Raw genomic sequence first — 112,208 nt, forward strand, 5'->3', positions numbered from 1 at the left:
CTGGGAGGCGGGAGGGGCGACCCGGGCGTCCTCGGGGTGACCTTCTGGCTGATCCCCACAGCTACCACCTGGTCGGGATCAGCTTCTTCACCCTGGGCCTGGGCACCCTCCTTCCTTGGAACTTCTTCATCACCGCCATCCCGGTGAGACCCGCGGCTGAGTGACAGCCCCAAGGCTAAGAAAGCCTTCTCTGCCTCCAACTAGCTGACGTGGACCTGAGGCTCTCCCGGGCCGCTTTCCCCCCGCCGGCTCTGACTCCTTGTTAATTCCTTGGTGATGGGGCACTGAGTCTCAGGGAATAGACACACCTCTAGTGGAGGAAAACCAAGTCTTCATAAATGCCCAGGTCCCTGAGGGGCCAGTTGCCCAGCTCAGGGGCCTTGGAGAAGCAGCAGAGGAATTGTCCGCCCACTCTACCGTTATGATTCCGGGGTCAGTGACCCCCAAAGGCAGACTACTGACCCTTTGGTTTGCTTTGCAACAGCATGTCCTACAGGCCTTCACTTGACAAAGGTTTAATGAGCACTATTTTTTTTTTCTTTTGCTGTGGGCCAGTTAAGGTGGTGCAGTGGTTAAGCATTTGGCTGCTAACCAAAAGGTCTGCAGTTCTAACCCACCAAGCACTCCGGGCAGTTCTACTCTGTCCTGTAGGGTTGCTGTGCGTCCGAGTCTTCTCAACCACCAGGAGTTTAGTTTGGTTTTGGTGAGCCAGGCACTGTGCTTGGCACTGGAGACATAGGATGAGACAAAAGGAAAGAAGGCCCTATCTCAGGAAGCTTACTTTCTCTTAAGGAGAGGCAGAGTCGGGGTGCATGGTTCTCTTTGGGGCCGGGGCATTCATATCTATGCAGTGCAACAACTTTTCGGTGCCACTTTGGGACTTGTCTGTGTGCTGAGCCCAAAGATGAATCAGCCCCTGGTCCTGAGGGGGCCAAAGAGCTATTAATAATGTATCAGGACATGCAACACCCAGTCTGGGAGCAGAGCCCAAAGTGGGTCCCCAGGGGAGGGAGCAGTTCCTTCTCTTTGGGGGAGGAGGCCTCAGAGGGCTTCATAGAAGAGGTGGATGGTGACTTGGGAGTAGGGTGGGCAAAGTGTGAGAAGAGAGTGGTAGGAAGGGGGTTGGGCATGACAGGTGAAGACAACAGACGTGCCAAGGCACAGAGGCAGCCTTTTTGGAGAAAACCAGGAGCCTGGGGTGCCTGGAGCTTAGCCAGGATGAAGCAGTAGATGGGGCACAGCTGGGAGCTCAAGACCTGGTTCTGTTCTAAGGACTTGGGGTTTTACCCTCTGGGCAATAGGGAACCCACAGGGCATTTTTAAGAGGGGTATATGTTCCAGGGAGAATGCCGTGTTCAGCACCAAGACCAGAGCCTGGCTTACAGTTAAAAAAAGAAACAAAACAAAAACAAACCCATTGCCTTTCAGTCAATTCTGACTCCTAGTAACCTTACAGCCCTGGTAGAGTAGTGGCTAAGTGCTATGGCTGCTAACCAAAGATCGGCAGTTCAAATCCACCAGCCGCTTCTTGGAAACCTTACGGGGCAGTTCTTCTCTGACCTATAAGGTCGCTATGAATGGCTTACAGTAGGCACTCAATAAATACCTATGGAATGAATGACTCTAGGAGTTGATGCAGGAGTAGGGGAGGGGCTGGAACCAGGGCACTGAAAGGAGAGTGACCCAAAGATGGAGCAGGGCCCGGCGCTGGGACTTCTTTGGGCTTGGGCTCTGTGCCAGATCTCAGCCCTTCAATTCAATGAACACTCATGGAGCTCCGACTGTGTGCCAGCTGCCGTGCACAGTACAATGACAAGGCAGACACGGTCCCGGTCTCCGCAGACATTAACCAAGCCATCACAAGCATGGGGGGGGCCAGCAGGGGAGGTCCTGAGGGCGGGCTGTAGGATGAGGCCTGGGGGGTGACCCAACACCCTCAATCCTGTCAGTACTTCCAGGGACGGCTGGCGGGTGCCAACAGCACAGCCGGGACCCTGAGCACCAACCACACAGGCCCCGCAGATGCCTTCAACTTCAACAACTGGGTGACACTGCTGTCCCAGCTGCCACTGCTGCTCTTCACTCTCCTCAACTCCTTCCTATACCAGCAGTGAGAGGCCTTGACCCTTTGGGTTCCCCTCCCAACCCCTCCTTGCCTCTCCCCTGCTGAGGTAGCTTCACAGGGACCCAGGGAAAGACCTCCCATCCTTCCTCCGCTCTCCCTGCATCCTCCAACCCCCACTGTGCCCAGGCTGACCCTCCTGCCCACCTCCCTTGCCAAGCCTGGGCCTGGTTGACCCCACCCTGCCCCCCTCTGAGCAGCATTCCAGAAGCAGTGCGGATTCTGGGCAGCCTGCTGGCCATCCTGCTACTCTTCACCCTGACGGCGGTGCTGGTCAAAGTGGATATGAGCCCCGGGCCCTTCTTTTCCATCACCATGGCCTCCATCTGGTTCATCAACTGTGAGCACCTCTGCCCCCACCCGCCTCCCCACCCAGGCCCCCGCAGGGCTGCAGCCCAGCTTCCTCCTTGTAACTGAAAGGGCCCCGCCTATCAAAGGAGGGGACAAAGACGGCATCATTGTCACCCATGTCCCTGATGAAGAAACTGAGGCCCAGAGAGAGCAAACGTCACTGGCCCAGGTCCCACAGTGACCTCCAAGCAGGCCACCTGGCTCCCAGCCCCACAGACTTGGGGCTGCTCCACAGAAGATGAGTGGGGGGCATGGTACCCAGAGTCCCTAGGAAAGTTCACCTCGACCAACCTAGCCCTGTATACCCTGGTGCCAACTCCAGGAACCCCTGAGCCCTCCTGTCCCCCCACAGCCTTCAGTGCAGTTCTGCAGGGCAGCCTCTTCGGGCAGCTGGGCACCTTGCCGTCCACCTACAGCACTCTCTTCCTCAGTGGCCAGGGCCTGGCTGGCATCTTTGCCGCCCTCGCCATGCTCCTGTCCATGGCCAGTGAGTGGACTGGGGTGGCTGGAGGGCAGCTCTGAGCTCTGGGGAGGGGAGAGGGCATGCCGGGAGCCAGATGCCTAGTTCCGGGGAGCTGGGGGTTGGGGCTGGGGGTGGGAGCCAAGTTCCTAGGTTCTGCAGGGAGGGAGAAAGACTGGGTAAGAATTGGGTTAGCTTGGCTGATGCTGGCACGTGGCAGCGGCTTGAGGTTGAAGCCAGGGAAGAGGGGTTTGGGATTCCTACAAGCTTGGGTTCAAATCTCAGTTCCACTGCTCAGGCACTTAACCTGTCTGTGCTACAGTTTCCCCACCTACATGATTGTTGTAGCTACTCCCCCTCAGACTGTAATGAGCATACCATATGAGAAAGCTCTTGGCACATAGTAGGTGCTCAACAAAAATGACATAATAGGGAAAAGTGGGAGAAGAGAAGGGCTGGTCTGGAGGCCTGCAAGAGTTCTGAGCTTGTCAGTGGGAAGAGGAGAAGGGGCTGGGAGGGGAATCTGAAGAGCACATTGTGAGATGTGAGAGGGGAGCTGGAGGCCCTGTGGGAGCCCTGGGGACGAGGCCCCTGTCCTCTGCAGCTGACGTTTCTGCCGCAGGTGGCATGGATGCCCAGACCTCCGCCCTGGGGTACTTCATCACACCCTGTGTGGGCATCCTGATGTCTATCATGTGTTACCTGAGCCTGTCCCACCTGGTGAGCCTGCTCAGCCCTGTCAGCCTTGCCATTGGGCTCCAGACCCCACCTCAGAGGATCTCAGATACAGCCCTGAGTCTGAGGCCCCAAGGGAAGCCGGGGGGACAGAGGAGGCCTGAGCCCAGCCCTGATCCCCAAAGGAGTAGGCCACTGGGGGACTCCAGCCTCTAAGTCAGTGGTGTGGGGAGGGATCCAGACACCTGGGCCCAAGCCAGGCAGGGACACTATTTTCCTTCCTTCTGCAGGAGTTTGCCCGCTACTACCTGGCCAAGAAGCCATCCCAAGCCCAAGCTCATGAGCTGGAGACCAAAGCTGAGCTCCTCCAGGCTGGTGAGTCCCAGGATCTCCTGGGGAGCTGGGAGACCCTGAGAAGGCCAGAGCCACCTATCTGGGAAGCATTTCCCCCCATCCCCAACCACAGCCCCAACCCCCAGTAGCCTGTGTGAGCAAGGGAGAGATGTGAAGAGAAGTCAATTGGGTTAAAGTCATCCCTGCTGCCCTTTGGGCCTCAGTTTCCTCCTCTATAAAATGAGGAGGTGGCAGAGCTTGGTGCCTGCAAACTGTGGATCCAAATGCATCTTGGTTTAAATCCTGGCTTCACGACATCCAAGCTGTGTGTCGTTAGGCAAGTCGCTTAACTCCTCTGAGCCCTAGTTTCTTAATTTGTAAAGCGATGACAACGAGGTAGTTCATCTAAGGTGCCTAAGAAATAGTAGCTGTGAATATCTGTCATTAACTATGCCCTCTTTGATCGCACCCTGGCCTGGAGGAGGATCGCTCCTGCTAACCGCTAGGATTACCCCCCACTGGGTCTGGCTGTCAGGAAACCTGGATCCCAAGCTGTGACCCTGCTCTCCGCATTTGCCCCAGATGAGAAGAACGGGATTCCCAACAGCCCCCAGAAGGCAGCCTTGACTCTGGATCTTGACCCAGAAAAGGAGCTAGAGATGGAGCCAGAGGAGCCCCAGAAGCCAGGGAAACCTGTCTTAGTTGTCTTCCAAAAGGTTTGGCTTGGACCTAACCCCACTCCCAACCCTGGACAATAGAGGGCTGCTCCCTTCTGTCCTGCCCATCCTGTCCCTGCCCCAGCCACCACAGGGGCCCAGGGGAGGCCAGCCCTTCCTGAGGATGCCGGCAACAAAAGTGTTAGAATGGAATGGGGCCTTAGAACTCCCATTGTCCGCCCGTCAGTCATGGGGCGCTTTGTGCGTCAGGGACACAGCTAGGCCTGTCTGCTCCTGGGCCAGGGCTGGGTCAGGAGGGCGGGGCTGACCTTGGGCCCCAGGACTGCCCCACCGGCTCACACCCCTGCCTCCGGCTCCCAGATCTGGCTGACAGCGCTGTGCCTTGTGTTGGTCTTCACAGTCACTCTGTCCGTCTTCCCCGCCATCACAGCCATGGTGACCAGCTCCACCAGTCCTGGGAAGTGGAGTGAGTGTTGGGGTACAGAAGAGGCCAGGGTGGGGGAGTGGAGAGGAGAGAGGGAAGAGGGGAGTCGGGAGCAGGATGAGCCACCAGCTCTCTCTCTCTCCCAGGTCAGTTCTTCAACCCCATCTGCTGCTTCCTTCTCTTCAACGTCATGGATTGGCTGGGACGCAGCCTGACCTCTTACTTCCTGTGGGTGAGCACACCCCAGGGTTCTGTGAGGGTCCTAGAGAGTAGTCAGAGATCAGAGGGCATGAAACAGCACAGAAAACTCATTTCCCAACAGCCCAAATAGTCTGGCAATGAAACAGCTGCCCCAGTGGATAATGAGCACCTGGCCCGTGGAGGTATGCAAGCCAAGGCTTGGACTATGAGTGTCTTGAAAGCAGAGGCCACGTCCAAGCAACCTGTGTGTCCCCAACATCCCACCTCAGTTCTCAGAGAATGTTTCCCCACCAAGTGAGGAGCTGGGCAAGATTGCTAGTGCTCGGGTGCGTTTAGCCAAGGTGCTGTTCCTCGGGTGTACAGATGGTTACCATGCTCCACTGCTAACTAAAAGGCTGAAGGTTTCAGTCCACCCAGAGATGCCACGGAAGAAAGGCCTGGTGATCCGGAAAATCACCCATTGAAAACTCTGTGGAGCACAGATCTACTCTGACACACATGGGGTCACTATAAGTTGGAGCCAACTCAATGGCAACTGTTTTTTAAGGAGTCCCTGGGTAGTGAAAAGGGTTAAGCACTTGGCGACTAACCAAAAGGTTGGCTGTTTGAATCCACCCATAGGTGCCTTGGAAGGAAGGCCTGGCAATCTGCTTCTGAAAAACCATTCATTCAAAACCTATGGAGTACAGTTCTACTCTGAAACACATGGGGTTGCCGTGGGGAGTTAGAACTGACTCAGTGGCAACTGGTACGGTTTGGTTTGGCTTGTTCCTTTACCTGGAATCTTCTAAGGAGGCACAACACATGAAACAGATCAAAAAGGAGATTCTTTGAGCCAAGCCGGGGTGGGGCCTGGATACTCAGCTTCCAATCCCACTCAACAGCCCCTTCTGCCCCAAAGGGGTGTGGGAATCCCCAGTGGTGCCCCAAGGAGCCCAGTTTGAAAACCACAGATGCTGTGTAAGACTTCTTCTGGTCCTGCCATGGAGGGAGCACAAGCCAGAGCTCAGGAAGGCCAGGCTGGTCCCTGACTGCTGGTGCCCTTGGTGCGGCCCTGCACTCACGTAGGGCAGGTCTGAGGTGGGGGAAGGGATCTGAGGGTCTGTCCCAGGTGTCCCGAGGTGCCCCTGGAGCAGACACGGCTCCCAGCGCCTGCACTCACCCCAGCCTCTGCCACAGCCGGACAAGAACAGCCGGCTGCTGCCCCTGCTGGTCTGCCTGCGCTTCCTGTTTGTGCCACTCTTCATGCTGTGCCACGTGCCCGAGAGGTCCCGGCTGCCCATCCTCTTCCCCCAGGACGCCTACTTCATCACCTTTATGCTGCTCTTTGCCGTCTCCAACGGCTACCTGGTGTCCCTCACCATGTGCCTGGCGCCCAGGTCTGCAGGATGAGGGGGGCATTGGGCTGGCTCTTGGAGGAGGGACAGGTGGCAGCCTGCAAGGCAGGGGCCCCTCTGCTTCTGGCCCACCCAGCCCTAGCTGTCTCCAGGCCTTGCTGGTGCCACCCATGGGGTCAGGCCTTAACTGCTAAGCTGGCCCAGGTTGGAAGTTGTGGAGAGAAGCACTAGAGTGGGGGTACCTGCCCAGGAAAGTAGCCCAGACATCAGTTCTGGAGCCTTATGGGACCTCTGGCAAGTCAGGACCTCTCTGGGCCTCAGTTTCCCCGTCTGTAAAATAAATGGGTTGGACTGTTGTCTCTTAGGGCCGGTTTAGCTCCAAAATTCTCAGCAAAGGGAGAACTAAGTTTTTGATCAAAAACAGGGTGTTTTCCTTTAAGGGGAATGGAGTTGAGAATCCAGGGAGAGCTGAGGTGATGAGAGGACCAGGCTGGGGACATTTTGTCAAGAGTGGAAGACACAGTGGGACCTAGAATCCTATAATGTTGGACCCCAAGTGCCCTGAGAGGTGTCTTTGTCCAGTGGCCTCATTTACAGATCAGGAAACTGAGGCCCAGAGAGAAGACAAACTAAACGATCTGACACAAGGTGTTGGGCCAGAGCCCAGACCAGCACTCAGGCGGCCTGTCATGAGGAGGGTGGAGGGCGGAGGGCACTGAGGTTTTCCAAGAGCTCCTTCCCCCGTGTGTTCCAGGCAGGTGCTGCTGCATGAGCGGGAGGTGGCCGGCGCCCTCATGACCTTCTTCTTAGCCCTGGGGCTCTCCTGCGGAGCCTCCCTCTCCTTCCTCTTCAAGGCTCTGCTCTGATGGGGCCCCACCCAGGCTCTCCCAGCTGCCCTCTTCCCGTTGCCCCTTCTGGAGCTGAGAGTCAGCCGAGGAGGGGTGGCCATCAGGACTGAGGCCTCTGCTGGGCCGGGGCCCCTGCTGCTGTCATTCCTGGCTGGTGGCTACAACGGTGTCAAGGGGAAGGGTCCACCATAGGTCATCCTGACCCCCACCCAGGACCAGGGCTGACACGCAGAGGGACGGCCTCCACCCAGACGCACAGGAGACCTTATGGACTAGAAGGGCGACGATCAGGGACAATAGGGCCAGGCTGTGCCCTCCTGTCCCCAGGGCTGCACTTGGTCATTATAAGAAACCCACTTGCTCATCTGCAGGGATTAGAGGCTACACGTGGCCTTGCTGAGGGGGTGGTCCCAACCGTGGGCTCATCAGGAGCGGGGGCGCAGAACAGACCTATTCATCCCCTGGGCCTCAGCGGCTTCACGTTCAGGTCATTCTGACCCCAGGGCTGAGCGTGCCAGGAGTGTTGGGGATCCAAGGGCACTTAGAGGACTGGGCTCCAGGCCAAACAGTGTTATCCTTGCCAACTTCACTGTCCCCACTCCCAGAGCCCAGCTGGGCCCACGCGTGTGCACTGCACTTTACAGGTGGCAAAGCTCGTTCACACCCACTCTCTCCCTGGAGCCTCAGTGGGGCCCTTGGCAGGAGCCAGGCAGGGATGGTGCTCCCCCATCGCACAGGGAGAAAACTGAGGTCCAGGGAGGAGGCGTGGGGAAAGCCGGAACGCAGCCTCCACCTCCTCCTTCTTGCAGGTGTTGTTCTCCCTGCCCCTCGCCTGCTCTTTTCCCTGGGGACCCAGGGCACGAGCCCTGAGCACTTACCACCTTTTTGCTCCTCTGACCAGGCTGCTGGGTGAAATAACAACCCTGTTTGTACGAGAATTTCTCTGAGTCTTTATTCCAAAGTGCTTTCAGCTCGGTTGGCCTCAGTGAGCTGGGGGGAGGGGGAGGGCTGATTGTCCCCACTTGACAGATGGGATGACTGAGGCCCTGAGAGGGGCAGGGACTAATGACGGGCAGCCCTGCGCTGGGCCCCCTGGACCACATGATGTCCTTCTCCAGGGGTATTGATTGACTGGCAGGGAGCCCTGTGCTCCTGGGCAGGACATCTGCCCATAGGAGGCTATTGGTGTTCCCTCCATCAGCCCCTAAGCTCTCACTGGTGTCCTCTCGCTGCCCGGTGTTGCTCCTTCTCAGAAACCCAGCCCCAGAGAAGTAACTGGCCTGGATGGGGCTTTGGCAGCCCAGCCAGTTCTTGGGATGGGCGGAAGAAAGGCCTGCCTCACCGCACACGTGCATAACTGCTGTTGCCATCGCTTGCAGCCTCTTGCTGTCTTCAGTGTTACAGCTCTCTGTCTCCTGGGTCTAAGAGGTTCTCAGGGCGGGGACCCAGGTCCAAAGGATGTGCTCCGCTCCTAGCTCTTCTTGATGGTAGTGAGGTCCCCCTCAGCCTCTGTGAGGTTGGCTCTTTTAAGCCTAGCAGGATGGCAAAACTGATCAAATCCCCTTGGCAGGCCACAGGGACCTTGTCTGCATATTTATTGTCCAGTCCCTGCAAGAGTCTTATATACCTTATTTCCATAGTCCCAGCCAATCATTTTTGGGGGAATTAAGAGACCATGGCTAGGAAGGCCATATAGAAGCAATTCACTGCACTGCACTGCAATGACTCTGCCCAGCCCAAGGAAAAGTAAGGTCTTTCTGCCTTTACAGGCACGTGCTCCTACCCACCTGCTCTCCTGCCTTCCCTGAGCATTCACTGAGTGTCGACTATGTACCAGGCACTGAGCCAGGCCAGGGCACTTGCCCAGAAGCCAGAGGCTGTTTTGATACTGGAGGAAGGTGAGGCAAGAAATGGCGCTGACTGTCCAGCTATGCCACACGGCAGACCTCACCTAAGGATTTTTGCAGACACCTGCCCTATGCCGGGCCCTGGCTGTATCTGGAGAGCTAAAAACCAAGTAGCCACCATCCCGCTCCCAAGGCCTGGGGAAACTGAACGTAAATCGTGATGGAGCTTGTCCACCAGACAGCTTTGCAGAAGTGTGTAATATAGGACTCCAGAAAAGGGAGCCTACCTGGGAACTCCAGGAAGGCAACCTGGAGGAGGTGTTCCCCAGCTGGGCCTTGAGGCATGAGTATGAGTTTGCTGGATTGAGATGGGGAGGAACATTCCAGGCAGAGGTACTAGAGAATGTGGAAGGCATGAACATGGACTACTCAGAGAACAGTGGGGACTCCTGGGAGGGGGAGGCCCCCGGGTATGAGGGAGGGGAGAGGATGGGGTTGGAGCAGTGGGTTGAAGGCAGATAATGAAGGGTCATAAGGTAAGGTCAGAGGGTCTGGACTTTGTCCTGAAGAGCAGCATGGTCAGGTCTATGATTTAGAAAGACCCCTCTGGCTGCCTGTGCCCGTGAATTGGAGAGAGACGCAGAAACAGTGAGGCCACGGAGGAGTCTATCCCTGCAGTCCAGGAGGGAAGTGGTGAGGCCAGAACAGGGGCTTACACAGAGGATGGAGATATGAGGGCAGCTGCCTCTACAGAGGCCATTTAATGTCACAGCTAACTGCATGTGCTCTGAAGCCAGAGTCCTAGGTTCAGATCCAGACTGCTCCACTTCCATGCTGTGGGAACTTAGGCAAGTTATATAACTTCTCTGTGCCTGCTTCCTTACCTGAAAATGAGGATGTTAGCAATACCTGCTGCATATGAGTCCCTGGGTGGTACCAACTGTTTGTGCTCACCAAACCTAAAGGATGGTGGTTAAAACCTACCCAGCGGCACTATGGAAGAAAGGCCTGGCGATCTGCTACTGTAAAGATTACAGCTAAGAAACCCCTATGGAGAAGTTCTACTTTGACACCTATGGGGTCACCATGAGTCTGAATTGACTCAACAGGAATGGAGGATTTTTTTTTTTTGCTTCTTGTGAGGAATGCGGCTTTCAGTGGTGGTCTCACTAAACAGGGTGGGGGGGCCAATGAAAGGTTCAGTTTGAGAAATCTGGAGTTGGAGTTTGAGGCGCTTATGGGAGAGATCTGAGGGAAATGCCCAAGTCTGGAATTCTGGGGCCCTGGTAGCATAGTGGCTAAGCACTCCGCTGCTAACTGAAACGTCTGTAGTCTGAACCCACCAGCCACTCCACAGAAGAAAAGACCTGGCGATCTGCTCCCATAAAGATTACAGCCTAGGAAACCCTACAGGGCAGTTCTACTCTGTTATGTAGGGCAGCTATGAGTTGGAATGGACTCCACGGCACACAACAACAGCAGCGAGTTCTGGGGAGAGATTGGGGCTAGAACACAGACTCGGATGTCACACAGACTCGGATGTCACACAGACTCGGATGTCACACAGACTCGGATGTCACACAGACTCGGATGTCACAGGGAATATGGTAGTTGGAGTTGTGGGGACATCTTGCTCAGGTCGCTAGGCTCAGCTGCACCCTCGGCAGGGACTGGTGGGGGGCAGGACCCCGAGTGGAACAGGATGAGAAGGGTCCAAAGCTTAATAGGCCCTCTTCTCCTTCCCCACCTGTTGCCTGTTGTCCCCCAAACCTCCCTAGACCTGTCAGACCCACTGGGGCCAGGACAGACACACCCAGGCAACTCACTGGGGCTGGGCCACTCACAGTCCGAGCAGTGGAGGGTGGGGGCAGAAAGGACACTCACCCCTCAGGTGTCCTTATGATATTCCAACCCAGAATTTCTCCTTCCTGGGGACCCAGCCCAACTTTCCCATCAGGTCAGGATGTAGCTGGCTTGTGATATAGGGAAAAAATTCCTGGGCCATCGGGCTATATCTGCCCAGTCTCCCAGCCACTGCCCCAGCCCTAATGCAGCTTTGCCAACAGCTTCCCTCAGAAGCTGCCCATTTTCGTCAGCAAACGTTTGGGGATGGCTCTGCGTGGTGGGCACTGAGCTAGGCTTGGTAGAGGGACACATATTTGAACTCCAGTCCTTGCCCTCAAGTGGCTGATCTCCTCACGGGGAAGGGGCTGGTAGCACTGGCTAGAATTCTACTACATGTAGAGCATTTGACATCTATAAGCCTCTGCTTCCCCATCTGCCTCATCACAGCCCCAGCCACTGAGCAACCCCCGGGCCCTCTCCACCTACACCCCATGCCAGTCACCCTGCTTTGTATGGGAATGACACCTGTGTCTAGCCACAGCTGACTGGACCAGGGCTGTGTGCTAAGCCAGGGCAGCTACCCATTGGCTTGGTCCAGCTTCACCGGTGAGAGGAACCAATCAAATCCTCCCTTTTGGGAAAATGACCAGAACATGGGGCCGGGGTCTTGGGGTCACTGGCATAGTAAAAGGGATACACTCTTGGGACACAGATGGAGGAGTCATTGGTATGATAGAATGGGGCATTGTTTTGGGGGTCACTAGAGTCCCATGAGAGGAGCCCTGGTGGCGCCGTGGTTAAGCCCTCAGCTACTAACTGAAAGGTCGGCAGTTCAATCCCATCAGTTGTTCTGTGGGAGAAAGTTGTGGCAGTCGGCTTCCTTCAAGATTTACAGCCTTGGAAACCCTACGGGGGCAGCTCTACTCTGTCCTATAGGGTCACTATGAGTTGGAATCGGGTCGATGGCAACGGGTTTGGTTTGTTCTTTTAGAGTCCTGTGATATCCTGGATGAGCTGAGTGGCATCCTTGTCCTTTTTCTTGTTCTATTCCTTACTTCCCTGGGTTTCATGATAAAATCACTGCTGACTGAGGTCACCTGGGTGGGCTACATTTTCCTGGCAGCTCCAAAGGGTTTGCCCAGCAGAAGCCCTGTACACTAAACAAAAAAAAAACCACTGCCATTGAGTTGATTCCAAATCATAGTGACCCTATAGGACAGAGCAGAACTGCCCCATAGAGTTTCCAAGGAGAACCCGGTGGATTCGAACTGCTGACCTCTTGGTTAGCAGCCATACCACCTAACCATTAGACCACGAGGGCCTTGGATACTCAAATCCCCATTTTACAGATGAGTAAACTGAGGCTCCAAGAGGCTAAACACTGATAGAATGTCAGTGAAAATGGCAGAGTAGGTAGCTCCAAGGAGCTGTCCTTCCACAGAAACACCAAAAAAAAAAAAAGAGCAAGGACTGAGAGAATCAACTTTGTTGGGTGGATATAAGTGAAATAAGTAAATAACAAGCATTGACAAAGCTGTGGAGCAACTACATCCCTCGTGCATTGCTGGCGGGAATGAAATGGGGCAGCCACTGTGGAAAACCGTTTGGTGTTTCCTCCAAAGGTTAAATTAAATATAAAATAACTGTAAAAAATATATAACCCAGCAATTTCACACCTAGTTATATACCCAAAAGAATTGAAAACAGACACATTGTTGTTAGATGCCATCTAGTCAATTTGGATTCACAGGACCCCATGCAACAGAGTAGAACTGTCCCCTAGGGGACTGTAATTTCTCTCAAGAGCAGATCAACAGGTCTTAAGTCTTTCATCCACGGAGGCACTAGGCGGGTTCAAACTACCAACCTTTTAGTTAGCAATCTCGCACTTAATCATTTTCATCACCAGTGCTCCTTATTCAAATAAATAACCTGTTACCATGGAGTCGATTCCGGCTCATAGCAACACTACAGGACAGAAGTAGAACTGCCCCACAGGGTTTCCAAGGAGCAACTAATGGATTCGAACTGCCGACCTTTTGGTTAGCAGCCCCAAATACTTGTACACAAATGTTCATAGCAGCACATTTCACAATAGCCAAGGGTGGAAACAACCCAAATGTCTGGCAACAGATTAACGGATAAGCTCCATGCAATGAATATTATTCAGACATAAAAGGATGAAATATTGGTACTTGCTACAACACGGATGAATGCCGAAAACATTGTCGAGTGAAGGAAGCCAGATCCAAAAGGTCACATATTGTATGATTTCATTTAAATGAAGTATCCAGAATAGGGAAACCCTGGTGGCACAGGAGCTCCTTGGAAACCTTATGGGGCAGTTCTACTCTGTTCTATAGGGTCGCTATGAGTCGAAATCGACTTGATGGCAACAGGTTTTTGGTTTTGGTTTTTATCCAGAATAGGTAAAGGCACACAAACAAAAAGCAGATTAGTAGCTGCCAGGGCTGGAAACGGGAGAATGGGTAGTAATTGCTAATGGGTATGGGCTTTTCTTTTGAGATGACCAAAATGTTTTGGAACTTGACAAAGGTGGCGGTTGCCCAGCATTGTGAATACACACTTTTAAAATGTATGATTTAATGCAAGAGTTGGAAACAAAGAAGAAGGATCGGTAGTTGGAAAATATGGCCTTAGTGACAGAAACGACTAGGAGATTGCATGATAGAATTTTGCAAGACCGATATCTTGGTAATTGCAAGTACCTTTTTTCAACAACATAAACAGCGACAATACATGTGGACCTCACCGGATGGAAAACACAGGAATCAAATTGACTACATCTGTGGAAAAAGACAATGAAGAAGGTCAGTATCATCAGTCAGAACAAGGCCAGGGACCGACCGCAGAATAGATCGTCAAATGCTCATATGCAAGTTTAAGTTGAAGCTGAAGAAAATCAAAACAAGTCCACGAAAGCCAAAGTACAACCTTGAGTTTATCCCACCTGAATTTAGAGACCATCTCAAGAATAGATTTGATGCATTCAATACTAATAACTGAAGACCAGACAAGTTGTGGGATGACATCAAGGACATCATACCTGAAGAAAGAAAAAGGTAACTAAAAAGACAGAAAAGACAAAATGGATTTCAGTAGAGACTCTGAAACTTGCTCTTGAATGTGTTGCTGTGAGGTGCTGTTGAGTCGATTCTGACTCACAGCAAGCCTGTGAATGACAGAACAAAACCCTGCCCCATCCTCACTATCGTTGTTATGCTTGAGCCCATTGTTGCAGCCACTGTGTCAATCCATCTCGTTAAAGGTCTTCCTCTTTTTCACTGACCCTCCACTTTACCAAGCACTATGTCTCCTTCTCCAGTGTCTTAGTAATCTAGTGCTGCCATAACAAAAATACCACAGTGGATGGCTTTAACAAAGAGAAGTTTATTTTCTCACAGTCTAGCAGACTAGAAGTCCAAATTCAGGGCATCACCTCGAGGGGAAGGCTTTCTCTGTTGGCTCTGAAGGAAGGTCCTTGTCACCAACCTTCCCCTGGACTAGGAGTTTCTCACTGGGATCCTGGGTCCAAAGGATGTGCTCTGCTCCTGGCACTGCTTTCTCAGTGGTATGAGGTCCCCAACTCTCTGGTTGCTTCCCTTTGCTTTTATCTCTTGTATGATAAAGGGGGTGCAGGCCACACCTCAGGGAAACTCCCTTTACATTGGATCAGGGATATGACCTGAGCAAGGGTGTTATGTCCCACCCTAATTCTCTTTAACTATAGGCAGAGATTATGATTTGTAACACACAGAAAAATCACAAAACGGAGGGCAACCACACAATACCGGAAATCATGGCCGTAACTAACTTGACAGGTATTTTTGGCGGAGACAATCCAATCCATGACATCCAGGGACTGGTCCAAGTACGTGAGATGAAGTCTTACCATCCTTGCTTCTAAGGAGTGTTCTGTCTTCTTCCAAGACAGATTTGTTCATTCTTCCGGCACACATGGTATATGCAGTATTCTTCACCAACACCAGGATTTAAAGGCATCAATTCTTTTTCAGTCTTTGTCCAGGTTTCTTCAGATTCTTCAGTCATTGTCCAGACTTCGCATGCATATGAAGCTATTGAAAATACCATGGCTTGGGTCAGGAGCACCTTAGCCCTCTAAGTGACATCCTTGTTTTTCAACACTTTAAAGAGTTCTTTTGCAGATTTGCCAAATGCAATATGTTATCTGGTTTCTCGACTGCTGCTTCCATGGGTGTTGATTGTGGACCCAAGTAAAATGAAATCCTTAACAACTTCAATATTTTCTCTGTTTGTCATGACGTTACTTATTGGTCTAGTTGTAAGGTTTTTTTTTTTTTTTTTAATGCTGAGGTATAATCCATCCTGAAGGCTGTAGTCTTTGATCTTCATCAGTAAATGCTTCAAGTCCTCTTCACTTTCAGCAAGCAACGTTGTGTCATCTGCATAACGCAGGTTGTTAATGAGTCTTCCTCCAATCCTGATGCCCCGCTCTTCTACATATAGTCCCACTTGTCGGATTATTTGCTCAGCATAGAGACCAATTAAGTATCGTGAAAGGATACAACCCTGATGCACACCTTTTCTGACTTTAAACCATGAAGTATCCCCTTGTTCTGTTCCAACAACTGCCTCTTGGTCTATGTACAGGTTCCTCATGAGCACATTTAAGTGTTCTGGAATTCCCCTTCTTTGCAATGTTCTCCATAATTTATTGTGACCACACAGTCGAATGCCTTTGCATAGCCAATAGACACAGGTAAACATCCTTCTGGCACTCTTGCTTTCAGCCAGGATCCATCTGACATCAGAACGATATCCCTCATTCCACATCCTCTTCTGAATGCGGCTTGAACTTCTGGCAGTTCCTTGTCAATGTCCCGCTGCAGTCATTTTTGAATCATCTTCAGCAAAATTTTACTTGGGTGTGAAATTGATATTCTTCAATAATTTCTGCATTCGACTAGAACACCTTTCTTTGGGATGGGCACAAATATAGATCTCTTCCAGTCATTTGGCCAGGTAGCTGTCTTCCACATTTCTTGGCACAGATGAGTGAGCACCTCCAGTGTTGTATCTATTTGTTGAAACATCTCAGTTGGTGTTCCGTCGATTCCTGGACCCTTGTTCTCTGTCCATGCCTTCAGTGCAGCCTGTTCTGGTGTACATAGGGTCGCAGGGAGTCAGAACCAACTTAATGGCACCTAACACCAACAAAAACAATTTCATGGTATGTGAATTTTACCTCAAATTTTTAAAAAAGATATTATAAAACAAAAAGAGAGAAAGAAGGAGAGAGACTACTTATCCTGCTTAAGTCCATGCAAAGTCAGATTCCAACTTCAGAGCCCATACTCTGCCTGCCCTGCTGCCAAGAAAAGTCTCTCCAGAGACCCCAGGGTGTCTTAAGGGAAGTCAAGCATTAACTTGTTTGGTTCAGACGAGAATTCAGTCCTTCCCCCACTTGAAGACAGAGGACTCCCTCCAGACTGAGGTGGTTCTGAAGGTTTTAGGGGGTTAGGAGCTCCAGAGCCAGGCTATGAGGGCCATGTTGCATGTAGAGAGATTGAGGAGGAAGACAGCATTATGGGAGGAGGGAGAAGAGCATGGGGCAGTGTTAAGGGTTGAATTGTGTCCTCCAAAAACGTGTGTTGGAATCCATGTGGAAAGGAGCCCTGGTGATGCAACGGTTAAGCACTCTGCTGCTAACCCAAAGGTTGGTGGTTCAAGCTCACCCAGTGACTGCTCAGGAAAAAGGCCTGGTGATCTGCTCCATAAAGGCTTACAACCAAGAAAACCCTCTGCGACACTTCTACTCTGTCACACAAGGTCACTATGAGTCGAAAATCTACTGGATGACATCCAACAACAACATCCCAGGGGATGTAATCTCATTTGACAGTAGGGTTTCTTTGTTATGTTAATGGGGTCATACCATTTTTAGGGTGCTTCTTAAGCCAATCATTTTTGGCATATGAAAGAAACAGATTAGGCACAGAAGACAGCAAGTAGAGGTGGGAAGATAGATGTCACATCACAAGAACAACAAGCAACTGTGGAGCAGAGGCTGAAAAGAGACAAGGACCTTCCACCGGAGGTGACAGAGAGAGAAGGCCTTCCCCAACAGCCGGCACCCTGAATTTGGACTTCTAGCCTCCTAAACTGTGAGAAATAAATTTTTGTTTCTTAAAGCCACCCATTTGTGGTATTTCTGTTATAGCAGCACCAGATAACTAAGACAGGTAGGTCCACTGTGAAGTCACGAGTTGAGACTGACTCGAAGACACCTAACAACAACAAAGCCCTTGACCTGGGCAGGCATATAATAGGATCTCAGGAAATCACGAAGGCGCCCTGGTGGTGCAGTGGTTAAGCCCTCAGCTGCTAATCAAAAGATTGGCAGTCTGAACCCACCAGCTGCTCCGAGGGAGGAAGATGTGGCAGTCTGCTTCCGTGAAGATTACAGCCTTGGAAATCCTATGGGACAGCTCTACCCTGTCCTATAGGTTCACTATGAGTTGGAATCGACTCAACAGCAATGTGTTTGGTTTTTGTTTTTTTTGGGCGGGGGGCGGCTCAGGAAACCTCAGCTCATTATCCTTCACCTTGGTGAAAGTCAAGTGTCTGGGAAACTGTCTTCTACCCCTGGTGGTCCTACAGCTAAGTGCTCCTTTGCTAATCGAGAGGGGGGATGCCTGGGAAAATCTTATCCATCAAGGCAGTAAATGGGTATTGAGTGCTACCATGAAACACAAATGCTCAAGGGTCCAGGCAGACAGGGAAGTGCCAGGCTTGAGAATTTGGTAAGGAAAAGACTGTTTACAAAGGTGGAGCTCTGGACAATTGTCACCTTGCAGAACTGCAGGCCTGGCATTGCCAGATCTTCCAGGATTTTAAATCCAGAAGTTGGAAATGTGCATTTTCCGTGAAATCTTCTGACTCCCGAAAGTTAACAACTAATGTGATTCAAACTGTTATTTTTAAACACTGATCAGGCCAAAGAAAACCCATATGGGCACCACATCCAGCCCCTGAATCTCCAGTGTGCAAGGCCTGTGCTGGCAAGATCTGTGCTCACCTTTCTCCTCTCTCTTGCCACAGGTACCAGTGAAAACTCTCAAGGACAGGAGCTGTCCCATCTCAGGTGCCTAACACAGCCCCTGGCAGGGAGCAGATGCCAAGTAGGTATTATCTCACTGGGCTGCAGAATATAGGTCTCCTGGCCACTCCTCATCTCGACAATCTTCACTGACTCCCTGCTGCCTGTGGAATAGCTGGCAAACACCTCGTACTGATATTTCAGGCCCTCCCCCGTCTGTTCCAATGCACCTTCTGAAGATTCACAGCCCTTTGTCCTATATGGGAGCCCTGGCTCGGGCCGCAAAGGCCATGTGTCTAGTACATAATTATTTACATAATCGATTTGGCCTTTCAGGTCAGACCCTTCCCCACAGCCTCTCCTCTTCTAAAGATTCCATGTATCAATGAATCCACAAACGTTTATTATAGGATTTCTGGGAGAAGGGAGAGGAGACGGAGGAGTAGGCGGAATCAGTAGGCGACATAGAGTAATAATTTAAATGATCAAATATCCTTCCTAGCAAACTTCCACTCCTTCAGACAGGAGGGAACTTCTCCAATTCCTGCAGATAACACACTGAGCCTCAAGTTAGCATCGGCCAGAATCCTGGTTCTGTTCTTCTAAGTGCCACCAACTTCTGGAACCTCTTTCTAGAGAGAAAAAAAATCACACCTTTGACCGCTTCCCAGTAGGTTCAGAGACCTGGAGTGGGCAGACGCGGGAGCAGAAGTGGGAGACGCACGGCCGGCCAACAAAGAGGAGAGGGAGCCCCAGGGTAGCATCAAGCGCAGCTCAACTCTTTTCAACTTCCTGCTTTAGACTGGTAAGATGTAGAAAATTAAGAATCACGTCTTTCGTAAAACGCGACCGACGAGGATGGGATTCGAACCCACGCGTGCAAAGCACAATGGATTAGCAGTCCATCGCCTTAACCACTCGGCCACCTCGTCCCCTACAGTGTGGCTCTCTCCACATTCTCTTATCACCCTTCTTCTCCGCGTTCTCCGAGTCCCTTCTACCCATTCTCCAGCGTAGACCCCTTAGGCTATCTACGATAAGGAGACACGGCAGAAATAAACGTTGTTTTTTTTTTCCTTTCCGCCCGCCGCAGCCGGGAATCCGGGCCATCCTTCACCAAGCTGCTGCAGAACTCTGCCACGGTTTCCCCTCCCTGACTCGGGGGCGAGCGCATCGGGGTTTCAGGACGCGCTGGGTTCAGGGGTCGCGCACCGTGGGGAGTGAGGGGGCGCGTGTCCCGGAGGACCCCTGGCGGGCCGGGAGGCGATGGGGCGGCCGCAGCGGCAGGGGCGGCAGCAGTGGCACCGCGATAAGGAAGACTCAGTTCGCAAAGCGCGCGGACGCGGTGGCTCCTCCTCCGTCTCCGGGGCGGGCGCGCGGCCGAGGCCCGGCTGTGGGCGGTGGGCGGGGCTGCCAGGCTCGGCTGGACTCGGTTCGCCTCGGCTGCGCTCGGCGCGCTGCAGTAAATCCCGGCTCCCCGCGGCCGGCAGACGCTGCGGTCGGTGGTCCCTGCTACGCACTCTGAGCCCCGAGAGCCATGCAGATGCCCTACGCCATCCGGTGCGCCTTCTACCAGCTGCTTCTGGCCGCCCTCATGCTCGTGGCGATGCTGCAGCTGCTCTACCTGTCGCTGCTGTCTGGGCTGCACGGACAGGAGGAACAAGACCAGTATTTCGAGTTCTTCCCCCCGTCCCCGAGGTCCGTGGACCAGGTCAAGGCGCAGCTCCGCACCGCGCTGGCTTCGGGAGGCGTCCTGGACGCCAGCGGTGACTACCGCATCTACAGGAGCCTGCTGAAGACCACCATGGATCCCAACGATGTGATCCTGGCCACGCACGCCAGCGTGGACAACCTGCTGCACCTGTCCGGCCTCCTGGAGCGCTGGGAGGGCCCTATGTCTGTGTCGGTGTTCGCGGCCACCAAGGAGGAGGCGCAGCTGGCCACGGTGCTGGCTTATGCGCTGAGCAGCCACTGCCCCGACATGCGCTCCAGGGTCGCCATGCACCTGGTGTGTCCCTCGCGCTACGAGGCCGCCGTGCCCGATCCCCGGGAGCCCGGGGAGTTTGCCCTTCTGCGCTCCTGCCAGGAGGTCTTTGACAAGCTAGCCAGGGTGGCCCAACCCGGGATCAATTACGCGCTGGGCACCAACGTCTCCTACCCCAATAACCTGCTGAGAAATCTGGCTCGCGAGGGGGCCAACTACGCTCTGGTGATCGACGTGGACATGGTGCCCAGCGAGGGGCTGTGGAGAGGCCTACGGGAGCTGCTGGATCAGAGCAGACAGTGGGCGGGCACGGCGCTGGTGGTGCCTGCCTTCGAGATCCGTCGAGCCCGCCGCATGCCGGTCAGTAAGACGGAGCTGGTGCAGCTCTACCAGGTGGGCGAGGTGCGCCCCTTCTATTATGGGCTGTGCACGCCCTGCCAGGCGCCCACCAACTACTCCCGCTGGGTCAACTTGCCAGAAGAGAGCCTGCTGAGGCCTTCCTACGTGGTGCCCTGGCAGGACCCCTGGGAGCCATTCTATGTGGCTGGAGGCAAGGTGCCCCCCTTTGACGAGCGCTTTCGGCAGTACGGCTTCAATCGCATCAGCCAGGTGCCCATAAGGGGAAGGCAGGGGAGGGGGGGTTGGGGAGGGGGAGACGGAGGAGGTGGAGGGGAGGAGGGGGGAAAAGGGATGGGCGAGGGGAGTAGGTCAGGGAGATACGAGGAGTGGCCCAGCGTGGAACTGAGGCAGGGAGGCCGGGTAAGATCCCAGGTCAGGAAATGGTTGGGTGGTGTGGAAAATCCAGATGCTTCCAGAAGGTTGGGGTGCTAGAGTCTGGCTTTAGGGGTGTCGATCTGGGCCCCAGGAACGTCTCTCACTTTGCTGACCTGTCTCTCACTCCACAGGCCTGTGAGCTGCACATGGCAGGGTTCAATTTCGAGGTTTTGAACGAAGGTTTCTTAGTTCATAAGGGCTTCAAGGAAGCTTTGAAGTTCCATCCCCAAAAGGAGGCTGAAAATCAGCGCAATAAGGTCCTGTACCGCCAGTTCAGACAGGAGTTGAAGACCAAGTACCCCAACTCCCCACGCCGCTGCTGAGCCCTTCCTTCCCCCGGTCTGAGAAGTTTCAGCCTCCTGACTCCTCGGGCCGCCCCTTAGGCCTGACTGGGGTAAGAAACGTCACTCCACTTTGCAGAGGGAGCTGTGGTGTTGCAACACTGGACTTGAATATGGGGTGCTAGGATCAAGTCCTAGCTTTACCACTAACTAGCTGTGTGGCCTTGAGCAAATCCCTTTACCTCTCTGAGCCTCAGTTACTCTGTCTGTAAAAAGGGAGGTGAGAATGCCTACCTCACAGAACTGTTGGGAGGCTCAGATGAGCTGTCTGTGAAAACATTCTGTAAGCTTCGTACAAATGTGAAGTATTATTAATATTATTACAGTATTATTATTGTTGTTATCACTATTGTTATTAACAACCGGGGGTGTGTGAGTGGTAGGAAAGCAAAAAATGTGAATGGGACAGGGTTGAAAGTTCAGAGACATGGGGGTACTTAATGACTGGGGCTTTCTGGAAAGAAATCAGATGAAGGTGTGGAATTTGGTTCTTAGCTTTTGGGCAGAAGCCTTAACAACTCCAGCGCCTCCACCCTTGGGGGCTCTGAAGGAGGGAAGGGTCTGAAGGCTTGATGGCGATAATCCGAAAAAATCTGTACCCTCGAATAGGCTGGTGCTGGGTATTTGCCTACTGATGACAACGTGTAAATAAATGAGTGTTCACACCCACAGCTGGTTCCGTTTCTCTCCGAAGCTGGAGGGAGGGGGGCCCTGGTTTCAGCCCTTGGACGCCGGGGGCGGTTGCTGCGCACCGAAGGGCGTGGGCAGCGAAGCGAGGAAACCACGGGGGCCTTTGCCGCAGGCCGAAGCCTAATGGGAACCTCCACCGGTTGCCATGGAGACCGGCCCGCGGTATCCCAGCATGCCTCTCCCCAGCCATCCAATTGTGAGCTCTGCGGCGGGCGCCCCGAGATGACGCACACGGAAGCGCGGAGAGGCCCCGCCTCCCTGAAAAGAGGGACCTGCGCAGCGCTTCCGGGAGCCTGGCGCCGCGGCCGGTACCGGCACCCTTGGGCGCCTCTCAGGGAGACTCGGACTTGAGGCCAGGGAGCCCCCCCCCGCGGTGCGTATCGCCCCCCCAGCCGCTGGTTGGGTCTCTCTGGGCTAGTCGGGCGCGTCCTGCCCAACCTTCTTCTCGGGGCAGAAACGGAGACTTAACGGGCTGGACGCGTGCGAGGCCGCGGGGCCGCGGGGCCGAAGCCGGCTGCGGGGGAGCCCGCGATTCTCCCGCCCGCGCCGGTGCAACCGGAGATGAGACGAGGCCGAGCCTCCTGGGCGCGGCGAAAGGGGCCAGGGTGGGGAGGGGCCCGCCTTCCAGGGAGGCTGCCTTCCTGGAGTTCAGAGTCGGAGAAGATAGATGGCATGCCCACCGCACTTCTCAGTTTGCTTTTCCATCCCTTAACCCTTTGCCAGCTTTACAACAGTCAGAGCAGGAACGGTTATCCCCGTTTTGCACACAGGTAAGAAGAGGAAGTTGTGACTTAATTTACTGCTCAGTAAAATTAGAGTTAGCTGGAGGAGACACACATACACACACCCCCTCTTTTTCTGATCCGGAAAGCCTTCTGGAAGCTGTAGGACTTAGGCTGAGACTTACGGTGAAGAGGAGTTGCAGATGGAGGGAACTGCAGGAACTGAAAGAGCCCTGGTGGCGCAGTGAGACTTGGAAGTGGGAAAGATGAGAGGCTGGTTTGGAGACCCGAGAAGTGGAGGAATGAACCTTCATGTCTGCTAAGGTTTTCAGGTTCGAATCCATGGTGAAATCATTGAGGAATGTGACTAAACTCTCCCCTAGGCCAGGCATTTGCCACAACTTGAATAGGTGTCAACCAGAGTTAACAGACACTTTGGGTTTGATTTCACTGCAAGGACCTGAAGCTACCAAGAAGTAAAAACCAACCTTTGTCCTGCAAGAGTTTGTTTTGTTTACTTATATTTCCCAGTCCTTTATCAAGGGAGCCAGTACTGGGCTAGTTGACTAAGATGTGTTTGTAGCCCCTGCCCTGGGGAGGCACACAGAGTGGCTGGGGAGACAGAAGGAAAATGAGCAAACAGAAGGGAGATGCAAAGAAGGCTTCGTGGAGGGAGTGGCGTCTACACCAATCTAAAGGGCTGCAGAGCAGTGGCCAGCGAAGCTAGAAGAGGAGCTTAGAAAAGTAGAAGCCCCCAGGAGGCAGTGAGATTCTCTGCTGGAAGGGTGGTTAAATCCCCCCCTTAGGGGCTCTCTTGGCAGGATTAGACACTGTTGTTGGCCACTTTTTCTTAAATGTTCTCTGGCCATAGCTTTGGGGTTTTTCTTTTCTGCCTCTCCCTAATTTCCTTCTCCTTTGCGGGAGTCTCCTCAGCAGCCCTTTGGTGACCCTGGGAGTTTCATCATGGACCCCTTCTCCACACTTTCTGCTTTGGTGCCATACCTTCTCCCATGGCCTGAACAACTCACTCTATGATAGTGACCAGATCTCTGTACGGCCCAGATTTCTCTCTGAGGCTTAGACCCAGGTCCCCAACCCTCCCCCACTCCCTTCTCTCATTTCTGTATCCTTACACATGCTACTCGCTCTACCTGGAATGTTCCCTCCTGTGCTAGTCAGTTCATCCATCTGCTGTGTCTCCCCTGGCAGCCCTCACTGCTGCCCCAAGCTCCTGGTCTTAGAGGCCCCTCCCCTGTGCCCCCAGGCTTAACTCTTCTCGCACCGTGGTAATGGTCTGCTGCTTTGCCTCTTCTCCCAGGAACGTGTAAGTTCCTGGAGGTAAATACTGCCTGCCTGCCCCAGGAATTCCCCTGTACCTGCCATAGTGCCTGGCAGCACCTAGCATATATTAAGTGTTCAATAAATATTCAGTGAGGGAATACAAGGACTGCTTGGCTGTGTCTGATGTTGCTGAGAAATCAATTAAGATAGGCCCCCAAAAATACTGGCAGTAGCCACAAGGAGGTTGTCGGTTAACTCAGTGGGATCCGTTTCAGCAGAGAGTGATGGGTGCAGGATCAGATGGGAGCAAATGGAAGGTGAGGAAGCAGGAAGGGCAAGTGTATACAAGGCCTTGAAAGTGGAGCTGTGGCGTGGAAAGCAGTAAAGCGGAATAGGGTGAGGTTTGGTTTGTGTTTTCGCATTTTCTTAATGGTGGAAAACACCTGAGCACATCTACGGTTTCATGGGAAGGAGCCTGCCAAGGAGAGTTGAAGCTACAGAAGAGAGGGGAGTACTGATGATGTGGGGTCCCAGAGGAAGCAGAAAATGAGAAGTGAGAGAAGGGATGGGGGGAGGGAAGGGGACCTGGGTCTAAGCCTCGGTGAAATCGCCCGCACAGAGATCTGGTCACCATCACAGGGCGAGTTGTTCAGGCCATGGAAGAGGGTGCAAACACCAAGGCAGACAGTGTGGAGTGAGAAGGGGTACATGCTGGAACTCCCAGCGTCACCAAAGGGGCTGCTGAGATACAGCCTTTGAGGAGACCTCTGCAAAGGAGAAGGAAATAACTGAGCAGAGCACGAAGACAGAGAAATGTAGAAAGCTATCAGGAAGAGAAGAGGAGTGCACGATGGGCAGAGGAGGAGGGAGAACGTGGTGTCTTTGAGGACTCACCAGTGCATGGTTGGGGCCAAGGAGCTGGGTGGGTGGTTTAGTCCAGTCTGGGAAGGGCCTTGAAAGCCTCCACTAGAAGTTTAAGCTGAGTCCCATAGGCAGGGGGAGCCCTTGGGGGCTTCTGAAAGGGAAAGAGCGCTCACGCAGAGCCCTGCTGGTTCCTGGCCTCTTGAAGAACTTACCTCATCCTCATACCACTTCCACAGGGAGGTCACAGGCAGAGCAACTGTGGATCCTCAGGGCCACACTTACTGTTGTACCTGCAGTGTTTTCCACCTCCCTGTGCCTGCTCTCATAGTGCCATCACGGCCCACCCAGCCTTTTCTGGGGGTGGGACGTTTGGGTGGTAACGCCTCGTGTCGTTGGCCTTTCCCGTTCTGTGAACTGGTGCTTGGCCAGTTCGCCCAGGATTGGGATCGCCAAGGGGGTCAGAGGGCATGAGCGTTTCCATGGCTCCCACGCTCCTGGGGGAGATGTGCACCCGGAGCCATTTGCTCCCTTTCACCCAGCATGCGTCAGGGTGGCAAGGACAGTCACCTCCCTGCTGTCCCCTCTAATTGAGGGTCAGGCTGGGCTCGACTCCCTGCTCGGCCACTCAGCTCTGTACCATGGCCAGTGTTGAGTGATGGCTCCACCTGTTCTCCCAGAGCACAAATGCCCGTCCAGCCCCCAAGCAAGGACACAGAAGAGATGGAAGCAGAGGGCGACTCAGCGGCTGAGATGAACGGGGAGGAGGAAGAGAGTGAGGAGGAACGGAGTGGCAGCCAGACAGAGTCTGAGGAGGAGAGCTCCGGTGAGTGTACACACACATGTGCACACACACTTGTACACACCAATGCGCACGCACACGTGGTACCCGCCCACTCCTCGTCAGAGGCCCTGACTGGCCTCTTGTCCCCAGAGATGGATGATGAGGACTATGAGCGACGTCGCAGCGAGTGCGTCAGTGAGATGCTAGACCTGGAGAAGCAGTTCTCGGAGCTGAAGGAGAAGTGAGCGGGCACACCTAGGGCTGGTCTTCACGGTCCTGGGGGAGGAGGCAGTAGGCTGGGTGTTGACGGGCGGCTGAGGTCCAGAGTGAGTGAGCACCTGACCAGGGCCTGCCACGGAGCTGGGGCCCTGCATGTATCTGCCCAAGAGCACAACGGACCGACAAGTTGGGGCTGCCTTTCACCTCCCAGGTTGTTTAGGGAGCGACTGAGCCAGCTGCGGTTGCGGCTGGAGGAAGTGGGAGCTGAGAGAGCCCCCGAGTACACGGAGCCTCTGGGGGGGCTGCAACGGAGCCTCAAGATTCGCATTCAGGTGGCAGGTGTGTGGGCTGTCCCGTGTCCTGGGGTCAGGCCCCAGTCACCCCTTGTGTCCCCCTCCTCATCCCTGCCTGCCCTGTACTCCCAGCCCTCCTCGGATACCTCAACCGCTGCCTTAGGGGGGCCCCCTTCTCCCTCTTCCACAGGCATCTACAAGGGCTTCTGTCTGGACGTGATCAGGAATAAGTATGAGTGTGAGCTGCAGGGAGCCAAGCAGCACCTGGAGGTGAGGGGCTGGGCACCTGCAGAGGGGTGTGGGCAGGGCCTGAGGGGCCCCACCCGACTGAGCTGCTCCGGCCTCCTTCAGAGCGAGAAGCTGCTGCTGTATGACACCCTGCAGGGGGAGCTGCAGGAGCGGATCCAGAGGCTGGAAGAGGACCGCCAGAGCCTGGACATCAGCTCGGGTGAGGCGCTCTGCCAGTGCCCAGCACTCCTCTGCACGTAGCTGCCCTGACTGCACATGGGTGCAGTCATTGGCCCTGCTCCTTGAGGTCGCCAAGAGGACTGACTGAGAGCAGGCATGGAAGGGCCCAGCCCAGGGCCAGGCATGCAGTGGGGGGTTGGGCAGAGTGGGCCCCATGCCCTCCTGTCCCTGCTCTCTCCCCAGAACGGGAGGTGCGGGCCGGTACGCCCACATATGGTCACCACAGTCCGCTCCGTGTCCACAGCACCTATGTTCCTTCTTCATGTCAGTTGCTCTGCCAAGAGGCTACTGTGGAGTCCTCAGGAGGCAGCAGCTGTTATCATCACCCTGTCATCCCCCCCATCACCCTCCCCCATCTGCTGAACAAAGGAAGAACCTGGGGCTCACAGCAGTGCAGTGCCCTTTCCCATGGTGCACAGCTGTGCAGTCCGGACCTGAACTCAGGCTTCCCAGCTCAGCCCAGAGTTCTTTGCCCCAGGGGAGGGGAGGACAAAGGCAGTGAGGGTGGGGGGCACCCTTGAGGGCTGGCACCCTGACCCTGCCTCTGGGGCACAGAGTGGTGGGATGAGAAACTGCACGCCAGAGGCAGCTCCAGGACCTGGGACTCCCTGCCACCCAGCAAGAGGAAGAAGGCACCGCTTGTCTCCGGTATCCTTCCAGCCACGGGGGCCTGAAGCTGGGGGGGGCGGCCAGGGCCAGCTCCAGACCCGGGGACACGGAGGACAGAGGACCAGCACGTTCATGGTCATTTGGTGTCATGTGATCATGTCCAGGCAAACTCAGCTGTCAGAGATTTATTGTGGCGTCCCAGGTCTCCCGGGGAAACCGTGGTGGGGAAGTGGTTAAGAGCTGTGGCTGCTAACCAAAAGGTTGGCAGTTTGAATCCACCGGGCGCTCTTTGGAAACCCTGTGGGGCAGTTCTACTCTGTCGTATACGGTAGCTATGAGTCAGAATTGACTTGACAGCAGTGAGTTTGGATTTTGGGGTCTCCTGGGCCCTGTGGACTGTAGAGAAAGAGAAACGTCAGTCTTGACTCCCCAGGACTTCCTGAGTGAGGTTGGCCTTTGGTCCCCGTCTGGGTTTCCCACGATGTCTCCCCAGCCACTCACTCATCCCCAAGCCGGGCCCAGGCTTCCCCACCGCTGTGCCTTTCCCAGGGTTCCACCCCCTCATTCTAGCTTTCTCCACCTTCTCATTGCTCATCTCATGTGTTGCCTCCTCCATGAAGCCTCTCCTGTTCTACTCTAGTGGCCATGGCTTTTCTCTCTGCACACCTGTGGCCTCCCTTCTGGGGTGACCACATCCCATATGGTAGAATTGGGCTCTGCCATGAGCCCCTCTAGTCCAGGGCTGGCCGAGTCACCACCCTGGGGATCCCCTTGGTATGTCCCAGCCCCCGAGTTGAATTCCCAGGTTCCACCAGGGCATTCCTGGAAGAACCAGCTCCTCAGGTCACCTTGTGGTGGAGCTGAGGTGCAGGCAGGTAGGAATTGAGTGAGTGGAGGTGAGGGCATGGAGACATCAGTGCAGAGTGCAGGAGGGAGAGTGGATGGTCCTGGGCGGGGGGGGGGCGGGGGGCAGAGGATACTTGTCTTCAGGATGGAAGAGGCCGGAGTCTGTTTTGAGATGGGGGAGAGGGCCAGGAGAGGGAACAGGTAATGAAGGCGGGAGCGGGGAGGAGAAGGAGCAAGTCCTGGAGGTGGGGGTGCACCTGGGACAGCAGATCTCGCCTGAGGAGAGGAGGAGAGAGTGAGCCATGGGGCTGCAGGGGTGGGCTGCCCCCTCCCTGTCCTTGGTGAAGTAGGAATGAGCTGCCTTGCTGCCAGCCAGCCAGGCGCTCTCGTAGGGGTGGAGCCTGAGCTCTAACCCAGATTCTCAACCCCTGACCCCACACTGTCCCTGCACCCCCTCCCTGGCCGTTGGGTCGGTCTTGAACTCAGTGGGCTTGGCCTGCCGCATGTCACCTGCCCCTGCACTGGGCGTCCTGCTTCCTTGACACGGGTGCAGGCCCATACATCGTGTACATGCTTCAGGAGATCGACATCCTGGAGGACTGGACAGCAATCAAAAAGGTGGGCCCTGGGCTGCCCCTTCCCCACCCCAGCTTCCCTACATTCCTGTGGGATATGGGCTGCCTTAGAAGGGAGCACTGTTAGTATGCCGGCCCCTTCCTTGCCCAGGTTGCGATGCGGTTGGGAAGGGAGGGAGGGAGAGGGAAGGTTGGAAGGCAGCAGAGCTGGCTGTCTCTGACAACAGACCCCATCAGAACTTGGCTTACAAAGGTCTTTTGCTGCCGCCTCCACCCCCCTCCACCTGCCTCAGTGCAGCCCCCATCCCCAAATGGGCTGATGTCGGGTGGTGGTTAGGGGGGGCATCTTGCCAGGCTGGGGGCAGACTTTCAGGAAGGCTTTTCTTCTCACCTACCCAGGCTAGAGCAGCTGTGTCCCCTCAGAAGAGAAAATCAGATGGTAAGACCCTCAGATCCTCAGACTGCCTCCCACCCCATCCCCACTGTCACCTCCCTCAGTTCAGCATCCAGGAAAGAGGCCAGAGAGAGGCATGGTCATGTCACAGTCTGAGGCCACGAGAACCACCTAGGCTTTGGAGGTTCTGTGGGAGTTTTGTTAGCAGGAAACAAGGTGGGCGGTGGGGAACTCTGGGTTGATGGAGCTAAGGAATGCTAGAGATTGGAGAGTGCACCCAGCTGGGGCTGGTGGTGGCGGTGGGCAGGGGGGTGCAGCAGCCCTGGTGGGCCTGGAGTACTGGGATGAGAGCTGTGGTGAGGTGACCTGCATGTGGAGGGGCGCCCCTCTTCTCACCTCAGTGTTTTTCCCCTTTCTGTGCACCGTCCAGGACCCTGACCTTGCTGTTCCCAGCCAACGGGTCCCTCGGAGCGGCTGGCACCAAACCCAAGACTCACGTTTTCCTGCTGCAGAAAGGTGGACTGACAGGCCCCTCAGATCTGCCTGGCGGCCCGTGGGCTCTACAGGGCTGTGGCCGGGCTCCCCATCCAGCACCACCTGCCTCAGTTCTTTCTCTGCCCTCCACAGGGGTGGCCACCACTGTGGGCCTGGGGCTGACCTGCACAGACCAGACTCTCTCTCTCTCCCTAGCCAGCCCGCCGCCCCCTCCCAAAGACCACCCTCCTCCGTCCTCCCCAACAAAGAAAAGATGCCTCATTTAAGCCAAACGGCATCTTCCTGCTGACCTTGGGCCCTGATCAACAGCCCTGAGCTGGGCTCCACTGCCTAGGGATTCAGAGCCATAAATTATATTTGAGGGGCTCTGTCCTGGCAGGAGGTGGAGATGAGAAGCCAGGCTCCCCAGGTTTTCTCAGGGTGTCTCTTCGTGTCTGCCCCCCAGATGGTGGGGACTGGAATTAAACCTTTCCTGGGATTCTAGTGTGGCCTGTGTGTGTCTAATTTACCTGGGGGGAATTGGGGCTTCTGTGGGAGTACCTGAGACAGGCAGACTCTCTTGGTGGCCCTGGGGTATGACACCACCTCTCCCTGGCCCACGGGAGCCCGCCACTCCGACCTGGGGTACAGCCTGGGGACAGGGTGCTCTTCCATACACCGCCCCCCTGGAGGTGGGGGCTGGGCCCTGGGCTACTGGTGCTGCCGGGAGTCTGAGCAACGTATGGCGGCACAGGCAGAGCATGTGACCTCGGGTGGGGAAGGGGGCAGGGTGCTCTGTGCTTGGAGATGGTCATGTCTGCACCTGCCCCAGTCGCTTGGCAGATTGGCAGGACCTGTGCGTGGGAGGCAGCCGGCAGCAGCGCCATGTGCTGACGACCTCACAGCCAGACTCCCCCCTGTTTAGCGCCGAGTGCTAGAACCACCCCCAGAACCTCAGTTAAGCAAAGGGGCTAGTTGCCATGGAGACAGAGCATCCTTTCTCCATGGCAACCTGAAATTCCAAAGCCCAGGTTAGATTCAGACGTGAGTCATGTTACCAGTAGGGGGCACTCTGCCACTAGTCTGACCTCAAGGCCAGGGAAAGATGAGCAACTGACCACAGACTTAAAGGTTCCTCAAGGGCTGTCTGGGGCCCGTAGGGACCTAGACGCGCCTCTTAACCCCTTCCCGCCCAAGTGTGTAGTTTGAGGGAGCCAGCGAGGCTTCGGGAATCTCTGTGAGGAGGTGGCACCCCCACTGCTGGGGCCCTCAGAGTGGCAGTAGCACGGAGGGGGTCCCAGCCCCCTGAGGGTGGGCCCAGAACAGAGGAGGCGGCACGGCCCTGACAGAGTGGACACACAAGAGTTAACGGGCGGGGTGTGCCAGGGCGCACCGCCTTCAGGAAGTGTTACTCACCACCGGGAATGTGAGTGCCTGTGCCTTGGGGGCTGGCTTCCCTTCCTGCGTCCCGGCGGGTGCAGCCGGCTGAGCGCCCAGCCATGGAAGCCCCTGGGGAGCCGGGGGCAGACCCCCTCGGAGCCCCCAGCCCAGCCGGCCGAGCTCCTGCGCACCTGGAGGGAGAAAAGTTAGTGAAGTTGGCAGGGCCGCAGGTGGGTGGAGGGAGGGTGAGGAGGGTCAGCCCAGGCCGAGGGCGGGAGGGTGCAGGCTGGGCGAGCGTCCCACCGCCCGCCCGGCTCAGTGTGCCCGCCCCCAGGCCAGGCCCGGACCCGCTCTACGACGTCCCCGCCGCCAGTGGAGGACAGACGGGCGGACCGCCGAGGCCCGGACGCACAGTGAGCCTTCGGGAGCGCCTGCTGCTCACCCGGCCAGTGTGGCTGCAGCTGCGGGCCAACGCCGCGGCCGCCCTGCACGTGCTGAGGACCGAGCCCCCGGGGGTGAGCCCTGCCCCGCCCCCTGAGGCTGTCCAGCCGAGGGTTGCGGGGGACCGAGCTGGAGGTCCTGTGCTGTCAACTCCTGTCCCCCGCAGACGTTTCTCGTGCGGAAGTCCAACACGCGCCAGTGCCAAGCCCTGTGTGTACGGCTGCCTGAGGCCAGCGGCCCGTCCTTCGTTTCTAGCCACTACATCCTGGAGCGCCCCGGGGGTGAGACGGCTGGCAGGCGGGAAGGGGCTGGGAGCAGCCGGTGGGGCGGTTTCCCGGAGAACACCTCCCTCACTTCCCATCTCTCAGGCGTCTCCTTGGAGGGCTCAGAGCTCGTGTTCCCAGACCTGGTCCATCTCATCTGCGCCTACTGCCATGCCCGGTGAGTCTGCCCACAGGTGCCTGGTGTCAGAGGAGCTCTGCAGGTCTGCCCCTGTAGACACCAGAACCCTTCACTCCTGACTTTCTGCTCCCCTCTCCGGCCCCAGGGACATCCTTCTCTTCCCGCTCCAGCTCCCCAGAGCCATCCACCAGGCAGCCACCCACAAGGAGCTGGAGGCCATTTCCCATCTGGGCATTGGTAAGGGCGCCTCTGCCAGCTATCGCACTTACGGACACACTGAAGCGGTGCGGTCCTCTCCCACGGTTGGGTCTTGACTTGGAGTCTCTTCCGCAGAGTTCTGGAGCTCCACCCTCAATACCAAAGCTCAACAGGGCTTCGGGGACGGCCCGGTGCTACCCCGGCTGAAGCCCCGGTCCCCTCAAGAGCTGGACCAGGGCACTGGCGCTGCCCTGTGCTTCTTCAACCCCCTATTCCCAGGGGACCTGGGCCCCACCAAGCGGGAGAAATTCAAAATGAGCTTCAAAGTGCGCGTGTCCACAGAGACCTCCAGCCCCCTGTCTCCACCAGCTGTACCACCTCCCCCAGTCCCGGTGCTGCCAGGGGCCGCCCCCAGCCAACCAGACAGGCTGCCCCCACGCCAGCTGCTTCGGAGGGAGAGTTCAGTGGGCTACCGTGTGCCGGGGGGCACCGGCCCCAGCCTCCCTCCGCTGCCCTCCCTCCAGGAGGTGGACTGCGGCTCCCCCAGCAGCTCGGAGGAGGAGGCACCGCCGGGGGCCCACGGGAGCCCAGCGACCTCCCCCAGCCTGGGTCGCCGGCGGCCCCTGCTCCGCTCCATGAGTGCTGCCTTCTGCTCGCTGCTGGCGCCCGAGCGACAGGTGGGCCGGGTGGCCACGTCGCTGATGCGGGACCGCCACACAGCAGTGGGCCAGCTGGTGCAAGACCTGCTGACGCAGGTGCGGGCTGGGCCGGAGCCCCGGGAGCTGCAGGGCGTCCGAGAGGCACTGAGCCGGGCCCGGGCCATGCTGAGCGCCGAGCTGGGTCCTGAGAAGCTGCTGCCGCTCGAGAGGCTGGGTGAGGCCCCACTAGAAAGCCCAGTCTCACCCCAGCTCTCCAGAATCCCAGTTCTCCCCTCCTTCGGCTCTCCTCCCCACTATTTCCTCCTGCCTCCTGGTTCTGGTCTCTGCCATACGTGTCCACTTTGCCTTTCCACCGTTCTAGCGAATTCCATCCCCACCTCTCCCCCACTCTCCAGGCTCACCAAGATTCCTCCTCCTTTCCATCCCTCTCCCTCCCTGGTTCTGCCCTTCTCCCCAGATGCTGCCCCATCCTGGTCCTGACTCCCTGACCCCTGGCGTGTCTTCTCTGCAGAGCACGTGCTGGAGAAGTCACTGCACCGCTCCGTGCTCAAGCCTCTTCGGCCCATCTTGGCCGCCCGCCTGCGGCGCAGGCTCTCTGCCGACGGCTCCCTGGGCCGCCTGGCCGAGGGCCTCCGCCTGGCCCGGGCCCAGGGCCCCAGTGCCTTTGGGACCTGCCTGGGCCTACCCTCCCCCATAGAGGTGGAGCAGGTACGCCAGAAGTTGTTGCAGCTGCTCCGCGCCTACTCACCCAGCGCCCAGGTCAAGCGGCTTCTGCAGGCCTGCAAGCTGCTCTACACGGCCCTGAGGACCCACACGGGTGCGCCCCTTCCTCCTGCCTCACAGATGGGGAAGCTGAGGCCCAGGGAGTAGAGCACCCTCTCCCCAGCCCCTCCACGTTGTAACCATAGGGATCACCCTGAGCTTATAGCAGATGGGGGGGTGTCACTTCTAAGGCTAGCAATGGGCCCTGACTCTGGGACCCCAGAGGAGCCTGAAGCCACCCCCCACCATGTTCCCAAAGGGGAGGACACAGGTGCTGACGAGTTCCTGCCACTGCTGAGCCTGGTCCTGGCCCAATGTGACCTTCCGGACCTGCTGCTTGAGGCCGAGTACATGTCAGAGCTGCTGGAGCCCACCCTGCTCACTGGAGAGGGTAAGGGACTCCTTACCCCCACCCGCCCTCTCCCTTCCCAACACAGGACCTCCCTGTCTGGGTGGGGCCTGAACCTTGGCTTCTACCTGGGCCAGTTAAGCAGGGAAGGAGGAGAAACAGTAGGTTACCCACCCCTAGACTGAGCCGCCCTCTTTCCCTTGTGTCCCAGGTGGCTACTACCTGACCAGCCTCTCGGCCAGCCTGGCCCTGCTGAGCAGCCTGGACCGGGCGCATTCCCTCCCCCTCAGCCCCTCCCAGGAGCTGCAGCGCTCCCTCAGCCTCTGGGAGCAGCGCCGCCTGCCGGCCACCCACAGCTTCCAGGTAACAGAGCCCTTCAGATGGCCCCACCTCCCGCTGTTCAGGCAGGAAGGGCTCTGGCACCATCCAGGCCTGTCCCCTCCTTTTCTCAAGGGAAAAGGGCTAGTCCAGAGCAAATATGCAGGCTGCCCTTTCTAGAGAGAGGATGTACCACTGTGCTGAGTGCTTCAGGGGCATCATTGCTTGAATCTTCACAGCCTGGCGTGGGGGCAGCCTATCCATCTGGCTGCAGGCAGCCCCTGGCAGCACCAGGATCGGGGGAGGCAGCACGGCCAGTGGAGATAGGGGTCTGGGGTAGGGCCATTATTATCCCCATTTTACAGATGAGAAAACTGAGGCATGACTTGGAGATGGAAAGAGGCACAGATGGCAGGCTCAGGCCCAGGCCCAAAGTCCTCGCCTTCAGCCCCCAGCTGAGGCTCTGCCCTCCCGTCCTGCAGACAGGAGCCCACCAGGCACCAGGCGAGAGCCTGGCCTCTAGCCCATGCTCCCCTCACCCTCGCATCATCTGGGCTCAGGCCTGGGTGTTTTCAGAGCCACATCCCATCCCTGTCCTCTCCATCCGGTCAAGGGAACCTTGTTTAAGAGTCCAGACTCTGTAGCCAGTTCCTGGATTCAAATCCCAGCTCTGCCACTTCCTGGTTGTGAGACCTCGAACAAGGTACATGACTTCTTTGTGTCTCAGATTTCTTCCCTGTAAAATGGGTTAACAATACATACTTCCTGGGTCTGAGTTAACGTAAGCCAAGTACTTAGACTGGTGCCTGGTGCACAGTGAGGCCATCTAAGTGTCCCCTGTCATCGTTAGGCTTGAAAGATAGCCCCAGGGGCTGTCCTTCCAGCCTGCAGCCCTGTGACCCACTGGCCCAACCACGTCTCCCCCTTCCTCAGAGCCCCCCTTGGCACTCATCGGATCCAAAAAGCTTTGACAATCAGTTCTCCGCCTAGGTTCTACCCATCCCACCCCTGCCCTTGCAGAGCCTAACCTGGGACCTTTAGAGCCAGGTATCTTACACCAGACAGGCTTGAGGACTTGTTTTGCTTCTCCTCCTGCACAGCACCTCCTCCGAGTAGCCTATCAGGACCCCAGTAGTGGCTGTACCTCCAAGACCCTGGCAGTACCGCCAGGGGCCTCCATTGCCACCCTCAGCCAGCTCTGTGCCACCAAGTTCCGAGTGACCCAGCCCGACACTTTTGGCCTCTTCCTATACAAGGATCAGGGCTACCACCGCCTGCCTCCTGGAGCCCTGGCTCACGGGCTTCCCACAACCATCTACCTTGTCTACCGCCAGGCAGAGCAGCCTGAGGCCCCACCTGGGGCTGCAACAGAGAAGGAGGGCAGGGGGCCGCTAGAGGCAGGGAGCAGGGAGGAGGAGGAAGGAGCCCAAGGAGATGGAGATACTGGGGTCAAAGCTAGCCCTGGGGACAGAGGGCAAGAGACCGAGGTAGCTGTTGAGGGAGGGGAGGGTCAGGCCAGGGGAAGCCCTGATGGGTCAGAGGGGCCAGAGGCTGAGGGAAGCCAGAAGGCGGAGGAGTAGCTGGGAGTGACCAGAGATGCACATAGGGTGGGGGACTTTGAGCAGCTGGGAGGGCCTTTCAGAGCCTCAGTGCTCCCAGCCAGGGCTACAGCCTCCTCGGCCACCCCACACTGGCTCCTCCCATGTCTGCCACCACCTAGTGTTACCTCTGTGATCCTACCTGCTCAGGGACTGGAGTAAAGCTGAGGGTCCTGGGGGGGTCCCAGACCAAGTGCCCAATGCCCCTTGCCTCTTCTTCTACCCTAGCTGGAGGCCACCTGTGCCCAACCTCTGGCCATGGGGGAGGAGCTCTGACCCAGCTGTCATTGCACTGCCCCTGAGGGCACAGCCCAGGACCAGGCTACTGGCCAAGCAGCCCAGCAGGCTGAAGGCTTCAAGGACTGAAAGGCTTCGACCCGTCCCATGTGTCAGGAGGCTCAGGGAGGCCACAGTGTGGCAGCAAGGGCCCAGGCCCAGGCCTGCCCAGGCCACCTGGGGATAGCCTTCTAAGCCTCAGTGTCCTCACCTGGGAAAGGGGGTGCGCTGGCTGCCCTGCCTGTTTCTGGGAGTCAGAGGGGTGCGATTGCCACAAAGCTGAGCTCGGACTAGGGAGAAAGGTGAGGAGGAGGCAGGCGTTAGCAACCCCTTCCACTAGTCCTGTTCTCCCCAAAATCCTTTCTCTGCACGCTGCCTCCGGCCCCAGGGCTGTCACTGGGTGACACTTGCCCATCAGTCCACGGGAGGTCATCAGTCTCTGGGAGGTCATCCTTCTGGAGATCAGCTTCCCAATCTTTGCCCAAGCTGGGAAGTCTGACACCCCAGGGGGAAGTAACACCCGCCAACAGGGAGACAAGCTTCTGAAGTAGGGGAGAGGGCTTGGAAGCTGTTTTCTTTCCACTTAACTCATTTGATCCTCACGAATGCTTTTTGGGGAGGCAGGGCCTGGCTTATTGGCCCCACCGAGGTTCAGAAAAGAAAGATGACTCCCAAGACGTCACCCAGCAAGCCATTAGGGGTTCCTGTACCCAACCAGGGCCCTCGAGTTCAAGCCATGAGCAAATTAGCCTCAAGGCCACGCAGCCCCAAGGGTGGGGGGCAGAAAAGGTGGCAAATCTGAGCAAAGAATAATATCGACCACGAGGGGGCGCACATAGCCCAGGAAGCTACTAAGAGAGTGACCCTAGGGGGAGGGCAGCCCAGGGGCAGCACATGGTCCAAGGTGGCTGACCCTCAGACCCCACAGGGAGGAACTGTCCCCCTGGTGGGGGGAGGACCCCAGCCAATCTCAGAGGTGATTCCCTCAGGCACTGAGCACAAAGGGACATCAACCCTCATGTCAGATGTGGACGCGCTGGTTTTCAGACAACCCTAATGCAGTTTAGGTGTGGGGGCACCAGCGGCTTTTCCCTCCCCACCTTTACCCTTCCCCCTCCATGCTTCTCGCTGGTAGGGAGTCTTCCCTTCACTCTTTTGTATGTCCTCCTCCCCCCTCCCCCCAGCGCCCTCAGTGCTGAGCACTCCATAGGCGCTCAATAAATGTTGTTCACTGATTGGAGTTTGATAACTAAGAGTGAGGGGCAGTGAGGTGGGAGCCTGTGGAGCGTAAGGGAGGACTGCGCTCCGGGATCTAAACACAGGGTGAACCAGGTTCAGTACCAGAAGAAGGACCTGGAGTGTTTGCAGGGGGTGCTGGGAGAACCCGAGGGACAGGATGTGGAGCCGGTCTCATGGGAGGGAAGTGGCCAGGCAGCTGGGCCCCTGCCTCAAGCCTCTCCCACCCCATCCCCTGCTGAGTCCTAATCCCTGACTCTGGGAATTCAGATGTCCCCAGCAGTGGCTCATGGGAGCACTGTCTGGCCCTGCCTGCTGCCTGGGTCTTCTGGTTTATCTTCTCAAAAGGGCCTGATTGGTCAGGGGTCCAGGGCCAGTAAATGAGCACGACCAGGGTCGTGATACAGGCGCTGGGGTTCCAGATAGGGCAGGCAATGATAGGCCAGTCTAAGAGTGGTCTCATTATCCCCATTCTACAGATGAGGAAACTGAGGTTTGCTCACGGACAGTGGCTTAAGGGAAAAGGGCTTGAACACTATGCCCTGTGGACTCCAGATTCCACAAACCTCCAAGACAGGAGGATTCATTCACTTATCCACTCAGCAATCATCCAGAGTGTGTCTGAGTGGACCAAGCACCAAGCAGCCACGGCCCCACCCAGGTGGAAAGAGGTCAAATCTCTCCACTCCTGCAGTGATCCGAGCAATAACAGAGAGCTTACTTGTGGAGTCCCTGGGTGGTAACAACAGCTAATGCATTTGGCTGATAACTGAAATGTTGGTGGTTCAAGTCCACCCAGAGGTGCCGTGGAAGGAAGACTTGACAATCTACTTTCCAAAAATCAGCCATTCCTATGGAGAAGTTCTGCTCTGACACACTGGGGCCACCGTGAGTCAGAATCGACTCCATGACAGCTGGTAGGGGTATGGTGTGCTCGGGACTCTGCCTCCCCTACCACCACCCCCACCTTTGTCCTTATGGAAGAGGGAGCCCAAGCTCTGAAAGGTGAGCTGCCATGTCCGGCATGACGAACCCCGAGGAGCAGCACAATCATTTTCTCACTTGGACGCGGTGCACTCATCACCTAAAGTCACCGGAGCCTGTGTTTGTTTCTTGTCATCTCCCCCACTAGAGTGCCAGCGCCAAGTCGGCTTTGTTCCCATCTAACTCTCGGGGCCTAGAACAATGCCTGGCCAGGAAATGGCACTAAGTAAATCTATGCGGACTGATCGATGGGGGAAGACTCAGCCAGAACGTTTCCTGCAGTTGCTGAGGACAGGCGGCGCATCCTCCATCGCTGCCACCAGGGGGCGGGCACGTCCCATTCCCAGCCATACGCTGGATCCCCTTCTCCACCGAGGCCACCCAGGGAACCCAGGGGACTCAGTGGGCCTGTGCCCAGCCTGTTTCAGGGAAGGAAGCAGTCCTGCAGCGAGGTCCCGGGGACGTCCTGTGAAAACAAAAACCAAACCCGTTGCCGTCGAGTCCCTTGTGACATATAGCGACCCTACAGGACAGAATAGAGCTGCGCCTTAGCGTTTCCAAGGAGTGCCTGGTGGATTTGAACTGCCGACCTCCTGGTTAGCAGCTGTTGCTCTTAACCACTATGCCACCAGGGTTCCCATCCTATGAATGGGGTCCTGCAAATGAGGGAGGAGCTGCCCACCCCAGGTCTGACCCCCAGGCAGGCCCAGAGGCAGGAGTTCCAGTCCTGCTCTGGGGGCCTAAGGGTGGCCTGAGGGAACCCTGGGGGAGGTGGGGAAGAAGGCAGTCACTGAGACCCACACTGAGGGGACTCAGGGGCATCAGGACACTTGTGGACCCTCTTGTGGTCACAGATAAAGAGTGACTGTGTGGTTGCTCACATTCACCTACGCCCTCCACTGGCCACATATGGTGCAACACCCTGACCCACCCCACCATGGCCTGGTAGCCCAAGTCCACTTCCACAGTTTGACACACAGTCATGATCACACACCCTGGCCCACATTCACAGTGTATGATACACTGCCACAGTCACATACAAGAGCCCCCGGCAGCCCCATGTTCCTAGGAACGCCCACAGTGGTAGGCACACCCTGACACCGCTAGCCGCTCATCCCCTGTGGGGAGGGACACTGACTCTCCCCCTCTGGGCCACACCCTGACACCGGCCAAACACCCGCTCAGACATCCCAGGTATGCAGACCCCCAGATACTGCCTCGGCACCCTCCCTCTCTGGTTCAGTGCGACTTTCCAACACATACTCAGTGACAGGTTGACACAGAAATACACATGGTGACATGCTGATGACACACACGGGACAGTCTGCCACACACCCAGAGACATGCTGACACAGAGACATGTGGTGACCTGCTACACAGAAACTCCCTGACATGCTCGCACCTATACCTGCTGCCACAGGCAGACACAGTGACATACACTCTCCCAAGAAGCAGCCACAGGCTTCCTCCACCCACTCTGCCCAACCATGGGGAGCTCCAACACGCACACACACAGACAAACTCAGAGACACACACAGACATGGAGACAAAGACACACATACAGACATAAACTGAGAGATGGAGACACACATGGACAGACGGACAGACACAAACACACAAACTCAGAGGCACACAATCACACACAGAGGCAGACATACACATAAACACAGAGACATACAAACACATACTTTTTGTATTTTTTAGTTCAGAGAAGAGGTCCAAGGCCTTCTCCTGACTAATTTCATGGCTAGCCCTGGCCTACACACCCATACTCATCCACCCACCCCACGGACTCTGGTGGGGGCTGTGAGTTGCTGAGCAGACCCCCACAAGGGAGGTGGTGACCCTACTGGCCAGGCAGGAGGCAGAGGCAGGCAGAGCTGGGTGGGGAGGCCTGAGCTCATCAGATTCCAGCTGGAGTGATTCATGGAAGCGCCTGGGGAGGGTCTAGGAGGGGGTATTGGCTCAGGGGCCTGGGCTTTGGAAGCCCGGGGGGGCTTTGGACCAGAGGGTCCTGGGTCCAGAGCAAGCCTTTAGTCTGGAAGGGGGGCTTCCTAAGGGGGTGGCAAGGCCCGAAGGGGTGCCTGTTGGGCCCAGATTCTGGGAAGGGCTCCTCCGGACACAGAGCTGAGCCCCAGGATGAGACAATCGGCTCCTCCCATCCACCCCACCCAGGGCCCTGGGCCCCTGACCCCACGCCTTCCAGGCCTCAACAGTTGGGTGTCTTTAGCAGGGTGTAGGTCAAGGGTAGGGGGCAGGAGGGGTGACTTTCGCAGCCTATCTTGGCCCACTGGGCCCTCGGGCAGACAGAGTGGACCCCAGAGGCCCCGAGGGGCCCGGCTGGGCCTGGCCTGGCCCAATTGGTGTCGACAGGGTTACAGACCCGAGCAACCCTGCCAGGGGAGGCCTCTGCCAGAGCGGAGAGCGAAGAGAACGAGAGCACAGGCTGTCCCAGCTCCAGGGATGCTTTCCTGCTGAGGTTGAGCCCTCTGCTCCTGCCATCCTCAGAGCTCCTGCCTCCCCGGGCTGATCCTCAGAGGAGGTGGGGGCCACTGGGGCCAGCCCCCGCTGCCTGTGCAGGGTGACAGGAAGGAGGGATGAGGCTGGGGGAAGCCAGGGGCACGGGAAGTGCCTTTCTTGGAACTTTGCACCAAAATAGCCTGTTCTGTTCCTACTCAGGGTCTAGTGTCCCATGGGGGAGTGTGTGTCACCAAGGAGACCCCCACCAGGGAGGGGCCTGAGCTGACCTTAACTGGCTTTTGCTCCCCAGCCCCTTCCACCCCACCCCTCTCTGCCCCCGCCATGGCCTCTGCCCCACTTTGAAGTCCCAACATAAATATCAGGTCTGCTTGGGTTCCCCTTCCCAGCCTGGTCACAGCCCCCAGACCTGGCTTTCACCCCAGCCACCCTGAGGGTTACCGTGCAAGGGGAGTAGAGGGAGGTCAGGACCACCCAGGGATGGTGACAAGTCAGAGACCCTGGAGACAGAAACGGGGAGAGAGATGGGGAGAAACTCTGGAGACAGGGGAGGGACAGAAGTGGCAGAGAATGGAGAGACAGAGATGGCGAGACAGACCAGAGGCCAAGGAGAGGACAGTCCTGGTGATGGGAAGGACCCCAGACACAGAGAGGGGACAGAGAAAGAGCAAGGGGAACAGTGAGAATGAGAAGAGTGAGACTGAAGTGTCCCTGGGGACAGAGAGGGCAGGAAGAGGAAGGTCTTAGACATAAATAAGAGGAGAAAAAGTAAGAGGGAGCAGAGAAAATTCCAGAGATGGAGGGTGGGGGCTGAGACTGGGGTAGAAGTGAGAAGCATGTGTTAGAAAGAGAACCGCCCTGGAAGTCAGGTGACCAACCCGCCCAGTTTACTTGGGACACAGGAATCCCAGTGCGGAAACCAGAAAGTCCTCAGCAAAGCCGGCCAAGTTGGTCACCCTAGGTGGCATCCTCTGGCAGACACCACAGAGGTCAGAAGGTCCACTCCCACAGGTACCCTCTGCACAGATCAGGAAACTGAGGCTGTGACAGAGCCAGCTGGAACTTTCCTGGAGGATTCCGCGAGGCTAGCCTTGGGATACAGGCTCTCCTACTTCTTACCAAGGAGCCAAGGTGAAAGGGCACGAGAGGGGAGGACAAGAACCAAGGAACAGGAGGCCCCCGTTCTCATTTTCCGTGCAGCCGCTCCTGTGAGCCCCTGACCCAGCCTGCTCTTGGAAGGAATCTTGGGCAAGCCCAGCCTTCTTTGGGTGTGTGTTGGGGGGTGTTGGGCCCTTTCAGCCCTGATGTGGGCAGATGTGGCCAGATGGTCAGGTCAGGTGTCCACCAGGAGGCAGAACAGGGCCTCAGCTGGGCCCAGGCTGGGCAATCCAGGGGCAGCCATGTACTTCCCCCCAACAGCTGGGGGCACGGGTATGGGCACGCTGGGACAGACACAACACCCAGATGTGCACACCGACACCACGCCAGGCATGTGTGAGCACACACATGTGCACACACAGGTGGTGCATGGACACCCAGGTACCCTCACATGCACAGTCTCTCTCCATGACAAGGACACCCCCATTTCCCTCCAGCTGTTAGAACCCTTTATCCCCAGGGGCAGCCTGGTCTGGACTACATTCCTTCTTCCTGGGCCCCACCTCCCCAAGCCTGTCTCTCCGCCCTGTCCAGGCCCCAGTTCCCCACCCCTCGTCCCAGGGCTCTCCCCCGCAGAACCACACAGGCTTCGCCTACAAGAGGGGAGCGGAGGAAGTTCCCCCTCCCTCCCCTCCCTCCCAGAGCCCCCTCCTCTTCCCTCCCTGCCTGCCCAGCCTAGGGACCTCACCCACCTCTCATTCCCCCCTCCCCACCCAACACCAGGCGCCTCCGCCCACCCGTCAGCCCTTCCTCCTGACAGCCCAAAGGCGGGTGGTTTGGGAAGAATTTAGAAATGGAGGGAGGTGGGGGATGGGGACAAAGGAAAGAAGTAAAGGAGGTGATTTGTACACAAAGCAATGTGCTGGCTCAGCGGCCTGGCACGCCAAGGCTCACAAGGACGCCTGCCAGGGGCGCCCCCCATTGCTCTTGACTCCCCCATTCTGGCTGCTCCACTGAGCCTCTCCAGGCCAGCCCCTCTGCAGGCCGCCCTCACCCTCACCCCCACGGGCCCACACACTGCATCCCAACCACCAGGCCTTGTGCTTGTCCCAGTAGCAGGAAGACGAGGCTTCTTCCAGGGAGGGGGCTTCTGTCTTCATGTTCCTCTCAAGGGGAGCTCTCCACCAACTGGGCCTTGATCAGAGCTGGAAACCCCAGCCCCCTGACCACTAACCCCAAATGTGAGCTGAACCCAGTGCCTTAGCTTGGAAAGTGCACTGTCCCCTATCCCCAGTCCCTATCTCTATCCCCTGTCAGAGCCCAGCAGAGAAAACAGGCTGTGTGGTACCTGGGGAAGCATCACAGGATCCCTGCAGATGGCCTTCCCAAGCCGCCCTGCCCCACTGGGCTGTGATCCTTCAGATCCCTAGAGTTACATCCTAAGCATGCATTCATCATGGCGGCTGCTCTAAATGCATCAGAACCCCCACTTATGCTGATATCCCTGTATCCAACCATGTGTCTATATATCTTCTCATCCACACACCCATTCACTTACCCATCTATTCATCCATCCACTCACTCATTCTTACATCCACATATCTATCCATCTGTCCACTCATCCATCTGTCCACCCATCCTCCCACCTAACCATCTCTCCATCAGTCCATCCATCTATCCATCCATCCATCTACCGTCCCAACTAATCATCTTTTCATCCATCCATCCATCATCCATCCATCCATCCACCCATCCACCCGCCCTTCCATCCATCCATCCATCCATCCATCCATCCATCCTCCCATCTAACCATACTTCCATTCATCCTCCTATCTTTCCATCCATTCATTCATTTTCCATCCATCCATTCGTCCATCGTCCATCCATCCATCCATCCACCTGCCCACCCTTGAAGCATTTGTTGTATTAATTAGCATCTTCTCTATGCTATGGGGGGACCAAGATGAGTCAGGCTCAAGCAATCTAGGAGGAAACATAAGATGTCAACCAGCTCCCTCTCTACGTCCCTAGCTCCTCACACCCAGATCCCTGAGGCTATGCCCACCCCATGTGGGGCAGCCTCAACCCCACCTCTCCCAAACAGAGGGGACAAATGAGTGCCAGGCATCCTCCCAAACTGGGCACCCAGGTGCACCCCTAAGACTAATTCTCTGCCCACCAAACCCTCAGCCTTGTTGGGGCAGAGTTTCTCCTGTGGTGCTGGTTCTGACTTCCCTCCATTCCCAAGTAGGCCCAGCTAGTACATCTGGAATTTGGCCTTTGACCCTCCTTCTCCTGGTTCCTTTGCCTGTCTCCCCAATTCCTCACCCCCAAGGAGGCTGGGGTCCCGACCTCTGATCTGACCCACCCACTTGCCAGACAGCCTACAGCCTCCCCTTGGCCGCCCCAGCAACAGCTATTGCCCAGATCATGACTGGGCTTGCCACACCCTTGGACTGGGCTCCCACCCGCCCTGAGGAGCCTCCAGAGGCCGCCTCCCCCAGCCCGACCCGCCCTGCTGCCCAGCTCTCCAGCCAGCTCCCCTCCCCTCTCCTGGACTATTGCAACAGTCTCCTAACTGGTCCTTAGCCTCTGGTCCCCCTCCACCCACCACACACCAGCCACAGAGCTCTCTCAGCATGCCTCACAATGGAGGCCCAGCCTTTAGGAGACAGCTCAACGCCTGCCAAGCCAGGCCCCAGTCCCCTTCTGGCATTCTCTCTCCCTTGCTTTCTCCCATCCCTCTAGATGTCCCTCACTCCAGGCCAGTAGAGTCCTCTGCATTCTCCAGACACATCTTGAGTGCTCCCACCTCAGGACCTTCCCCAGGATGTGCCTTCCTCCTGTCATGCCTTCCTTCCATCTTCTCATCAAGAGCTCCCTAGGCCCTGGCTCTTAGGGGGGCTGGCTGTGTCACAACATGCCCCCCCTCACAGGGTCCTTAGGGTGCCACAGCAAAGGAAGCACTGGAATAGGAGTCAGGAGGCCTTGGCTCTAGTCCCGGCTCGGAGACCCACTTGCTCTGAGACTCTCTGGGCCTCAGTTTCCCTAAGTGCAAAAAGGCTTGCTGATTTTCAGGGATGTCTCAGTTCTAGGGTAGCCTGACTTCATGGGGGAAGGCTGGGTGTGTGTGTGGAGCAGGTGGGCTTTGGTTGCAAGCAAAATCCCAGCTCCCCACGGTTGTCACCCAGAGCAAGGCCCTGTACTTCCCCTTCCCTACTGAGCAGCAGCCGTGGGCCAGGTGCTTTTTAGGCACTGGGAGTGCAGCAGGGAACAAGACAACGACCCTGCTGTCATGGAGTTAACAGTCTCCTAGGAAAGAAGCTCCCAACTGGAGGCAACGTTGCCCCCCAGGGGGCCATTTGGCAATGTCTGGAGACATTTTTGGTTGCCATGACAGGGGAGATGCTACTGGCAACGAGTGGGTAGAAGCCAAAGATGTTAAACATCCTCCAATGCACAGCCTGGATCCCTCAACAAAGAATTATCCAACCTGCTTGGAATATATCCTAGAGAAATAAGAGCCTTTACACGAACAGATATACGCACACCCATGTTCATTGCAGCGCTGTTTACAATAGCAAAAAATGGAAGCAACCATGGTGCCCATCGATGGATGGATGGATAAATAAATTATGGTTTATTCACACAATGGAATACTGTGCATCTTTAAAGAGCAATGATGAATCCGTGAAACATTTCATAACATGGGGAAATCTGGAAGGCATTACGCTGAGTGAAATCAGTCAGTGGCAAAAGGGCAAATATTGTATGAGGCCACTATCATAAGAACACAAGAAATAGTTTAACAGATAAGAAAATATTCTTTGATGGTTGCGAGAGTAGGGAAGGAGGGAGGGGGATATTCACTAATTAGATAATAGACAAGAACTATTTTAGGTGAAGGGAAAGACAATACACAGTACAGGAGAGGTCAGCATAACTGGACTAAACCAAGAGCAAAGAAGCTTCCTGAATAAACCCAACTCTTGGAAGGCCAGTGTAGCAGGGGCGGGGGTTTGGGGACCATGGTTTCAGGGGACTTCTAGGTCAATTGGCATAATGAAATCTATTAAGAAAACATTCTGCATCCCACTTTGAAGAGTGGCACTTGGGTTTTGAATGCTAGCAAGCAGCCATCTAAGATGCATCAATTGGTCTCAACCTACCTGGAGCAAAGGAGAATGAAGAACACCAAAGACACAAGGTAATTATGAGCCCAAGAGACAGAAAGGGCCACATAAACCAGAGACTACATCATCCTGAGACCAGAAGAACTAGATGGTGCCCGGCTGCTACCAATGACAGCCCTGACAGAGAATACAACTGAGAACCCCTGAGGAAGCAGGAAAGCAGTAGGGTGCAGAACTCAAATTCTCATAAAAAGACCAGATTTAATGGTCTGACTGAGACTAGAAGGACCCCAGAGGTCACGGTCCCCAGACCTTCTGTTAGCCCAAGACAGGAACCATTACCAAAGCCAACTCTTCAGACAGGGATTGGACTGGACTGTGGAATAGAAGATGATACTGGTGAGGAGTGAGCTTCTTAGATCAAGTAGACACATGAGACTGTGGGCAGCTCCTGTGTGGAGGGGAGATGAGAGGACAGAGGGGGACAGAAGCTGGCTGAATGGATGTGAAAATAGAGGGTGGAGAGAAGTGTGCTGTCTCATTAGGAGGAGAGCAACTAGGCGTATATAGCAAGAGGTATATAAATTTTTGTATGAGAGACTGGCTTGATTTGTAAATTTCCACTTAAGGCACAATAAAAATTAAAAAAAAAAAAAAAGAATTATCCAACCTGAATATCAAAGTTCAGAGACCCTGGGCTAGGGAGGTTCAGGCCGTAAGCAAATCAATAAGTAAATATATACCATGCCAGGTCATGATAAGCGCAAGGGAAGAAAATGGAGCCAGATCAGGGGGCCGGGGAGTCCTAGGGGAGGTGGGGGCTCTGAGGCTTAAGCGGAGAGACCTGAGGGAAGTGGGCAGTTATTGCACGAGGAGCTGCACTGGCAGGGGGAACAGCCAGAGCGAAGGCCCTGAGGCAGACTTGTGCCTGGGAGCTTAAGGAACAGTAAGGAGGCCAGAGCAGCTATAACAGGGGGAGCGAGGTGGACGAAAGGTCTGGGGGCAGACCACTAGGACCTTGGCCTTTCCTCTAAGCGAGATGGGGCTTGGGAGTGTTCTGAGCAGAAGGATCCAATCTGACTCAGGTTTAAAAGGACCACTTTCACTGGCTGTCATGTGGGGAGGGGTGCAGAGGGCTGGAGAGACAGCCGAGGCCAGGGAGAGGCTGTTTGCAGGAACTGGGACAGGAGGTGATCGTGGCCTGGGCTAGTGGCAAAGAAGGTGGTGAGAAGTGGCCGGGTTCTGGATCTATTCGAATCCAACGGAGTTTGCTGCAAGATCGAACTCGGGGTGTGGGAGAGAGAGGAGTTGATGATGATCTCAAGGCTTGGGGCCTGAGCCAGCGGAAGGACTAATTGCCCCATATCGACTTGCCGCTCCCAAAAGGGAGAAAATTCTGTGTGCATCACTGCCCTAGACCCGGTGAGAAGGAGCTCCTGGGCACATGGCAAGAGCTCCCTATGCCTTGGCTCTCACGGCGCTGCCTGTGTCCGCAAGGCCAGCCCAGGCACTGTTAGGTGGTCCCCCACCCCTACCCTGATTTGATCGGAAGACTAAGGCACGGTTGCCTCATCCTCCGCAGCTGACAAAGCACATTTGCGAACACTGAGTGCTGTGATACAACAGCCCCGGGGAGCTGAGAGGCCAGGACACCTTGCCCCGAGTTTGTAAATAACAGAAACGGAGGCCCAGAGAGAGTCAGTGACTTCCCCCGGGTCACACAGCAGATCAGAGGCTGAGGAGGAAGCTGCGTCAGGGCAGCGGGTCGAGCATCTGCTCAGAGTGCAGTGGAAGTGCAGGGGTTAACCCGCCAACCAGCTCCCCAGGGACCCTCAGGGGCTGGGCTCAGCCACAGGCCTCTAGGAGGGGTGGAGAAGAGGGCCCAGGCCAGACCCACACAGCAGGCCCTGGGGGCAGGGAGGGCTCCACACATGTGCATGTTGACACCCGTGCCACGTACGTGTGCGTGTCATTGTGAGCCCAGTGTCCATAAAAAAAAAAAAAACCATACACGGCCTCAAATCAGTCCCCTCACAGCCGGCTCTGCTCACCCTGAGTGCAGCCCTGCCCCCTCCCCCAGGCACCCTGCCCTCCTGCAGCAGGAGCCCAGAGAGGCATTTCCTGTTTGGGGGCTGCCTCCTCCCCCTCTAAGCCCAGGTTCCCAGGGCTCCAGGCCAAGCAGGGTCACAAAGGAAGGGCAGCCTCCTGCCCCCCTCTGTTAGTCCTCTCTGCCCACTGGCCCCAGGAAGCTCGGGTAGGGGAGGTTGAGGCAGGGGCTTGGTCTACAAAGGAGGAGTTGAGGGTGTCCATGCCCAAGGGATCAAGAAGGTTCCCATTCATGTGAACCTTGAGGGACTTATTATGTTTAGGATATGTAGAATGCCACACCATCTTTGTAGGTGCAACTTAGGGGCTTAGCATGTCAGAGCGTGTGCCTGCATGGGAAGGAGGCTGCAGGCCAGCGTGGGTTCACAGTGAGGCCAACGACTTAGCATTTTGGAGCCAAGGGACAGGGTGTTGGGGGCAGTGCCCTTGCTGGTGAGGAGCCGGCAGCAGAGAAGCCTGCCCACGGTGCTGAACGGAATAGATCAGGGTATGTTTCCACATGGATGACAGGCAGTCAAGCCGAGAGTCTGCTCCCGATGTGATGAGGTCGTGTGTCCAAATCTGGGTCTGTGGGTCTCTGGAAAGAGACCTCGCCCCACCTCCACCCCAGCCCCGGCTGTGCTGGAGCTTTTGGTGGGAGGGTCGGGCCAGCCTTCTGAGGCGTCTCCCGTCCCTGACTCCCAGCCTTGCCCCTCCTCCCCGCCCCCGTCCCACCCCGCTCCCCCGGGACCCTCACCACTGTCTCCGCCCGCCCGCTTCCTGCTCCGGCGGTCCTGGGGGAACAGGAGCCCGGGGCTGGCAGCCGCCCCAAGCGGCTCCTTACAAGGTCCGACCCTCCCGGCCCGCCCCCGGCCCGCCCCCAGGTCCAGCCCCTCCCCCTGTCAAGAGCTTCGGCGGGCCGGGCCCGGGCCAGTCGGGGGGCGTCGCGATGCTGCTGCGCCTGCTGCTGGCCTGGGCGGCCGTGGTGCCCGCGCTGGGCCAGGCCCCCGGGGCCGCCGAGCCTCGCGCCGCCTGCGGCCCAGGCAGCTGCTACGCGCTCTTCCCGCGGCGCCGCACCTTCCTGGAGGCCTGGCGGGCCTGCCGCGAGCTGGGGGGCGACCTGGCCACGCCGCGGACCCTCGAGGAGGCGCGGCGTGTGGACAGCCTGGTGGGCGCCGGCCCCCCTGGCCGGCTGCTGTGGATCGGGCTGCAGCGGCAGCCGCGACAGTGTCAACCGCAGCGCCCCCTGCGCGGCTTCACGTGGACCACGGGAGACCAGGACACCGCTTTCACCAACTGGGCCTTGCCAGCCACCGGCGGCCCCTGCCCAGCCCAGCGCTGCGCTGCCCTGGAGGCAACTGGCGAGCATCGCTGGCTCGAGGGCTCGTGCACGCTGGCCGTCGATGGCTACCTGTGCCAGTTCGGCTTTGAGGGCGCCTGCCCAGCGTTGCCGGAGGAGGCGGGCCAGGCCGGCCCAGCCGTCTACACCACGCCCTTCCACCTGGTCTCCACCGAGTTCGAGTGGCTGCCCTTCGGCTCCGTGGCTGCCGTGCAGTGCCAGGGGGGCAGGGGAGCCTCTCTGCTCTGTGTGAAGCAGCCCGAGGGTGGCGTGGGCTGGTCGCGGGCTGGGCCCGTGTGCCCAGGAACCGGCTGCGGCCCGGACAACGGGGGCTGCGAACACGAATGTGTGGAGGAGGTGGATGGGCGCGTGTCCTGCCGCTGCTCCGAGGGCTTCCGGCTGGCAGCGGATGGGCGCAGCTGCGAGGACCCTTGCGCCCAGGCCCCGTGTGAGCAGCAGTGTGAGCCCGGCGGGCCACAAGGCTACAGCTGCCACTGTCGCCTGGGTTTCCGACCAGCTGAGGACGAGCCACATCGCTGCGTGGACACCGATGAGTGCCAGATCGCTGGAGTGTGCCAGCAGATGTGCGTCAACTACGTTGGTGGCTTCGAGTGCTACTGCAGCGAGGGCCATGAGCTTGAAGCAGATGGGATCAGTTGCAGCCCTGCAGGGGCCACGGGCGCCAGGGCTTCCCAGGACCTGGAGGATGAGCTGCTGGATGACAAGGAGGATGAGGAGGATGAAGATGAGGTCTGGGAGGCCTTTGATGGTGGCTGGACCGAGATGCCGGGGGTGCCATGGATGGAGCCCACGCAGCTGACTGACTTTGGCCTGGTCTACAGACCCAGCTTCCCAGAGGCCCGAGAGCCTCAGAGGTCCTACCCGGGGCCCACCTGGCCACCCCCACTCAGTGCCCCCCGAGTCCCCTACCACTCTGCAGTGCTCTCTGTCACCCGGCCCATGGTGATCTCTGCCACGCGCCCCACACTGCCTTCTGCCCACCAGCCCGCCATTATCTCTGCCACACACCCACCCCTGGCTTCTGCCCATCAGCCCCCCATGATCCCTGACGCACACCCAGCTTTGCCCCCTGACCACCAGTTCCCCAGAATCTCAGCCAACTCTCTGAATCTTCCCCCTGCCCACCAGCCCCCCATTATCTCTGCCACTCACCCAGCACGGCCCCCTGCCCACCAGCCCCCCATTATCTCTGCCACTGAGCCAGCACGGCCCCCTGCCCACCAGCCCCCCATTATCTCAGCCAAACACCCTGAACTGTTCCATGCCCACCAGTCCCCCACGGCCCAAGACACCCAGGTCACTGATACCCAGACCACCACTCATTTGCCTCGAATTTCAGCTAACCATGCCCCACTGGTCACCACTCCCCGTGCCCATCAACTCCCTCAAACCCCAGATGTCCTAGTGCTCAGAGCTCAGACCACCCAGCTTCCTGTTACCCCAACTGTGCAGCCCCCTCTGACCATCACTCCCAGGTCCCCTGTGGCCCCTGCTCATCGAGTCCCTGTGCCTGCTGCCACCCAGCTCCCTGCACTCCCCACTCCCCTACCCTCTCAGAGCCCCACTAACCAGACCTCACCCAGCAGCCCTACACACCCCCATTCCAAAGCCCCCCAAGTCCCAAGGGAAGGTGCCCCTGAGCCCAAGCTAGCCCCATGGTTACCCTCAGTGGACCCCACAACAGCCCCAACAGCCCTGGGGGAGGCCAGTCTAGCAGGTCACAGCCCAAGGGATGATCGATGGCTGTTGGTGGCACTTCTGGTGCCAACATGTGTCTTCTTGGTGGTCCTACTTGCACTGGGCATCGTATACTGCACCCGCTGTGGCCCCCATGCGCCTAACAAAAGTGTCACTGACTGCTATCGCTGGGTCACCCACGCTGGAAGCAAGAGCTCAATGGAACCCGCACCCCCCCGGGGCAGCCTCACGGGGGTGCAGACCTGCAGAACCAGCGTGTGATGGGGTATGGCCCCCCTCTATGGAATGGGGGAAGGAGTGTGCGCTGGACACATGGCTGAGGCTGCACCAGGAACCCATGGGGGCCACCCGCCTGGACAGAGGGCTATCTGCTTCCCTGGCCCAGCCAGGCACCTCTCCCATCACCATGACTTGACTCGTGGGAACTCTGCTCCCGGCCTGGTGCTCATGACAGAGGAGAGGCCAAGGCCCCCAAGACCTCAGGGGGTGGGTGCTGGGGTCTTCTCCAATAAACGGAGTGCCAATCTCACCCAAAGCTCCTGGCCCCCATTGGTGCCTGAGGGGAGGGTCTGAGAGGACAAAGGAAAAGGAGGGGGGCCTTCTTCAGCATGGCTGGGCCTGCAAGGAAGTAAGGTAAGACCCTTTGAGCAAGGGTATGTTTCAGAGATTCTTGGGGAAGCAGAAACCCAGAAAGGGCATAGCCTTGCCCAAGGTCACATAGTGAGCCCAGGAGTGAAGGTTTGGAATGAGGAGAATCCTGTATCTCTCTCTCTCTCTTTTTTTTTTTTTTACCAAAACTCCAAGAATGTGGGGATGACTCTAGGGGAAGTTTCTAAAATAAGGGCTCCTGCTGGACTGGACTCAAACTGGGGCTTAGAGCCCAAAGGCAGGCTCTGGACCTAGGGTTATGGGGAGTGAGGGGCTGGCTAGAGACCGAGGCTCTCCTAACTTGCTTCTGGTACTTCCCTTCCCATCTCTGCAGGTGGCCCAGAAGTGGAGGCCACCTGAGGATGCTACTATCCCCTGGGTTCTAAGAGCTCTGGGGAGGAAGTGAGGGCCAGAGCCGAGCAGGCTGGGCATGGGAGAGCAAGGAACCCAGGGGGAAATACCCTGGGCTAGGCTCCCACCTCCAACTCCCCAGCAGCCTCGCAAGCAAGGCCTTCCCTTCTGGACCACTCTTTGCTCTTCTCCCTGTGAGTTGAGGGTGGTGTGGGAACAGAGAGAACCCAGGAGACCTCGGTTGAGCCAGAGTTCAGGCTGCTCGGGTCTGAGGTGTCCCAGGAACTGGAGGAGGGGCTGGTCAAAGATCAAGCCTGGGAGACCCGGCAGCCTTCCCTCCCCTGCCCGTGCTCACAGCCTTGCGGGGACGGGGGGACCCAGGCGGGGGAGGCGCCAGTTCCCACCGCCCCTGTAATTTTTCAGTTGCAGCCTCTCCGGGGCCTCTAATTAGGACGGGGCAGGGCCGTCACGACCACCCGGACAGGCGAGGAGGAGCAGCCCAGAGCCCCTTTTCTTCCAGAGTCCTACGCCACCCTCCGGCCCTAAGATCTGGGCTGGGGCTGGAAGGCTTGGGCTGGGCCTCAGGGGACCAGGAGAGGAGGGGCCGGAGCTGTAGACGAACCCGGGGACCGCCGCTAAGGGGGCGGAGGGAACGCTACGCACCGCCCCCGGCCCCCGCTTTCACGTTCCCCTAACTCAAACCAGAAGCCTCCGCCAGATCCTGCCAAGCCTTTAACCTCGGAGGCGCCATCGGGGAGGTTTGCTGGCTGCTGGTGGGGGTCGCGGGGCGGCCAAGACGCCTGGGTCCTGGAAGAAGGTGAAGGCGCAGCATTGAGGCGACGGTGACAAAACCTGTCCGGACGGCAAGGATTCCCTCCCGCGACCCCGGGTACGGGATCCAGTGCTCCTCGAGGGCAGGAAAGAGTTAAATGCACTGCAATTGGAGGGGAGGATAGAAGTGGGGAAGGGGGCCCGGAGCCGGCTCTTTGTCATTCTGTAATGAACACCAGATGCGGAGCTGCGTGCGGGCCTAAACAGACGGCCTCCCGGGGCCAAGCCGAGGCGGTATCGCAGGCTCCGCCCACGGACTCTCAGGCCCCGCCCATCCCGGCGCGGCCCAGTCAGGTGGACCCGGGGGCTATCGGCCCCGCCTCTCGGACCTACGACCACGCCCACCAACTGTTGTCAAGCGTCGACCCCTGCCAGCTCAGAGTTTCCGGCAATACTATTTGTTCCACCAGCCCCGCCCAGGCCGACGCCTGCGCCACTGGCCCCGCCCACCAGTGCGATAAGCCCCTCCCCTTCTTGCGGCCTGTGCAGAGATTGGCTCCCTGGAGGTATAAACACCGCCCAGAGCCCCCAGCACGCTCCGCCTAACAACTACAAACTCCGCCCCTTCACAGAGCCTCTGACCGTCCACGAGTGCAGGGAATCCCACAGATACCAACTGTGTCCCACAGAGAGGCCAACTCCACCCTCCAAGAGTGGACACGTTCCCCTCACGCTCTCTTCAGGCCCCGCCCCCAGCTACACCCCCCGCCCCTCGCCGTCCTTCCGAGACCTGCCAGCGGAAGAGCTTCGCCCACGTATGGCCAAGACACTTTCCCTTCACAGAGGTCATGGCCCCACCTACACTAAGCCCCAGGGCCCGCCCACTTAAAAAAGCCCAAACCCCGTCCTTGGCGGCCCCTTAAGCCCCGCCCACCCAGAGCATCCTCTGCTGCGGGCTTCCAGCACCAGGACCGCCCAAGCGGAGAACAGAGCAGTCTTCAGGCTCCACCTCCTGTAAATGCATAACCCCGCCCACCTTAGGCTCCACCTTCTTGGTGCAAGCCCCGCCCCCTCTGGGCCCCGGTCTCCCACCGCCATCTGGGTTTACCCAGACCCAAGAGTACTTCGAGCACCTCATCCCTGACCAGCACGTCCTTGAGTCTCTCCTTCGCCTACCCATGGCTTCCATTTGTCCAGATTCCGAGTTCTCTGGACGGAGCCCAGACGGCGTTGCGAGCTTGGCGAATGGCGTCGATGAATGAGCCTTTGTCGCCACCTGCCTTCGGCGCCGCAGACTTGCAGGCACCCGGGCCTCACTGCCTGTCTTCCCCCGCCTCGAAAGCATACTGTTGTTATTTGCCTTGCCGTCAGCGACGACTTCTGCAACCCCATGCACAACGGGACGAAACGAAACCACCACTGCCCCTCCCAAAGCGTACAATTGCGCAATAAATAATTTCTTAATTTATTAAATATATATTTTACCCAAATATCTACTGACTCCGCTCGCAGGTGCCTGGACGGCCCGGTCCGCAAACTATCCAATGCATCCTGTTTCCCAGGGGCCAGAGCGCAGCATTCCTAGAACACCGAAGTGTGGCCCTCTTCCCTGGAAATGTGTGTTTGGCAGCGGTGGGCTCCGGCTCAGAAGCCCACCCGTGGGAGCTTAGAGTCACAGCGTTTACCGCCGATTGATGGCTACAGCGTCTCAGGGCATACCGACTTCTAGCTCCGCGCCCACCACTTCATTTGAAAATATTGTCCTGTTCACTCACACCCTAGACTGGGGCTCCAGCTGGCAGGAGACTTGGTTGGGGCCGACTGGGGCATTAAGAGAGGAACTAACATCCTCTGAGCTGTAATTGGTGCCAACACGGGCTAGGCACCCTCAGCCCTGCACTTGACACACTCTGGAGGTCAGGTGCCAACCTTGCCCGCAGTCACCTCCTGACAAATGCAGACCTGGAAAATATGGGATTTTTTCTGCACAAGGTTGCCAGGTGCCCTGGCTGCTGTGAATGGAGTAGGGTTTGGTGCCAAATAACAATACCTCCCCCCAAAATAACAGCAATAATAAATGCTTGAAGCCCTGTTCTAAGGACATCAGTGTATAAACTCACTTAGGATCCATAACACGTCCCGTGAAACAAGTGCTGTCCTCATCACGAATTACAGATGAGGAATCTGGAGGCACCTGCCTAAGTGCCCTGAGTTAACTCACCTGCTCCAATTGACCCAGTTAGTAAGTGGAGGACACAGGCAGCCAGGTTCCGGGCCTCCCTTGGGTCAGGCGCCTGGCCTTTTGTTGGATGAGGCAGGGAAAGGCTGCCAAGGACACGCCCACCAGCTTGGTGTCAGCCGTGGCTGAGTGGATGGACTCACGGACAGCCTATGCACAGCACAATGATATGTTGCCCAGTCCTGCACCATCTTCAAGATTGCTGATATATTTCAGTCCATTGTTGTGGCTATTATGCCAATTCACCTCATTGAGGACTTCCCTCATTTTCGCTGACCCTCTCGTTTACTAAACATAATGTCCTCTTCCAGTAATTGGTTTTTCCTGATGATGTATCTAAAGTCAGTGAGCTGACATCCCAACATCCTTGCTTCTAAGGTCCGTTCTGGTTGTATTTGTTCTAAGACTTCTTTGTTCATTCTCTTGGTAGTCTACATGCATGGCACACGCAGGTCGCCCCAAAATTCCAAGCAGAAATAAAACTGCTGGGACGGGGATCCCACCCAGTGGCATCAACCACTCCATGGTGCTTTGCCCATCCGGTGTGATCAAGCCATACACGAGACACCAAGTGCTGGCAAATGAAACCTGTTTATTCTTTACAGAAAGCAGCTTATTTTTATTTATAGATAATATGTCCAAAGCAACCATCCAGAATCCTTCACCTGTGTTTCCTTTCTCCTCTAAAACTCCATGCTTCTCTGAGTTGAGAGTCATTGCGCTGAATTCCACTTCTATTGACACCGATTTGTGGCATCAGATCAGTCCAGGGAACTCTCGGCTTCCCTTCCCTAGTCAGTCCAGACCCCAGCTGCTCCATATAGCCCCTTCTTTCACCCAGGGAGGGCTAGGTCACTGGGTACCAGCAGCAAGCTAGGGAGTTCGCTCGGCTCCCAGTACTTTAATCCAGCCAGCCTCACTACCCTCTTAATTTTGATAATTTATTACGACTCACCAGGTCCTGGGAAAGGGCCTTCTCTAACTCAGCAGAGAAAGGATAAAAACACAAAAAGGATATGTGGGAAAGGATGCACAGGTGAGGCTGGGAGGGAGTCTTCAAGTCGAGCTTCCTGTCTCCAGGATCCCACGTCCCCGGGAATTTCTTAGTCCTGCGCCTTTATTGGTTTATGCATAGTCAGTGATCAGGGCCTCATTACATATGTATAATTGATGGAATCAATGAATATGCGTGATTGTTTGTATCATAACCCCCTCCCCTCTTGAAGTTAAGCCCTGGTGTGGTCTTTGCACATAAAGGCACCTCTATCGCTGGCAAATTCCAAGGATTATTTTTAGGAAACTGGAGACAAAGGCCAAACCAAGTTCTTTGTCCCACACCACGTTGTAGTCAATATTTTTCACCAACACCACAATTCAAATGTACCAATTCTTCTTCTGTCTTCCTTTTTTATTGTCCAGCTCTCATGCATAGGAGGCAATTGAAAAGACCATGACTTGGGTCAGGCACACTTTAGTCATCAAAGTGACATCTTTGCTTTTTAAAACTTTGAAGAGGTCTTTTGCAGGGATTGGCACCTTTTAGTTTCTTTCACTAATAAACAAAAAATAACAAGTAGCTTTTATTGTCTGCCTTATTAGGCGCTCTACTCTGGGACTTGCTCTCAGAGTACCTGCCTAGGGCTGTTTTCCTGGTTCTTCTGTATATAACGTAGGATAGGACACTACTGGCACACGCAGGGTTCCCATATTGGTTCCTGACCCATAGGAACAAAAGTGATTGCGGGAGGAAAGGCCAAGTAGAAATCTCACTAAAATACTGAGCTGTTCATTCATTTATCCTATATTTGTTGAGACCGTACTATATATCAGACAGTCCATTAGGGGCCAGGGATGCAGAAATACCCAGAGTGCCTATGGTGAGACCATTCAGGCTTGCACAACAAGATGGTGGCCTGAGCCTGGGCAGAGGCAATGTTGGAATGGAGAGAAGAATGCAAACCTGAGAGATGGCTGGCAAGTAGATTCGAAAACAGGACCCACTGACTAACTGAACATGAAGGAGAGGAAGAGATCAATGAAGCCCACATTGGGTTTTGGTTCATCTTCCAGATGGTGCCACTCCCTGAGGTAGAGACCTGAGAGAAGAAGCCACCTTGGGGAGAGAAATGACATGGTCAGGTTTAGGTATGTTGAGTTTGAAGTGTTTGAAGGTCATCCAATTGGATTGATCAAGAAGACAACTCGAAGGAGAGTGAGGAATAGGAGGAGATATGGAATGTGAGGTTAATGTCCTCCATGAATAACTGTTTCCTTTGCTATGAGACCAGAAGAACTAGATGGTGCCTAGCTACCATTACTGAATATATGGATCAAAGATTCTATAAAAGAATCCTGATCAAAAGGGGGGAAATACAGAACATTTTCAAATTCTCATGGAATCCAGACTTTCTGGAGCCATCGAGGCTAGATGAACCCCTGAAACTCTTGTCCTTAGAAAACCTTTAAACCTTAAACCAACAATATTCCCTGAAGTCTTCTTTAAACCAAACAACATTTTAGCTTAACTAATAAAGAATGTCTGCCAGGAGCATTGTGCTCTTTTAAGAATGATCTGTATGGGATCAAAATGACAACAGCAACTCAAAAGATTAGGTAGGAAATTTAGGGGCCTGTGAGTTTATGTTAATGGGGAGGAACAAGTCAGAAAAGGAGGGTGAGAATGCTCACACATCTTGAAGATTGTAATCAGTGTCACTGAATCATACATGCTGAAATTGTTGAATTGGTGTACGTTCTGCTGCGTATATCCTCAGCAACAACACCAAAAAGTAAAATAAATTAAAAAAAAAAAAAAAAAGAAGGAAACTGGAGACCCGAATCTGGAGCTCAAAACAGAAGTCCAGGTTGAAGATACAGATTTGAGAGTTCCCCTTACACCCACTGCCGGGAGAATCCCAGAAACTAACACACCCTCACCTTAAGTCGGGGGAGCCCCGTGTGGTTTCCAGTTTGGCCAGTGAAACAGACCTAGCAAGGTGGCGGGAGAGGTGAACTCCTCCTTCTACTTTTCTATGTGTGTATGTGTTTGAATTTTTAAATGTCGGTATATTTGTTTTGTGATTTTTTGAAAAGTAGTCAAAGGGAATTAAAATACTTCTGTCTTTTGGATAGGACCTTGGGTTGCTGAAAACTTGCTGATTTGTTTCAGCTAACATTCTAGACAGAAACTTCTCATTGGAACAGACGTACTACCGCCTCCGGCACTTGGTTTGCAGTTATCAGTCCAGTCGATCTCTTTGCTTTATTTCTGTTGACTCTGACTTCTGGGAGCTTTTTGTCTCCTGGGTGCCTTTCCTCACCCAGCAGGGGCAGAGGCACCTTCCCCATCCTGACTCAGGGATGTGTCCAACTTTTGGCTTAATGCCTGGCCCTCCATGCTCTCGATGGGCTCTTCATCTTTCCAGATTGCACCTGGGCCACCTCATCAATGACTTTATCCTGATGGGCTCTAGAGGACAGAAGGCAGCAGATGTGACCTAAAAGGGAAGATGAAACTTGCAAGAAGTGCTGGGGCTTGCCACCTCAGGCGAGTTCTAGGGAGCCTGAGATCCGGGGCCTGGACCCCAGGAGGATACATGAAACCACACGGTTTGCTCTGGATTGAGAAGCAGCACATAACTTCCAGGGGCCCCTTCTTGGGCCCATGAACTAAGGGATCAGAGATACTCTACTTCAAGTAAGGCCAACCAATGGAAATTTTTTTGGTTGGAGTGTAAGTAGCCCTCAGGATCAACTTAAACCCATGATGTTGGAGGTGTCGGTAGGTGGTCAAGAATCACTAATTTAGAGGCATCTCTGCGTGGCACAAATGGTTAAGCGCTCAACTACTAGCCAAAAGATTGGAGGTTTGCACCCACTCAGAGGCACCTTGGGAGACTGGCCTAGCATCTGCTTCTGGAAGGTCACGGCCTTGAAAACCCTAAGGAGCAGTTCTATTCTGCACACATGGCGTCACCATCAGTTGGAATTAGCTCAAGGCAACCAACAACAACATGGTAACGCAGAATTATTAATTTAACACATATTGACTAGGCACCATGCTGGCAGCTGGTAAAGTATGTGTACGTGTGTGTGTGTGTATAATACGGAATAGCCATTTGTAATTAATACTAAAAATAATAATTAATAATAAATGATGATAGGACTATTATTATTACTATTATTATTGAGCACTTACTATGTTCAAGGCCATGTTTTAAGCACCATAATGTATTATCTCACTTAGTTCTTATGACAAGCCTCTGAAGTAAGTATATTCTATTATTATCTCCCATTTTTGAAGATGAAAAGACTGAGGCCCAGAGAGGATACATGACTTGCCCAGGGTCACTTAGGTGGTAGTGGCTGAGTCACGATTCTGTCTGACTCAAGCTCTGCAACTGTGACCATTAGCTTCCCACCAGCTTTAATTCCAGTGGAAGAAACAGATAATAAACAAATTCACTTATACATAAATAAAAATAATTGCACCTTATGGTGAGTGCAGTGAAGGAAAAACAGAGGGAGCTGAGGCGAAGAAGGGTGGAGTCGTTGAGGATGACGTTGGAGTGGTCAGACTCTGATAAGCCCAGGATGCTGAGGGGATCATGTGAAGAGTGAGGGGTTGAAAGGCCTCTCTCTCAAGGAGATGGAACAGTTTGGGCCGAAGCCTCGAGGCAGGAAGGAGGTTGGCTTGCTCTAGGAACAGTCAGAAGGCCACTCTGGCTGGGGTTTCCTAAGGAAAGGGAAGCAAGCTCAAGATGAACTTGAGGATGTCAGATGGAGCCAGGTCTCGAAGGGACTTGAGGGTTGGGGAAGGGAGTCTGGATTTCACTTGAAGTTCAGTGAGGAGGCACTGGCATGTTTTGGGTGAGGTGGTGTCTTAGTTACCTAGTGCTGCTGTAACAGAAATATAAGTGGGTAGTTCTAGAAAAAGAAATTTATTTTCTCACTGTTTAGGAGGCTAGAAGTCCAGATTCAGGGCACCAGCTCTAAGGGGAGGCTCCCTGTGTCAGTTGTGGGGGGAGACCCTGTCTCAGCTTCTGTAACCCTGGCGTTCCTGGTTCCTCGGTGATCTCCACATAGCATCTGTTTTTACCCTATTTGTGCTTGCTTCTCTCTGTGTCTAATCTGCTTTTTCTACATCTGAAAAGTCACTAGATTTAAGACACCCTACACTGATATGACTTCATTAACAAAAGAAAGAAAACCCTATTCCCAGATGGGATCGCATCCACAAGTATAGAGGTTAGGATTCCAACATGTATTTTTGGGGACACAAATCAATCCATCACAGGTGGTGACATGACTTGATTGCCATTCTAAGATGACTCTGGGTGGGTCAGAAGGGGGTAGGCGGAGTCTGAAGCAGCCAATCAGGGGAGGGGCACTGGTGGTTGGGCCAAGGTGGTGGCACTGGGGTGGAGAGGAGCTGAGTGTGCAGAGAGATGTGTTTTAGGTAGAATCCTGGGTGGTAGGTTTCACGTGGGAGGTGAGGGAGGTATTCATGGATGAGATGAAACAAAGTCTAGATTTTATTCAAAGTAATCCAGTCGGAGCAGGAAGAAGTGGGGGTGGGGGCTGTGTGGATGACACAAGAGTGGTCAAAAGTGGGTGGTGGCCATAGCTCCGGGTGCTGACTACAAGGGCCTTCATTGCACCACTATCTCTACTTTTGTGACATTTGAACCTGTACGTAATACAAGGTTAGAAAAAGGCTGCCAGGCAAGTGTGTGGCTTAAGCACCTGGGTGGAGGGTGCAGCCAGTTACTGAGATGAGAAAGACTGAGAGAGGAGCAGAGTTGGGAGTGTGGAAACTGGGTGCCAGGTTCCATCAGGGCTAGGTGTAGCCTGTGTCAGGCTTTAATGAGAGGACAGAGACAGAGTCCCCTGAGATTTTGGAGCATAGCTCTGCCCCTTCTGCAGGCATTAACTCTCCTTTTGGGCGTGGTTCAGAATAGATGTTAGCTCCAGTAGAGACTGCCCATGTGAACACAACACCTCACCGAAGCTCATATGGGAGCTGGCCATCAAACACTGGGGTTTCTGGTTCCCTTCTCCACCAGGTTGGGCAGGCTCAGTGACCCTTCATCATGAGACAGGAGTGAGTCCAGGGCCTTTCATCGGCCATCTACTGCACGTAACAAATCCTCCCAAAACTAAGTGGCTTAAAACAAGGATTTCTTATTTCTCACCGATCTGTAGGTAAGCAATCTGGGCTGAGATCAGCTTGGTGGTTCGTCTTCTGCTCTCACGTGGGGTCACTCCTGCAGCTACAGTCATCTGAGCCTCAGCTGGGGCTGGAGTGTCTACGATGGCCTCACTCCCATGTCTGGAAGCTGGTGCTGGCTTTTGGCTGGAGGCTTTGGTTCTCCTCGGCGTGGCCTCATCTGGCAGCAGGCTAGGCTGGGCACCTTCACAACCTGGTCTCAAGGTTCCAAGAGAGCAAAGGCGGAAGCTGCAAGGCCTCTTGAAACCTATCATAGAAGTTGTACTGCCTCACTTTCACCACATCTATTGGTAAAAGCAAGTTACAAGGCTGGTCCAAATTTAAAGAATGGGGAAATAGATTCCACCTCCTGCTAGGAGGAGCTGCAAAGAATTCATGGCCATATTTAATCTACCACAGAACTGAAAATCCCAATAAATGACATAAGCAGCTCATTCTGTCCCCAGTAGGCCCACATATGACATGCCATCTCTCTGCTTCCTCAAACCAGCATCTTAAAAAGGCCGGTGTTCATTTTACAGACTGCTCCATAGATGCCAATCAGTTAGAAATGGGATTTGGCTCAGTGGCTGGTTATATTTTTTCAAGATGTCTATACTAATATATCTCCCATCCCACACGGTCTTCTTACCATGTGACTTTGACAAGCCTCCATACAGAGGTGTGGTCTTATGTTCCCTCCCCTCGTAACTGAGTGGACTTTTGCAATAGCCTTGACCAATAGAATGGGGCAGAACGTGTGACTTCCGAGGCTTGATCACTGTAAAAATGGCATGTGGGAGGTGTCTGACCTCCTCTAACTTCACGAGGGGGAAGGAGAACCAAGATCAACAGCCCAAGGCTGATTCCTATGAGGTGGAGGTCAGACATGCCTCCTTTCTCTGCCATCTTTACCAACTCTGACACCAGCCATCTCTCCCACAGCACTATTTCTCTGCTAGGTTCAATAATTCACTACAATGGCCACACAGAACTCACAGGCAATACTCACAATTATGAGGTTTATTAGGGAAGTAACAGGTTACAACTCAGGGTCAGGAACGCTCAAGATACAGTTCTTCTATCAGGACAGCCTCTCCCCAGCTGTGCCTGCAGGTAGGCCTCTCTGGCCCTCAGCCTCTGCTCCCCTCAGGCAAGTGTTACAAAGCTTTTCTAGCTCTGCAAGTAAGTGCCCAGAGGCACCCTACTCCGCCAGCAAGCCTCCTGTCCAGCGGCACTCAGCTTTCTTGCTCCATGGGCCGGGAAGTCCACCATACCGTCTCCTGCCGTCATTTCTCTGCCATCGCTTCTTGAGCTCTCTGTCTCCTGGTTCCAGGAATCCTGGGTCCAAAGGACGTACTCTCCACTCCTGGCAGTTCTTCCTTGGTGGTGGTGGGATCCTGTCTTTCCCGCATCTGGGACAGCTCACGTCAAGCCCAGAAGGATGGCAAAACTGACCAGTCCCTTTGGCGGGCCACAATTACCCTACCTGTCCAATCGCCTGAGTAGGAATTACAAGACCATGGTGAGAAAGGCCACACAAAAGTGATCCATCACACCGCAATCATAAAACTTCCACCTTCTTGGTACTCTTGCCCTGGAAACCAAGCCACTGTGTTCTGAGGAGGCTCAAGACACAGGAAGAGACCATGAGTGGGTGTGCCAGCCGAAAGCCCTAGTTAGGACCTCAGTCGTCAGCCAGCATGAACTGCCAGACATGTGAGTAAACAAGCCTTTAGATGGTTCTAGCCCCTAGACATCATGGGGCAGAGGTAAGCCATTCTTGTTGTACACCCTGTCTGAGCTCTTCACACACAGAAACCAGGAGAGATATTAATAATGACTGTTGTTTTAAGCCACTAAGTTTTGAGGTGATTTGTCATGCAACAATAGATAATTCACAGGCTGCTAGTATCAGGTCAAGAAAAACCAGTGGCTTAAACAAACTAGAAGTTTATTTCTTGTTCCCACTGGAGTCTGGAGTAGGCAATGCAGGGGTGATACGGAAGCTCTGGGTTCTTTTTCCTTGTTGCCCTGCTATCCTCTCCGCCCATAGCTACCATCTCAAGACCACCTCCTAATCCACAACAGCTGCTGACGTTTCAACTGTCACAGCTGTATTGCAGGCTTAATGCAGGCTGAAGAAGAGAGGACAAAAATGGCCTTCACCAAGATCGTTTCTAGTTCGAGGAGCATTCTTGAAATCCTTTCCAACACCTTCTGCTTATATCTCATGTCCCAGAATTAATCAGACAGTCATACCATATGTGCAAGGGAAACTGTGTATGTGCCTTTTAGCTGTGCTCATTGTCATCTCAAAAAACAAAAAACGGGTTCTGTTAGTGAGGAGGGGAAAGTATAGTGGCCAGTGGACAGTCGATGGCTATAGGGTTAGAGGAGGATGATGGAAAAGAAAAATCTTCCTCGTGGAGAAGCTGCAGTCAGGACACTGACCCTCTGCCCACTGTGGCCTTCCTGAATGCAGTAGTCTTTTCCACCTAAGTTGCTTCTAAACAAAGAATTGATTTCTCTCCTAAAGAAGTGAGGCAGTGGAGCTGACGGACAGAGAAAGCTCTGGTCTCTAGCCCCACCCGCTCCACGTGACCAGCAGGCATTTGAACTTCTGCTAAGTATCCTAACATGCAACCCTGACCATATCATTGCCTTGCTCAAATGCCTTCCATGGCTCCAGTCTGCCACAGTTTAACGACAAAATCTGGGGTTTGGTATTGAAGGCCATAGCCAGCCTTCTACAGCTGCTTGCTATTACTTCCTCCTCAAACTGATCAACCGTTCTGCTTCACAGGCCCTGCCTCCGGACCTTTGTTCTGGCAGCTCCCACTGCCCAGAACACCCTCTCCCCTGTCTCTGAAATCTGCCCCATTTTCAGCACCGTTCCAGGGCCACCACTAGCTCTTATGGCACCTTTGCACAAATTAGAACAGGGTGTCCTTTCTCCAGTGGAATGCAGCATGCCGGGGCCTGGGGAGTGGAGCATGCATAGGCTGCAGTCCACCATGCTTGCCCCTCAGCCTAGCACACTTGAGCAATGAACACCTTGCACAACTATACGTGTGATGATGCCACTTCCAGGAACTTCTCTGAGCTCCCTGAGTTTCTCCCTTTGGCCTTGTTATTTTTTTTCTTGGATCGCCATGTCAGCCTGCCCTGATTTGGGTGTTTCCAGCTCCGTGTCCTCCAACCCCCCTGGAGCCCTTCCCCCACAGACTGATACCACCAATAGGTGCCAAGGGAACTGAGCTCGCTCCACAGGCCATAGCTCTTTCTCCCCACTGTGGAGACCAGCCATCACACCTTCAGTCCTCTGCAGCCCCCCGAGCTGGAGAATGGGCCATGGCGGACAATGCCTTAGAAATGACCCAGGCCCAGGCACCAGAGTCAGGAGTGGAGTCAGCTGGTTTTTGCTCAGAGAAACTCAAACCTGAGCCTCACAAGTCCCTGGCTGAGCTGAGGGAGGCCCTCTCAGCTTACGTTGCTCCTAGGATCACAGGAGCCCCACTGGTATCCATCCCAGAACCCAGCATGGCACCCCTGGCCCAGGTGGCCATGGTGGCCTGGGCCCTCAGGAATGCACGTGAGAACACTTTCCATTTCATACCCTTTATTTTATCTGCAGCTTCTTCTCTACCTCTTGCCTCTCCCCAGCCTGAGGCGGGGGTGGACACCCCAGCTGGAAGGGAAGGGACTACTCTCTCCTCACTGGGGGAGGGGTGGTGTCTCCCAGGCCAGGCCCTACTGATGGGAGAAGCAGGGGCTGGCACAGAGGGGCAAATGCACTGTCCAAGAGGCTGTGGGTGAGGCCAGGCCCCTTGGATGTGGTCCTGGGGTCATCAAGAAGGTGAAGAGCAGAGAGATCTCAGACCAATGAGAAGACAAAGCTTGGAAATATGTGCGTGGCCGACGTAGCAAAAGGGGACTTGGGGAGGGAGGACAAGCTGAGCAGAGTCGGGGAGGTGGGGCATATAGAGGAAGCTGCATGTGGGGGTGCAGTGGGCAGCACAGGATACTGGGCGGGGGAGGGCTGTGCTCTAAGAATTGGATCCCAGTGTGGCGGGGGAGGGGGGCTGCACTTACAGGGTCTGATGGGAACTGTCCCCAAAGGGGAGAGAAGGCAGGGAGGGAGGGGTACGCCAGGGGAGTAGCATGAGAAACCTTGACAGGTAGTGGGCCAAAGCTGTAGGGCCCCCATTGCCAGCCCTTCAGCTTCAGGGAGGCCAGCCTGGCTCAGCATGGCCCCAAACCGTCAATTTGTGCTTCTGGGTTGCACGAGGGCTCAGCCACAGCAAGCAAGAGCCCACAAGCAGTCCTCTGATGCAGGCCACAGCTGTCCCCAGGACTCCTCTCCCATCCCAGGCATTCTAGAAGCTTCCTCTCCTCTCAAGCATGAGAGACCCCCACACCAGATCCTCTGCCATCGGGTGGGTGGAACATGATGGTGGTGGGGAGGGCCATGCCAGGGATGGTACATAGACTCAACTGAGGTGCTATCTATCTCCCCAGTGACTGTAGGTCACCGAGTTGTGGACTGTGTAAGGACCCCCACCCCCACCCCACCCCATGTGTGTAGCTGGTCTGTTTTTCCTCTTGTTTTGGACAATAATTAATTACTTGAGCATCTAAGCCCATGGTGGGATGGTAGGGAGAGGCTGCTCTGGGGGCCAAGGGTGTCAGAGCGCCCCCTGCCCGTCCCCCTGGCAGCCACTGTCACCATGGACGATGAGCACCGGGAAATAAAGGGCATCCTCGTAGCATGGCGGGCTTTCCAGGGGCTCCGTGTCCTCTCCACGGCGCCCCAGCGGTCCCCCACTTAGACTGCGAAAGACCCCTGGTGTGGCCCGACCCCCAGCTCCCAGTGAGAGGCGGCTGCGGCTGAAGGGCAGGCGGGGCCCGCTAGGTCGGGCCGGGGGCAGCGAGTTGCTGCTGACAGAGCGGCGACACCGCTGGCAGCCGCGGAGGTAGGCGCCTGACCCAGCGCCCATGACCACGGCCTCGGAGTAGCTGGGCACCAGCTGGCGATTGGAGCAGATGTGCCACTCGAGCTCGGTAAAGTCCACTGTGGCCACACGGGAGAGTGGGGGCCCACTGGGCACAGCCCCGGGAGGGGGGGAGCTGGCGCCAAAGAGCTTCTCTACCTGGTAGTGCACGTGGGCCGTGCCGTAGGCCGCCACGACCCGCAGGGGCCAGGAGAGCGTGGCGGCCGACACCAACCAGAAGACCCAGGCGCGGGCATACCAGGGCGGGCTGCGGGGGTCGGCGAAGACCATGAGGGAATCACGGAAGTCCACGTCCTTCAGGTGCATGCCCTCACGGGCCTCCAGGTAGTCGTCCAGGCCCTCATTGGCGCTGAAGAAGCGGGCCCTCTGCGTGAGGTATGAAGCCTCGGCCTCGGCGCTGCCGAAGCTGAAGCACTTGGTGAAGCGCAGACGCGTGGCTGCGTGCTCGGCCAGGCCCACGAGCTCCTTGGAGATGTCTCGGACCCCGTGGGCCGAGTAGTCGAACTCACCCCGCGCTGTGCGGCTGTCGGCCCGCTCATGGTAGACCTGTGTGGTGGTGTAGGCATCACCGTTCCGGTAGCGGGTGATCTGGCGTGTGCGCCGCACATAATGGTAGCTGGTGGCTTTCCACCAGACGCAAGGTGGGGCCTGCTGCAGCCGATGGATCAAGGCAAGCACGGTGTTGGCATCCGTGCGGGGTGCCTGGCAGGACCGCACATGACAGTGCCAGCACTCAGCCAGGTAGAGGAGGTAGAGGAGGGAGACGAAGGCCAGTGGGATGTACAGGTAGCCATCAGAGCAGGGGCTGGCTGGGTAGGTAGGTGGCGGACCCCCGGCCCCACGGGCCAGGGCTGCCTCGGGGCCCAGAACCAGCCGTGGCACTGTGGCCAGGCGGCACCAGGCCACCACAGCGCCGCAGGCGTGGATGAGCAGCGTGAGCAGCAGGCACTTCCAGTGCGACTCGCGACACAGTGAGCTTCCCAGAGACTGTTTCAGGGGCCGCTGCTACAGGGTGGACAGAGAGAGGAGTCAGTGTCAGGCCGGGGCCTGCCCCATACCTTACAGAGGAGGAAACCAAGGCTTCGAGGGATCACATTTCTGGCTAACTCAGAGTGGAGCTGCAGAACTCACACCCAGCCCATCTGCACCCAGAGCCTGCTGCCTGTGCACTGTGCTCTCCCATCCTCAGCCCCAGGCCCATCTCTGCCAGGAGAGGGAAGGACTCCAGAGCGGCACTGAGAAACCTGAGTTCTGGTCCCAGCTCTGCCCCTGATCTGCTTGCTGTGTGGCCTGGGCCATGTCCCTGCCCTCTTTGGGCCTTGATTCCTGGCCCTGGTGATCTGGAAGCCAGGGTGGCAGGGGTTGGAGGGATGAACACATGGGCTTTTTAGCACTCAGCTGCCCAGGATCTGGTGCTGAGTCCACCACTTACTGTATGGCTGGGGCAGGTCCCTCATCCTCTCTGGGCCTCAATTTCCTCATCTGTAAACTGGGGTTGTTGTGAGGATTCAACGAGATCATATGTGTGACGATCTTAACACAGGGTCTGGCCGTGGGAATATTGTCACTGTCACCCTGTGACCCCCTCTGGTCCCTTCGATCCACTCAGGTTGGCAGGAGACTCGGGAGAGGCTTTTAAGTAAGTGAGAAAAAGGAAGAGCTGGGAGCGGGGGATGTGTGAGTCTTGGGGAGCAGATGGAGGGCCGGCCTCCACTCCCCATCTGTGCTGAGGGAGGGGGTGGGACAGACAGCTGCTGGGTGGCAGGGGCTACTCCTTGGCCCTGGGGGCCTGGACGACCTCCCTGTCAGGGCTGCCAACCTGGCCCCCACCTCACCTCCAGGTGCCTATGGAGACAGAAGGTGGGGAAAGGGTGGGTAAAAAGAGGGGGGGGGAAGAAAAGGGGGTCCAGTGGAAACAGCAGAGATGGGTTAAAGGGCTACCTATCCCATTCCAGGCCCACAAGGCCTTAAGAGGCCCAAGAGAGTAGGAACCAGCCCATCCCAGGACCGTCTGTGGCCACCCCCCACTGCAGTTCACCCACCACAGGGGCACACCACCACCCCAACCCCATGGCCAGCCACACACACACACACACACACACACACACACACTCATCAGGTGCCCCAAAACATGTGTTCATCACAGACCCACCCACCACAGGATATATACACCTGTCTGTTCATCCAAGACACATGGGACCCTCGCCTGCCACCGCCGCAGCATAAACACATGCACACGCACCCTATGAGGCACAATGCATATACATTTTTCACATTAACTGAAGCCCAGAGACGTGCCAGACCCTCACCTGATCACAGTGCACACACCCCCACCCCACCTCACCCACTGCAATGTGACTATCACACCCTACAGCCTCCACTTGGAATAGACCCGCCCACAGCATGCACACACGTTAGCAGGGCACCCAAGCCAACGGGCCCCCCCAGACCTTCACCTGGCTAGAGGACACACGTCCACACAGGTGTGGGGAACACACACCCGAAGTCACACACACCCACAAGCACCCTACATCCCTCCAGTCACACATACCAGCCCACTCCCCACCCCATCATTGCCAGCACCCCACCCAGAGCCCCCCCAACTCCTACACATCCTTTTCCTGGCTAGGACAGGGGAGGGGCCATCCTGGGGTCCCAGCCTGCAAGAGGGGATGGGGTAGGGGGGAGGAAGGAGGGGTACTGGAGGCACCTCCCTTCTTGCTCCCCTCCTCCTTTCTGCCACCCCCACCCCCTCTCCTTGTTGCCGCTGCTGCAATGCAGGTGCCGCCCGGCACCTCGTGAGCGGAGGGGCCGGGCTGGGGACCCTGACCCCGGGGCCCTGAGGGTGATGGCAGCCTTCAGGCCGCGCTGCGGAACGGGGATGCGGGGGCCAGGTGCTGACGTCACAGGACGGGTGAGGCTCGAGGATGGGGTGCTGGGGGCGGAGTCGCCCCCTTGTTCCTACCCAGCCGCCCCACCCCTGTCCCCACGCGGGCCCCTAGGTCCCGGGACCCCTGGCAGGACACAGGGCTGCCCCATGACGTCATTGGCCGTAGGGGCGCTGGGACTCCCCTCAGCAGCCCTCCCCGGGGCTCGCCGCCCGCCCTCCCCCCGGCCCGACTCGGCTCCGGCCCCTCTGCCCGCGCCGGTACCTCCTCGCGCAGCGGCTCGCCGTCCGGGATGAGCACGGGCACCTCCCCGCCGTTCCCGCCCTCGGGCATGGTGTTCTGGCTGCGTCGGCGGCCGCCGCCCGGGCCCGGGGCATGATAGGGGGTGCGGAGGGCTGCAGCGCGGCCCCGCTCGTCCGCTCGGCTCGGCGGCCGGGAGGGAGTGCGCCCAGCCGAGCCCGAGAGCGGCGGCGGCGGCGGCGGCGTTGGCGGCCGAGGGGCTCGGCCCCGCCCTCCGCTGACCCCGCCCCCGCGGCACCGGCGGCGCCGCCAGCAGCGCCTGGCACGGCGGGCGCGCCCCGCCCCCGAGAAGCCTGGACCCGGCGGCCACAAGGCTTAGGCTCTCAGGCCGCGCGCGCACTTGCGACCTTGGGCGAGTCCTTGCTCCCAGGGGCCTGAGTTTGCCCGGCTGGAAGATGAGGAGGGTGAATCTGGACCGTGGGCGGCCGCCCCTGGGGGACCCATGTCGTCCTCTGAGGAGTAGCCCAGGGCTAAAAACACCCAGTGCCGTCGAGTCGGCTAACCCCTCCTAAACCCCTACCTGGCGGCCTCACTTGTTGGGGAAGGGGCGTTGACGGCCCAGGAAGGCGTAAATGAGCCTCATTGGCAGGGCAGAGGTGAGGCGCCGGGCTTGGCTTGAGGCAGGCAGGCTGGGGCCAGGATCCCAGAGGGTCCGAGACTGTGTGACCTTGGCCCAGCACTCTCCACCCCCAACCTCAGCTTTCCCATCTGAGAAATGGAGATGGGAAGGTGTTGGATTCAATTCACAAACATTCATCATGCAGCACAGGGGAGTGGGACCTGTCCTGCAAACTGAGGATCCCTTCCCAGGTACACATGGCCTCAGTGCTCCTTTCTGGCCTGCAAGACCCTTAGAGGCCCTCACACCTGCCCCTGCCTGTGAGCCTTGCCCCCCAGCTAGGCAGTCAGTGGGTGAGGCATGAGGAGCTGCAACGCTTTTATGGGGTTTTTGTTTTTGGCAAAGAGCAAAAGACCTTCTCAACGACTGTCTGGTTCAATATCCTCTCCATTTAAAGATGAGGTGTACAGAGGAAAGGACTAGTCCAGGGCTTCATCCCTTTGTTTATTATTTATTTATTGAGTATAAATGTTTTTTTTGAGTGTCCTCTGTATCCAAGCACTATGCTTGGCACTGGGAAGACAGGGTTCAAGAACAACACAGGCCCTTTGTTGTTGTTAGGTGCCGTCGAGTCGGTTCCGACTCATAGCGACCCTACGCACAACAGAAACACTGCCCGGTCCTGTGCCATCCTTACAATCGTTTTTATACTTGAGCCCATTGTTGCAGCCACTATGTCAATCCACCTCGTTGAGGGTCTTCCTCTTTTCCGCTGACCCTGTACTTTGCCAAGCATGATGTCCTTCTCTAGAGACTGATCCCTCCTGACAACATGTCCAAAGTATGTAAGAAGCCATCCTTGCCTCTAAGGAGCATTCTGGTTGTACTTCTTCCAAGATAGATTTATTCCTTCTTTTGGCAGTCCATGGTATATTCAATATTCTTCGCCAACACCACAATTTGAAGGCATCAATTCTTCTTTAGTCTTCCTTATTCACTGTCCAGCTTTCACATGCATATGATGTGATTGAAAATACCATAGTTTGGGTCAGGTGCACCTTAGTCTTCAAGGTGACATCTTTGCTCTTCAACACTTTAAAAAGGTCTTTTGCAGCAGATTTACCCAATGCAATGTGTCTTTTGATTTCTTGACTGCTGCTTCTATGGCTGTTGATTGTGGATCCAAGTAAAATGAAATCCTTGACAACTTCAATCTTTTCTCCGTTTATCGTGATGATGTTGCTCATTGGTCCTGTTGTGAGGATTTTTGTTTTCTTTATGTTGAGGTGCAATCCATACTGAAGGCTGTGGTCTTTGATCTTCATTGGTAGGTGCTTCAAGTCCTCTTCACTTTCAGCAAGCAAGGTTGTGTCATCTGCATGATGCAGTTTGTTAACCAGTCTTCCTCCAATCCTGATGTCCTGTTCTTATTCATATAGTCCAGCTTCTTGGATTATTTGCTCAGCATACAGATTGAATAGGTATGGTGAAAGAATACAACCCTGATGCACACCTTTCCTGACTTTAAACCAATCAGTATCCCCTTGTTCTGTCCGAACAACTGCCTCTTGATCTATGTAAAGGTTCCTCATGAGCACAATTAAGTGTTCTGGAATTCCCATTTTTCGCAATGTTATCCATAATTTGTTATGATCCACACAAATGCCTTTGCACAGTCAGTAAAACACAGGTAAACATCCTTCTGGTATTCTCTGCTTTCAGCCAGGAGCCATCTGACATCATCAATGAAATCCCTGGTCTTCACAGGCCCTGTCTTCATGGAATTTACATCAGGGCAAACTGGGAAACCCAGAAGGGGTCTAGAACCTCAGCCTCCGGTTCACCACCACAGGCCAGGTGAGGCCTGTCTTCCCCTTCTGCCTCTAAGAGACACAAGCTGGGATGACTCTTACAAGATAACCAGGCTTTGGACAAGTGGGTATGAGGGGAAGGACATCCCTGGCGGAGGGGTCTTTGGAGCAAAGCCACTGCAATTAGATCCCGTGGGCTGAGTTCAGGAAACAGGAAGGTCACCTGGTGTAACTGGACACTGGGTAGCTAATCAGAGGCAGGTCGCAGAAGATCTGATCCTGCACTGCAGAAGGTTGGTGGAGGGAGGCCTCTGAAGACTGTCTCCTGGAGGGTGGGGGTGTCAGAACCTGGGTGGAGAGAAAGGAGGCCCTGGAACCACGAGTGCAGCTTAGGGACCTAACTTCGAGAGGACCACAGAGCGGGGGTGACTCAGGAGTTTCGGCCAAAGTTTCAGAAGGTGGATCCGCACATCTCCGCTCCTAAATTCGGTGGACCACGGGAGAGTCGATGGGAGAGGTCCGGTGCAGGGTCCTGCCCCAACTATATCACCTACTCCCTGGGACTTCGGATCTTCTGGGCCTCGGTCTTTCAATCTGTGCAGTGGGGGGAAGGGGAAGGGGGAGCGTGTAGAGCCAAGACTTCAGGCCCTCCCAGCAGTTGACGCCCCAGGGTCTGCAGGACGGCGGCAGAGGCAGGAGGGCATTTCAGCACTGGACAACGGACAGCAACCGCGGGGCAAGGAGGGATGGGAAGCGGGAGGAGGAGCCAGCATCCGGGGCTAGCAGGGCCGCGGTGTCTCTGTCCGGCCCGGCCTCGGACCAACACCTTCCGGGCTGCCGAGGCTCCACGCCGGGACCGAGAAGGGGAGTGGACGGGGCCGGGGAGGAAGATGAGCACGGAGGAAGTGCAGGAGCCCTGAGGGGCGGGCTTGGCCAGAGTCCGCCCGCCCGGGCGAGCAGAGCTTCACTCCCGGACTCCGCCACCACCTGCCCCCGCCCGCCTCCGCCTGGTGTAGTCGTGGCAGGGCGAGCGTCAAGCGCCCCACTGCGCAGGCGGAGAAACGATTCTCAGCACCTGCCTACTTTACCCATCTATTGGCTGCTCCTGCGGCAGACTAGCAAGCTCACTCTCCAATCCGGGAGCGCCTGGGATCTCCCCGCCTACCCCGCGTCCGGAAGTTGACTACGGCCGAATCCGCTTTGACGAGGGAGCGCCCAGTAGCCAATTGGGAGAGGGGAGGGGCAAGCCGGCACAGCCGAGGAGCCAATGGCAGGTGGCTAAGGGTGACGCCGCGGGCATGGCTGCTGTGGTCACCAGCGGAGGGACGTGTCGGGCTGTCCGGTAACCTCGGTCGGTGCTTAGAGAGCGAAGCAGCTGCATCATTAGCATTCGTACCCACGAGGAGGCTCAGCGGGCCCTCGGAGAGAGCGAGCGTTGCGGCCATGGCGTATCATTCGGGCTACGGAGCCCACGGTGCGTGGGGCGTGGGGCGAGCGGGGCGCAGCCCGGCCGGCAGGAGGAGTCGGCGGTGCGGCCCGCTCACCCTGAGGGAGAGGGGCAGCCCCGTAGGGCGGCGGGGTCATTTGGGTTCTTGCCCCGTGCGACTCGGCAGCGCGTCCCGGACTTCGTCCTCTCGGCCCAATCCTAAGATCAGGGCGGTGACAGCACAGCTGGGATCCCCATGCTGACCTAGGCACGAAGGGGGTCCGCCTCCAGAATTTGCTTTCCTATCCTATCATCACCCTGGCGGAGTTCCTGACCACTGCCCAGGCCTCCAACACCCAGCCATTGCCTCTCCCACTCTTCGCCTCTCTCGTCCTTCTTCATGGGGGTCTGCCCTCCCGATTATCATCTCCACTAGCAAACTTCTGCGCACTCTCCAGCTCAGGTCAGAGGTCATTCCCCTGAGAAGCGTCCCTAGGAACCCCCAGGTGGGCAACCACTTTCAAGCGCTGTCTCAGCTCTTTCTTTGCCCACGTTCAGCACCTCTCACAAAGGGTCCCCTGCTAAAGTTCTTCTTTCTAGGTTAGCTCACTGTTTGCCTGGTGCCCCAGTACCGTACAGAGTACCAGGCTGCCCAGCCTGGGGAGAAATCAGGGATTTGGGCTTCTGCGTGCCGTTCCCGTCACCTACTCTGGTACCTCCAATCCTGCAGGCTCCAAGCACAGGGCCCGGACAGCTCCGGATTCTCCTCCCCTCTTCGATGACACAAGCGGTGGTTACTCCGGCCAGCCAGGGGGATACCCAGCCTCAGGAGCTGAGGTGGCCTTCAATGTCAACCACCTGCTGGGGGACCCAATGGCCAACATGGCTATGGCCTATGGCAGCTCCATCGCATCCCATGGGAAGGACATGGTGCACAAGGAGGTGCGGTCTGCCCCAGGGCAAGGGTGGCAGGATATGTGGCCAGGGCTGGGGCACCATGGGAGCCCATCTGGTCCTCTCAGCAGCCCTCAGGGTAGGAGCACACAGAGGTGCACTCTGAGACTCGGGGTGCTGAGGCTCAGGGTGCGGCTTGCCCATAGCCTCCTCTCTCCCCCATCCCTGCAGCTGCACCGTTTTGTGTCTGTGGACAAACTCAAGTATTTTTTCGCTGTGGACACAGCTTATGTGGCCAAGAAGCTAGGGCTACTGGTCTTCCCCTACACACACCAGGTGAGCTGTCTACCACGTGAGCTAGCAGGCCCCCCGATGCCTCCCTCATCCTGCCCCAGCATCCAGCCCCAAGACCTCATTCCCTCATCTCCTGCCTTTTTGTGTCTTCTGCCCCGTCCACTGCTGCCACTGCCAGAACTGGGAAGTCCGGTACAGCCGTGATGTGCCTCTGCCCCCGCGGCAAGACCTCAACGCCCCCGACCTCTATATCCCCAGTGAGTCTCAGACCAGGGCTGGGGGATGTGCGGGGGACTTGTGCTGGGAGGCACGAGTGGGAAGAGAGAGGCTCCTCTGCTGATTCAGCATCTGCTCTTGGTGCTTTTTGTGTGTAGTGTCTGCTAGGCAGACGGGGTGGGTGACCGGTAAGAAGCTTACTTCCTTCACTGCCCTCAGGGTGCTCACTGTTGAGACCTCTCTGCCTCTTTGACTTGGATCTTGGACCATGTTCCCCCTCAGCCTGGAGCCCCGGGTTTATATTCCAGGCCTGTAACTTCCAGCCAGGGGACCTTAGGCTGGTTACTTTGACTTCTGTAAAATGAGAAAAAACAGCAGTTCTGACCCCCAGGGATTGCACCTGGCATGCTGGAAGCACCCAGTAACTCTTAGCTGCATTGCCGTTATCATTGCACATCCTCCAAGGTCTGCTCAAACATCCCCTCCTCCAGGAAGCCTTCATGAACCCCCTGAGCAGATGATTGCTCCCTCTGGGCCCCACATCTCCCTCTCCAGATGGTAATGGTCAGGCTGTCCAGACCGCCATGGCTGGCCGACTGCATCCTGGTGGCTGCACACAGCTAGACCCATAGTGGACACACTAAGCTGAAGGCAGGGTGGATGTGCCAGGGGCCAGCCCTCCAAGGAGCTGCCAATGGTATCACGGGCAGGCAGCAGGCCAGGGCCCAGGAGGGACAAAGGTCTTCCATCCTTCACTCCACTGACCTCTTGTAGCCATGGTGTACAACTGGAACTGGCATACCCACCCTACCTGTGAAGCTGAGGCTCAGAGAGAGTAGAGCATCTTTGAGGCCACACAGCCTGTCGAGGGTGCGGCTGCTCTCCTGACTCCAGACACTGAACTCTCTCTGTGGGCACATCAGTTCCAGGGCTCTCAGGGAGGCAGAGGACAGGATGGATGAGTTAAACTGCTGCTAAGGCACAGCTCCCACTGGCTCTGAGCTGTGTGAAACAGCTGAGTTAAACCTGGAGTCCTCTGTGTCAGCCTGGTGGCCAGACTTAGAATTTCTGGCTGAGGTGAGGTCATCCCATGGTCCCTGACTCCAGGGGCAGCCAGGGTTGTCTGCTGGGTCTGCATTTTGATCCTGGAATCTTGCTTGAAATCAGCATGGCCCCAGCCTCTTCTAGGATGGGCAATGGCTTTGGCCCATGGGACAGTTTCTGAAACCCAGCAGGAAACTTTGAGTTTCCTAGCACAGGGGCAGGAAAAGGAGTGGCTGGGCGGTCCTGGGAGAAGGCTCAGGTGGCATTTAAACAGGGGAGGGGAGAAGGAGCGGAAGGGCAAGGCATCCCAGGCAGGGCACCAGGAGCTGAGCGTGGAGGTGGGATTGGGTTGGGGCATACAGGGAAGGAAGCATGGGGGAAGGTGGGGAGGTGTTGGTGGCCTTATGGGGGGGTTCTAGTTGAGGAGGTCAGGCTGATGGTGTCTCTCTGGCTCTTGGCAGCAATGGCTTTCATCACCTACGTGCTGCTGGCTGGGATGGCACTGGGCATTCAGAAAAGGTCCGTGCCAGCCCCTCCCCATCCCTCCACTCCCCCTCCTTCCACCTATCGGGAGTCTATGTCCCCAGCCCCGGGTCTCTCACCGTTCCCCTACCCATGGTCACAGGTTCTCCCCGGAGGTTCTGGGCCTGTGTGCCAGCACGGCACTGGTATGGGTCGTGATGGAAGTGCTGGCCCTGCTCCTGGGTCTCTACCTGGCCACTGTGCGCAGTGACCTGAGCACCTTCCACCTGCTGGCCTACAGTGGCTACAAATATGTGGGGTGAGTGCCTGTGGGGCCCACTGGAGGCTGGTCTGGGGTAGGGTCCTGCAGCCCTGGGCCTGCCTTGCTGTAGCTCAAGTTCTGCCCCTGGATGTGCCGCTGTCTGCTCTCAGCCTTGGCTCTTCTCTGTCAGAGGGAGCAGCCAGTCTCCCAAGGACCTGTGCAGTCATGCTCAGGAGGTGGGGATGTTGCGAGTCACCTGGGAGCCAGGGGGAGAAGGGCTTGGAGCTGGGGTAGCAGAGGAGGGTCTCAGGGCTAAGTCCTGGCCTTCCAGATTCCTTGGGTCCGTGTTCCTGGGTGGGGGCAGATTGGGGGTCAAGGGCCCTGGTGGTGGGTGAGGGTCGCGGGTAGCCTCAGGCCTAGGCCTCGGGGGTTGTCAGTTTTCTCGCCACCGCCCACCTGCAGGATGATCCTGAGTGTGCTCACAGGGCTGCTGTTTGGCAGCGATGGCTACTACGTGGCCCTGGCCTGGACCTCCTCTGCACTCATGTACTTCATCGTGAGTCTGGGGTGCCCCTCCCCCGGGGTCGCAGCTGGGGCCTGCCTCTCCCAGCCGGCGACAGCTCTCCTCTCTTCCAGGTGCGCTCCTTGCGGACAGCAGCCCTAAGCCCCGACAGCATGGGGGGCCCGGCACCCCGGCAGCGCCTCCAGCTCTACTTGACACTGGGGGCGGCGGCCTTCCAGCCCCTCATCATATACTGGCTGACCTTCCACCTGGTCCGGTGACCCTGTTCCCCCTCTGGCACTGCTTTTTCCATACATTGAAGATTTGATTCCTTGATTTCTGTGACCCTTGTTCCTGGGGCCTCAGGAGCTGCTGACCCCCTGGGCCTCTGCACTGCCATGGGACCAGGTTGGGCTGTCTAGGGGAGCGAGGCCCAGGGAGGGTCCCTGGGGGTGGAGATTTGACACGAGGCTTGCAGGGCAGATGAAAGGGCTGTGTTTACCTGGGACTGGATGCGCGCTGGGGAGGGGCAGCTGCCAGGGAGGCCTCAGAGGCCTTTGATCCATCTGAGAGGGCCCCCAGAAAGGCCTGTGGTCTCATGGGGCCAGGCTCGCTGGGCTAGGGGTTAGGTCAGGGCTTCTGCTATATAGTTACCCCCCCATCTCCTGTCCAGGCCTTTCAGGAGCAGAACTGGGGCCCATGTGTTTGCAGTAGTTTATTCATATTTTGTCACAAATGGCCGGGGAAGGGGTGCCGGACTCCTCCAGGCAACATAGAAAATAGGTCCAAGAGACAGGGTGGGGTGGGGTTGGGGAAAGTGGGAAAGGAATGGGGCTGGAGAGAGCCTGGGGGGGAGGGCAGACTAGGAATGGGGCTGTCCCCTGCTGAGCCTGCTCATTCCTGGTGCGGGTACCCCCCCACCTGCAGGGGGAGCCTCAGGGTTGGAATGGAGGGGGCTGGCCCAGACCTCCCAGGGTCAATCCCTGCCCTGTGGCAGGGCCCAGACTTCCCCTGAAGTGGCCAAGGCCAGAGGTCCCACCCCTTCCAGGACTGACCACCATGCCCATGGCTGGCAGAGGAGCCCCTGGCCTGTGTGGTGCTCTGCCCAGCCCTAGTCCAAGGAGGAGGGCTCTGAAGGCGGGGGGTCCCCGCAGCAGCAGTTTGGGGGGTGGGGAGGCTGGGGCACCAGTGCCCCGGCCCTCCCTGGGGCTGAGGCCTCTGCGGCCAAGGGGGCAGGGCTGGGGGTGCACAGGCGTCCGGTCCGTTCTGGGCTCGCTCCCTGGCCGGCTTCCCCCTTAGAAACTCACCAACGTATAAACCATACTGTGGGAAGATGAGGTGATGAGCCCAGTCATGAGCCAGCCCACCCCCTGGCTGCCCACCTGTCACCCTGGGTGGCCCTCAGTCCTCAAGGGCCTCAGGCCCTGATGAGGCCTGTCTACCCCTGGGACTGGAGGCCCGATACCTGGAGCACCACCCCTTCCCTTGAGTTCTTCCTGACTGCCGTGGGCAGGGCCTCACCTGTACAGGTAATAGAAGAAGGAGAGCAGGTAGAAGGCGAGTTTGCACCAGGACTCCTTCTGGCAGTAGTTGAGGATGTCAGCATTCATGATGGAGACCGCGTCATACATGACCTCAGAACCATCCGCAGGGCGGTGGAAGTACCTGGGGTGGGAGAGCCTTTAGTACCCAGCACCCAGGCAGCCCCCATCCTGCCCCAGCTTCTCCTGGTTCACCCCTCCCTCAGACTGCAGCCCCCTCACCTCCAGAGGTGGTAGAAGAGGAGGGGGATGTTGAGGCCCAGGGTGACCCACTCTGCTGCACACAGAAACATCAGACAGAACAGGCCGTGGATGGAGTATTCTGGGACCACCAGCTGGGGAGGGAGGGAGAGGTCAGTGCCCTGGTGCCAGGGCAGACCCAAGCTTCAAGGCCCAGAGGGGAGCTGGGGCTTGGGAGAGGCCTACCGCCATGACCTCTGGAACTAGAAGGGCCTCTAGCCTCCAGCTCCCTCCCACATGGCAGAGTGGATCAAACAGGCCCAAAGGGAAGGAGGCCAGGCTCCCAGTCACAGAGTGGGGGCCAAGCTGGGCGAAGACCCCCCTGCCCCCAGCCCTGACACTGACCTTCCTTAATAGGCAGCAGATGCGTTCGATGTTTTTCAAACGCTCACGCTGTAGGGGAAGGAGAAGGCCGCTATGGGGAGGCGAAGGAGCGGTGCTCGGGGGCGCCTGGCCACGCTCCCTCTCCACCCACAGCCCTGCAAGTGGCCGCCAGGGGGCGCCAGAGCAGCCTGCGGCGTCCTCGGCGCGGCAGGAAAGCAGCCGCGCAGTTCCCATGGCGACCGTCACCATGGAGAACCTTCACCCGCGTCTCCAAGGCAACGGCCCAGAGCCTGGCAACGGCCACCCCGCCAGGAGCCGCGAGCCCGCGCCCGGTGTTTGCTGGGGGCGGGGACAGAGAGGAAGGGGTATGCCCCCCCACCCCTACCCTCATCTTTCCATGCCCCCAACCGAACCCGCCCGCGACAGATGGAGAGACAGACGGACGGACACACCTCGGCACAGCACATGTACAACTTACTGCCCGCGCTGGGTTCCCCTGGTCGATGGGGTTCTTGAAGTCGGTCCGCAGCTCGTCAAAGGCTATGATCTGGGGAGGGGCATGTGCCCATCAGGGTTGGGGAGCAGCTTATGGACCCTCCACCCGTCCTTCCGTGAGGAAATTTGGGGATAGGAATTTATACATTGGGATGGGACCAAATGGAGCTGGTTGCAAAGGTGGAGAAACTGAGGCCCCCCAGGAGGGGGGCAGGGTCCCTCCAAGGTCCCACAACACTCTTGACAGCCTGGAATGGAACTCTAGTGTCCTAGTGTCCGATTCAGGCCCATGTCCATTACAGCTCCATGCAAACATCCCAAGAGATGGCCCTAGGCTGGGCACTGGGGCCAGAGACCTGGGACATGGTGGCCCCTGCCCTGAGGACCCCCAAGCTCAGAAGAACTATGAGCTACACTCCAGAGTGACCAGGGCTATGGGGCATGGGAGGAACCCAGGCTGTATTCCTTGGGAGCTCTGCATTGGGCATGTAACCCAGTCTGGGGGTCGTGGGGGGCCCAGGCTTGATTCAGTGGTGTTTGTCTGGCAAACAAATGGAGGAAGGACAGTCCAAACAGCAGGAACAGCTAGTACAAAGGTACAGAGGGTTGGAAGAACGTTTCATGGTGCTAGAGGGAAAGCGTGAGTAGAGTGGGAGGAGAGAAGTGGAAGGTGAAAGATAGGGCTGGAGGACAGTGGGGCCAGACACACATGTCCCATGAAGCCAGACCCAGAAGCTTGGACATTAGCTCAAAAGCAATGGGGAGCCATTGAGGGCATAAAGCAGCAGAGTAGTGTGGTCAGGTTGATGTTCGCAGATTGGTGGGAACAGCAGGTACGAAATGGGCAAGAGTTATAGCCAAGACATACGCGGTGCTTACTCTATGCCAGCAGGCTCCACGCGTGTTCGCTCACTCAGTCATTGCAACAACCTCACGCGAATTAGAGAAGTTAAGTGACTTGTCCAAGGCCACATCGCTACGTAGTGGTGAAGCTGGGATTCTAACCCAGTCTGAGTTCAAACTCCTAGCCTCTTTGTCGTACTCAGGCCAGACCATCAAGGAGACTTAGAGTGTTGGGGAGGGGTTGATGGTGGCCCGAGTAAGGAGAGTGGCCATGGGGATGAAGAAGTGTGAGCGGACTCCAGAGCTGTCAGGAGCCTGATTCACAGGGCTTGCCTGGCCAGGGGTGAAGGCAGAGGGGCCCAAGATGCTTCCTGCAACCCTAGAGGTGGAGCAGGTGTTTGAGGAGCTGATGGGGTGGACCTGGGGTGACTTGGGGGAGGAAGGCTGGCAGAGGAGCCCACGGGGGTCCCCTCCCCTCAGTTGCAGCCCTAGGATGACGTAGCAGGCCCACCAGCCCCCGAGCATCCTGGACCCCAGACGGCTTGGAGAGAGAGAATATGAGAACATGGGCTTCCTGGAGGGAGCTGAGGCCATCTGGAGTGCCCTCCCCCTACTCCCCATTGACTCTGGGCAGCTGCCTGCCTGACAGGCAAAGCAACAGGGTCTAACAGAGAGTGGAAGGGGTGCCGTCTGTCTGCCCCAGAGATGGCACTACCAGCAGGCAGCAGGTGTCATGCCTCCCACCCCCCAGGCTGCCTGGCGCTGACTCAACCCCCCCCCGGAACAAACAACCCCCATGGTGACAGCTGACACATGTCACTCACCACCAGGGTTGCCTAGAAACCAGTGGGGCCTGCATGCAGGGTCTGGAGTGGGATCTGGGGTCCTGCCCTAGAAGGGTCTAGTTCTTACCAGCTTTGGGTGGAGGACCACGTCCCCTACCCCTCAACCCCTTAGCAGGTCCTGCTCTGGACACTTTGTGTAGACAGACTCAGAGTGGACAAGTGGCTAGCTAAGATCACACAACTAAATGCCAAGTGAACACAGTCCTAACACATAGTAGGTGCTCAGTTGATAGTTGTTGAATGAACAAAGGTGTTACTTCAAAGCTTGGGCCTTCTCCCAGAGTGGGAGCTCCACGAGGCACAGCCTGAGTCTTAGTCATCCTGGTCTTCCCAGAGCCCCAGGGCCTGGTCCTCAGGATGCCCCCAAAATGCGGCGTGTGGGTGTGTGGGATGGAGGATGCTCTGAGACGCCGCTGAGTACAGGAACTCTGATAGGGCTGTGTGGCCCTGGGTGGGATTCGAGAATCTAGTCTTTCTCCCAGGAGCTGGTTGGCTCTCTTCCCCAGCCTCTGGCCCTCAGTTGCCTCCAGTCCTCAGAAGTCCAGCCCTCCAGTCCCAACCCCCACTCCACAGGACTGTCCAAGGCCCAGGGGGTGGGAGAGGAGGCCCGAGATATCAAGATGGACCAGGGTAGGGGGATGGAGGGAGGGAAAGAGAAACAGAAGAGAGAGGAAGAAAGGAAGAAGCAGCTGAGAGACCCACGGAGAGAGCATGAGGCAAAGTCAGGGCAAGGCAGGGCTGGAGATGGGAGTGAGGGTGCTGTGGGGCTCGCTGATCACAGTAGGGGGGTACTCAGAGGCTGGGGTCCTGATATAAAAGAGGAAGGCATTGGGGATGGTGAAGGGAGAGGTCCCTCAGAGCCCAGGGAGGACTACAGAGCAGGGAGCAGGTCCCAGGAACGGGAAAAAGGAAGTGAGGAGACCAGGAAAGAAGCAGGTGAGGCAATGAGGAGTGAGAGAGAGGAAGGAAGGGGGCACAGGGGGAGAGGCTGGAGTGGGGTGAGAGGCCCCCAAAGGGGTGAAGATAAGGAAGAGGGTGCCAGGAGAGTGAGGTCAGCCAGGGTGGTGATGGGAGCCAGGCACAGAGGGGAGTGGGGTGTGGGCAGAAACCTCAGGGACAGAAGAGGAGGAAGGCAGTAAAGGGGGGCCAGGGGCCCCCAACAATGCATTGGAGGCCGACTGATAATCCTCTAATGAGGGGGAAGGAGCCAGGCAGAGGGGCCGCTGAGAAGAGGGTCCCAAGAGAGAATGAGAGTGAGGGACCCTCTCTGAGGGAGGCAATCAGGGTGAGAACTGACAGACTGATGGACAGACCAAGGGGGGAGCGAGGACGAAAGACAAAGGGGAAAGTGGGGGCAGGAATGGAAAGGGAAGCTGGAAAGTGAAGAAGAAACGTGGTGGGGAAGCCCAAGGTGAGCCCATAGGGGGTATGTCTTTGGGGGTGCTCAGAGCCAATCGCTGCTTGGTCAGGGAGGGGGCTGGGAAGGGAAGGGGTTAATGGCTCTGAGATCTGTGGGTCCTGTAAACAGATGCAGTTGCCATAGCAACCAGCTCCATCACTCTGGCTGGAAAAACCCACAAAGGTGGGGGGGGGACGAACAGACAAACTGCCCCGATGGACAAAGGCGGGCGGCTGAATGAACGTGGGGTGGGTAGGAGAAGGGGACGAAGGAGAAAGAATTGCAGAATTCCAGCCCCCTCCCCATGGTCGGATGGGGTAGGGGAAGGGGGTCAGGGACCAACTGACATAACCACAGACAGGCGGGGGCGGCGAAGGAAGCCGGGGCCCCGGGAAGGAAGCCGGTGATGGGGGCGCTAATGGGGACGATCCAAAGCCGGCGGGAGGGGGTTAGCGGAGAGGAGGCCCCAAGCGTCCCCAGGGCCCCGACCCCCCGGCCCTCCCGCCCCGCGCGCCCCCTGTCCCCCGCCCCCAGCCCGGCCTTACGTGCCAGATGACAAAGAAGATGAGGGAGGCGCACAGCACCAGGGTGAGCATGTAGCAGAACGCGGCGAAGGTGAACGCCATGGCCCCCGCGCCGGGCGGCGGCCCGGGGGGCGCCAGCGCGGGGCCCGGGCGCAAGGGGACGCCCCCCGGCCCGCGCTCAGGGTCGGCCGGGCATGGCCCGCAGGGCTCGGGCGAGGCAGGCTAGGTGGTCAAGGCGGGTGGCGCAGCCGGGGCCGGGGCCGCGGGGCCGTGGGGGGCGCGAAGCGCGGGCCGGGGGGCTCGGGGGGCGCGTCCGCTGCCGGCTGCCCGGGCCCCGAGCGCTCATCCTGCGCCCGCTCGCCCGCGGCTCCGCGCTCAGCCCGCGAAGCCGGCGGGGCGGAGCCGGGGGCGGGGCCGCGGGGCGGGGCGGGTCCCCGCGCCCCTCGTTCCCTGCTAGGCCCCCAGGACCACGCGGACGCGGTGCGGGACTCACACACATCCCTGGCAAGCTCCCTCCCGACACAAGGGAGCCTACTGTAGCCACATTCCCATCCATGGGACGGGAACACAACAGGCATAACATGTCACCATGGCCCAGGACAGGCGAAGTGCTTGTCACCGTCTGAGAGGACACCTGGCCTGAACTGAGCCACGCCAAAAGGGCGCTAAACCAGAGGGCTAGGGGCATGCAGGCCAGGTGGGATAGGGGGCCCCTGGTTGCCTGATCTTGGAGTGTGCCTGCCTGCGTGGGTGTTGGGCGGCTCACCAGGTACTCGCTGATGACTGCCTGCCTGCCTCCCTCCCTCCCAGAACCCTGCTGGGTCCGTGGGGACAGTCCACAGAAGAAAACAGCTCTCCTGGCCCCAGTAAGTGGGTCAAGGGCTTTCAACAGCAACCCTGGAAAACAGAGCCCAAGCCAGGACCCCTGCGTACCCATGCCCAGGGCCTCAGCCCTGTCCTTCCGGCCCAAGGCGAGAGACGACACATAGCCACCAGCAACTTCCTTGCAAAAACCCTCGGCTCACCCAAGGGCCAGTGGAAATTTATTGATTTTATTTTTGTCCTTTTCTGTCTTTCCCCAAGTGGCTTTTCCTTGCAAAATGCCTGACATAACACCAGAGGGGAACCTTGGAATGGGGGGCACCCATGGGGCAGCCCAGGGACTTAAATACAAGCTGGAGGGCAGGGCGTGGGTGGGACAGGCAAGAGACAGCACAAGGGACATGGCTTCTTAGGTCAAGACCAAGGTTTGTTTTTTCTGCAGCAAGCAGCTGTGCCAGAGGGCAGGGGGCTGGGACCCTGGCTCGGGAGGGGGGGATCAGAAGCCCGAGCCCTGGCCACACCTACATTCCCCAGAGGAGCAAAGGGATCTGTCCTTTAGGCTCCCAGGGGCCAGAAGGGGGAGGATAAGCCAGATGTGCTGCCTCTGGACAAGGACAGAGGGGCTGGCAGAGCAAGGGTTAAGGCTGGTGCCCGGCCTCTGGCAGGGTGGGCCTTCTGCCTCCGCCTGCCTCAGGGACAAAAGGGCATGGTGGGCAGGTGGCACATTGGCCTGGCTCTGGCAGGGCAGGGGGTGGCAGGAGCGGGATCCCTCCAGGCTCAAGACAGAGGCCTAGCGCGGCTGTCCACCCACCCGCCCTGGCTGTGCTGGCCCTGCCACAGCTGGACGGTGGAGTTTACGGTGTGGGAGGGGCGGGGGAGGCAGGGAGGGGAGAGGGTGGGCTGCTGGCCCCATGGCCCCATGCCTATCCTGAGGTTCGGCTCAGGGCCCTGGATCCCAGGTCCCTGGGCCCCACTCCTGGCCCCGGGCACTGACTGTAGCCACGGCAGTAGAGGCCAGGTCCACAGCTCTTGGGGGTACAAGGGCAAGGAGAGAAACCCGGTGCATCGTACATGGTGGGTGGGGGGAAGGACAGACAGAGGAGCCCTCGTCCCAAAGAAAAGTGTGTGGTGGGGATCTTTCGAAGTTACCTAGAGGCAGCAGCAGAGCAAGGCCCACCCCAGTCACAGGCCCTGGGAGTCCTCCCTTGGGGGCCCTGACAGAACCAGGGCTCAGGGCAGCAGGCAGATGGGCCAGAGGGAGATGGGGTGCCCAGGACACCCCAAAGCTCACAGACTCAAATGCCCCAGAGAGAGGGAAGGAGGGGGAGGCATCTCCTGCCCCCTCAGGGGCATCATCTGGAGGCGCCCCCTCCTGTCCCACCCGACGTGCCCCTCCTAGCAACAGCCACCACCAGCTGGCTTCACAGGGGTGCTGTCAATCTTGAGGTTGGGCCGCTCACCCCCTGAGGCTGCCCCAGGCCCCATCCGCTTTTTGATCTCAGCAGCCATGGTCATGAACGCCTGCTCGACATTGGTGGCGTTCTTGGCACTAGTCTCCAGGAAGGGGATGCCCAGAGAGTCTGCAAACTCCTGCCAAAGGGAGAGGAGAAAGAAGTAGGGCAGCAAGAGGTGAGGGGCCACAGGCCCAGCCCACCCGCACCTGGCCCAGCCCACCCGCACCTGGCCCAGCCCACCTGCACCTGGCCCGGCCTGCTCACCTTGGCTGTGGTGTTGTCCACCACCTTCTTGGTGGTGAGGTCGCTCTTATTGCCTACCAGGAGCTTGTTGACGTTCTCGCTGGCATAGCGGTCGATCTCCTGCAGCCACTGCTTCACGTTGGCATAGGATTCCTGGGGGAGCCAGTTGAAAGTTATGCTGCTCCCAACTCCCACCCTTGCCCCAGGCCTGGAGAACGGGCACTTCTCTGAGGGAGAGGTGGGTGTCCTGGGCCCCTGAGCAAGGCAGCAAAGCTCGGCCTGGAGACCCAGAAGAAGCCCCCTCTTTCTCTCCTCAGGCTTAGCTTTCCTCCCTCCCCTCATCTGTCTGCAACCCTAAAAGCCAGGCCAATGTAGCCCCAACTGCCTGGAGCTGCTCTGTCCCTCCAGGAGACACAGGAAAGACCTAACTACATGTGGGGGGCCAATCGCATCAGAAGAGAGACAGGTCTGAGGGGAGGCAGGGAAGGAGGGGAAAAAGCGGCAGCTGGTCCAAGAACAACAGCCCAGCAAGAACCACAGAGTTCCCACAGTGGCAGTAAGATCTCTTTAAGCCCCTGGGAGGTGGATGGTCCTTGCAGAAGGGGCCCTGCCTAGGGGGGAGACAGGTATCCTGGGAACAGAGCCCAAAGTTCATCCTGCTGCTGGCATCAACAGCCCATCACTCAGCCTCAGACTCACCCAGCAGCCTGCTACCCCCGTGGACAAAGGACAGAACTTTCGGGAAAGGGCTGCAGCTACGGCCACTTTCCCTTCTTAAGAGCCAAAGATCTGGTGACACCACACTGGCCACAACTCACACTTCCTGCCATGTCCCATGCTGGGCCCTGTGCTGGGTGCTGGGGACAGACAGTGAGGGAAACCATACCTGGGCCCTGCCCTAAAGCACTCAACAGATGGTGTAGGAACCAACCAGGACACACCCAATGGCCAGATGGGCTGATCAGAGCTGCAGGGGTAGAAGGCAGGGGCTGCTGGAGCCCCAGGAGCCCCTCTGCCTGGGGAGGCTGAGCTCACCTGAGCCTGCAGCTAAGACCTGGCCTGTGCAGGAGGAAGTAGAGGGGAGGCGGAGACATGCAAACTCCCAGGATGTGAGGGGACAGGGAGGAGCTGACTGTTGCTGGAACACAGGCCCTGAGCAGGGACAGGAGAAGAGGCGGGCCAGAGCTTGAAGGGTCTCACCTGGTCCCGAGTCTGCGGACAACAGGCCTTGGAGGCTTTCTCAAGAAGGGGGCAGGCAGACCACACCTATGTTTCAGAGGGACAGTCCTGGCAGAAGTGTGGGGACCACATCAGACTGGCAAGAGGGAGACCAGCTGGGTGGGGGTGGCTTGCAGGATCCAGGGAAGATGCTGCCCGAGCCAGGGACAGATTCAGTCAGATCATCCTGGGATTAAGGCCTAGCTCAATCATTTACTCTGTGACCTCAGGTTTGTTGCCTAACCTCGCTGAGCCTCAGTTTCCCTTTTTTTTTTTTTTTTTATAAAACTACCTCTAGCTGGGCTATTGTGAGCACAAGCTACTGAACACAGCCTGTCTCATAACAAGTGCTCAATTAGCAGAACCTGCTATTATTCTCATCACTGCTATTATTAGAGGGGACGGATTTGAGACAGGATGGTGGCAGGATAAGGCGACGCGGGACCAACTGGGTGGGGGAGGTGAGGAAGCAAGAGTTTTCTGGTCAGGCTGACAGGGACTCTGTTACAAGGATGGGCTGCAGGAGCTGGTTCAGGGGTATGGTGAGGCGGGTGCTGGGCTTGCTGAGTTCTGCAGACGGTCTGGGGCTCAGGAGAGGCCGCCTGGGCAGGAAAGGGTGTGGTTCAAACACCAGCTTTGAAAAAATGCGCAAGTTTCTCAACACCTCTCCAAGCGTGCCGCCTCATCTGGAAAGCGGGGACCCCCCTCCGACTCCTTCACTGGGAGACTGAGGATCAGGATGGACACACCCTGAAGGAGCAGCATGGTGTATGACAGAGAAGGGGCGACTGTGAAGTCAGAGCCGTTTAGGCGGAAGAACAATACGCAGGCTGGGAGCCCAAACCAGGACAGCGCCCAGGCTGTGCTGGGAGAGGAAGGAGGCAGCCTGGGCCAGAGCCTGGGGGCACGGACTATGCAGCTGTGGGGAGCAGTACATTATGGACTCGGGAAAAAGACACTGAAAAGGCAGAACCAAGTGCAGCAAGCGGGCGGATGGGGCAGGTGGGGGAGCAGGAGGATGACAAGCTTTTCAAGGAGAGAGGAAAAAAGGGAATTTAAAGCCACGAAGGTCAAATGTGGCGCAAACTGAAATGAGGTCACTGGGTAACCTGAGTGGTGCACAGTTCAGCCACAGCTCACTGTCCAGGAGCTGGGGAGGCCAGGTGGGAGTTGGCCTCAGAGTCCCTGTGAGCCTGCAGAGCCCTGCTGCCTCTCAGAGCAGGGACTCCTCCTGGCCTGGGGCCGATGGAAGCAACACCATGTCCCCACGGCCAGGACCCTGGTAAGCAATAAGTCTGGTAGAAGGAACACAGCAGGTGGAATCCAAGACCCAGGTTTCCCAGCCCTGCCTCTCAGTCAGCTGCAGGGCCCTCAGCAAGTCTCCTCACCACCCACGCCTTGTCTGCAAATGGGAAAGTGGCAAAGACATCTTGGGAGGTCATGGGAGTCAAACGGCTGCATAGTCTGTAAACTGTAAGCTACGGTAGGGCGGTTTCCGACTGTTACAACCACACCCCCACCCATGACTGAGGCTGCTGCGAGACACAGGACTCCTCGGTCTCTGCTGCCACGGAGCCCAGGGCTCCCGCACTTCCTGCCTAAAGCCCTACAATGGCTCCCCCACAGTGTGTTCCACACAAAAGGCCACAGGCTCCACACAGGAGGCCAACCTGCTGACTAAACCTCCACAAAGCACAAGTGCCCAGAAGGTCTAGAATGAGGTGGCAAGTTCAGGTGGGAGGACCTTGAGAGGGTCCATTTCTGTGGCTGTTTCCCTCCTTGTGAAATGAATCAAGTATAGTCCCCTTTCTGAGGAGCATCAGGAAGAGAAGACAAGCAAAGTAAAAAGAAGCAAGGGCCAGAGACCTAAGGTCGAGGAGGCAAGGCTGGGGATGGCAAAGCCAGTACCTGGTCGGTGACGTCGTACACCACGATGATGCCATGGGCTCCCCGATAGTAGCTGGAGGTGATGGTCCGGAACCGTTCCTGACCGGCTGTGTCCCACTTCATGACAGGAGGGAAGGAGAGACAGGGTCAGCCTCACTCCATACCCAGAGCCCCATGCCCCTCCCAAAGTAGTGCCTCTACATGGCGGCTATGGGAAGAACACCACTCACGATCTGAAGTTTGATGGTTTTGCCATCCAGCTCAATAGTTCGGATCTTGAAGTCCACCCCAATGGTGCTGATGTAGCTCTCTGTGTATGTGTCATCCTGAAAGGGCCAGTGAACGGGTCTGAGGCCCATCTGGAAAACCTCCCTCCAGCTCCCTGCCCAGCTGAGCTCCTAACTGCCAAGCCCCAGCTCTCAGCACCCCACTTTGCCAGCCCTGCCGCCTTCCTGTTGGATGTGTTGCCAGCAGGTCCTGCAACTTCATCCTTGGTCCCCCAGGTCTCATAACTGCTGTGTTCTAGGGTATCCCTTCTTCCCCCTGGCCAGCCAGCCAGGACCCCAGATGGACGGTACAGGAGACTTCTTACTCACAGCAAACCGCAGGAGCAGGCAGGACTTGCCCACGCCCGAGTCACCAATCAAAAGCAGCTTAAACAGGTAGTCACTGGAGAGAGAGGATGGGAAGGCATGAAGGATGGCAGGGAGCCCACCCACCATCATACTGGAGTCACAACTGTAACCTTACTGGGGGGTGTGCCTTGGTTTGTAAGACGACGACGCTCACCCAACCCTCCTTCTAGTCCCCCACATAATATAGCTACCCCAAAAGGCTCTCAGTGTGCTGAGGCTAAATCCCAATTTACAGAGAAGGAATCCAAGGCACAGAGAGGGACCTGACTTGCCAAGGATCACAATCAGTAGCGACAGAGTTGGGTATCCTACTCATTCCTGACAAACTTCATTGTTCTGTCTGATTGGGATTACTTAGAGAACCCCACTGCATGCCCTGTGGTGTGCCTGCCTTGGCAGGCGAGGCCGCAGAAGTGGAAGCCAGAGCCCAGACCAGAACCCACTAAATAACTACCTACGTAAAGAGCCTGGTATGAAGCCACCAAGCAGAAGTGGCCAACAAGTAGCAATGGCAACAGCAGTTAACAGTCACTGAGTTCCTACTTTGCCTGGTCCTGTGCTAAGAGCTTCAAATGCACCATGTCATCAAATCCTCACATCAGTCCAGTGAAGTGGGTGCTGTTATTGCCATCTAAGGAGAAACCCAGAGCTGGAGAAGGGCAGTCTTGCCCCAGGTCACACAGCTGTTAACTATACTACTAGAACCAGGTCTGTCAGACTCCAAAGTCTCTTTGCCAGCCTGCTGGTTTGCTTCTCTGTTCCCCCTTGTAATCCAGCTCAGAGCTTCACCCTGCCCCACGGAAACCTGTGGCCTGGATCGGGAGGAAGAAAAGGAAGTGGCAGAAGAGGAAGACAATGATAACTGATACTCCGGGGAAACTATCAGTGAGAAGTCCGGGCCAGGAGATGTGGGCCACCTACCCCAGCTACCCCTAGGGGGAGTGACCAAGAAGTGAGAAGAGCTCGTGGAGCAAAGAATCCCACCGAAGCGGGGAAGCAACTGCCACATTTCTGTAAACTTCAGTGTTACAGCGAAGGGAAGAGGTGTGCCGACGGCGGCAGGGTGCCTGTGCAAAGGTGAGGAGGGCAGGACAGAATGACTGCCGGGGGCGGCAGGGCAGTGCGGCCCAAGCGAGGGGCCAGGTGACAACCCCCCCGGAGCGCTGCCTCGGGGCCTCCGGTGTTGTTGGATCTGCAGGGCAGAGGGACTTAAGGCCCAACGTAAGGGCTCGAGTTTATACCAAGACCAGAGACTATCGTGACAGGCCCCAAAACGCTAAGACCGTTGTCTGCACCAAGGCCGCCGCCACGTTCAAGCCGCAGGTGGGGAAACTGAGGCCAGGAGAGATCGGGGCTGCGGGGTCACCTGACCGTTAAGGCCCGGTAGAGCACATGCCTCGGGCCCCAAGCAGTGCCCCTCGGGGTCGCCGTCTTTGGGCGCTGGGTGCAATGACTCGGGGGGTGTCGAGCCGGGGTTCGGGGGCACCCGGGGGGAGGGGCAGAACCCGGATGTGAGGGGGGGGTCAGCGGAAGAGAGACCCGGATGTGGGGGCGCCGCGCAGTCCTGACCCGGGCAGGACAACCCCGGTAAGCGTACAGCCCCGTACTCGGAATCGAGGCTGCGCCGGACGGCGCGGGCGGGGCTCACTCACTATTCGGGGTTCATGGCGGCAGCGGCGGCCCGCTCGGTCGCTCCCAGTCGGCTCTGCTCCGCCTCCCGTTCCAAGATGGTGGCCGCTCCGCCCCAGAGGCCCCGCCCGCGGAGCGCAGGCGCAAATACGCCCAAGTGGGGCCTCGCCGCGCTGCTTCTTGGAACTTGTAGTTTTCCACATTGTACGACAGGCGTAAAACGGAGGGCCCTCACCTCCCAGCCCGCTCCCTGCACCGCCGGCGCACTGCCTTCTGGGGCTTGTAGTTCGCTCCCTAGACGTACGTGGGATTTAGGACGGCGCCTGGGGGAGCTTGCCTGCATCCCAGCGCTGAAAACTCAGTTTAGGGCCAGGGTTAAGGGTCATTCTCCTTTCCCACGTCTGACCGAGGCGGTCATGCCTACCCTCCTAGCTCCCAGGGTCATGACCATTAGATGAGAAAGTGGGTGCCGGCAAAAGATGATGTTCATTCATCTAGAGTTTTCCGTGTGCTGGGATCTCGTAACTCACAGCGCAGCCCCAGGAGGAGAGTGTCATCACCCACATTTTATAGATGAGAAATATCGAGACTCATAGAATTCGTTCAAGGTCGAACAGCTTAAGAAGGGGCAGGGCTCAAAGTCCCCGCTCTCTATAACCCTAGAAATGGAGGTTGCCTTCTTGGGAGACTTCCGGATTCGGAATCTGAGGCCCCCAAACAATTCCGGGCAAGGAGCAGTATATTTGGGTCCCAGCGGCCCGGGTACCGGACGCGAACAACACGCACACACACACACTTGCCACTCACACGCGACCTCTCCCGACCCGTCTCTCCACCCTCAATCTTCGCCCCCCAAACAAGCCCAGCTCAGATTGAAACCGTCTTTATTTCTACAGCAATATCTGAAAATAAAGAGCGACCACCTCACTTCCCAACCGTGGCAGCCCCTCGCGAGAAGCTGCAGGTGTGGGAGGGGCGTGGCGGAACGGCTCGGTGGGCTGGGCCCGGGGCGGAGTCAGGCCTGCCTGGGCGGGGCCGGGCAGGAGGGGCAGTGCATAAGGCCGGGGTGCGAGGCAGGGCCCGGCAGTGAGAGGACAGGGAGGTCCCCTAGCTATGGCTCAGGGCGATGGCGGAGGAGGCCCGCCCCTCTGAAGCCGGGAGCTCGAGAAGACCTAGGGAACCCTTGGGGAGGCACCGCCCCTCGAGCTGTGGCGCCTGGGAGATACCACCGCGCGGAATGGGGGTGATTAAGGCCTGGGCGGTACCACTAGAGAAGGGCAAGGAGCGGGCAGCCCGGGCAGTACCCGGGAATAGTGGGGTGGGGGTGGGGGGGCGGCCAATAATTTATTTCTCTATATACAGAAGCAACGGCCGGGGGAGGGCAAGGTGCTGAAGGGACCGCAGGTGCTTGGTGTTCTTAGCTCGGCGTCTCGGGGAGGGCAGCCGCTGAGTCTACCTTAAAGACTCAGCCAGCACCTTCCCACTGTCCCTGCGGCTTGGGAAGAGGGGCCCTGCTGGCAGGAATAAATAAGGGGTGGGGCTGGAGCGGGCAGGCCTAGCCTCTGAGACTCAGGCTGAGATGACAAGGAAGGGGGTTACCCTGAGATTGAACAGAAAAGACAGGGGTCCTTGGGAGAGACAGGCAGGACAAGCAGCAGGCCCATGCGCAGGGCTGGGGGGCAATGCCGGTGGAGGCTCTGGCGACCGGCTGCCCCTTCAGCATTAGCCCACGAGGGAGCTTCGCCGGGAGAGGTCCATGGAGCTGGAGCTGAGGGTGCGGCTGTCAGAGAGGCCCATGCCTCCAGGCTGTGGGCAGAGGGGGCAGCAACTCAGGCCATGCTGCCGCCTGTCTGAGCTCCCTTGACCTGAAGGGCCAAAGGCAGCCAAAGGCCCCGGAGCAAGGCAGAGGCCACATCCCGGTGCTCTGGCTCTCAGGCCCATCTCCACAGCAACTGTGCTGGCACTGGCCACTTATATGTCCACCCCAGGGCCAGGGCTGGGCTTCTCTCATCTGCCTCCCCTGTCTACCCCAAAGCCAGGATGCAGACAGGAAATGTTGCTAGGTGACTAGAGGTGCTTGGGAAGGAGTGGGACCTGGGGCCTATGGAGCATGTGGTGCATGCAGCCTTGGTCCTCTGGGCCCTAGAGCAGGGCCTGGCCTCAGCTGCCCCCTGCTGGGGACCCACCTGGCCCTACCTGGACTGGCTCCTCCGCACTCTTGTTGAGGAAGTTGAGGGAGCTGGCCCGCTTCATCCTGAGGAGAGAGGATGGTGGGGCTTGCCCAGGGTAGAACTGGGGGAATGCAGGGAAGGGGATCAGGCTGGAGCTGGGGGAGGATGCTGGAAGGGGGCAGACTCAGTGGATGGTGGGTCAGTGGTACTTGTTCTGGGTCAGGGCTCATCTGCGGTTGGTGGGTGTTGGTGAGTTTTTGAGGTGCTGAATCTGGATGGGGGCTCACCTGGGGTTAGGGGGCTCCTGGGGGCCACCTCCCTGCAGCTTCTTTACCAGCATCTCACTGCTTCGCCTCAGGGCATCCCGGAGCTTCCCAAAGGAGCCACTGCGCCGCAAGGAACCGCTGCCGTCCTGTAGGGGACAGGCTCGTCTCTATCTGCAAGGCACTATGCCTTCTGCCCACCCCGGCCGCACACTCACCCCACTCCACTCAGCTGGGGGCCCTGGGTCCTCCAGGTCAGACTCAGCCCGAGGCCTGGCCCCCCCAGCCACGTCTCGGCTGCTGCGGCGGTCTCTGCGCCCCCCACTGCCATCTTTCAGCAGCTCCACCACCTTGGTCTGACTGGCAGGGTCCAGGCCCTGAGGGAGGGTGGGAGCATCAGGCCTGTGTGGGTCACACAGGGGGCCACAGAGGTCCCTGCTATGCCCCCACACATATAGCCCCACCTGCTTGCGGCTACGGCTGGCGCAGTCCTCTAGCGTGTGTGCGGCTTCTAGCTTGCCTTGGCGCCGGTACAGGGCCCCCAAGCTGCGCAGGGTGGTGTTGACCGTGGGACTGTGGGTAGGACAGTGGGACAATTCAACCTCTATGTTCCCTAGGACCCAGTGGGCACCTAGCCCACAGTGGGCCCTGAGGAACCATTGGGCAAACTAGAATCTGAGCTGCTTCTGCCTGTTGAGTCGTTACAGACTTCTAGCTTGGGGGAATCACCCCAGGGCTGGAGACCTGGCCCCAGGACTCTGGAAGGATGCTGCTCCCAGACTGAACAGCTGACAGACCCAGGAGGGAGAAATAATCAGGCTGTCCTGGGGGCAGAATGCCTTCTTGGGACAGGTGGCCTTGGCCTGACCTGGAAAGAGGCTGGCATAAAAGAGGGGTATGTTCCAGGAGTGGGCAGCCCCCACCCAGGATGCTGGCTCCCTGCTACCTGCTCTGCCTCCTGCCTTGTCCCTACTGCCCTCACCTGTCTACTTTGCAGGCCTTGTACCAGCTGCCGTATTCCCCATATGGGGTGCTGTCCCGGTGCTTATCCTGGGGGGAGAATGGTCAGGGCAGGGGGAGAAGGTACTCCCCTCCCCGCATCCCAGCCTCCCAGCCTCCCAGCCTCCCTGCCCTGCATAGCTACCTTGCTCTCCTCCCGTTCCTCTGCATGCATCCAGATGGGCTTGTTGTCCCCTAGGGGAAGAAAGGGGGCTACCACCAGACTCTCACAGAGCCCCTCCTGCTAGACATTGCTGGGGTTTAGGGCGGGGGCACCAGGAAGTGCCAGGGTCAGGCTTTGTTAAACGAGTACAAAACAGACCCCTCTGGACACAGAGACAAGCACAGTGTGGGCCTGTACTCAGGAGCTTGCTGTTAAGTGGGGGACAGGTGGGGGACAGACCCTTTGCACCTCTGGCCCACAGCCCAAGACGTGAGTAATGGGCCAGGCTCCAAGGGACCCCAGAGCTGAAAATGACTGACTGACCACTGGGGGCCAGAAGATTGCTTCTTGGAGGGGGGACACTTGGGCTGGGTCCTTAAGGTGTGTAGGTATGGCCCAGTGGATAAAGGGGCAGAGACTCCAGGGCGAGAGTATGGGGCGTGCAGTGAGGACTGCACAGCAGGGCCTTGAGGCTGTGAGTTCTCTGTGTGAGCTCCTGTGTACGTGAGTTCTGTGTGAGTCCTGTGTGTGCTCCCATGTGGGAGCTGTGAATCCTGTGTGAGCTGTGAGTCCTGTGTGTGCTCCCGTGCGAGCTGTGAGTTGTGTGTGTGCTCCTGTGAGCTGAGTCCTGTGTGCCCATGTAAGCTGTGTGTGAGTTCTGTGTGTGCTCCCATGTGAGCTGTGTGAGTTGTGTGTGTGCTCCCCTGTGAGCTGTGAGTCCTGTGTGTGTGCCGTGTGAGCTGTGAGTTGTATGTGTGCTCCTGTGTGAGCTGAGTCCTGTGTGTGCTCCCATGTGAGCCGTGAGTCCTGTGTGTGGTCCCGTGTGAGCTGTGTGTGGTCCCGTGTGAGCTGTGTGTGCTCCCGTGTGAGCTGTGTGTACTCCCATGTGAGCTGAGTTCTGTATGTGCTCCCGTGAGTTGTGAGTTCTGTGCATAAGCTCCCATGTGAGCTGTGTGAGTCCTGTGTGTGCTTCTGTGTGAGCTGTGTGAGTTCTGTGTGTGCTCCCGTGTGAGCTGAGTCCTGTGTGTGCTCCCATGTGAGCCGTGAGTTCTGTGTGCTCCTGAGTGAGCTGTGAGTTCTATGTGTGCTCCTGTGTGAGCTGAGTCCTGTGTGTGCTCCCATGTGAATTGTGTGTGCTCCCATGTGAGCTATGTGTGAGTTCTGTGCGTGATCTCCCTCATGAGTTCTGTGTGTGAGTTCCTGTGTTAGTTATATGTGTGTGTGGCTGTGTGCACACGCTGGAGGTGAGGCTGGGTGCTGGTGGCTGCATGGGCCGGGGCTCACCATTGACAGAGCCAAACTCCTTCTCGTGAGCGCGTGTGAGGATCTCCTTGTACAGGGTCTCGGCGTCCTGATACTTGCCCTGTTTTAGGTAGCAGGAGGCCTGGGGGCAGAGGCCCAGCGTGTGAGCAGAATCTAGACAGCCAGCCTTTTCCTCTCCCCACCCCACCCCTCTGCTCTTCCTCCCTCATCCTGGCCTCCCACAGCCCTCCGATCCCTGGGGCACCAGGTTGTTCTTGGTCTTGGCCACATTAGGGTCGTCGGGCCCAAGGCGGGTGGCGTAGATCTCTAGGGCCCGCCGGTAGTAGTACTCCACTTCCTCGGCTTTGCCCTGGTTCTGGCACAGCAGAGCCAGGTTGCTCAGCTGCTTGGCCACATCGGGGTGGAACTTGCCCAGGACCTGGGATGGGAGCCAGGGCCGGGCTCAGGGAACCAGTGGCCACGCAGGGCCTGCCTGGCTCCCCAGCCCCCTGCCTGTCCACCACCCCGCCCCCGCCCGGTCCCACCTTCTCCCGGATCTCCAGTGCCCGCTTGCACAGTGGCTCTGCCTCCTTGTACTTGCCCCGCTTGCCATACAGAACTGCCAGGTTGTTCAGTGTTGCGGCCACCTGGGGTTGGGGAGAGTGGAGGCTCCATGGCCCAGGGCCCAGCTTGGCAGGGGTTCTGGGGCCTGGGAGCTCAAGGGCTGAGACAGCCCCACCCCCTACCCTGTCCTCACTCACAGCTGGGTGGTCCTTGCCTAGCGTCTTCTCTCGGATGGCCAGGGCGTCGTTGAGCAGATGGGCGGCCTCTTTGTACTTGTTCTGATCCCTGGCAGCGGGCAGGAGCACAGTAAGGGCTGTCCTCCAGCCCAAAGGCCCCCTGCCCAGTGCCCCGTGACCCCTGTGGTTACTCCTGTATTTACTGATGAGTGGGCGTGAGGGGGCCTGACCCAGAGCATTGGGAAACCTGGCCAGCCTATGCCTTCTGGGAGCTCCTTCCCCCTGTTCAGGGCACCAGGGTGGGGTGTGCTCTGAACTCCCTGGGCCTCCCCCGACTGCCTCACACCCAGACCCTGAGAAAGTTTTCCCACCCCCATCCCTCCAGTGCCGTTGGCTCCATATCCGTCCTTGCCTCTGCCCAGGCTGCTTTCTGCAGGGAAACCTCTCTTGACCCTCTTGTGTTCTAGGCAAACTCATCTCTCACCAAAGGCCCCACTTAAGCCCTGGAGAAGCCATGGTGACATCCCGGTACCCCCGAGTCCTCCTGGGCTGCCCCCTTGGTTATATCCAAGTCTTACTCCTCCACTAGACTGAGCTATTCATGTCTGGAGACTTCCTGTGGCTTGGCCCTCCAAGTATAAGTTTCTGTCGCCTCCCAGCAAGGCCCAAGCCCTGGCCGGTAGCAAGCTCTGAGGGTTTGTGACTCACCGATACACCAGTGCCAGGATGTTCAGCATGGTGGCCACATCGGGGTGGTCATGGCCCGACGTCTTTTCTAGGTCCTCGAGTGCCTGCTTACAGAGTGGCACGGCCACCTCATAGCGGCCCTGCGACGCGTACTGGATCACCAGGTTGTGCAGGGTGCGGAGCCGGGCCGGGATTTCATAGCCTCCATGCTGGGCGGCCACATCCCCTCCGCCAGGGCTGGGGGCTGCAGGGCCAAGGGCAAGAAGTCAGATGTACCATCTACTGATGGGGCTGGGCCAGCCCAGGTGGCTCTGGGCAAGTCACTAACCGCTCTGGCTCGATTTCCCCATCTGTAGAGGAGTCGTCACCCCAAGCCTGCCCACCTGCAGGGAGGCCACAGAATGAGCGAGTTTGGAGTCCCTGCTCCATACGTCAAGCTGTGTGTCCTAGAGCAAATCATCTAACCTCTGAGCCCAGCCTCCTCATCTGCAGAATGAAGGCTCGGGTAGGTGCTCAATAGTTCAGGCAAGGCAAGCTGGCCCCAGCCCGGCACTGCGCATGCGGCTCCTCCTCCTTCGCCCTCAGGGTGATCTGCAGCCGCCCGGGGTGGGGGCGCCTCGGGGAGGAGAAGAAACTACCAGTGGTCACAGCAACTTGCAACAGGCCCAGCTGCTCCAGAGCTCTTAACTGCCCCCTCAGAAAGCTGGGGGGGTGGAGGCGGGAAGGCAACATGGAAGAACCGGCCTCTTAAGATCTCACAGGCAGGGTGTTGGGGTCAGAAATGAGGCAGGAAAGAGCATGGTGGCCACTCGGCCCCCATTTCCTGGGACCCCTGGGGTCCCAGGACCAGGAATTCATACGGCTTCCCACCCTCCTACTCCAGAACCAACTGCCCGTCAGCACCTGGGCCCTGCTCGTCCTCATTGGGAAACAGGTCATCCAGAGAGTCTTTGGGGACATCCCCCTTCTCCTCCTGGAGGGAAGACAGGCCTGGTGTCAGGGAGGAAGTTGGGGGTCAGTGGGCCACCCCTCCCTGCCCCCAGGCCCCTTGCCCAGTGCAGCTGGCAGCTGACCCGGCTCACGCTGGGGGAGGTGTCCTCATCCAACTTGCGGATTTGGCTCATGAACTGCAGGTGCTGCTTCTCCTCCTCAAGCTGGGCCACAGCCTGCTCGCTGCGCTGCAGCTTCTGCTGCGTCCCCGCCAGCTCCTCGCGCAGCCATTGGTTCTCCTGCACCAGGCGCCGCACCTGAGCCCGCAGTTTCTGCTTCTCCGACTCTACAGCCCCCAGGTGGCTTGACAGTGCCAGGATCACCTGTGGCGGCCAGTGGGATGAGGATCAGAGCCCTGTCCACCTCACAGCGGGGGCCTCCAGCCTGGGCCTGCCGGAGCTCTCGGACCCCAGGAAGAGCCAGGCCTGGCTAGGACACTTCCCCCAAGGCCCCTAACAGACCAGTCCAAGGCCTGAGCCCAGGAGGCCTGGGCTCCCCAGACTCCTTTCTGGAGTAGGGAGCCCTGGGCTCCCAGTCTGGCCCTGCTGGACCCTGACCAAGTCCACCCCTTTCCTGGGTCTCAGCTTGGCATCTGCATTGATGGTGCACTGCCCCCCTTGACAGGGTGTTCTGAGCAGGAAGAGGGCTAGCTGGGTGCTGTGCTCTCCACAGGCTAGCGAACTGTTCTTCATCTCTCCTGGGGGTGATACTCAGGCCCCTGCAGCCATAGCCTCTACTCCGCCATTCCCACTGTCCATTCTCACCCAGAGTGGGCAACTAAAAGCCTTCTCCTGCAACCTTGCTCCAGAGCCCCGGCTGAAAGACCCCATCCTGAGCTCTGCCCAAGGGTCAGGGTACCCCTGTCCTTCTGAAGCTCCCAGGGAGGGAAAGGTGGGAACCCTGAAGCTCCAGATGGTCTGTGCAACCACAGCGGCAGGTAAGGAGATCCAGGGCCTCCGACTGAGGCCCTACCCCTCTCCCCTTTCCTGAGCTTCCAGGCTCTTCCTACTGGGGGGTCGTGGGATAGGTTCTTCCCTCTGCTTAAAATGCCCTCCCTCCTTTCGCCTCTGCTGAAACCCCACTCAGCCTTCCAGGCTCCTTCCCCTCTGTTCCATCTCATACTGGGCTTCCGGCACCCTCTACCACCCTGTTCCCCATCTGTGTCTGTGCACCCTGGGGTGGGGCCCGTGTGTCCATCTTGCACCCAAGAATCAAGTGGCTGAGGCCTAGGCACAAACATGCCTTCCAGAGGGCCAGGCAGTCTGGGCCCTACATTTTCTAGTTGGTTGGCAAATGCCTAATGACAGGTGTTTTTACAACCGCTAGCTTTTAAAAACATTCTCTGAACAGCCTGGAAGTGCGTACAGCAGATGGAGTAACTCCTATTTTAAAGACAAGAAAATCAAAGATAATACAACCTGCCCAGGATTCCCAGAGCCAGCCAGGGGCTCGGAGAAAAAAATTTTTTTTCCCCAGAGCTTAACTCCTGGCATGCCCCAGTGCCCGTGGACATGTCCACCTGCCTGTCATCCTGGCAGCCCCAACTCAAGGCCAAACAGAACTCCTGACCCATCCCCAGGCTCTGGTGGCCCCTTAACTTACTCAAACCACAAGCCTGGGAGTTGCCCTGCCTCCTGTCTCCTTCACTCGATCCTCAGAGTCCCCTCGGGCCTACCTCAAAAGCATCTAGAACTTAGCCCTTTCTCTCCACCTCCATGGCCACCCCATTAGTCCAAGCCACCATCTCTCACTTAAATTCCAGTAGTGGCTTCCTAATCGCTTGCTTCCACTTTGGGCCAACTATGGGGCCCACTGTAATTCATTCTGTATACCTCATCCAGAGGGAGTTTTTAAAACCTAAGTTAGACTATGGTCCTTGCCCCCGTAAAGCCCTCCAAAGGCTTCTCCATTTCCTGAGAATCCTGCATCACCATGAGATCTTTCCTCCCTCAGGACCTTTGCACGTGCAACTTCTCCCCTTCCTCCCTTTTCTGGAGGCTGGTTCATCCTTCCTTCAGGCCTTGGTTTAAATGTCATTTCCTCAGAGAAGACTTGCCTGACCAATAAACAGGAACCCTACTATAAGTTACCACAGAATCTTGTTCTTTTCTTTCTAGAATTCACCACACTTTGTAACAATTATTTATGAATATATGTTTCTGCTTTTCTTCCTAGAATTTACCACACTTTGTAACAATTATTTGTGAATGTATGTTTTTGTCTTTCTTCCTATTGGACTAGGCCAGGCATCTTGTTGGATCCTGTATCCCTGGCACCCAACAGTGCCTGGCACATAGTGGGCACTTGATAACTTATCTGCGAATGAATAAATAAAAGAATGAAGAATTTGGGGGCATGTTTCTTTAAAGACTTCCTTTCTGCTCATCTATGTCAGCCAATCTCTGCTAGGTAGCAGGGAGCCAGGAACAGTGTGCTGGATGGAAGCTGATCAGGGACTCCTGGGGCAGGGCAGGGCTGGGGTCCCCAAAGAGCATTCATTGAAACAGATATTTACTGGGATAGCAGTTCTATTCCATCCTATAGGATCGGTATGAGTCGGAATCAACTGCACAGCAATGGTTTTTTTTTTTTTTTTGGTTTTAACCCAAGTTGGGCCAGGGACAGATGGTTCCCTGCACAGATTCTGCTTCTCCGATGCCAAGATTATATGGAAGGCTCCACTCCTCCTGTCCCCTCCCATCTCAGTGCCCCAGGCAGCCTACCTGGGCCTCCCCCAGCCCCAGCTCTATGGCTTCCAGAGAGCGACGCAGGAGGACACAGCGCTCCTGAGAGCCCGGCTCGGTCTCACCGGCCTCGTGCGCGACTAGGGGGGCGAGCAGGGCACGATGCTCCCCGCGCAGAGTCTCCAGCCCCTGGATAACGGCCTTGGTGCCCAGCACAATCTCGTCCTGGCTCAGCTTCTCCTCCCGTGGAAGCACCATCGTGGCCGTGGCCATGGCCGCGCCGCCTGCGAAAGGGAGAGGGCGGCAGGCGGGCGCCGGGCCTGGGGCCACACCGCCGACCGCCCCGGATTAGGTAAACACCGGCGGTCCCCAAACGCCTGAGTCCCCCAGGTGCCCCAGTCCTCCGGCCGGCAGCCCGCACCGTGCCCGCGCTCGGCCTACAGGGGGCGCGCCCGGCTCATCTCGCCCCGGAGACGCAATGCGGTGCGGCGTGAGGCCAGACCTGAATTCGGCCCCAGACCACCAGCTCAGGCCGGCATGGGCTGCTTGGTCTCGGGGCTTCCCTGGGGATTCCTTTCTCTAGGGCAGGGCGCGCCAGGGGATGGTGCTACGCAGGTCGTGGGGGCTCACCCCCGGTCGGGAGAGGCCGGTCCCAGCCCCCCGGGCAGCCCCCTTCCCAGCATGCCGGCAGAGCCACGGAGCCCTCCTCCGGGACAGGCCGACCCCACGGAGACCCTCCTGGGGAGGGCCGAGACCTGGTGGTCCCCCATCTCTCCAGGCCGCGCCCACGACATCTCCTGCCTCAAGGCCGGGGTGGCCATGCCAACCCGCCCCCGGAAAGGCCGCGCCCCTGCCCCACCGGCCGCGACCCCTCCGCCAGGCGCTCCCTGCCGCGTCCACGACGCCCCCTCTCCAGGCCGCCCCTCTAGGCCTGACCCCCGCCCGGCCCTATCAGGCCGCGCCGACCTGAGCCTCCCGCTTGGCCCGGCTCCGGCTCCGGATCCCACCCCGCTTCACCGGGACCCGCAACCGTGAGCCGGTCCCACCGCCTCCATCCCGTCGGCCTTCCCAGCAGTCCCCGCGCCGCCTTAAAGGTGAAGCCGCTACCTCAGCGGCGTCGGAGGAGGCGAAGCGCGCTCCTCTCTGCCCGGTGGCTGCCTTAAAGGAACAGCTCCGGCCGACCGGCTCCGGGGGGGGCGTGGCCACCGAGGCGGCGGGGCGGGGCGGGGCGGGGCGGGGCGGGGCTGCCCCGGGGTGCAGGTTCCCAGCGGCAGCTTCCCACGCTCTCGCAGCCCGGACTTCTCAGCAGTCAAAGCCCCGAGGCCTTCGGCCACCAGGGGTGTAGAACGGCTCGGGAGATCGTGACACGATCGCAGCCAGTGCTGCGGGCAGAGAGGCGACGGGAGAAACTGAGGCCCAGGGAGGCTCGGCCGGGCGACCTCGGAATCAGGAGCGAGTCTGGGACTAAAAATTACGATAGTTGTTGCCATTTATTGAGTGCCTACTGTGTTTTGGGAAACCCTGGTGGCGGAATGGTTAAAAGCTCGGCTGCTAACCGAAAAGTCCACAGTTCGAATCCACCAGGCCCTCCTTGGAAACCCTATGGGGGCAGTTCTACTCCGTCCTATAGGGTCGCTATGAGTCGGTATCTACTGCAACGGGTTTTACTGCGTGTCGGGCGCTTTGGTGCCTTCAGTACCTTAACGGACTTAATGCTCACAAAGACCCGCCTCTCACAGATCTGTTGTTGGGGGCCGCGGAGACCCCAGGTGACAGTAGAACTGACCCATCTTCAAAGCTGTAATCTTTGGGAGAGCATTTTGTCAGGTCTTTCTCCCAATGAGCCACTGGGTGGGTCTGAACCGTCAACCATTCTGCCACAAAGGCTGTTTTCACAGATTTGTACCCAGGCTTGTCTCCAGACCCAGACCTTTGGTCTTAACCCCATCTCCCAGATGGTGGTTATGCCCCACCCCTTCACAGGTGTCCTTGGCCCTGTAGGGGATTCATGGCATCTTAGGGCTGCTTTTTAGGGAGGAAGGGACAGAGGCATCTGGCCAGAAGGGAGAGGTGGCAAGGGGAAGCTGGGCATCGACAAAGACTCCTGGCCTTGTGAGTGACGATCAGGACAAGTTGGAGCATCCTTGGTCTGTGACGTCATTCCAAAAACCAAACCCGTTGATGCTGAGTCGATTCCGACTCATAGTTGACTCATAGTGACCCTATAGGGCAAAGGAGAACTGCCCCATAGGGTTTCCAAGAAGTGGCTGGTGAATTCAAACTGCTGACCTTTTGGTTAGCAGCCATAGCTCTTAACCACTGCACCACCAGGGTCTTTAGGGGCTCAGATCAAATGTCACCTCCTCAGAGTCCTTCCTTGATTCCCCTCCCCCATCTAGAGCAGCCCTCCAGCCCCTCTCCAGCACTCCCTGAATTCTCTGATTAGCATTTATCTCTCTAGCGTTTCTCCTTGATTTGCTGTCTCCCCCTGGAATGCAGGCTAGGACCTGCCCATTTTGTTCTCTTAGAGCAGCTTCTGGCGCGCACATAGCTCAGTAAATGTTGGTTTAAAAAAATCAGAGGTGAAAACGTTATGCTGAGTGAAATCAGTCAGTCACAGAGGGTTACTGTCTGATCCCACTTACATGAAATATCTAGGATCGGCAAGTGCATAGAGACCAAAGTTTATTAGTGATTACCAGGGACGGGTGGCAGGGAGGGGAAAAAGGGGGGGACACTGAGCTTCTGTTAAGGGTGATGGGAAAATTTGGAAACGGATAATGGTAATGGCTGAACAATAAGACAAAGAACTAATGTCACTGAATCGTACACACGAAGAATGTTGAAATGGCAAATGCTTACACATATATTTACCGCAATAAAAAGAAAAACTCCCATCAACTTGTTTTAGACAGCATCTTGTACAAAGCAAGTGTTGAATAAATGATTACTGAATTATATTTAAAAAAAGACATAGGATGCCTGATGGTCTCGCTAGGTCCCACCCTGGCCCTGCCTTCTGGTCTGCGGCTCTGCAGCCCTAGGTCAGAGGCCAGCCTGGTGCTGCACCCACTGCTTCTAGGTCACTAGCCCTTAGGGGTGACAGTGTGCTGACCACCCTGGGGACAAAAGCTGTGCAGGGATCTGGGGCATGCCTCCTAAGGCAGGGGGCGTTCAGACTCAGGATTCACCAGGCTCAGCATCCTGGTGGGGGCAAGCATCCCTTTGGCATCATCTCTGACTGCAAGATGGTCCAGCACCCTTAGCTTGAGTACATTCTGTGACAGGAAGCTCACTCCATTCTGCTGTGAGATAACTCTACATGTCAGGAAGTTTTTCCTAAGATAAACCTAAAAGTACCTACCTACAGGGCTGTCGGAAACCCTGGTGGTATAGTGGTTAAGACCTATGGCTGTTAACCAAAAGGTGGGCAGTTTGAATCCACCAGGTGCTCCTTGGAAACCGTATGCGGTAGTTCTACCCTGTCCTATAGGGTCTCTGTGACTTGAAATCGACTCGACGGCAACAGTTATTATTATTATTTTTTTTACAGGGCAGTCAGAACATTTAATTGTGCTTATGAGGAGCCTGTACACAGATCAAAAGGCAGTAGTCTGGACAGAACAAGGGGATACTGCATGGTTTAAAGTCAGGAAAGGTGTGTGTCAGGATTGTATCCTTTCACCATACCTATTCAATCTTTATGCTGAGCAAATAATATGAGAAGCTGGACTATATGAAGAAGAATGAGGCATCAGGATTTGAGGAAGACTCATTAACAACCTGTGTTATGAAGATGACAACCTTGCTTGCTGAAAGTGAAGAGGACTTGAAGCACTTATTAATGAAGATCGAAGACTACAGCCTTCAGTATGGATTACACCTTGACATAAAGAAAACAAAAATCCTCACAACTGGACCAATAAGCAACATCATGATAAACGGAGAAAAGACTGAAGCTGTCAAGGATTTCATTTTACTTGGATCCACAATCAACACCCATGGAAGTAGCAGTCTGGAAATGAAATGACACAATGCATTGAGCAAATCTGCTGCAAAAGATCACTTTAGTGTTAAAAAGCAAAGATGTCATCTTGAAGACTAGGGTGGGCCTGACCCAAGCCATGGTGTTTTCAATCACTTCATATGCATGCAAACCTGAACAATGAATAATGATGACCGAAGAAGAATCAATGCCTCTGAATTATGGTGTTGGCGAAGAATATTGAATATACCATGGACTGCCAAAAGAATGAACAAATCTGTCTTGGAAAAAGCACACCCAAAATGCTCCTTAGAAGCAAGGATGGCAAGACTTCGCCTCACATACTTTGGGTGAGTTATCAGGAGGGACTAGTCCCTGAAGAAGGACATCATGCTTGGTAAAGAGTAAAGGGTCATCGAAAAAGAGGAAGACTCTCAAAGAGAGGGACTGATACAGTGGCTACAACAATAGGTTCGAACATAACAACAAACAACAAGGCTGTCATGGATTGAACCGTGTCCCTCAAAAATGTGTGTCAACTTGGCTAGGCCATGATTCCCAGTATTGTGTCATTGTCCACCATTTTGTCATCTGTTGTGATTTTCTTATGTGTTGTAAATCCTGTTTTTATGAGATTAATGAGGCAGGATTAGAGTCAGTTATGTTAATGAGGCAGGACTCAATCTACAAGATTAGGTCGTATCTTCAGTCAATCTCTTTTGAGATATAAAAAAGTGAAGTGAGCAGAGAGATAGGGGGACCTTATGTTACTGAGAATGAAGAACCAAGAGGGGAGTGCATCCTTTGGACTCGAGGTCCTTTTGCTGAGAAGCCTCTAGACCAGGGAAGATTGATGACACGGACCTTCCCCCAGAGCTGACAGAGAAAGAAAGTCTTCCCCTGGAGCGGGTACCCCGAATTCAGAATTCTTGCTTCCTAGTTTTTTTTTAGACTGTGAGAGAATAATTTTTTCTTTGTGAAAGTCACCCACCTGTGGTATTTCTGTTATAGCAGTACCAGATAACTAAGACAAGGGCTCACTCCTGCCTCAACTCTATCTTCAGGAAGAACAGTCTGCCTCCCTTCTGCCAACAAAGGTATTTGGAGACAGTGGTGATACCTCACCCAGTTTCCCTTCTGTTTGGCCTGATGACCCGATTCCTTCACCCACTCCTATGCAGTTTCCTGACCCTTCCCCACCCCGGTTTATCTTTTCTAGGGTAGTTTAGCATGTCAGACTCACTCTTGGAATGTGGTGTTCAGCCCAGGCCCAGTGATCCAGACCAGGTGTGAACTGCACAGTTCAAGGTGGGACGTGGGCCTCCCTGAGTGAGCACACCTGTCTTCCAGTGCAGCCATGTCTGCTCAGGTTAAGCGTGTGTAAAACCCTAGGCACTGACATCCCAGGTACAGTCCACCCAGGTTCTTCTCCCCTGTCCTGAGCTTTTGCTGATGATTTTTTCCTGTGATTTTTTAAAGATAGCTAATACATTGAGGGAAACTCTGGTGGCACAGTGGTTAAGTGCTACGGCTGCTAACCAAAAGGTCAGCAGTTTGAATCCACCAGGCGCTCCTTGGAAACTCTATGGGGTGGTTCTACTCTGTCCTAAAGGGTCTCTATGAGTCGGAATCAACATGACGGCAATGGGTTTTTTTTTTGTTTTAACACATTAAGACCACTATTACAAGAACTCAAGAAATAGTTTAAACTCAGAAGAAAATATTTTTTGATGGTTATGAGTAGGGGAGGGAGGGCGGGAAAGGGATATTCACTAATTAGATAGTAGACAAGAACTATCTTAAATGAAGGGAAAAACAACACAGAATACAGGAGAGCTCAGCACAACAGTTCCAAACCAAAAGCACAGAAGTTTCCTGAATAAACAGAATGCTTCGAAAGCTAGAGTAACAGGGCCAGGGATCTGGGGACCATGGTTTCAGGGGACATCTAGGTCAATTGGCATAAGATCTATTAAGAAAACATTCTGCATCCCACTTTGGTGAGTGGCGTCTGGGGTCTTAAACACTAGCAAGCAGCCACCTAAGATGCATCAATTGGTCTCAACCCACCTGGAGCAAAGGAGAATGAAGAACACCAAAGATACAAGGTAATTATGAGCCCAAAAGACATAAACAGCCACATAAATCAGAGACTACATCAGCCTGAGACCAGAAGAACTAGATGGTGCCCGGCTACAACTGATGACTGCCCTGATGGGGAACACAAGAGAGAACCCCTGAGGGAGCAGGACAGCAGTAGGGTGCAGAACTCAAATTCTTGTGAAAAGACCAGACTTAATGGTCTGAGACTAGAAGGACCCTGGAGGTCATGGTCCCCAGGTCTTCTGTTAGCCCAAGACTGGTACCATTCCCAAAGCCAACTCTTTAGACAGGGATTGGACTGGGATGTTAAGACAGAAAACGATACTGGTAAGGAGTGAGCTTCTTGGCTCAAGTAGACACATGAGACTATGTGGGCATCTCCTGTCTGGAGGGGAGATGAGAAGGCAGAGGGGGACAAGAGCTAGCTGAATGGACACAGGGAATACAGGGTGGAGAGGAGTGTGCTGTCTCTTTAGGGGGAGAACAACTAGGAGTACATAGCAAGGTGTATATAAATTTTTGTATGAGGGACTCACTTGATTTGTAAACTTGCACTTAAAGCACAATTAAAAAAAAAAAAAGATAGCTAATACATTCATCCATACCCGTCCGTCAGTTTGTTGTACTGTGGTGGCTTGCATGCTGCTGTGATGATGGACGCTCTGCCATCCAGTATTTCAAATACCAGCAGTGTCACCCATGGTGGACAGGTTTCAGAGATGAATCCAGACTAAGTGAAAGCCTGGTGGCATAGTGGTTAAGTGCTACGGCTGCTAACCAAGAGGTTGGCACTTCGAATCCACCAGGCGCTTCTTGGAAACTCTATGGGGAAGTTCTACTATGTCCTATAGGGTCGCCATGAGTCAGAATCAATGGCAGTGGGTGGGATCCAGACTAAGATAGACTAGGAAGAAAGGCCTGGCAATCTACATCTGAAAACTAGCCAGTGAAAACCCAATGTATTACAACAGTATATTGTCCAACATAGTGCTAGAAGATAACCCCCCTAGGTTGGAAAAACCAAACCCATTGGGGTCAAATTAATTCTGACTCATGGGGACCCCATGAGTTGCAGAGTAGAACTACTCCATGGGGTTTTCTTGGCTGTCATCTTTACGAAACAGATTGCCGGGTCTTTCTTTTGCAGTGCTACTGGGTGGGTTCAATCTACCAATCTTTAGGATAGTAAAAAAAAAAAAAAAAATTTTTTTTTTTGAGCACAAATCGTTTGCACCATCTAGGGACATTCCTTAGGTTAGAAGGCACTCAAAATACATAGTGGCCGCCACAACAATAGACTCAAGCATAGTAATGATCTTGGGAATGGAGCAGGACCGGGCAACAGTTTCGTTCAGTTGTAGGGGGACTTGCCTTGAGTCAACAACAAATACATTCATATGATACAAAATTCCAAAGGCATACAAAGGTTACAAGGAAATATAGTTTTCCCTCCTACCCTTGCCCTCAGCCATCCAGCTCCCTCCCCCAGCGGCAACTATTGCTATCAGTTTCTCATGGAGTCTTTTGTTTAGGATCTGTGCACCCAAAACAAAAACCAAACCCATTGAGGTTGAGTGAATTCAGCCTCAGAGTTGATTCCAATTCACAGCAACCCTATAAGACACAGTAGAGCTGCCCAATAGGGTTTCCAAGGCTGTAAATCTTTAGGAAAGCAGGCTGCCACATCTTTCTCCCGTGGAGTAGCTGGTGGGTTCAAACCCCCGACCTTTTGGTTAGAAGCCAAGCATTTAACTGTGCCACCAGGGCTCCTTCAGCAACTGTACAGAGCTCCGTTTATCCCTATCAGTTTCCCACCAGGGCCTCTGAAGATTGGGTCTTTTGTACTGGGGTCTGTCATCCTGCAGCCCTCCCCCTGGCCCTCTCCCTGGGCGCCCTGGCTGCAGTTTGCTAAGCCTGCTTTCTGTGCACTGAGACTCCACCAGACCATCCCTGAACTCCCAGCTTGCCATCACCTTCACAGGGAGGAAACAGAATCGGGAGCCGGGGGTTGCTTTGGCGTTTTTAATGAGGTTAGATTTCGGAATCTCTTGGGAACGAATTTACTAAGAGGCTTTCCCTCCCTCTCAGGATTCAGTGGTGCTGGGGCAGGCCCTGGACATCTCATATTTTAAAATTTCAAGGGTGCTTGTGACATGTACCCTGAGCTGAGAAAAAAACTGCTGCTTAAATGTCTTTGGCTTGCAGGTGAGGAAACTGAGACCCAGAGAGGGGAAGGCAGTTGCACAGAGAGGAGGGACTCGCTCTTTATCTCAGGAGCCCCAAGTGACCACTCCATCCTTCTCTAATCAAGAGTCTGGGTCATTTTGTCCCAGGCCCAGGCTGACCCCATGGGTAGAATTCAAGAGAATTGAGGTCAAGTTGTTTGTTCACACCCACACCAAAACACAGTCACACATACACTCATACACAGCCTCTGGCAGGTTCAGCCATAGGACACCTGGGTGCTCACCTCCACGTGTCTATGTTTATGTGTATGTCTACAGGCCCGTGTACAAGCAGATAACACCTACTGAAGTGCAAACACGTCCCAGACCCCAGCTATCTCCCCTGTGCTTTCTCCCTGGTCTCAGAAAGGAGCACATTTGTTTTATCATCTTCTCCGAGGGGAATACGAAAAATGTTTTCCAGTCTTCCTTTATGACTTTTGCTCATTGCTAGCTCCAGTTTCTCTGCTTGAGATCTCTGCAGCTTTTGCAGTGTCTTTGTGATTCTTGCAGGCCTCTGGCCCTGCCCTTCCCTCTGTGCCCTGTGAAGCCGGGAAAGGGGTGAGGGGAGTGCCCCAGCTAGTTCTCACGCCCTTATCTTGCTCTTAGTGCTTAACCTTGCCTGTGTTCCACCTTTTCAGCCACTTGGCTTTTTATCTTGTCTCTGAGGATTCTGCTGTGCGCTCCCAAGGGAAGAAGCTGTGACTGCGCCCTGCTCGGCTCTGCACTTCCCCCACAGCTGCTGGGCCTGGGCCAAGCTGCTGATCGGTTTGCCATCAATGGAGAGGCAAGGACCGAATCCTTGCCTGTTGGTGATTCAGCTCCTTAGGCTGCTTTCTGCAGAGCTCACCAGCTTGCCTCCGTCTGTCCCAGGCCTGAGGAGCTTGTTCTTGCTACTTTTCAGATGGTTTTCTCTGAGACTTGCTCCCACCACACCTATCGCTCTCCTGGATCCTCCGGAGCAGTCATCCCACTGAAATCTGCTTCCTTACATTATTCTTTTTCCTCTGGCTAGCTTCCCTTCTTTTCTTTGGAATGGCTGGAGGGAGAGGGGCACTTTCACCAAGAATATCACGCAACTTGAAATGTCAGCAGCTTGCTATCAGCGCTCAAGATGGGAGGCACCGTAAAGATCACCCCCCACCTCTTTCCCAGGAGCCTGTGCACCTCTGCTTACTGGTGCCTCCTCCCACTAAACCAAAACTCAAGTCTGCTCCTGAGCAGCTCTGGTGCCTGCTCTGGCTGCCAGACAGCAAGCCTGTACCCTCTCTTCCTGTAGCCTCCCAGACAGACCTTGTAGCAAGGTCCCCACCCTGCTCAATGGGAGAGTACACAGGCTTTGGGGTATGACACAGCTAAGCTCAAAGCTGCGTTTCTCCATTTGTCAGCTGTGTGACTTTAGGCACGTTCTGTAACTTCATCTGTTTCCTGTCTGACGGGGTTGCTAACATCTATCTTGTTGGGTCCTCAAGGGGACTGAATAATCGTTAAAAAAATCTTAGCATATGCCTTGCACACAACAAATTTGATTTAGTAGTAGTTCTTTGTCATTAGCATCACCATCAAGCTTACTATTTGCCAGAACCTGTGCCAGTGAGTTGAGGAAGGGGAGAAAAAAATATGACATATAAGGGAGTTTCTGCTTCCAGTGTTGCTGGGGAGAAAACACATTTGGATGAAAACGAGCAACAAAAAAGGCAGTAAATAGAAAGCCGAGTCAGAATATAGCTAAGTGCTAAGACATTTGGTGCTGACAGTAGGTGCCCATGAGGCTGGGGCCATCTTTCCCTCTCCCAGTGTGTGTCGGAGTAAAACTGTGCTCCATTGGGTTTTCAATGGCTGACGTTTTTGGAAACAGATCGCCAGGCCCTTCTTCTGAGGCACTTCTGGTAGACTCAAACCACCAGCCTTCTGGTTAGCAGCTGAGAGCGTTAACCGTTTACACCACCCTGGAACTCCTCCAGCCTGAATCTCCAGCTCCAGCACAGACCATTCCCCTGCGCTGCATCCAAACTCCAGCTGGACGCCCACCCCCGCACAGCACACACCTTCCTTGCCCTAAACAGAACTCGCCTTCTCCCATCCAAATCTCCTCCAGGGATGCACCATCATCCGCCTGCTCACCCAAGGCAGATGGCCCGTCCTGTCCCTGACTCTCTTCTCTTCAATCCTTTTTCTAACCAGCCACCAAAACCTGCTGATTTTACCTCTTAAACGGTGCTCAAGTCTACCTGTTTCTCTTCAGTTCTCTATCCTTACCTACCTTAGTCTAGATTTTTTTTTTTAATTGTGGTAAATATGTATATAACAAAACATTTGCCATTTCAACATTCTGAGCATGTACGATTTGGTGACATTAATTTTGTCCATCATGTCGTGCAAATATCACCATCACCCATTTTTGAATTTTTTCCTCTCATCACATTCTTTCTAAATGACGCCAACAACCTTCAAACTCTTCAGTATTGTCTCAATTGTTGAGATGGTCAATGCCTTGTAACAAGGTGAGCTTTCTCAATTCCATCATATTGTCTGCATAAAACCCTTTATGGGTACCTGCTGACCCCGGGATCAAGTGCCCAGTCCTTGCTCTGACAAAGAGGAAAGATGACAGTGACAGCACCAAGTCTCTTCTTCCCTCTACTGCCCCATCCCTCATTATCCCGACTTTCAGCCACACTAAACCACATGTGGCTCTCAGAATAGGCCACACTCTTACCTCTGTCTTTTGCACGTACGATGTCCTGTGCCCAGAACACCCACTGTCAGGCATCTTTAAAGTGTCATCAGGTATAATTTCCTTTGGGACATCTTCTCAGATGCTTCTTCTCCCAGATGGGTTAGATGCCCCTCCTGCGTGCTCCCATGTAATCTGTTGCACTGTGTGACGACTGTCTACTTGTCTGTCTCCCCTGCTAGACCAAGAGTCCCCATATAGGTAAAGATTCAACCATGTCCTATTTATTCTGTCATCA

General features: G+C 56.4%; 9 protein-coding genes and 1 non-coding gene across 19 annotated transcripts; 6 read left to right on the forward strand and 4 right to left on the reverse strand.

Moving 5' to 3' along the window:
- The first annotated feature begins 1,908 nt into the window (after nucleotides 1–1,908).
- Nucleotides 1,909–8,358, forward strand: SLC29A2 (solute carrier family 29 member 2). Its single transcript, XM_003419567.4, has 10 exons — nucleotides 1,909–2,110; nucleotides 2,323–2,462; nucleotides 2,826–2,960; nucleotides 3,556–3,653; nucleotides 3,899–3,983; nucleotides 4,524–4,657; nucleotides 4,979–5,084; nucleotides 5,189–5,274; nucleotides 6,423–6,622; nucleotides 7,335–8,358. Exons 2-10 carry the CDS (start codon nucleotides 2,408–2,410, stop codon nucleotides 7,444–7,446), a joined length of 1,011 nt encoding a protein of 336 aa, XP_003419615.2. The 5' UTR covers nucleotides 1,909–2,110; nucleotides 2,323–2,407; the 3' UTR covers nucleotides 7,447–8,358.
- Nucleotides 8,359–19,072: 10,714 nt separating this feature from the next.
- TRNAS-GCU (transfer RNA serine (anticodon GCU)) lies at nucleotides 19,073–19,154 on the reverse strand. The gene has a single exon. It is a non-coding gene; the product is annotated as a tRNA-Ser (tRNA).
- Nucleotides 19,155–19,656: 502 nt separating this feature from the next.
- B4GAT1 (beta-1,4-glucuronyltransferase 1) lies at nucleotides 19,657–22,070 on the forward strand. The gene is made up of 2 exons (XM_003419568.3): nucleotides 19,657–20,815; nucleotides 21,112–22,070. The coding sequence occupies exons 1-2, from the start codon at nucleotides 19,760–19,762 to the stop codon at nucleotides 21,301–21,303; spliced, it is 1,248 nt and encodes a 415-aa protein (XP_003419616.1). The 5' UTR covers nucleotides 19,657–19,759; the 3' UTR covers nucleotides 21,304–22,070.
- Nucleotides 22,071–22,252: 182 nt separating this feature from the next.
- BRMS1 (BRMS1 transcriptional repressor and anoikis regulator) lies at nucleotides 22,253–30,041 on the forward strand. 2 transcript variants are annotated; one of them, XM_064287751.1, is made up of 10 exons: nucleotides 22,253–22,384; nucleotides 25,556–25,701; nucleotides 25,810–25,900; nucleotides 26,090–26,217; nucleotides 26,362–26,441; nucleotides 26,523–26,619; nucleotides 27,195–27,287; nucleotides 28,648–28,712; nucleotides 29,069–29,108; nucleotides 29,494–30,041. In XM_064287751.1, exons 2-10 carry the CDS (start codon nucleotides 25,563–25,565, stop codon nucleotides 29,499–29,501), a joined length of 741 nt encoding a protein of 246 aa, XP_064143821.1. In that variant the 5' UTR covers nucleotides 22,253–22,384; nucleotides 25,556–25,562; the 3' UTR covers nucleotides 29,502–30,041. The 2 variants fall into 2 exon arrangements, with proteins under 2 accessions (XP_064143821.1, XP_064143820.1); XM_064287750.1 differs by lacking the exon at nucleotides 22,253–22,384 and adding an exon at nucleotides 22,596–22,781.
- A 114-nt stretch (nucleotides 30,042–30,155) lies between these two features.
- RIN1 (Ras and Rab interactor 1) lies at nucleotides 30,156–39,050 on the forward strand. 4 transcript variants are annotated; one of them, XR_010322396.1, is made up of 11 exons: nucleotides 30,156–31,122; nucleotides 31,252–31,432; nucleotides 31,525–31,639; nucleotides 31,727–31,799; nucleotides 31,906–31,997; nucleotides 32,094–32,831; nucleotides 33,129–33,434; nucleotides 33,639–33,770; nucleotides 33,940–34,091; nucleotides 34,412–34,749; nucleotides 35,147–35,260. XR_010322396.1 is itself a non-coding variant. In XM_064287749.1 (10 exons), the coding sequence occupies exons 1-10, from the start codon at nucleotides 31,037–31,039 to the stop codon at nucleotides 35,918–35,920; spliced, it is 1,923 nt and encodes a 640-aa protein (XP_064143819.1). In that variant the 5' UTR covers nucleotides 30,156–31,036; the 3' UTR covers nucleotides 35,921–39,050. The 4 variants fall into 4 exon arrangements, 3 of the variants coding, with proteins under 3 accessions (XP_064143819.1, XP_064143817.1, XP_064143818.1); XM_064287749.1 differs by lacking the exons at nucleotides 34,412–34,749; nucleotides 35,147–35,260 and adding an exon at nucleotides 35,873–39,050; XM_064287747.1 differs by lacking the exon at nucleotides 34,412–34,749 and having other exon boundaries at nucleotides 35,147–39,045.
- Nucleotides 39,051–48,883: 9,833 nt separating this feature from the next.
- On the forward strand, nucleotides 48,884–51,527 carry CD248 (CD248 molecule). Its single transcript, XM_010599159.2, has one exon. The coding sequence runs from the start codon at nucleotides 48,884–48,886 to the stop codon at nucleotides 51,251–51,253; it is 2,370 nt and encodes a 789-aa protein (XP_010597461.2). The 3' UTR covers nucleotides 51,254–51,527.
- A 14,283-nt stretch (nucleotides 51,528–65,810) lies between these two features.
- TMEM151A (transmembrane protein 151A) lies at nucleotides 65,811–69,856 on the reverse strand. The gene is made up of 5 exons (XM_064289280.1): nucleotides 69,760–69,856; nucleotides 69,203–69,705; nucleotides 68,974–69,092; nucleotides 68,060–68,069; nucleotides 65,811–67,229 (listed from the first exon to the last, which is right to left on the reverse strand). The coding sequence occupies exons 1-5, from the start codon at nucleotides 69,854–69,856 to the stop codon at nucleotides 65,898–65,900; spliced, it is 2,061 nt and encodes a 686-aa protein (XP_064145350.1). The 3' UTR covers nucleotides 65,811–65,897.
- A 3,196-nt stretch (nucleotides 69,857–73,052) lies between these two features.
- On the forward strand, nucleotides 73,053–77,218 carry YIF1A (Yip1 interacting factor homolog A, membrane trafficking protein). 2 transcript variants are annotated; one of them, XM_010599024.3, is made up of 8 exons: nucleotides 73,053–73,256; nucleotides 73,939–74,150; nucleotides 74,334–74,438; nucleotides 74,575–74,653; nucleotides 76,118–76,175; nucleotides 76,282–76,437; nucleotides 76,818–76,936; nucleotides 77,017–77,218. In XM_010599024.3, the coding sequence occupies exons 1-8, from the start codon at nucleotides 73,226–73,228 to the stop codon at nucleotides 77,208–77,210; spliced, it is 954 nt and encodes a 317-aa protein (XP_010597326.1). In that variant the 5' UTR covers nucleotides 73,053–73,225; the 3' UTR covers nucleotides 77,211–77,218. The 2 variants fall into 2 exon arrangements, with proteins under 2 accessions (XP_010597326.1, XP_003419619.1); XM_003419571.4 differs by having other exon boundaries at nucleotides 73,054–73,256; nucleotides 76,843–76,936.
- Nucleotides 77,219–84,093: 6,875 nt separating this feature from the next.
- On the reverse strand, nucleotides 84,094–91,122 carry RAB1B (RAB1B, member RAS oncogene family). Its single transcript, XM_003419572.4, has 6 exons — nucleotides 91,005–91,122; nucleotides 89,314–89,386; nucleotides 88,948–89,043; nucleotides 88,739–88,834; nucleotides 85,634–85,765; nucleotides 84,094–85,505 (listed from the first exon to the last, which is right to left on the reverse strand). Exons 1-6 carry the CDS (start codon nucleotides 91,016–91,018, stop codon nucleotides 85,311–85,313), a joined length of 606 nt encoding a protein of 201 aa, XP_003419620.1. The 5' UTR covers nucleotides 91,019–91,122; the 3' UTR covers nucleotides 84,094–85,310.
- A 726-nt stretch (nucleotides 91,123–91,848) lies between these two features.
- KLC2 (kinesin light chain 2) lies at nucleotides 91,849–102,100 on the reverse strand. 5 transcript variants are annotated; one of them, XM_064287757.1, is made up of 16 exons: nucleotides 101,887–102,014; nucleotides 100,960–101,240; nucleotides 98,320–98,559; nucleotides 98,150–98,219; nucleotides 97,268–97,490; nucleotides 96,581–96,668; nucleotides 96,365–96,466; nucleotides 96,085–96,258; nucleotides 95,862–95,961; nucleotides 94,560–94,609; nucleotides 94,398–94,465; nucleotides 93,880–93,988; nucleotides 93,634–93,792; nucleotides 93,440–93,564; nucleotides 93,178–93,235; nucleotides 91,849–92,787 (listed from the first exon to the last, which is right to left on the reverse strand). In XM_064287757.1, the coding sequence occupies exons 2-16, from the start codon at nucleotides 101,191–101,193 to the stop codon at nucleotides 92,704–92,706; spliced, it is 1,884 nt and encodes a 627-aa protein (XP_064143827.1). In that variant the 5' UTR covers nucleotides 101,194–101,240; nucleotides 101,887–102,014; the 3' UTR covers nucleotides 91,849–92,703. The 5 variants fall into 5 exon arrangements, with proteins under 5 accessions (XP_064143827.1, XP_064143826.1, XP_064143824.1 ...); XM_064287756.1 differs by lacking the exon at nucleotides 101,887–102,014 and adding an exon at nucleotides 102,028–102,100 and having other exon boundaries at nucleotides 93,634–93,988; nucleotides 100,960–101,204; XM_064287754.1 differs by lacking the exon at nucleotides 101,887–102,014 and adding an exon at nucleotides 102,028–102,055 and having other exon boundaries at nucleotides 93,634–93,988.
- Between the last annotated feature and the right edge of the window lie 10,108 nt (nucleotides 102,101–112,208).

Source organism: Loxodonta africana, chromosome 7 (assembly GCF_030014295.1).
Source record: "Loxodonta africana isolate mLoxAfr1 chromosome 7, mLoxAfr1.hap2, whole genome shotgun sequence".
Lineage (NCBI taxonomy): Eukaryota > Metazoa > Chordata > Mammalia > Proboscidea > Elephantidae > Loxodonta > Loxodonta africana.

Coding starts and splice junctions, on each gene's coding strand:
- SLC29A2 (XM_003419567.4), top strand. CDS start 2,408: ATGAGCCCCGGGCCCTTCTTTTCCATCACCATGGCCTCCATCTGGTTC. Junction 2,961..3,555: donor CATGCTCCTGTCCATGGCCA/GTGAGTGGACTG, acceptor TTTCTGCCGCAG/GTGGCATGGATGCCCAGACC. Junction 4,658..4,978: donor TCTTAGTTGTCTTCCAAAAG/GTTTGGCTTGGA, acceptor TCCGGCTCCCAG/ATCTGGCTGACAGCGCTGTG.
- B4GAT1 (XM_003419568.3), top strand. CDS start 19,760: ATGCAGATGCCCTACGCCATCCGGTGCGCCTTCTACCAGCTGCTTCTG. Junction 20,816..21,111: donor GCTTCAATCGCATCAGCCAG/GTGCCCATAAGG, acceptor CTCACTCCACAG/GCCTGTGAGCTGCACATGGC.
- BRMS1 (XM_064287750.1), top strand. CDS start 22,684: ATGCCCACCGCACTTCTCAGTTTGCTTTTCCATCCCTTAACCCTTTGC. Junction 22,782..25,555: donor TATCCCCGTTTTGCACACAG/GTAAGAAGAGGA, acceptor CTGTTCTCCCAG/AGCACAAATGCCCGTCCAGC. Junction 25,702..25,809: donor GTCTGAGGAGGAGAGCTCCG/GTGAGTGTACAC, acceptor TCTTGTCCCCAG/AGATGGATGATGAGGACTAT.
- RIN1 (XM_064287747.1), top strand. CDS start 31,037: ATGGAAGCCCCTGGGGAGCCGGGGGCAGACCCCCTCGGAGCCCCCAGC. Junction 31,123..31,251: donor GCGCACCTGGAGGGAGAAAA/GTTAGTGAAGTT, acceptor GCCCGCCCCCAG/GCCAGGCCCGGACCCGCTCT. Junction 33,771..33,939: donor CACCCTGCTCACTGGAGAGG/GTAAGGGACTCC, acceptor CTTGTGTCCCAG/GTGGCTACTACCTGACCAGC.
- CD248 (XM_010599159.2), top strand. CDS start 48,884: ATGCTGCTGCGCCTGCTGCTGGCCTGGGCGGCCGTGGTGCCCGCGCTG.
- TMEM151A (XM_064289280.1), bottom strand. CDS start 69,856: ATGGGTCCCCCAGGGGCGGCCGCCCACGGTCCAGATTCACCCTCCTCA. Junction 69,706..69,759: donor GGAGCAAGGACTCGCCCAAG/GTCGCAAGTGCG, acceptor CGCCGGGTCCAG/GCTTCTCGGGGGCGGGGCGC. Junction 69,093..69,202: donor GGGCCCGCGTGGGGACAGGG/GTGGGGCGGCTG, acceptor CCCGTTCCGCAG/CGCGGCCTGAAGGCTGCCAT.
- YIF1A (XM_010599024.3), top strand. CDS start 73,226: ATGGCGTATCATTCGGGCTACGGAGCCCACG. Junction 74,151..74,333: donor AGGACATGGTGCACAAGGAG/GTGCGGTCTGCC, acceptor CCATCCCTGCAG/CTGCACCGTTTTGTGTCTGT. Junction 76,176..76,281: donor GCACTGGGCATTCAGAAAAG/GTCCGTGCCAGC, acceptor CCATGGTCACAG/GTTCTCCCCGGAGGTTCTGG.
- RAB1B (XM_003419572.4), bottom strand. Junction 85,766..88,738: donor TGTACGACGTCACCGACCAG/GTACTGGCTTTG, acceptor TGGCTCCCCCAG/GAATCCTATGCCAACGTGAA. Junction 85,506..85,633: donor TGGACAACACCACAGCCAAG/GTGAGCAGGCCG, acceptor TCCCTTTGGCAG/GAGTTTGCAGACTCTCTGGG.
- KLC2 (XM_064287756.1), bottom strand. CDS start 101,193: ATGGCCACGGCCACGATGGTGCTTCCACGGGAGGAGAAGCTGAGCCAG. Junction 96,467..96,580: donor TAGGCAAGGACCACCCAGCT/GTGAGTGAGGAC, acceptor CCCCAACCCCAG/GTGGCCGCAACACTGAACAA. Junction 93,565..93,633: donor CCCCAGCTGAGTGGAGTGGG/GTGAGTGTGCGG, acceptor TGTCCCCTACAG/GACGGCAGCGGTTCCTTGCG.